This window comes from Megascapheus bottae, chromosome 17 (genome assembly GCF_031878675.1).
Source record: "Megascapheus bottae isolate mThoBot1 chromosome 17, mThoBot2.hap1, whole genome shotgun sequence".
In the NCBI taxonomy this organism is placed as follows: Eukaryota; Metazoa; Chordata; class Mammalia; order Rodentia; family Geomyidae; genus Megascapheus; species Megascapheus bottae.
This window is the reverse complement of record NC_143525.1, coordinates 4,408,069-4,549,118: the sequence shown is the minus strand read 5'-3', so window position 1 is coordinate 4,549,118 and position 141,050 is coordinate 4,408,069. Positions and strand designations below refer to the sequence as shown.

Genomic DNA, 141,050 nt, shown 5'->3' with positions numbered 1-141,050 from the left:
CCTTTTTCTCGACCCAGCCGGCACATTTATTCTCCAGCTCTGACAGGGAGTCAGCTCTGGAGGAGAAACCATCCTTCCCCAGCCCCACCCTTCACCTGCCAGCTCAGCCAGCCCTCCAGGAGGAAGTGTTGGTGGCCTCCGCTCTCCTCTGCAGACCCTCTCCCACCCAGCCTCCCATGCCGAGACCCGTCTTGTCTGTCACTTCCTTCTGTCATCGGCTTGGCAAACGGGCAAGTCTTTAGTCCGATGATCTGGGGTGGAAGTGGAGAGGGGCTGGGCAGGGCGGGGGATGGGGGTGGGGGGGAGAGCTACCTGGGAAGGGGGATGGGCCTGGGGAGGGTGGGGGAAGGGCTCTGGAAATCAAGGCTGAAGACTGGAGTCTGAATTCTGTTCTAGGTTATTTATTTATTTATTTATTTATTTATGATTTAATCTCCAAGGAGAGAAAATGGAGCTTCATGGGAAACAGCAGCAACAGTTGGTGAGCAGCGGTGGGGCCTTGCGGGCTGGTGCGGTGGGCCTGGCAGGTCAGCTGGAAAGGCTCGTCTGGGAGCACGGACTCCTGCGGCTGTGGGGTGGTGGCCAAGGGCTCAGGAAGGTTCTCCCAAGGAGAGGAAGTTCAAGGCCTGAGGAAGCAGGCTGTGCAGGGGGGGATGGAGTGGGAGCTTCAGGGAGGCAGATGCTTTGAGCTGAGCTGAAGGAATCCTCCAAGAACTGAAGCCATCTGCTCAGCTACAGAATGGATGCCCAGGCACCAAGTGGTGGCTACCCTCCCCCCCCTCACTGTCCCAACAGGAAGGGGATGTAGACTAGGCACTCCTTGGGGATCTATCTGGTTTGAGGGACCCCAGCTGCCAAAGGGCTGGGGACAGGGTTTTCCTGAGCATTGGGTTGATGAGGGTGCTTGTACATCATCTCGATTGTTCAACCCCATGCCGGGCCCAGCCATTCCCTCCATTGGGACAGTCAGGAAGTGGGGCTCTGGCAGGGGTGGGGTCTTGCCTGCGGTTATATGACTGAGGTGGAGGAGCTAGGTTTATGTTCGGTTCTGCTACATCCCCCTCTGCCAGGAAATGAGGAATGGGCAGAGCTCAGTCCCTCTGGGAACTGCTTTATCCAGCCATGGAAGGGCCAAGGGAAGCTGGGATGATGAAGGCGTGGGACCCAATAGACACCCTGCTTTTTTTGTGGGGGAAGGGTGTGCCAGTACGTGGGCTTTAAGTCAGGGCCTGGGCCCTGTCCTTCCATTCAAGGCTGGTGCTCTACCACTTGAGCCACAATTCTACTTCAGTTTTTTGGGTTTGTTGTTTTTTTTTTTTTGCTAGCTAGTTGGAGATAAGAGTTTTCATGGGCTTGCCTGCCCAGGCTAGCTTTGAACCTTGATCCTCAGATCTCAGCTTCTTGAGTACTTAGGATGACAGCCTGTTTTCCAATGACTTTATCATGCTTCCCCCCTCTCCAGGTCCCATGCACCATTCCCCAAGCTGGAGCTGGGCCTGGGGCCCCGTCCCATGGCACCCCGGGAACCACCCACCTGCTCCATCTGTCTGGAAAGGCTCCGAGAGCCCATCTCACTGGACTGTGGCCATGACTTCTGCATCCGGTGCTTCAGCACGCACCGCATCCCCGGCTGCGAGCCGCCCTGCTGTCCTGAGTGCCGGAAAATCTGCAAGCAGAAGAAGGGCCTCCGTAGTCTCGGGGAAAAGATGAAGCTCCTGCCTCAGCGGCCGCTGCCACCTGCACTGCAGGTGTGGGGACCCAGCCTCACTGCAGGACGGAGTGACCCAAGATCTCTGCTCAGATCCTGGGGGTGGGGGTAGTAGCTTTGGCCTTATTCTAGCACGCCAGGTCAGGCATGAAGCTGCAGGCTGGACACACTCTGGACGTGGGGTCCCGTTGGGATGCTCATAGAACCCTTCTCTGCCCCGCCCAGGAGGTCTGCGCAGTGAGGGCTGAACGGCTGCTGCTGGTGCGAATCAACGCCTCGGGTGGCCTCATCCTCAGGATGGGAGCCATCAACCGCTGCCTGAAGCATCCGCTGGCCAGGGACACCCCAGTCTGCCTCCTCGCCGTCCTCGGGGACCAGCACTCAGGGAAGTCCTTCCTCCTCGACCACTTGCTCCGGGGCTTGCCTGGCCTGGTGAGGGTGGGGCTGGCAGGAGGCTACTGGGGATCAGGACAAGAGCCCCAGGTCTGGCTCTGGAGGGAGGAGTCTGGAGCCTGGTCTGTGGGGAGGAGGCATGGAGCAGCTGATGCTCTTTCTCTCCCTGCAGGAGTCTGGTGAGGACAAATGGCCCAGAGGAGGAGAAGGGTCCCTACAGGGGTACAGATGGGGTGCCAATGGGCTCACTAGGGGTATTTGGATGTGGAGCCACCCTTTCCTACTGGGGAAAGAAGGGAAGAAGGTAAGGGAGAAAGGGCAGAGGAAGTGGGAGAAACACAAGCCAGGCACTGGTGACTGGTGCCTACTATCCTAGCTTCTCAGGAGGCTGAGATCTGAGGATCACTGTTTGAAGCCAGCCTGGGTAAGAAAGTCCATGAGACTCTTTTTTTTTTCAACTCGGCCTGGGCACAGTCCTTGGACTTTCTTTGTTTTTTTGCCAGTCCTGGGGCTTGAACTCAGGGCCTGAGCACTGTCCTTGGGCTTTCTCAAGGCTAGAGCTCTACCACTTGAGCCACAGTACCACTTCTGGCCTTTTCTATGCATGTGGTACTGAGGAATCGAACCTGGATTTTTGTGCGTGCTAGGCAAGCACTCTACCACTAGGCCAAACTCCAGGTCCTGTCCTTGGACTTTCTCAAGGCTAGCGCTCTGCCACTTGAGCCACAGCACCACTTTCGACCTTTTCTTTGTATGTGGTACCAAGGAATCAAACCCAGGGCTTTGTGCATGCTAGACAAATACTCTACCAATAGGCCACACTCTGGCCCAAGAGGTTGTGTGTTTGTGTGTGTGTGTGTGTGTGTGTGTGTGTGTGTGTGTGTGTGTGTGTGTGTGTTTGGTCGGTTATGGGGCTTGAACTCTGGGCCTGGGTGCTGTCCTTGAGCTCTTCAGCTCAAAGCTAGTGCTCTGCAGCTTGAGTCACAATGCCACTTCCTCCATGAGATACTTATCTCCAATAAACTACTTTAAAAAAGCCAGAAGAAGCACTGTGGCTGAAATGGCAGAGCACTAGCCTTGAGCAAAAGACAGAGCCTGGGCCCAGAGTTCAAGCCCCAGGCCTAGCAGAAAGCGGGGGGGGGGGGGGGGGCGGAGAAGGGAGGGACAGAGGGAGTGAAGGGAGGGAGAGAGAGATTCTTCAGGAGTGACAACAAGAAGAATGTGGTAGAGGGAGGTAGGCCTGACCACTGAGGCTTGTCTCTCCACCCTCTGTATAGGTGGCAGTGTTTCTGGTGGACACAGGGGATGCCATGAGCCCAGAACTGAGCAGAGAGACAAGGATCAAGCTGTGTGCTCTCACGATGATGCTGAGTTCCTACCAGGTGAGAGAGGCCCCCCGGAAGGAGCACGCCCACCCCACATGCCCTTCTCCAGCTCAGTGTCCTCAAGGCTGGGGGCATCTTACAGGCCTTGGTGAAATGGGGTTGCTGCAAGATTTGGGGATAGCCCTAGAAACTAGAAAGATGCTCCCAGTTAGTGAAGGTGGGAAGATAGGTTGTTCTCAAGATGTATTTGATTCTCCAGGGGCAGTGGAGGCTCATAGAGGGCCCCAGACAGGCTTCCTTGGCCTGCTGGGAGATTTGGATGCCTGGTCATGAGTGCAGCCCCTCGGGCCCAACAGGCCCTGGGCTGGGCCCAGCCTGTGTTCCAGGCCCACAGGCTTCTCGGGAGCCTTCTGGCCAGGGTCTTCTCCACACGTGGCTTTGGCCCTGCAGTCATTAGCATCCTCTTCTCCTTGGTTCCAGATTCTGAATACCTCCCAGGAGTTGAAGGACACTGACCTGGGCTATCTGGAGGTGAGGTGACCTCTGGTGGCTTGAGCATCACCCAGAAGGCCAGGAGGGCTGGACCTGAGGAAACTTATACCCTCCATTTTGGCTTAGAATTTTGTGCAACTTGCACTGGGTGGGTGGGTGGGCTTGAGGGCAGGAGGTAAGTAAAGCGTGAGATGACTGGTTCAAGGAGAGGCAGGAGAATGAATCGAAGCCCTTGGAGCACAGCCTTGACTTTCTCTATGCCCACTCCTAGATGTTTGTTCGTGTGGCTGAGGTGATGGGCAAGCATTATGGGATGGTGCCAATCCAGGTGAGATACCTGTTCCCGCACTTGTCATCCCTGCCCCTCACACCCTCCCCCTGCCGGTTATTGGGCTCAGCACCTCTTCCCTTCCAGCACCTGGACCTCTTGGTTCGTGACTCCAGCAAGGCAGGGCAGAGGCTCCTGGGTGAAATCTTCCCGGTGAGCATCGTAGAGGGAGGGGGTGGGGGAGCAGGTGATGGGATAGGGGTGGGGCCCTGGGATGGGGATCCCAGAGGGAGCATAGAGCTTCCTTGCCATCCATCTTCCAGAAGTTGTCCAGCAAATATCCCAAGGTCCAGGAGCTGCTCCTAGGGAAACGAGCCCGCTGCTACTTGCTGCCTGCTTCGGGGAGGCAGTGGCTGAACAAAGGCCCAGGAAGCCCAGAAGGGGGTGAGTGTCCCCAGGGGCCGAGATTTCTGGGAGTTGCTCCTCACAGCTTCCTTGAAGCCCCCCCCCCCCCCAGGGGCACCCAATCACAGCCAGGCTGCGTCTCCTCCGCATGAAGAATCTCTTTCTTAGATGCAGATGATGACTTCGGTCAACTTCTCCGGGCCTACGTGTCAGACGTGCTGAGCACAGCCCCGCAGCATGCGAAGAGCCGCTGCCAGGGGTACTGGAGTGAGGGGCGCACTGTGGCCAGGGGGGACAGACGCCTGCTCACAGGGCAGCAGCTAGCTCAGGAGATCAAGGTGTGAAAACTCCCTGGAGACCCCGGCACCTGGCAGGTCCCTGCTCTCCCTGACCAGGCCGTGCTATCTCTGCAGAACCTGTCAGGCTGGATGGGGAGGACAGGGCCTGGTTTCAGCTCTCCAGATGAGGTACGGAGAGTCCCCCCACTCCACCCCAGGGGTAGGGGGGAAGGATGGGGTCTGGGGGTGAGGTGGGAGCCTGTGCACCCTGGGAGTAGAGATGAGCAGGCAGCGCCCCTGGCTGAGGAGGAAGGAGGGAGGCAGCCTGGCTTTCCCGTGGACAGATGGCCGCTCAGCTGCATGACCTGAGGAAGGTGGAAGCTGCCAAGAAGGAATTTGAGGAGTTTGTGAGGCAGCAGGTGAGCCCCAGGTCTGCCGGGGAGGTCAAGGGTCAGACCAGGTGGGGCCCATCCCAGGGAGGGGACTCCTGGGTCTCCTGGCCAGCTTACCTTCTTTTCTCCTCTTCGGTGTCATCTAGGACATAGCCACCAAGCGCATCTTCTCTGCACTCCGGGTTCTGCCCGACACCATGAGGACCCTCTTGTCCACCCAGAAGGATGCCATCTTGGCCCGCCACGGTGTGGCCTTGCTGTGCAAGGAGCGAGAGCAGACCTTGGAGGCCCTGGAGGCTGAGCTGCAGGCCAAGGCCAAGGCCTTCATGGACTCCTACACTATGCGCTTCTGTGGCCACCTGGCCGCGGTGGGGGGCGCGGTGGGGGCCGGGCTCATGGGCCTGGCAGGGGGTGTGGTGGGGGCTGGGATGGCGGCGGCTGCGCTAGCTGCCGAGGCTGGGATGGTGGCGGCTGGGGCAGCAGTGGGGGCCACTGGGGCTGCTGTGGTCGGGGGTGGTGTGGGCGCTGGGCTGGCAGCCACCGTGGGATGCATGGAGAAGGAAGAGGATGAGAGGGTGCAGGGAGGGGACCGAGAACCCCTTCTCCAGGAAGAGTAGCAGCCAGGAGACCTTAAAGGGTGAGATACACAAGGTGAGGGGGTTTGGAGGGGCCCACATGTACCCCATTGCCCCTCTTAAAGGCCCAGTGCCTGGCGGTTGGCTGAGACTGGGACTCAAGGTGGCTCTAGAAACCGGGACCAGGAGGCAGTGAAGAGAGCACAGGGCCTATTCCTGATTACAGATGATCGCTAATCTGCCATCATCACAGCTGAACTTGACCCCAGGGTCTCCCACCACAAGTGAGGAGCCATCCTCCCCCATTCCAGTTTGTTTTCCACACCGACCCTGGTGTTTGGAGGCAGTGCCTTCCTAGAAGTCTCCCCTTGGGTCGAGTACCCTGTGACTTCACAGATGGAAGAAGCCCCAGCATGACTGACCTTTGCGTTCAGGACCAAGGGAAGCCAACAAGGGCTAACACACAGGGCAGAGCCAAAGAGGTCGGGGTAGGATAGACAGTGGCTTGTTCCCAGGACTCTTCCCAAAGCTATTTATGCTCCAGCAGGACTGAGCTGCCTGCCCGCCCCCCCTCCACAGGCAGATGTGTGGGGTACATCTTGAGCTGCCCTGCACCCAGGCTCTCCCCCACAGGCCACCAGGCTCCGGCCCTCGGTCAGTTCGGTGCAGAAGAAGGAGCACCTATGGCCTTTGCAGAACACCCTCACCCAGCAGATTATATGCCAAAGAATCACCCTGCGATTGCATTTTGAGCTAAGCCAGTTTATAGCAGATCCTATCAAAGTCCTGCAAAGGAAAACCTAGTGGGGAGATTCAATTCTTCTGTCCTTCATCCCCCTAAGCTTGTGAGACCACTGTGTTCTCTTAGAAGAACTCTTCGTTGATGGAGCTCCTGGAATACCAGCCCTCATGGAGACCTTAGGGAGACCTTAGGGGCTCAGAGTAGAGAAGGGGTGAGATGGACTAATTCTGAGATATTATACTGTAAGAGATGCTGGGCACAAGACCCTTTTGTTTTATGACAAATAAAATGTATGTGTACGTGGATGTCGGCTTTCCCGCCTATTACTGAAACAGCCCCCCTAGAGGGCCTCAGGATGGAAGGGAGTGACAAAGAGCTCTGGTATTGGGGTTTGTGGATGGGAAGAGGGAGGATGGAAATTCAGAAGTGAGGGGAGGGGTGTCAGAGGGCCATACTCCATGGGGGCAGGAGGGCTCGGGCCAAAGCCAAGTGCATGGCTACCTTCAGAGGCCAGGCCACTGGGACTTTGGGCCCCGGTGCTCTTGCCTTGACATGGTTTGGGTTCAGATGGCTGAGTAGAGTCGCAGTTAACAGACATGTGGTGAAATACCTAATGGAGGGAAATCCCGAAGCTAGGGTGGGGTGGGTGGGGCAGAGCCAGATGAGAGTGACTCTTTTTTTTTGGAAACTACGCCAGGGTGGGGACAAAGCCTGGACTGTGTATGTGTAGTGTTTTTACATAAAGGCTTTCTGGAAGCATCTCTCTGAGTACTTCCATCATATTTGGTTAGATACAGGCGTCTTCAAACCATTTTTCCCCAGCTTCCTCTTCCTTATGCCTTGAAACCATCTCATACATTATGCAGAATATACATTTTCTTAGGGGAGGACCCAGAGACTTGGAGAAATGAGAGTCAGAATCAAACCAGAACTCGAACTCGACTCCTGATGTCCAATCCCTTGGGCCATAGAACCCCTATTCCCGTAAATCTCTCTAGTCCCCAAATCTGGACTATGTGGTTCTGAACCAAATAAGGTGGCCTCTTAAATATATGATTCCATTTTCCATTACTATCATGAAATACCTGAGGCTGAGTACTTTAGAAAGACAAGGGGTATAGAGATTCCCTTCTTGAATACTTGTTTGTTAAACATGTCATTTGAAATATGATGTAAAAATCAATGTTAATAAATTCTTTAATTAAAAAAAAGACAGGAGGTTTGCCTGGGAGTTTGGCCTTGTAGTCGAGAGAGAGAGAGAGAGACAGAGAGAGAGACAGAGAGAGAGAGAGAGAGACAGAGACAGAGACAGAGAGAGACAGAGAGAGAGACAGAGAGAGAGAGAGAGAGAGAGAGAGAGAGAGAGAGAGAGAGAGAGAGAGAGAGAGAGAGAGAGAGAGAGAGAGATTTGGCCAGGCACCGGTGGTTTATGCCTGTAATTCTAAGTGTTTTTCAAAAGTCCACAAGTCAAAGGCTTGGCCGCCCAGTCCAAAGAGGTGGAGCCTAAGGAGAGGAAGTGAAGTCATTGGGCGTGGAGCCTTGAAAGGGATATTGGGATTTCAGTTCTTTCATCTCTGTCTCTGTTTCTGTTTCTGTCTCAGTCTATCTCTATGTCTCTGTCTGCTTCCTGGACATTCTGAGGTATTCTACCAAATGTACTGACAGAGCATGCACTGAAACCTTGGAAGTCATGAGCCAAAATAACCTTTTTCCTCTCATAAGTTGATTACCTCACATGTCTTGTGGCAGAAATAGCAAAGTGACTAACATAGACTTGTATGGCTGTCCATAATAATAGTTCTTTGGAATGGCTTTTTTCAGCTGAATGTCCTAATACCACATATTTCTAGAAAATATATTTCAAGTGCTTCTTAGTAACCCCACACCATCCCTCTTCAGGCACTGGCTTCAAAGAAAATAGGAATCCAACCAGAGTTTTCTTTCCCTTTGTGAGTTCACAGCATATCATTTGAGAGTAACTTTCTCAATGTATTGACAATCTGTCCTCCCAGCCACCAACACTTTTATGTCCAGGAACTCTCCTGATTAGTTAGTAGGTTGGCTTTTTTTGATTGGTTGGTAGGGTAGGTGGGGTTCTTCTGGAAAACCTTTCTGGGTCCTTTTGATTTTTTTCATATTATTTTTATTGTAATTAGTAGAAGGGTTACATTATATTTACCAGATAGAAGGTGCATTACTTCACAAACATTGATACCCTTTCTCATGTCTTGGTCCCCCACCCCGCCCATCATCTTGTTTTGATTTTTATGTCTCAGGATTTCCAGGGAAGAGAGAAGAGAAACCCTTTTAAATACTAAACATGATAATAAGAGGATTCAGCTATATTGGGCACCGGATATGATCTCAGACCCAAATTCCTAGGCTTGCCAGACAGGAGTTCAAAGGCACACACTGAGCTTGCTTGTGGAGTTTGTTCTCATTTCAACAAGCTTAACAGGAAAGAGGGCATTTTCATTGGATGAGCTGATTAGAGACTAGTTCACTGGCTCTGCCTGTGCAGAGGACAGAGAGTGACCAGGAGGATGGGACAGTGACCTGCAGCATTCATGAACCACAAAGGACTTCAGGCCACCTGGATGAGACCTCTGATCTCTTATCTTCCCCAGGTCTTGATGGGGTGGGGTCCACTGCCACCAGGCCCATGTGAATCTGATCCTGGAGACCCCTGTGCATGTACCCTGGAAAAGGAACCCAACCTGTAGTGGGTGCTGATGGCTCACACCTATAATCCTAGCTCCTCAGGCGGCTGAGATCAGGGGATTGCAATCAGAAGAAAAGAAATCTGGTGAGACTCTTATCTGCAATGAATCAGCAAAAAGCTCAAATGGTAGAGCACTAGTTTTTGTTGTTGTTGTTTTGTTTTGTTTTATTTTTGTGGTCCTGGGCTTGAGTTCAGGGCCCGAGCACTGTCCTTGGACTTTCTCAAGGCTACCACTTGAGCCTCAGCACCACTTCCAGCTTTTTTCTATGTATGTGGTACCAAGGAATCGAACTCTGGGTCTTTGTGCATGCTAGGCAAACACTCTACCACTAGGCCAAACTGCTGGCCTCTACAGCACTAGTTTTGAGGATAAAATAGCTCAGGGACAGCACCCAGGCCCTGAGTTCATGTCAAAGGACTGGCACCAAAAACAAAAACAAAAACTAAACCCAGCATGTAAGGTACCTTGCTGCTAAGCAGCATACTTCTAGCACATTTTAGATGGTGCCATCTGGACAGTTGGAATTTTTTATAGGGACCCAGTGCTTATAAACTCTCACTGATTGGGATAATTTTGTCAATGATACAACATAACTCATCAAGCAAATGAGAACTGTGCTACAGGAATTATTCTGCTGACTAGTTCCCATAATCCAGGTCAAATATTTTAGGGTCTTTCTCCGTCTATTAGTCTATTCATCTAGTGATGCATATTTCTGAAAACAAATGGAAGTTACTTGTGTTAAAAGTGGGACTTCTAAGTGTGGGATCTGCTGCATGTAAACTGTGGCCTTTGTTGCTTGGTGGCAAAGTCACCTTTAGAAATGTCATCCTTCCCTTCCTCAGCTCCCCCCACACCCCCGCCACCCCCAGTGAATGTACCAAGATGTGGTAATTCCTACCTGAAATCTCAGCAATGCAAGAGGCAGAGATAAGAGGGTCCAGTCTAGTCCACCACAAAAATAAGATACTCTTCTCAAAAGACTAAAGCACAAAGGGATATGGCTCAAGGGATAAAGCACCTAAGCATAAGCACAAGGTCCTAAGTTCCAACTCTAGGGCTTCAGAAAAGAATAAAGAAAAGTCCTTACTTGCCCCTCCCTTCAATTTTTCTCTATTGCATAACTTCATTTTTCTTGATTCTTTCTCTTTGTTCCCCTCTACACATGCTCAGTCTCTGCAAAAAAAAACCCCTCAACCTGTCACTGCTTTAGCATAGCCCAGCCTACGGTAGACTGGAGCATGAGCCCACACACACCCTTTCTTCTTTTAAACAGTTTCTCACAGGTATTTATCACAGTGAGTGAGGAATGGCTAACACAGGTAACTTTCCAGTTAGAGGTGTTTGCCAGCTTGGTTTTTCCGGGGGTCCTCATCTCTTATTCCTTCTGGTATCTGTTTGGGAGTACTGCAATGCTGAGGTGTCTGTCAGAGCCCCATGCCACCTCTACTCTGCTATCAGCACTCTGGTGACAGTGGGTGACCTCTCCCTCCTGCTCCCCGGTCAGGTGAGAGCACTTCTGGGGCAGCTCTCCCAAGTACAGAGCAGCAGACAGATGCTCCACTTATTTGGCTCCCATGGGTAGACTATGAGTTCGTTGGGTAGCCACAGTTGCTGCTTATGCTTTTTAATTAATTATTTCGTGTGTGTGCATATGTGTGTGTGTGGGGGGAGGCTCGAACTCAGAGCTCTTCAGTCTCACTTGACTTTTGTGCTCAAGACGGGTGCTCGACCACTGGAGGCACACCTCCATTTTCTGCTTGTCAAAGTTTTTTTCTTTTTCTTTTTCTTTTTGGTAGGCCTTGAACTCAGGGTCTGAACACTACCTCTGAGCTTTTTTGCTCAGGGTTAGCACTGTACCTCTTGAGCCACAATTCCATTTCTGGCTTTTCAGTAGGTAGTTAGAGATGAGTCTCACAGACTTTCCTTCCTAGATGTCTTTGAACTGCAGTCCTCAGATCTCAGCCTCCTGAGTAGCTAGGATTATAGGTATGAGCCACAATACCTAGCTCCAGTAGTTTTATTTAAATTAGCATACATTAGTTGTACTAGAAGAGTTTACCATTGTGACACTTCCACCGATGTCAACAATGTATTCTGATCAACCTCCCCCTGATGTCTGTCAATAGTTTTCACTGTTATATTTTCATATATGTAAATAAACCACATGTCCCAGCAGGCGTGTGTGTGTGTGTGTGTGTGTAAAATCCTTAGAGTTTTTTGTTGTTGTTGTTTTTTGTTTTTCTGCCAGTCCTGGGCTTGAGCTCAGGGCCTGAGCTCTGTCCTTGGACTTTCTCAAGGCTAGAGCTCTACCACTTGAGCCTCAGCACCACTTCTGGCTTTTATCTATGTATGTGGTACCGAGGAATCTAACCTGGGTCTTCATGCATGCTAGGCAAGCACTTTAACCACTAGGCCAAACTCCCGGCCCTCCTTAGAGTTTTTGAAACATAGATCAGGTCATATGCAAACCAAAATAATTCCTTTCACTTTGTGTGTATTTATGTGTATGCATTTATATCTTTGGTAGCTAAAAATTAGTAATATCTGGTAGGATCACTAGTTTAAACAAGTAAATATCATCAGTCCCACATAAGAAGTTGTGCATTTTTCATGGTACACTCTGAGATAAGGTGTAAAATCAACATTAAGTTCTACTTTGACCTTGTAGGTAACAGATGCTTACTTCATTTTAATGGCTCATGTTCTACCAACGGATTTGCTTCATATAAATCAGGGCAGCTGCTATAGAAGGCTGTGGGAGGTTCCTCAAAAACTTAAAAATAGCTCTACCATATGATCCATCCGGCAACCCCACTTCTGGTTCTCTATCCAAAGACGTTGACGCCAGAAGCTCAAGGGTACTACGTGCACATTCGTGTTTAGTGCAGCATTATTCACCATAGCCTAGAGGTAGAAGGAACCTAGGTGCCATTCATGGCTGAAGGGGGTCTAGCCTTCATGTAGTCTATCCATCCATGCAGACAGAGAATATTATTCAGCCTTTCAAAAGGAGGAGACTCTCTCACATGCTACATGAGGACACTGTGCTAAGGAAAAGAAACAAGAGAAAGGCCCATGACTCTTACTGATTAAACTCAGTGTAGAGAATAGAACTCAGCACACAGTACACAGGGTCATTCTATTTTGGAAGGAAAGAACATGAAAGTCAAGTATAATCATTCCCAAACCAGCTAGTTTTGGGGCTCTCTGGGCATAGGAACCCAGCTCCCCATTTTTTTTTTTTGCCTGTCCTGGGGCTTGAACTCAGGATCTAGGCACTGTTCCTGAACCTCTCTGTCCTCAAGGCTAGTGCTCTACCACTTCAGCCACAGTGCCACTTCTGGCTTTTTCTAAGTTGTTTATTGGACCTAAGAATCTCACAGACTTTCCTGTCTGGACTGACTTTGAACCATGATCCTCAGATCTCAGCTTCCAGAGTAGCTAGGATTATAGGTATGAGCCACCAGTACCTGGTTCCAGTTTCCCATTGAAAAGCTCCTTCAGCTGAGCACAATGGCTCACGCCTGTAATCCTAGCTACTCAGGAGGCTGAGCTCTGAGGATGAAGGTTCAAAGCCAGCCCTGGCACTGAAGACCAAGAGATTCTTATCTCGAATTAACCTCTAGAAAACCAGAAGTGGTGCTGTGGCTCAAGAGGTAGGGCGGTAGCCTTGAGCTGAAGTGCTCAGGGACACTGCCCAGGCCCGGAGTCCAAGCCTCATGATGGACAAAAACAAAAATAGCTCCTTCCAGATGCTCCTGAAAGTGGGGTTCATCTGACATTAATTCTTTACATTTACTTCCCCTTTTCACCCGGGTAGGTAGGTGGCTTCTGACTTGGCTGATTCTGATCTGTATAGCAGGTAGTCAGTCTCCCTGATGATGATGGTGATGATGATGATTTTGTGTCAGGCCTGGGGCTTGAACTCAGGGCCTGTGCACTATGGCTTTCATGCTCAAGGTTAGTGCTCTACCACTTTGAGCCACAGCTCCACTACTGGTTTTTGAGTGGTTAAATGGAGATCAGAGTCCCAGGGACTTTCCTGCCCCTGCTGGCTTTGAACCACCATCCTCAGATCTCAGTCTCCTACGCAGCTAGGACTACAGGTGTGAGCCACTGGCCTCTGGCTCCTTCCCATGGTCTTAATCTTCCCTAGCTGATATAACTCCCAGGGCGTGGATCAAGTCCATTGTGCTTCTTTATGAACATCTGTGCTTCTCAGCAGATAACGGGAAGCTTGGGAAAAGGCTCCATCTGTATCGTGTGCTCTCCAGGACCTCTCAGATGAAAGGAATCAATATTCCGTGGTGCTATGCTTTTGACTGACATTTCCTGAGGTTGCCTCTCAGGTAATGGATGAGTTACGAGCGGCCTTCCTCCTGAGACAGAAGCTTTTGAATAATGTACATTTCCTCCGTAGCTGTCGATTTCTTTTACAAAAGCCATTTGTGCAGAGCTCCTCAGAAGCCTGTGGTTTCCCAGAACAGCCAGCTCAAAATATGCCAATGATGACTCTTTGGCAGTGGCATGTTCTTTCCTCTGGCAGTCTTATTTTGTAAGTGTGCTGGGGCTTCCTGTGACATCCCAGCAAGGGCACCCTGGCTCTCCTGCTCGTCCCCCAGCCTCCCCATTGCTCATCTGTGTGTCATATCAATTTCATTTGGTATTGGAGTCCATGTCCTTGCTTTAAACGGATAAAGAGGGGGGCCAGGAGCAGGACCTAGTGGTAGAGTGCTTGCCTAGCATGCACGAAGCCCTGGGTTCGATTCCTCAGTACCACATATACAGAAAAAGCCGGAAGGGGTGCTGTGGTTCAAGTGGTAGAGCACTAGCCTTGAGAAAGCCCATGGATGGTGCCCAGGCCCTGAATTCAAGCCCCAGGACTGCACCTCCCCACAAAAAAGATGAAGATCATGGTGACAGTTATCCTACCATCTGGATTCTGGCATGGACACCTGCTGGGGCGAGGAAGCACTTAGAACAGAGAGTGGATGCCTGAGCACTTCTGTCTTGGCAACCACAGAATAAACAGAGGCACAATGGAAAAAAGGGGAGAAGGAGAAAGGAGCAGCAGGGGCAGCGGGAGCTAGCTCAAGTCAGAGCAAGGACTTGGTTTGTTTATAGGTTGCTAGAGTCATATGGGGGTCTGGTAATTTTCTGTTGGGAGTATGGCTTTGTGTGTGTGTGTGTGTGTGTGTGTGTGTGTGTGTGTGTGTGTGTGAGAGAGAGAGAGAGAGAGAGAGAGAGAGACAGACAGACAGACAGACAGACAGACAGACAGACAGAGAAACAGAGAGAGACAGAGACAGAGAGACAGAAAGACAGACAGAATGAGTCCAGGGACTTGAACTCAGAACTTAGGTGTCATCCCTGAGGTGGTTTTTTTTTTTTTTTTATTTCCCCTCAACAATAACTATCTACCACTTAAGCCACAGCCCTACATCTAGCCTTTGGGTATTCTATTAGAGATAGTCTGACTAACTTTCTGCCAGGGCTTGTTTTGAACCATGATCCTCAGATCTCAGCCTCCTGAGTAGCTAGGATTACAGATGTGCGCCACCAGCAAATGGATTAAAGCCGTGGTTTTTGTCTGGCTCAGAGGCTGGGGACATTCACTTGCTCTTCTCTGTAGCTCAGTTCAACAATCAGGGGAAAGCTTGGGAGGACACACTAGATGTGAAGGGGGTTTCCCAGCCACCCGGCCTTCCAGGCTTCCTTTAGGATAATATAAAGGTTTTGGACAAGTCTATTCTTCCCCTGCCCATGGTGAAGCAAATTCATAGATCTGTTTTAATGTGGGGCTGGGGGATTTTGGACCAAAGTAGTACAGGTTGGGGGAGGCTGGGACCTTTCTCTGCAGAGGGAGCTGCTGAGGAGGAGAAGGGGGCAGGGCGTCGTCTTATGGACAACATGTGCTTAGCATGAACAAGGCCCTGGCTCCCATCCATAAGGAAGGAGGGAAGAAGAGATGGAGGGAGAAAGGGGGGAAGGAAGGAGGAAGGAGGGAAGAAAGGAAGGAAGAAGGAAGAAAGGAAGGCGTGTTTTCTGTCACCACAGAAACTCTGTAGTGCATGTAATGGGTGGGGCATTAGTTCCAGGCAGCGCCTGACCTGCTTCCAGGTATCCATATGATCAGGGAACTCTCTGGAAGGCCCATAAGTTCACTAAGAAACTGGGGCCATCTGACTGGACAGAGGTGAAGGGTCAGAGAGATGGAGAAGAGGGGATTCTGGGTAGCAGAAGGGACTTTTCTGGCTGGGTCATGTGGGAAGGGCCCCGCATGACATCACAGAAGCCAGGGAAGAAGCCTAGTATGATGTCACAGGAGCCTGCTGAGGCACATGGGGGAGGGAATGAGAGCCCGGACATGCTGAACCAGAAGCTATGGGCCACAGCAGCTCCTGCCTCACCCAGGAGGCCTTCAAAACCCGTGTCCCTTGCCAAAAAGAAGCAGGAAAACCAGCTGAGCTGTCCAAATCAGAGGCTCACAGGGTAGTGCCAGTGGGAAGCCATCACCAGAACAAATGCTGTCAGCTGGCAATCCTAATCAATATCATGAGAAATTCCCCAAAGGTTTGGCCTAAAGGGGAATAGAAACAAAGGTATGAAACAGAAAGACAACCATCCAACCCTAACCCTATCTTGCCCAGAGAAAGGCAAGACTCCGAGTTCAAATCTATCTATTATCTATCAATGTATCTAGGTGTACATGGTGCAGACCAGAGGAAATGTGAGCAATACAGTGGGGCAAAAGGCAGAACTATACGGAGTGTGGTGATGGGGAATTCTGGGTCTGTAGGGGAGGAGGGAGAAAGTTGTGCTGACAGCTCACAGTCTTGTGCTAGCATTTTCAGCTGCACCTTCTCAGATGGATGGACATCAATGAATCCACCTACGGGAGTCTATGCAATGGTTCATTCCAGGGTAACTGCCAGCACAAAGCCAACCCCCTCCTGTGATTCTAATTAGCCTAAACAGGTTCCCCAACAAGCAGGGCTTCCTGTGATGCACCTGGATCACCCCTCTTGGGTTCTGAGGCTCCTTTCTGGTCCGGGTAAGGCAGATCCCCACGAGGATCTGTTTTGCATCCATTCTCTGTTGAGAAAGGCTTCCTTCACTAGCCTGAGCTTGTTGCTTATCTCAGCAGCATTGTCTTTTACATTGCCAAGTACTATTCTGCTATGTGGAGGACCACAGTTTGTGTCCCATTTTCCAATCTGGTGTAAACCTGGGTAAGCTATTTCTATTCTGGGGGGAAAGGAGTATATTATGGATAAAGCACATAGGCTAGTTTTAAAATTTTTGTGGACCCTGGAGCATTGAGTGCCCTGAGTTTTCTAGTTATCTAGTCCTGGGATAATTTAGGGTGAAAGAGAAGACTGGTGCATTTCCTGTCTCTCTCTTGGCTTCACATAGGGGCCCCTTGCTTTTCCCCCTTCCCAGAGCTTAACTGCCAAGGGATATTTCAAAGAATGTGGGGAGTCTTAAACTGTCACGCTGCCCAAAAAACATTTACTTTGAGACCATGATTGGAATGGGTGTGAAGTGGTCTGGAAGCAGCAGAGTCAGCTCCAGCTCAGGGGCCGCAAGCACAAGTGGCTGAGGGCTCTGAGGAGGCCCTGGAATGGTAGCAGACTGTTGAGCCCTGGCAGTTCTTGGAGAGAGGTTCCATTACTTTTACCTGTTCTCAACAACCCAGGAAAGTATTGGGCAGACGTTCCCCCCATCAAAGATGTATGAATCAGAGTCTGAGGCTGAGGCTGTCTTCTACCACTTATTGGAGGGCCAAAGAAGAACTGTCCTAACTCCTATTCCTTTGGGAATAGAAACAGGAGTGTGGGTGAAGGCTTGTCCCCCATCCTGACTTCAGTTCAAATCCAGTTGCATATACTGTCTCCTACTGCAAGGTAAGGCATTTTTTGGCCTGAATTCACCTAAGCAAAGTGCCAGAAGTCACAGATCTCCCTGTCTAGTGCTCAGGACTGCTGGAATAAAATTCTGTTCCTGGTTCAGGACTGGAAAAACAGACATCAGATTTTTTTTATCTTCTTGTGTCTTGAGCGCCTCCTGATGTCTGGCTGGATAACAACACCCTCTGACATTTTATAGAGGGCAAAAGTTTAGTGAATATTCAGGGTCCTAGGCTGTCTTCAGGAAACTTCCTCATTAGTGAGGAAAATAAATGCATAACACCAAATGTAACTAGGCACTGTTATATGTATTTTATATTTTATATTTATAAAATATATTTATATATTTATATATATTATATTTATATATTTATAAAAATATATTTTATATTTATAAAATGTATCACTAAACAGTGACACAAAGATGCAAGTTTTTGTGTTCAGGGTTACCAAGAACAACCAAATAGCCCTAATTATGAATTTGTAAGGTGCTATAATCAACATTTATTTATTTTATTTGGAGAACATAAATAGGATTTTTGCTGGTTAAGGGGAGATAAAAGTCTCACAGACTCCTTTTCTCCCCCACACCCTCTCTCTTTCTCTCTCTCACCCAGGTTGGATTCTCAGTTCTCAGCCCGCTGAGTAGCCAGGATTATAGGTGTGAGCCATCAATGCCTGGCTCAACAAATATATTTTTTTGTGGGTCATGGGGCTTGAACTCGGCCTGGGCACTGTTCCTGAGCTCTTCAGCTCAAGGCTACCACCCTATCCCTGGGCCTGGGCACTGTCCTTGAGCCAAACCCATTACCCATTTTCTAGAAGTTAATTGGAGAGAAGTCTCAGGTCCTTTTGTGCCCAGGCTGACTTTGAACCTTGATTCTCAGATCTCAGCCTCCTGAGTAGCTAGAATTACAGGCATGAGCCACCACGCCCGGCTTCAACAAAATATTTATAAACAATTTTCTGTGTGATATATCCAAGTCAAGAAAACAATGTAAAAGGACACTGTTCTTGTCTTAATTAGAGTTGCCATTTCTTATCGGAAAAGACAAAGTAAAGCAGGGTGAGCAAGAGGGGAGCCGAGGACATGGGTGAGAGCCAGGCCAACTAGGAGAGAATCTGTGGTGGTACATCATGGCTAAGTACTTGGCACAGCAATACTGTTGGCCTCGTGGGTAAGAAGTGAAAGAAAATGAAGAGATCAGAATCCCACAGCTCCATTCAAGGGCACATCCCCAGTAATCTGCAGCCCTCCGACAAGGCCCCAATTCACAGCTTCCACACCTCTCCATAATGCTGAGCTGGGGACCCAGCCTTTGAACGACATTTCAGGTGGAAACCGGATTGCACTGCTGAAGGACTTAGGATTATGGCCGACTGAAAGCACTTTGGGAAGGAGTGGCAGCTGAAGGCTGTCTGCCAACAGCGTCCCAGCAGCTGGGGCAAGAAGTCCTGTTCCCAGGAAGGCCCTGGCTGGACTGTCACAGTGTCTGCTTTAGAGGACAGAGGAAAAATGACAGCCACAGGGGACTGGAAGAAACCTCACGGTCCTGTTTGCGGTGCCTTAAATAATTCAAGGAAAGGCTCAAAAGAGGAGTGTGTGTGTGTGTGTGTGTGTGTGTGTGTGTGTGTGTGTGTGTGTGTGGTGCGTTTGTTTTTCCTCAGTATTGCGACTTGAACTCAAGATCTGGATGCTGTTCCTGAACTTTTTTGCTCAAGGCTGACATTCAACCACTGAAGCCATAGCTCCACTTCTGAGTTTTTTGGTGGTTAACTGAAGAGTCCCACAGAGCCAGGAGCGAGTGGTTCACGCCTGTAATCCTAGCTATTCAGGAGGCCAAGAGCTAAGGATCACAGTTCAAAACCAGCCTTAGCAGGAAAGGTCAGTGAGAACCTTATCTCTAATTAACCACCAGAAAACCAGAAGTGGTAGCAAGTGGGACTTTCTCTCCATGGGTAGGGTGGTAGCCTTGAGCTGAAGAGCTCAGGAACAATGCCCAGGCCCAGAGTTCAAGCCCCAAGACACACACAGACACACATAGACACACACACACAGACACACAGACAGACAGACAGACACACACACACACACACATACACGCCACTACCACCACCACCACCACCACTACCATCACCACTACCACCAACAAAACAGAAGTGCTGCTGTGGCTCAAGGAACAGAGCGCTAGCATTGAGTTGAAGAGCCAGGGACAGCACCCAGGCCTAGAGTTCAAGTTGCACAAATGACCCCCCCCTCAAAAAAATAAGTCCCACAAACTTTCATGTTGGGGCTCACAATCCTCAGACCTCAGCCTCCTGGGCAGTTAAGATTACAGGCATGAGCTACAGGCACCGGCTCTGCAGGAGTTTCTGTCACCAAGTCTTGCTATATGAAAAGGAGTTGACACTAAGAGGCCTGGTTCCTGCCAGGATGGTGTAGGTACAGCACCTGCTGGCTCCTTGCAAAGTAGGAGGAAAAGGGGACCCGGGAACCAGCAGGCCACAATTATGAGAGCTCCAGGGAGGCACCTTACAAGGGCATACTCTATTAGGACACAGACACACACAGAGGGAGTGCAGTGTGAACACTCTGGGGAGAAGTCAGCCATCCTTACGCCAGGGAGAGAGCCCTTAACTATGTAGACTGGTTGGTCTAGACTTCGAGCCTTCAGAACGGGAAGGCAACTCACAAACACCCTTTATATCACCCGGCATGCTCTGTTGTTATACACTATATTTTCAACTGGTACCCACCTGATAGGGGGCTTGCAAGGAGAAATGAGATTAAGTGAAATGCTGAAAATTAAGCATCTGATGAGGATTCAGTAAAACTGATGTTATATAAATGCTGGCATTTCGCAAAAATACAAAGTCTATTATGGGAAAACTAAAATTGTGACAGAAGTAGTTGCAGGGAACATGAATCAGAAGAGGTAAGGTAGAGCTGAGTGTGGGTGGCTCCTGCCTACAATCGGCTGAGATCTGGAGGATCTTGGTTTGAAGCCAGCCTGGGTAGAAAAGTCTGGGAGACTCTAGGTCCCAAATGACCAGCTAAAAGCTAGACTGGAGGCATGGCTCAAATAGTTGAGTTCCAACTGAGCAAGCAAGCCAAGAAAAATGTAAGTACTTGAAAATTTAGCTCAGTGGTAGATCATATGCTTAGCATGCTTGATGATTTGGGTTCAATCTAACAATAATAACAATAATGGAAACAGAAAAGAAGGTTTTTTTTAGGACAATGTTAAATTCAGTTTTATACTAGGGGAGCCTCTCTCTCTGTCTCTGTGTCTCTCTCTGTCTCTCTGTCTGTCTCTCTTGTTCTTGCTCTCTCATCCTGAGGTTTGAACTCAGTTTGCACTATCCTTGGGCTTTCTCAAGCCTAGTGCCCTACCACTTGAGCCACAGCACCACTTCTGGCTTTTTCTATGTATGTGGTACTGAGGAATTGAATCCCAATCTTTGTGCATGCTGGGCAAGCATTCTACCACTAGGCCATGCTCTCAGCCTCTCTCTTCTTTTTGTCAGCATCAGGTTGAACTCAGGACCATGGGTTTATTAGTCAGGTGCTGCTGTGCTGCTGAACACACTTCTGTCCCTCCCCCCCCTTTTGTTTACAGACAAGGTCTCACTTTAAGTCTGACACTATCACTTGAGCCATAGTTCCACGTCTGGCTTTTTGGAGGTTGCTTGGAGATGAGTCCCACAGATTTAGCTGCCTGGGCTGTCTTTGGCCCTTGTCTTCAAATCTCAGTCTCCTGAATAGCTAGGATTACAGGTGTTAGCCACCAGGACCCAGCACTACTCTGTTTAGACAACTATTTCCCAAGACTTGAAATTAAAAGTGTTCATTAAAAGAATGAATCACCGAAGAAATTTTAGTACCTTAAAATGGAAAAAAGGGAAAGGAAGAGTTCCTCCAAATCCTAGTTTGAGCAATCACAAGATCCATAAGAAGTCATCTATCACCCAGTGTGATACACACACGCGCACACACGCGCGCGCGCACACACACACACACAGCTGTACCCACTTAGGAGGCTGACGTTCAGGGCTTGTAAAGTCAAGACTAGCTTGAATAATTTAGTAACTTAAAAAATAAAATACGCTTCAAAAGTACAGCAACTATGACTGCATTTGCACATTCAGACAGCATGGAAGACACTGCACTAGTTTTTACTTATTTTGGCCAGTCCTGGGGCTTGAACTCAGAGCCTAAGCACTGTTCTTGAGTTTTCCTCAAGGTTAGAGCTGTACCACTTGAGCCACAGTACCACTTCTGGCCTTTTCCATATTTGTAGTACTGAGGAATTGAACCCAGGTCTTCTTTCATGTTAGGCAAGTACTCTTACCACTTGGCCAAATTCCCTGCCCCATTGCGCTAGTTCTTACAGAGTGGTGAAGGAGCTTTGACCCCTTACAACCTGGCTGGAGTGTACACCTCATTGACCCATGCAAGGTGCACAGTCTTGTTTTCATCACTATGGAAACAGCCTTGGGGGTGGGCCCTGTAAGGGGCATGGCCAGAGTACAAGTTGTGGTGCAGAGGTCTCACTTTGTCCAGGGACAGGGGCTGGGGGGTAGGGCGTGGAGATGCCAAGGGTCTCTGGTCTTGGCCTCTAACTTGCGTCCTGGACCTTGAGGCAGCTCACAGCTGGTCAACTTTTTCCACAGTGGGCGGTGTAATGATGGACGGGCCACTGTCTAATATTCTTCCTGAACATCACAGTCCATTTAGTTCCAGAATGCAGAGGTTTTAGAGAAGGAGGGGAAGGCTGGGGCGAGAAGGTTTTAGGCCTATCACAGGGTTGGTCACTCTGGGACAGTGAGACAAACAGAAGGGAAGTCACATAGGAACATGTGACTGGGTGGGACCCCTGCATGACATCACAGATGGAGAACTGTGAGGCTCGTGGGCCCTCAGCCTGAATTGGCCCCTTGGGCACAGGGTGGGACTCAAGCCCCAGGCTGCTCCCATGCTGACTTGTGTCTTCTTCCTAAGGCCAAGCTCGCCTTACTAGCCAAGTGACTTTTGGAAGCCACCATGGATTATCTCCATGTGATCTGATGCCTTCAGCTCAAAGACAGGCTGCCTCAGCAGAGGTCACGGTTTAGCGGGACTACTCCAGAGTTTCTGGAACAAAAGTCTGAGCTCCACAGAATCGCTGGAAACATTCAAGAAAGGGAACCAGTGTGGGCTATGCTTTGCTGAGGAAAACCAAGATCCAAAGAAGGGCCCAGGTTTAGCATATCAGCTTTTAAACATCATTTGGACAGGACCGTAAAGGAGCCTCAAGATGGGGCCTAGAAGATTCCCCAGATCCAAAGGGTGTGCAGAGTGTATTAACCAATGACTCGCCTTAGGGACACGGGGACCCACACTTTTACTAGTAGTGATACTATTAACTAGAAGTACTTTGGGGGATCGACTGGTCATAATAATAGTACTGTCACTGGAGCTAGCAGTGTAGCCCAGTGGTATAGCTCCTGTTTAGCTTGCTTCAGGCACTAGGTTCTGTCACCACCAGAAAAGAAAAGCTCAGTTTTGCTGCTTGGTAGTGGTGGAGGTGTGTGTGTATGTGTGTATGTGTGTGTGTGCGGGAGGTGCGTCTTGGCCAGCAGAACCTGAACTGCAGCTTCAACCCCAGCATGTAAGAGGAAATGTGGAACAGTTAAATGGTGTTGCTTCTGAGGAGTGGGAGAGTCGGCTGGTGCTGGGACCATGACAGGAGTTCCTCTTATTTTCTTCGGGCTATATCTGTCAGGAAGTTGGTTACAGGGGAGGGCAGGAGAGGCTGATCCAGAGACTTCACTCCCATGAATCTGGAGTTGTCTGTGGCTTTGACTCCTGATTGGGATTGGCAATTCAATAGGTCATTAGGATGGAGAAAATAGACCCCAGATCATCTCCTTGTTGTACAACTGCAAGCAGGACTGTTAGTGGAATATTAGCCCCACCAGCAAGTCACTTGATTGGTAACCCCTTCATCTGACCACACGGCTATATTGCAGTGTAATGGTGTGCCATGTCATAGAGTACAAAAACTGCTTTTGGTTTCCTGTTTTAGGCCAGAACATTCCCCAGGTATATCCACAAATCTGAGCAAGGGTTTAAACTAGAGTGTGTCTAGTTTTTCCTTAGTTGTGGGGGCCTGCCTTCCAGTAGATTCTGTTTTGTTTTTATTTTTGCTGGTTGTAGGGCTTGAACTCTGAGCCTGGCACTGTCCCTGAGCTCTTCAGCTCAAGCCTAGTGCTCTACCACTTGAGCCACAGCACCACTTCCAGTTTTCTGGTGGTTAATTGGAGGTAAGAGTCTCATGGCCTTTTTTGCTTGGGCTAGCTCTGAATCATTATCCTCAGATCTCAGGCTCCTCAGTAGCGAGGCTTACAGGTGTGAGCCACTGGTGCCCAGCAGATTCTATATTCTTGAATTGTGTGATTGACAAGCTGACTTTTCCCCACAGTGACTTCTATGCCAAAAAGGACAAAAAATCCGAGAGATCAGACTGAATTATGAATCTGACACACTGCCCTGACTACAAACAGGTCTAATACACCCTGGCCTGTCTGAAGACAGACTCAATAATCATACTGCCTATTAGGCTGACCTTTCCATCCCTTAGGGTGGAGATAAGAGGCCTGGTCTCTGCTGATAGCCTCAGCTCAGCCACTCTAGGATTCCTAGGTAATCCCAAATGTTTGCTATTCTTACACCAGCCACAGACAGACATTGCTGCTATTCCTTTCTTCTTTGACCTGTCAGAGGCAGCCTGGGGAGTCCCCATTAGCTTGGGCAGCAGACAAGTTTTGCAAGGATCCCAGGTGTCCCATGGATCCTCTTTTTTTTTTTTTTTTTTTTTCCCTAGGGCCCTTCCAGATCTTTCTTGAATCAAGATTGATGTTCCTTGTTCAACATACCAGGAGTGTCATCTTTTTACTTATATGAGTTAGACATTTTATTGTTACTATAAAAGTGACGTACAAAGGGATTATAGTTATGTCAGGACAGTAACACCCCTTCCCTTTCTGAGCTTTACAAATTTCATTCACATAATAGGAAGAAAAAAAGTACTGTCCTAAAGCAGAGATTTGAGATTCCCGCAAGGTGAACAATGATGAGCTAATTTTAAAATTAAACACAGAGACAATAACAAGTGAGAAAGCGGGAGCGGATGACTCATGCCTGTAACCCTAGCTACTCTAGAGGCTGAGGTTTTTTTTTTGTTTTGTTTTTTGGCCAGTCCTGGGGCTTGAACTCAGGGCTTGAGCACTGTCAGGAGTCTACAGCACCACTTGTGGCTTGTTCTGTGTCCACGGCAGCGAGGAATCGAACCCAGGGCCTCATGAACACGAGGCAAGCACTCTAACCTCTAGGCCGTGGCTCTAGCAAAGCCTTGGCTTTGAATACAGAACTTAGGCACCAGTGCCCAGGCCTTGAGGACCGGGACGACGTGGACGGCCACCGCGGACACCCAGTGACCCCCCCACCCACCCAACTGGCCTCCACCCGGCCCCGGCCTGGCCCCGGGGGTCCCCGTGCCCACCGAGCCCCGCCCCCGGCCCCACTCCTCGGCCCCCGGGGTCCCCCGAGCCCCGCCCCGCCCTCTCAGAGGCCCCTTCCCCGGAAATAGGTCCTCCCTCCCCGACTTCCGGGTCCCCGTCCCCGACTTCGGGGTCCCCAGGCCCCCCGCAGCCCCCGGGCAGGTCACTTGCGGGAGCCGAGGAGGCGGAGCGCAGGGTCTGCCCCCCGGGAGCGGCCTGGCCGGCCCGGGGCCGCGGGACTCGGAGCTCTGCTCCCGGTGCTCGCCCCTCCCTCCCCTCCCGGCCACGGCCCGAGGTCCAGGAACGAACCCGCCGCTCCACCCGGAACCTCCCGCGCCGCGGGGCCACCGAGCGGGCAGAACGACGAGGCCTTGAACGATGCGGAGGCTGCGGCTCCCAGTGACCTCGTGGCGCAATGGTAGCGCGTCTGACTCCAGATCAGAAGGTTGCGTGTTCAAGTCACGTCGGGGTCAGGCTCCGGTTTTTGTTTTGTTGTCGTTGCCCCCACTGCAGGAGAGGACGGGGGGGGGGGAAGAACGGCCGGCCCGTCCACAGCGGCCGGCGCTCGGTGCTGCCTGAGCGGAGGAAGCCGCGCCCCGTCCCCCTTGCCTTCCCCGCATCTGGAGCAGACGGCTCGAGAGAGCGGCTCCTCCTGGCGCTCGCGGGAGGCGCCGGCCGCGGCCACCGACGCTCCGGGCCCCGCCCTCCCGCCGGCGCCCGCCCGCCTCTCCGCCTCCTCGCCCCCGTCACCGGGGTCTCCACGGCCGGACCCGCTGCCGCCCTCGCGCCGTCCTCCCCCGGGGTCCCGCGCTGTCCTGTCTTCTCGACCACCTCAGGCCCCTCCTGGTCTCGGGTGGTCATTTCCACAGCTGGGCTGTTGGTTATCCCATTCCCAGGAAGGCCTCCAGTTCAGCCTTCATGCCTGCACGCGCACTCGACATTGTTCATAGTTGTATTTTTAAAAATTTTCTTCTTGTCCATGCAGAGATGGCTGTGAAGAAAAGCAAATTCTGTAGATGTGGGGTGTGTGTGTGAAGACAGGTGCCAGTGGCTCATGCCACTTATCTCTGAGCAGCCGAAAGCCAGAAATGCAGATGTGGCTCAAGTTGTTGAGCTCTAGCCTTGAGCACAATTGACAGTGCAAGGCCCTCGGTTCAAGCCCAAAAAAGGAAAAGAAAATGTGTCTGTAAATACAAGCGGTAAAGTTCACCCATATTAAAAAGATGGCTAAGGCCCAGGAGCATAGCCTAGGGGTGGAGTGCTCGGCCTAGCATGCACGAAGCTCTGGGTTCAATTCCTCAGTACCACATACTCAGGAAAAGCCAGAAGTGGTGCTGTGGCTCAATGGGTAGAGCTCTAGCCTTGAGGAAAGCCCAAGGACAGTGCTCAGGCCCCGAGTTCAAGCCCCAGGACTGCCCCCACCACCACCAAAAAGGCTAACAATTATGCACAGCTCCTCTTAGGAGGAAGGAGGGATGAAGGAAGAGTCTTTAAAATATATCTCCAAAGATACTACGTTTATTCAGTCTGGTTACAGGCAATCACTGGTTCTAACATTATGAAACATAATGGTAGGTCTGAATCACTCGGCCTGTGTGGGCTAAAGCCTCCATTTCAAATAGAGAAATTGGAGCTCTGAAGCAGGCTGTCAGCATGCCAGCAGAAGTGCGTAGAAGGGCTACAACTTCACATCTGATCTAGAAAGTCCCCAAATTCACACAGCTGGGGAGATAGCTCAGGTGACAGAGCTCCTGCTTGGCAACCTTGAGGCTCTGAGTTCAATCTCCAGTACTGCCTCTCCCCCCCCCCCCCAAATGTCACTCATCTTTTAAGAAAGGAGAAACCAAGCCAGTGCCAGTGGCCTAGCTTTGAAGGAGGCCTGAGATTGGAGAACTGGTATGAAGTCAGCCTGGAAGGCGAGTGTTTGAGATTCTCATTGTCAGTTTATCAGCAAAACAACCGCAAGTGGAGCTATGCTCAAGTGTTAGATTGCCAGCTTTGAGTGAAAAAACTAGGGGACAGTGCCTGTGTTTGATTTCAAACGCCGCGCGTGCACGTGCGTAACAATGTTGGATGGTTCAAAGCTCCTTTTCTGGTTGGATGGTTCAAAGCTCCTTTTCTGAGGTGATGCCCCATCTACCCCCACCTTGATGGTGGATATGACAGGAGAGTCTGTAACAACAGGCAGACATGAATCTGGGCAACTTGGAAACCAGGCCATAAATGGCACTGTAGCGTTCTGCTTGTTGTCTATCAGTGTTGCTAGACTTAAGAACTAGCTGTGATAACACCTATCCAATTCTACTAGAAAGGTTCCCTGATCAGAAACTAGGCCAGGTACAGAAGACCCCTACCTACGAATCTTCCAGGTGACTACAGCTTTAACCATTCCTTTATTTATTTAGTTCCAGTCCTGAAGCTTGAACTCTGGGCCTGGGCACCGTCCCTGAGCTTTCGTGCTCAAGGCTAGCTCTCTACCACTTGAGCAACATAGCAAATGACACAGACATTGACATGATTTTTTTTTTTTTGGTGCCAGTCTTGGGGCCTAAACTCTTGAGCTGGGCTTCTTTTTACCCAAGGCTAGCACTCTACCACTTGAGCCACAGTTCCATGTCTGGCTTTTTGTAGAGATAAGCATCTTACAGACTCTCCTGCCTGGGCTGCAATAGCCCAGCGATCCTGAAATTTCAGCCTCCTGAGTAGCTAGGACTAGAGGCATGAGTCATTGATGCCCAACTAACTGGTGTGATTTTTATTGCTCCTTTAAAGTCATTTATAGTTTCAAGACTAAGACTCCCTCATGTGGTCCATGGGTGAAGGAAGATATTTTATGTTTAGAGCATGGACAGCTGGATTTGGTGGTAGGTATCTGTGGTCCTAGCTACTTGGGAGACTGAGGCAGGAGGCTGGATTCAGACCCTCCTGGGAAACAGAATGTCTTGTTTGGGTCTCTTGGGCCTGGCATTTTAACCAGAGGTTAGAGAAGTAATGTACCCATGACCTGACAAATGTAATGGTAACCCCTCTATACATTATCCCCACAATAAAATACAATTAAAGTAATATTAAAACAAAGAAAGCAGGAACAATCTACCAGCAGAGGGCATAAGTAGCAAACCCAAAACGTGGGTTTTTAGAAACATCCTTTTCCTTAATTACTGTTAATAAACTTTTTTGTTCGAGTAACCCCTAAAAAACTTTCTAGAAGTCTATGGAACTCTTGAAAAATTATCAGATGGGCATATAACATATTCCATACTTAAAACTTGTTTCCAGGGCTGACATATTGCAGATAGTAACATTTTAAAATAAAGTTACCTCATTCTTTTAAATATATCCAATCAAGTATAAACACCGCTATGGTTTGATGCTGTCATGCTGAAATCTGAGGATCACAGTTCAAAACTAGCTCAGGCAAGAAAGTCTGTGAAGCTTTTGATGCCAATTAACTGTCCCCTCAAAACAAAGGGTGTGTGTGTCTGCCTGTGCCCCCATTTTTTTTGTTACTGCAACAAAATGCCTGAGGTTGGGTACTAATGAAGAAGGGAGGTTTATTAAGGTCATAGTTCTAAAAGCTGAAGATCCAGAGAGCATAGCAGTGGCTGTGATGAGGGTGACCGTGACTGAATCACTCAGGATGGAGAGCGGTGATAACACGGGTGTGTGCACAAGCAGGAGATGGCAGAGCCAGACAGGGAACCAGGGCTAGGCACCAGTTTTTATAACCGCTGGCTTTCTGAGGAGCTTGGGGTCCCTTGAACACTAACTTAGTCCTTTCCACAATGCCTCCCATTAGGTCACCCATCACCTCTCTTCACTCTGAGGATCAAACTTCCATCACACCCAATGCTAGAGGATGAAAACATCCAGACCGGCAGTGTCTACAGCAGTGTCTTGACATACAGGATGTGGCATGTTCACCTTCAAATCTTGATGTGTCATCTCAGTCTATCTATAGATAATGATAAGAACAATGTCTAGCTTGTTTTTCTTTGATTGGGAGCAAATACATAATGTGTTATGAGGTCTAGCAGGATGAGATGTTCATTCCTTTTCTTTTTTTTTTGGGGATGTGTGTGTATGTACATGTGTGTGTGTGTGTGCATGTGCATGCGTGCTTGAGCACTGATCCTGGGACTTGAACTCAGAGCCTGGGTCCTGCCCTTGAAGTTTTTTTTTTTTTTTTTTTTTTTTTTTTTTTTTTTTTTTTTTGCTTAAGTCTAGTACTCTACCACTTGAGCTACAACTTCTGGCATTTTGGGTGGTTAATTGGAGATAAGAGCCGGCCCAGGCTGGCTATGTACAAACCTGCATCCTCAGATCTCAGCTTCCTGAGTTGCTAGGCTACTCAGTCAGTCACCAGTGTTCAGCTAGTGAATGTTCATTCTTGTGGTGGTTGTTGAACAATGTCGTCTTTACGTTGCTGTGGGACAGCTCCAAGTCTTGATATGTAGTCTGGCTATCCTCCTAGTTCCTATGCAGCCTTAGGAAAGTCCTTTCCCTGCGGGGGCCTGGCCACCCCTGGTATCCAATGTAAGCATTACAGTGCTGCTTCTGAAGGCCTATGAAGCTCTCACTCCTCACCTGCTCTAAGTTGGCTACTCAGAGTGACTGCCTGCAGCAGGGGCCTGCTTCAGGTGACCCTGTCCCTGACCTGGGATCCCATATCTGCCTTTTTTGTGTATGCCAGTCCTGAGACTTAAACTCAGGGCCTGGGCACCGTCCCTGTGCTTTTGTGCTCAAGGCTAGGGCTCTACAGGTTGAACCATAGCATCACTTTTGGCTCTTTGTTGTTGTTGTGGGGTTTTTTTTGTTAGTTTGTTTTTGTTAATTGGAAAGAAGAGTCTCACAGACTTTTCTGCTTAGGTTGGCTTTGAACTGTGATTCACAGATCTCAGCATCCGGAGTAGCTAGGATTACAGGTGTGAGCCACAGGAACTTGGCTACACAGGTTAAAAGGCTACCTGCGTGTTAACAAGATCCCTAGGGGATTTTCTTGTGTACTTGTGCAGGAAAGTTTTGCTTTGCTGTGTCTGCTAAAATTAATCTGAGGCCTGGGGATGTGGCTCTTTGGTAGATTGCCTACTGTAAGATCGATAAATCAGTCGGTCAATCATGAATCATTCATGGCCAATGTAAGACCCCTTAGAGAGAGACCCAAACAATCAGATTCACCAGAAAGGCAGACATCTTGTGGATTCTCGGGGTTAAGGGACTCTGGGAGATTTGGAAGCTGTGTTCTTCCTATGTGACTCCTCACCTCTAAAACATAAAATTTACATTCATTTTGAATATTCTGTCCTGAGGATAGCAGGTGGAGTGCATTTGCTTGGTGAATAGTAAGCAATGATGAAGGCTGCTGTTGACCCTTAGTTATTTGACACTCAGGACCCAATAATTAATTTATTTTTTATTGTCAGGGTAATATATAGAGGGGTTATAGTTACATTCGCCAAGGACCCAGTAATTTCTGTGCTGTCTTGTGAGTCTGTGTAATTTTCAGTCCCTTCTCAAAATCAAATCAATTGATCAGTTGCTTTATTATTTGTGGATCAAGTTATCACAACTGAAAAAGTTTTCTTTCTCTGTCTGCAAATAACAATATTATCATTATTAGTTTAGTTTTAGTAGTAGCAACAATGTCTTCCCACCCAGGAAATGGTGGCTCATGCTTATCTTAAGAGATTAAGATCTGAGGATCACTGTTTGAAGTTTGCCAAGGCAGGAAAGTCTGTGAGATTCTTGTCTCTAGTTAACTAGCAAAAAGCCAGAAGTGGAGGTATGGTTCAAGTGGTAGAGTACTATCCTTGAGTGCAAAAGCTGAGGGACACCACCTAGGCCCTGGGTTTAAGCCTCAGTCCTAGCATAAACAAAACAAAAAAGCCTTCCCCTTCCTTGCCAATAATAGAAAACTGCTTTTTACAATGATCTCTTTAAACCTTTTCTGTACAGTTCTGTCTCTCTCCATAGATACTATTTGAGTGACTTTTCCCCTTTACAGTAGTGGCCTAGAGCTTGGCTGTAACCCAGCTAGATATCATGTCCAGATTCTGTGATATCTGGGTGGGGGCGGGGAGTGCATAAGAGCCTTTCCACCTATGACTCTTCTTAGAAATACGAAACCATGTTCCCATCAACATCTTCATTCCTGGCTAAAGCTGGACCATGCCCGCTCACCCCTCTACACAGCCCTGACAAGGTTAAAATGAATAACTAGCTAATGAATCATTAGGTGTGGAAAGCAGAGAGGAATTAGCTGTTATAGGCACCCAAGTTCCTGACAATAGAAAGAGAATTGGAGCTACACTGGATTCTATGTAACACAGAAGCACTCATGTGGGAGTGTGTCCCACTCGATTGTGTGTAGAGTATGTATCACATGATCCACATGAGAAAGTGACTTCTACAGAACGGAAGGCTAACCAGGCTCCAGCTCAGGAAACTGGAAACATGCAGGGAACATCGCAACTGTGAGATCAAGAAAATACCCGTCTGCAGGGTGCTGGTGGCTCACACGTATAATTCTAGCCATTCAGGACTCTGAGATCTAAGGATCCTGGTTCAGAGCCAGCCTGGGCAGGAAAGCCCTGAGACACTTACCTCTGATTAGCTATCAAAAAATCAAAAAGTGGTTTGGGAGTTTGGCCTAGTGGTAGAGTGCTTGCCTAGCATGTATGAAGATCTGGATTCGATTCCTTGGTACCACATAGATAGAAAAAGCTGGAAGTGGTGCTGTGGCTCAAGTGGTAGAGCTCTATCCTTGAAAATGTCCAAGGACAGTGCCCAGGCCCTGAATTCAAGCTCCAGGACCTAAGATGTAAAGTGTTATCATTGAGTAGAAAAGCACAGGGGCAGTGCCCAGGCCCTGAGTTCAGACTCCGGACTAGCACACAGACATAGACACACACACACACACACACACACACACACACACACACACACACACACACACACACACACCTACCTGTCATCCTAGCTATTCAGGAGGCTGAGATCTGAGAATCAAAGTTCAAAGCCAGCCTGGGCACAAAAGGACCTGAGACTCTTATCTCCAATTAACCTCTAGAAAACAGGCAGTGGGGCTTGGCTCAGGGGTAGGGCAGTAGCTTTGAACTCAAGAGCTCAGGGACAACACCCAGGCTGAGTTCAAGCCCCATGACCCACAAAAAAAAAAAAAAAAAAAAAAAAGAGGGAGGACAGGGCCGGGAGTGTGGTTTAGCAATAGAGTGCTTGCCTAGCATGCTTGAAGCCCTGGGTTTGATTTCTTGGTTACCACATACACAGAAAAAGCCAGAAGTGGAGCTGTGGCTCAAGTGGTAGAGCACTAGCCTTGAAAAAGCTCAAGTACAGTGCTCAGGCCCTGAGTTCAAGCCCCAGGGCCAGCAAAAATAAATAAATAATAATAAAAATAAAGAGGGAGGATAAACCATGAATAGACCAGTAGTTCATTTTGTTTTCCATTGCTAAAATAACATATCTGAGACTAGAAACCTTATAAAGAACAGAGATTGTGTTTAGCTCACAGTTCAGGAGATTCAAGAGCAAGGCACCAACACCTACTCAGCTGTGATGGTGAGGCCCTTCGGGCTCCATCACAGCATGGCATCATGGAGGGCAGGTGAAGGTAAGATGGAGAGATGACATGAAGAGATGAGGGATTCAGCAGTCAGGCTTGTGGTTTTCATAACAACCCACTCTTTCTTTTATTTTGTATTTTTTTTATTGTAATTAATAGAAGGGTTAGGTTATTTCACCAGATAAAAGGTACATTTCTTAATGATCATTGCTACCCCTTCTCATGTTTTTGTCCCCATTTCCCTTCCCCCCTCCCCTCATCTTGTTTCCCCCCTTCCCTATCCTATTTCAAATAAACAAATGAACATATATACAATCTATCAGGTAACAAGGTAAGATGAGAAATAACATAGTATATTAAGAACAACAGTCATACCTTATATGGCTTTTGTTTCTATATCCTGGAGGTCCTTTCATTTAGCCTCATCCTATATAGCCTTAGGTATCTAGGTTTTGCCCTATTGTAATCCTCTGCTAGGAGAATCCAAAGTTTATCCTAATTATGACAAATGAGGGAAACCATTGAGCCTATGTTCCTTTGAGTCTGGCTTACTTCACTTAATATGATTTTTTCTAAGTCTTTCCATTTCCTTACAAATGGGGCGATGTCGTTCTTTCTGATGGGAGCATAAAATTCCATTGTGTATAAATACCACATCTTGTTGATCCACTCATCAACTGAGGGGCATTTAGGTTGGTTCCATATCTTCTCTGTGGTAAATTGCGCTGCAATGAACATTGTTGTGCTAGTGGCTTTAGTATGTCCTTGTTTCTGGACGATTGGGTAAATGCTAAGGAGCGGAATTCTGGGTCATAGGGGATTTCTATGTTTAGTCTTTTGAGGAAACTCCCTACTGCTTTCCATAGTGGTTGAACGAGTTTACACTCCCACCAACAGTGTAGTAGTGATCCCTCCTGGCCACATCCCTGCCAGCAACTGTTGTTCTTAGATTTCTTGATCATGGCCATTCTAACGGGTAAGGTGGAATCTCAGAGTTGTTTTGATTTGCATTTCTTTTATGGCCAGAGATACAACCCACTCTTTCAAGGAGCTACCTGCGACAACTGCATGAATCCCTTTGCAGGTCTTGCATTCCAGCAATATACTTAGCTCATACTATGCCTCAACTCCTAAAGGTTCCATACTGAGGGTCAAGTACTAGCCCAGGAGCTTTCTTCCCTTTATTTCCTTCTTTTTTCTTTGCTATTTTCTAAATTTGTGCATATCAATAGTACAGGAAAATTTCAGTGTAACAATCCTATAGACAATGCATAGACTCTTGGGGGAGATCCTCACACCATATCTAAGACACAGGAATTAGCACATTTAGAAGACATAGACAATTTTCTATCCTTGCTTCTTCTTTCCTTCCCCTACAAATTTTGTATTTATTTTATTATTTTTTGTCCATCCTGGGACTTGAACTCAGGGCCTGGGTGCTGTTGCTGAGCATTTGTGCTCAAGGCTAGCCCTCTACCCACTCGAGCCACAGCTCAGCTTCCAGCTTTTTGTGGTTAGTTGGAGAGAAGAGCACAGACTTTCTTGCCCAGGCCGGCTTTGAATCACAATTCTCAGATTTCAGCCGAATGAGTAGCTAGGATTACATGTGTGAGCCCAGCTTTACCTACTAGGTTTTAAGAGGCAGATTTGGTGTGTTTCCCCAGACTGGGCTGGAATTTCTGGTTCAAGCTACCATTTCAGCCCCTTCCTCAACTTCTTTAGTGTTAGAATTACAGGCATGTGTCACCATGCCCAGATACTTTGAATTCTTTTAATCCTAATAAGATGAAAATCTGAGAACACTAATCACAGCTTTCTCTCTCTCCCTCCTTCCTTTCATTCTTTTGCTTTCTTTCTTTTCCTTCCTCCCTCTCTCCCTCCCTCTTTTTTCTCTTTCTTCTCTACTTTTCTTCTTTCTTCTGTGTCTGCACTGCTCCTGAGCTTTTTGGCTGAGGGGTTAGCACTCTACCACTTCACACATCCACTTCTGGCTTTTGGAGGGTTAGAGATAATCTGTTGGACTTTTCTGCTAGGCTGGCTTCGAGCTGTGACCCTCAGATCTCAGCCATGTGAGTAGCTGGGATCGCAGGCATGAGTCACCCTTCCCCAGCCGCTCTTCCCTATTTTGCACAGCTTTTCAAACTTTTCTTCTCGAGAGCGGGAGTTCACCGGCCTTTACAAACGCTGCGGGGACCCACAGGGGTGCCGAGGTGCCCGGAGCGTGTCCAAGGTCACCGGCTGGGTGCCGGTGCGCTCTGGCGGGCGCAGGGCGGGCCGGGGTGGGGGTGGGGGCGGCCGGGGCGGGGACTGCAGCGGGGACCGGCCCGGAGCCGCCGGGGCCACCGCCATCCGCGCTCCCCTCCAGCACGGTGCCGAGCGCATGGAGTCTACCGTGGAGCCGGCGCCCGGTCCGGGAAGCCTGGAGACCTCGGAGCGCCGCGGGCTGCGCAGCCTGAAGCTGCCCAACGTCCGAGAGGAGCTGTGGGCGCTGCTGGTCCTGGCGGGGCCCGCGGTGAGTCAGGTGGCCTCGCGGGATGGGAGCCCAGTGGTCATGTTGCAGTGACTCTGGTGGGGAGGGACAGCGCGCGCACCGCGGGGAGGGCCAGGCTGGGGCCCCCGCGCCTCCGCGCCTGGCCCCGCGGCCAATGACTCCGCGCGCGCAGCCGGGGACCCGCCGGGCGCACCTGGCACCTCTGGTTCAGTTGGTACCGTGCGCGCGCCAGCGCCGGCGCCTCCCGCCCAGGGGACTCTCTCCTTGGTGTCTCTCTGCGAACCAAGCAAAAGCTGCCTGAACTTCTGAACACTCAGAACTTTTTAAAAAATTTTTTAAATTAAATTAAATTTAGTTTAATTTTTTTTTTTTTTTTTTTTTTTTGCCATCGAGCTGTCGTTAGACAGCTAAATAATTACCACCACCACCACCACCAACCCCCACGCCTCCGAGGCAGGGAGGACAGTTTGGAAACCTAGTATTTGGGTTCTAGAATCAGCCTCAGCAGAGCGAGAGAGAGCCTGGGGCATTCTGCACTGAGCTTCCCTTCCTGCCAATCATGGTGTTCAAAAATCAGAATTAAAAAATTGTTTTTTCATAATTTTTTTTTGTGATTAATAGAAGGGTTACATTATATTCACCAGATAGGTGCATTACTTCACATACATTGATTCCCTTTCTCATGTCTTCGTCCCCATTTCCCTTCCCCCACCCCCACCCCTCATCTTGTTTCCCCACTTCCCAATCAGAATTTTTTTCTTTTTTTTTTTTAGTGTGGGTCTCTTTGGGGATGAGGTGTTCTTGTCAATGATATCAACTTATTTTTTATTTATTATCATTATTGTTAGTATTGTTTGTCATTAGGAAGGCTTGAATTCAGGATCTGGATCTCTGGTGCTCTACCACCTGAGATATGAGTCTCATGGACTTTCTTGCCTAGCTGGTTTTGATCCAAGAGCCTTAGCTCTTAGCCCTCTGAGTAGCTAGGATTATAGGCATGAGGCACTTGGTTTTATGTTGTGATGGGGCCTGCTGTTTGTGGGACAGAGCCTTGCAGTCAGCCAGTCAGTGCCAGAAACAAAACTGAAAGATGAGAGGTCTCATGCATAAGTCTGCCATCCTCTCCCACACAACAGAAATAACTCCTGGTTTGCAGTCTTCGGATCTGGGGCTTGTTTAGTGCCCTGCTTTGATCCGTGGGCTTAGAGGTGGAAGATGTGCAGTCTTGGCCATACTATGGTCTGGTTGGTCTTTATCTCAGTCCTGCAAAGACTGAGACAATCCAGTTCCCATGAGATGGTTGCCCTACTTGGGCAGCAGCCTCAGTTTCCATCAGGTGGGTAACTGACTTACCTAGGTGGATGATCTGATCATGGGGTGATTTGTTTGTAAGGCTTGCTTTTCCTAGAATCCAAGGTGACCACAGATTTAGAAAAATGGAGATTTGGGGGGGGGTCTTTTTGAGGGTCTGGAATAGGATGTTGTAAAAGCTGAGTAAAGAAATTTAGGGTTTTTTTTATACTTCTAGGCTTGAGGTGGACCATCTCACATTTTAATATCTCTCTCTCTCTCTCTCTCTCTCTCTCTCTCTCTCTCTCTCTCTCTCTCTCTCTCTCTCTCTCTCTCTCTCTTTGCTTGCTCATACTAGGGCTTGAACTCAGGGCCTCAAATTCTTACTTGGCTTTTTTTTGCTTAAGAATTACACTGCACCACCTGACCCACAGTTACACTTTTAACTTTTTTTTTTTCTGGTTAATTAGACAGAATTCTGGTTAATCTTCACAGAATTTTCTGCTTGGGCTGGTTATGAACCTCAATCCTCAAATCTCCACCTCGTAAGTAGCCAGGATTACAGGCTTGAGCCACCAGTCCCTGGCAACCTTGTATTTGAGACAGACAAAGTGATCATCAGGCCAGTGTATGGAGCTGGCGGGAATCAGACCCTAGGTAAAGAAGAGATGTGAAATGAAGGCAGAGAGGCCAGGCTACAAGAAGACAGTACAGCACTGTGCGGAGCTCTTGCTTATTGCATCTTCCCCGCCTCTTCCCTCTGTGCTATGGCCTCTCTGGGCTGGGGTGGAACAGCCCTGTTTAACAAACACCGTGGGTGGGATGTACTTTGTGCTCCTGAGACACCGTCTTAAGTGTAAGGTCCGAGCCTAGTCAGGTGACTGGATTGAACTGCCTCGAAGAGGCTGTGCCTAAGCACAGAGAGAGAGAGAGAGAGAGAGAGAGAGAGAGAGAGAGAGAGAGAGAGAGAGAGAGAGAGAGAGAGAGAGAGAGAGAGAGAGAGAGAGAGAGAGAGAGAGAGAGAAAGGGAGATCTGAGGCTCACAGTTCAAAGCTAGCCCAGGCAGACAGATCTGAGGACTGAGATTCGAAGTGAGCTTGGGCAGACAAGTCCCCAGAGACTCTCATCTCCAAGTAACCAGCAAAAAGTTGGAAGTGAAGTTGTAGCTCAAGAGGTAGAATACCAGCCTTGAGTGAAAAAAAAAAAAAAACCTACTAAAGGAAAACACAAGGCCCTTGAGTTCAAGCACCAGTACCAGAAGAAGAAAAGAGACTGAGGAGTAGAAACCCAGGGCTTCCACTGAACCATCTTTCTCAACAGTTGGGTGCCCAAAAGTCTAGTGGATGACAATCTGAAATGATTGGAGCGTGATGCTGGTTGTCCAAGCACAGAGGAACACAGGGGCCTTGAAGAATATAAGCTTGGAGTTAGGGCTTCCGCTTTGTAATCCTAGCTATTCAGGAGGGTGAGATCTGAGGACTGTGATTCAAAGCCGTCCTGGACAGATAAATCTAAAAGCTAGAAGTAGTTCAAGTGATAGAGGTCAGCCATAAGACAGAGGAAGGAAAAACGAAATAGCCAAGTGAGAGTATGAGACTCTGAGTTCAAGCCCCAGTACTGGAAATGAATGAATGAGTGAATGACTGAATGAATGGACATTCAGTGCCACTAGATGAACCCACAGCAAATTTCTGTAAGGGAAACAAGTGCCTCAGTCACAGTGTCGGGGGTCCTGAATGAGTCTAGGGGAGTCCATTCTAGCTTTACTTTCTACAGAATACGTCCTTTCTTGAGTTTTCTCTAATGCTGAGGTTGGAACTCAGGGCACTTTACCTCTGAACTACAACCCCAGATCACAACCCTTTCATTTTCATTTTCTTCTTACTAATTAATTAATGTATGGGCTGGCATTGAGGTCTGATCACAGGACCTTGGGCTCTTACTTGGCCTTTTCATTCAAAGCTGGCACTCTACCACTTGAACCACACCTCTACGTCTGGATTTTTGCTGGTTAATTGGAGAGAAGAATCTGTCAGATTTATCTGGCTTATCTCCTCTTGTTCATTTTATTGTTTATTTATTTGTGGCACTAATTGAACCTTGGGCCCAGTTGAGCCATGCTCCAGCCCTTTATTTATTTATTTATTTATTTATTTATTTTTGAGATAGGCTCTTGCTAATTTTCCTTAGGCTGGCTTGAAACTTGAGATCCTCCTGCTTCTCCCTTCCAAGTAGCTGAGATTATAAGCATGTACCACCATGCCTGGCTAATGGATAATCCCTTCTTATTGAGGCTTATTTATGTGGTACAAAAAAATGTTCTCTGTTCCGAAGTAGGAGGCTGTGTTTGAAATGAAATTCAGGCTCAGTTTCTACAATAGAGGAAGGTACTTAGGTTGGGGCTTGGGAGTAATTGAAGAAAGATATGTCTCTAACAGACAAGTGTGCAAGTGTGCACAGATTCACACCCACCCACACTGACACCTACATTTACACACACATACAGATACACACACTCACATATACTCACATAGAAACAGGCTATTCCTATTTTAAAGTTCTCCATCCATAAGGAATTGAGAACTGCCCTTCTCCAGTTGTGGGTTCTGGGAAGGACACACCATCCATCTTCCCCATCACTGTCACGGTGTAGGAACTTGGTGATAGCAATTTTGGGGCAGTTGCAGCCCCAGCAGACTAGTTATGCTGGAACAAGTAACAGGCCCATCATTGGAACCCAAGAAGGAAGGGCCCTTGTCTGAGTTAGCACAAAGAAGGCCATTTTGCAGGGCTATGAGAGGTGGCACTGTGGCTGGACAAGCAGCAAATGTGACATCTGGAGGCATGGGTCTCTGAGGGCCCTTGGAGGTACAGCAAGTCCTCAGACACCTGCTGCTCCCTCCTATTGGAAGGGACTTCAGATGAACCTCTTCGTGGGCTACAGGACTTCTCTGAGGTGGAGACACTGGGCTGCTGGGTCAGCAGGCAGGGCAGGAGAGGGTTTAAAATTAACCTGAAGAAATAAGTTACTGGCTTCTGGTTATTGGACTTGTGAGAAAGAGTGACTCGGATGTATCCTTATGTGTGATCTTTTGTAACATTAAAGAATTAGAGCCTAATATTGTGGCTCATACCTGTAATCCTAGCTACATGGGGGACTGAGATGGGGAGAATATTGGGTTAAGGCCAATCCAGGCAAAAAGTTTGTGAGACCCTCCCCTATCTCAACCAATACAATGCCTGTCTTCCTGGCTGTATGAGGAATGTGGATAGGAAGATCGTGGTCTAAGCTGGCCCAGGCAAAATGCAGGAGCCTATTTAAAAAGTAAATTGTAGTCAGGTGCCAATGGCTCATACCTGTAATCCTAGCTACTCAGGAAGCTGAGATCTGAGGATATGGTTTGAAGCCAGCCAGGGCAGAAAAGTCCCCGTGAAACCCGTTCAAAAACCAGAAGTGGTAATTTGGTTCAAAGGGGTAGAGCACTAGCTTTGAGTAAAAGAATTCAGGACAGCTCCCAGGCTCTGAGTTCAAGACCTGTGACTGACCAAAAAACAAAAAATGAAACCCCCAAAATTGGTATATAAAGGGCCAGAGATATGACTTATATGACTGAGCACCTGCCTAGCAAGCATAAGGTCCTGAGTTCAAATCCTAGTACTATGAAAACAAGAAATGATGATGATGATGATGATAGTAACCATAGATTCTCGAAGAATTGTAGCATTTTACCAGGGTATTCAGGACCCCGCTGGAATTCACTAGGATCTTATTTCTGCCTTGGCCCTTCACTGCTTCACTATGAGATATCCTGCTTGCTGACATCAGCTTATTGAAAGCTCTGTCCATTTTCTTTGGTGGGGTAGGGGTGGCACTGGTCCTGGGGCCTGAACTCAAGGTGTAAGCTTTCTGCTCAAGGATAGAGCTCAACTATTTGAGGCACTTCCGTTTTTTTTCTTTTTAGTAGTTCATTGGAGATACGAATCTCACAGACTTTCCTGCCTGGGCTACATTTGAACCAAGATCCTCAGATCCTCAGTCTCCTGAGTAGTTAGGATTGCAGATATAAGCCACTGGTGCCTAGAAAAGGGTCTGTTCTCTGTGGGAGAGTTCTCAGTAGTATCTGAGAGGACAGAGGTGTCAACATAGATGCAAGCTCTGAACTTGTCAGAAGATATTTAATAAGTCCTGTAGCCTGAGACACTAGAGTGAAAAAACAAGTGATTCTGGATCAACAAAGAGGATAACTAGTAGGTACAGGAATGCAGTGGGGTAGGAGGAATAATTCTTAATATTCCATATCACCATAGGATAACTAGTTCACTCCATATTTCAAAATAGCTAGATGTGTGCATGTATGTGTGTGTATGTATGTATGTATGTATGTATGTATGTATGTATGTGTACCAGAGCTTGAACTTGGAGTCATTTGGTCATTCAGATTTCTTGCTCATGGCTGGTATTCTACCTCTTGAGTCAAGCTTCCAGCCTAGCTTTTGGCTGGTTAGATGGAGATAAATTCTCTCAGATGTTTCTGTTGGATTTGGCTTGCACCTCTGGGTGTCAACATTCTGAGTAGCTGGGATTACAAGTGTAAGCCACTAGAGATTGGCAATTAGTAGGACTTTTTTTTTGCCAGTCCTGGGCTTGAGCTCAGGGCCTGAGCACTGTCCTTGGACTTTCCTTAAAGCTAGAGCTCTACCACTTGAGCCACAGCACCACTTCTGGCTTTTTCTGTGTATGTGATACGGAGGAATCAAAGCCAGGTTTTCATGCATCCTTGGCAAGCACTCTACCACTAGGCCAAACTCCTGGCCTTGCCTTATCTTTTATTTTTAAAGACTGATGATGTAGTTCAGTGGTAGAATATTTAGCTAGCATATGTAAGGCTCTGAATTCAATTCCTAGATAAAGATCGGATTCTGGGAATAATGTTATACCATTTCAGTAAGTTCCCCAGAATATAGCAAATATGACAACGGCTCCCTGAAGCTGGGTTTCTTTGCCTTCTGTTGGAGATGGTGGGAACGGTGGCTGGATGGGGGTAGAAGGGTTGGGTACTGCTGCCTTGAATAGTGTGGTGGTCGATTCTCATCTCACCCCCTGTTCTCTCTCTTCCAAGTTCTTGGCCCAGCTGATGATGTTCCTGATCAGTTTCATAAGCTCAGTGTTCTGTGGGCACTTGGGCAAACTAGAGCTGGATGCGGTCACCCTGGCAATTGCAGTACGTATGGGGCTTCCCACAGCAGTCTATGAGTATGTGGTTCCTCTTGCTGCTGTAACAAGTAAACCCAGATCAGCGGCTGAAACTACACCAGCTTATTCTTTGGAGGTCAGAAATCTGAAACAGGTGTCATGGGGCTAAAGTCAAGGTGTTAAGCACAATTATAGCCTGAATGAATGTAGCTCTCTTTGTTATGGTGAAAATAGAGACCTCTTTAGAGAGCATTATTCGCTCTCTACCGCATGATTTTTTTATCTGTGGAACTCTGGTCCCTGCTTGTTGGTCCCATGTGTGGGAGTGGAGAATTATAAAAGGATATTGGGGTCTGACTTCATCAGAAGGCACAGATGACCCCCGCCCATCCACTCGGCCCCTCAGTCCAAACCTGAAATCAGGAGACACTTTAAGCCCTCAAGCGTGAGTGCAGACCCCAGAGACCAGGGGTCTTTGTCCATCCAGTGTTCTGATGTCTGTCAGGGGTTGTCAACTGGCCATGCAAGTCTAAAGATTCTGACAACTTGTTTGGTTTGGCCAGTTTGGTTTCGTGTCTAGAAAAATAGTGGCTTTCATCCTTCCAGCCTCCCTCCTGTTCTACCACTTGAGCCATGTCTCCAGTTTCAGCTTTTTGCTGGTTAACTGGAGGTAAGAGTCTCATAGATTTGTCTGCTAGGCTGGCTCCAAATCTTGACGCTAGCTCAGCTTTTTGAGTAGCTAGGATTGTAGAGTCACTAGCTCTACTTGAGTTTTTAACCCTGGCCAGACAAGTGGAGCATTCCTTATCCAAAATACTTGGGGACATTTTTGTTTTTGTTTTAATTCTGGAATTTTGGGGGGCATTTAGAATATTTGCACTGTCCAACATCCCAAGTCCAAAAATGCACAATCCAAGTCCCGCCCCCCCCAAATCTTTTTTGAATGTCAAGTCAGCCCTAGAGTTTCACAAGCCATCTTGGAGTATGGATTTTCTATCAGCATTGACAAACTGGCACTTAGCTTTGAGCACATGAACTTACCCCAAACTGCTGCGGTGCCAGCCTTCATTCCTTTTGGAAGTGACCATGACAGGGAGGGAGAACCAAATGTCAAGGACTTAACAAAAAAAAGTCTGTGTTACAAGCTCCAGGTTAGATTTTGTGTCCCTCTCTGAGATTATGCATGTCCTTTGAGCTGGCTCAGTTGACTTGAGCTGGGGCCCCAGGCTTCAAGACGATGATGAAATGGGCTTGTGAATGCTGCAGGAGGAGCTTGGCTGGCTCTGGTCAGCAGGGATAGAGAGCTGGCCTTCCCTTCCCAATTTAACTCTGCTGGCCTTATACTTGGATTATTTTCAGATCATCAACGTCACTGGCATCTCAGTGGGACATGGCTTAGCTTCTGCTTGTGACACCCTCATCTCCCAGGTAAGTGGAAGTAGTCACATTCTTACAATGACCCCAGGAAATTTCATTCATATCTATCTATCTATCTATCTATCTATCTATCTATCTATCCACCAGCCAGAGAGAGAGAGAGAGAGAGAGAGAGAGAGAGAGAGAGAGAGAGAGAGAGAGAGAGAGAAACTTATACAAACAGATAAAAGAACATAAGCAGGAAGTCTTTACTGTGTCAGCCTCATTTGCTGTCTTTGTAATGTAGCTATTTCTACCTATCTGTCTATTTATCATCTATCTATCATGTGTGTGATAAAAAGAATAATATTAAAGTCATTGTTTTCTAAATAATCTCTAGAATACAAAAAGCAACCAACAACAAAAACCCCTAAATCAAAAAGGTCTTGGGGAGCCATGGCTCAGGGGTAGAATGTTTGTCTAATAATCACAAGGCCTTGACTATAAACCCTAGTACTGGTGCCAAAAATAGTGCAAAGAAGCTTCTATTCAGCAGAAAAGTCATACTTTGAATTTTGATTTTGGATCTCTTTCAGGCTAACAATATCCAGTACAATCTTCTCTTGTGATACTGAGCGGTGGCAGTGAGTTGGGGGTCCTCTAGCTTCTCTTGCCATAGTAGCTCTTCCCTAAGAAGATGGCCAAGTCTGTACAGGCATCTGTTTCTTTGTGAAGCAAGCCTTGGGGGGACATGAAGGCTCTTGGGGGACAGCAGGGATGTGGCTTTTCTGTGCTAATGGATTGTTTGTTGTATATCCTAGACATATGGCAGCCAGAACTTGAAGCACGTGGGGGTGATCCTGCAGAAGGGCGTGCTTATTCTCCTTCTCTGCTGCCTCCCCTGCTGGGCGCTCTTCATCAACACCCAGCATATCCTATTGCTCTTCAGGCAGGACCCAGATGTGTCCCAGTAAGTTGGGACAATGTGTCCCTTGCCTCAGAAGAACTGGCCAGGCTCAGCTCTGGGAGTTAATGAAGGCCAGAGACAAGGCTGCTCCCCAAGATGGGATTCAGGCTGTCTTTGGGTGATCCCTCCCAGACCTCAGTATCTTCTACACCTGGGTCTCCTAGGATCTAGATTCTCCTTTCCAGGATGACTTCAAGTTCTGAGTAGAATTAGTTTTGTAAGCATCTTCCACAGTTTATGGGCTGTTCATAGCTTGGTGTTTCCAACATGTTAAAATCATCAGGACAGCAGGTGCTGGTGGCTTACATCTGTATTCCTAGCTACTTAGGAGGCTGAGATCTGAGGGTTATGGTTTGAAGCCAGACCAAAAAGACCATGAGATGCTTATCTCCAATAAAGTACAAAGAGAAAAAAAAGAAAAGCCAGAAGTAGAGCTGTGGCTCAAGTAATTGAACACTAGCTTTGAGTAAACAAAGCTCAGGGACAGTGCCCAGGCCCTAAGTTCAAGCCTCAAGATTAGTGCATGTGTGCTTGTGCAAGGGGGCATGTACACATACATATACCCACCCCACCCCCACTACCAGGTTGCTGAAAATCCTGATCCATGTTTCTGGTCCCTACTCCCCAAAGCCTCTTTAAATTGATCCAGCCTGCAGCATTCAGAGCTGTCTGGGTGATTCCAATGAGTGGCCATTAAGACTTTTAAATTTAGCCCTGTCCTCAAACGCAGGGCCCCGAGCCCAGGGGCATCAGCAACATTGGAAGACAGTGTTGGGTATCACCGCTGGTGGTTGCCTGGATAGAAATCAAGAAGGCTGCCAAACAGCCTGTCCTACTTGAGATAGCTCCTCACACCAGCCATCGCGTGAGGCCGAAATCCCTGTCCTAAACTCCAAGTTGTGGAAGCAGCAAGAAAGACAATTTGGCAAGCTCTAAGTTGATTTTTCCCTGAAGCGTAGCCCTCCATCATTGTGTTTCACTCTTTTGCTGTCTAGGCTCACGCAGACCTATGTCATGATCTTCATTCCGGCACTTCCTGTGAGTGTTCAAGGGGTCAGGGTTCCATTCTTGGGGTTCCAGGAGTAAGAAAGTGCCTGTGTCATCTCCAGTCCTCTGGTATATCAGCTTAGATGGCAACTTTCATGTAAGCATAATTTTAATTATGGCATCATTGTGCCCATATAATTAAAATCTTGCTCTTCATGGAAGCGTGGTTTTAATTATGCCCAATTGAAGGGCAGGATGTCTCTCAAAGAAACTCCAGGGTGGGGAAGACGTAATTCCAGGTGACCACTATCATGAAGTCCTGTAGCCGGAGGGCCCTCCAAGTTCATCTGGAGAAGAATCCACACTTTTTTTTTTTAATAAAAAGGGTAAAGTCTTACTCATCTCAGAGCCTCTGAGGGACTCATTTTGCCCTTTAGACTTTGTGTGCCCACTGAGTGTGGGCACATTGACTGTGTTAATGTTTGACATCCAGTTGTGTATGCTCAACAGTCAAAACTAGGCTTATTCAAGTGGGCCAAAAGCTGAATTAATTTGTGAGGGCTCTCATAATGCCACAGACTGGGAGTTGAAACAACAGGAAGTGATTTTCTCACTGTTCTGGAGCATAGGTGGTCAAGGCCAAGGCGTGGGCACAGCTGCTTTCCTCTGTGGCCTCTGTCCTTCACTTACAGATGGCCTCTGTTTTTCTCCCAAGTCCTAGAATCCTATCCCCTATGCACCAAGTCTCTGGTGGCTCTCTCACAAGGACACAGATCCTTTTAAAGGTCCCAACCTAACACCTTGATTTTAATTTAATCACTTCTGTAAGGACTTTCAACCTCAGTCACATGCCATAGGGGGTGTGAGGGCCTCGATATATAAATTTGAGGAATATGCTTCAACTTCTAACAGTAGCCATTTGCCTTCATAATTGGCACTGTGCTCTTTACTTTGATAAACATATTTTCCTGCCAGCCCTGGCGCTTGGACTCAGGGCCTGAGCACTGTCCTTGGGCTTTCTCAAGGCTGGATAGAGCTCTACCACTTGAGCTACAGCACCACTTCTGGCTTTTTTCTATGTATGTGGTACTGAGGAATTGAACCCCAGTCTTTGTGCATGGTAGGCAAGCACTCTACCACTAGGCCAGACTCCCAGCCCAAATAAAAGTACTTTTTACTTTATTTGTTTTTAATTCATTAATTTTTGCAGGGTTGGGGGTGGAACCCAAGGCTTCACATGCTAGGCAAAGGCCTCCTACTGAGCTGCTGGAGCTCTACCACTTGAGCCTCAGCACCATTTCCGCCTTTTTTTTCTCTATGTATGTGGTACCAAGGAATCGAACCCGGGTCTTCATGCATGCTAGGCAAGCACTCTTACCACTAGGCCAAACTCCCAGCCCCTAAATATGATATTCTTTCACTGTCCCACCAAATAAGTTGATAACCTGATGTATAATAAGGAAAGAACCCTGTGGACTATATCCCAACATCCCTAGAAGAGTTCTTGCTGCCCACCCAGGAGAACTCCATTGGCCAGACAGGGTGTGCTGTGGGGGTGTTGCTTGAATCATATATAACCATAAAAGAAATGGATGGCTTTGTCCCTCTTAGAGGGACAAAGGGCATGGCACAAGTCAGCCTGTTGCTTCTAGCTCACTGACCAGGTGTGTCCAGGTGACAATCCTAACATTCACTTCTCATTCTCTTGTAGGCATCCTTCCTTTATACGTTACAAGTTAAATACTTGCTCAACCAGGTAAAGCAGACTTTCCTCTTCCTATAGGAGGCAAATTGGGAACCCTGCAAACTCTGAGGGATACAGGAGCCCAGGGTGGTGGGAACCCACCTTCCCAGAGCCCCTGAACAACATTTTTAGGGTTGGACCCAACTGAACTTTAATGTGAAGATCAGGTTTGTTCAGGAAAAATTAGGAAAGAACACATACTTTTGGCTCTGGAAAATTCATATCCAATTCCCGCTTGTAAATATTGCCATTGGCCATCGTTTGGATTCTAGCCACTGTGATCTTTGGCTCTATTTTAAACCAACTCCCTGAGTTGAGCAGGGCAGATCCCTGTGGCCCCGATGAGAGGTGAGGCTCAGAGTAGCCTGTCTAGCTCTAGAGAGTCAGCCTGGGTTCAACTCTGTCTGCAGCTTCCCCAGTAGTGATACAAAAGTTCATATTGTCATAGGGCTGGAACTCAGTCAGTCAGGACTCTCCAAGTAGGGCTAACAGCAATGGCTAGAGGCCCTGGGAAGGTGGATCAAAGTCAGTATGTGTGGCTTTAGGATGTAGGATGTAGAACTGTGGATTTCCTCTTAGGTACATGGAGGTGTGGAACTCGTCCCACAGGCAGGCTAAGAGACAGGGCAGAGGGAACAGAGAAGAAGGGAAGGGAAGGAATAGAAAATCGCCACTTCTTGATACTGTTAAGACATTAGTTTAGAAACTAAACGTGATTTTCATACTTTCTTTTGTTTCTTTTTTTTCTGCCAGTCCTGGCTTGAGCTCAGGGCCTGAGCACTGTCCTTGGACTTTCCCAAGGCTAGAGCTCTACCACTTGAGCCTCAGCACCACTTCTGGCTTTTTTCTATGTATGTGGTACTGAGGAATCGAACCCGGGTCTTCGTGCATGCAAGGCAAGCACTCTACCACTAGGCCAAACTCCCAGCCCTCAATTTTTTTTTTTTTTTGGAGGGGTGGATCATGGGGCTTGAACTCTGGGCCTGGGTGCTGTCCCTGAGTTCTTCAGCTCAAGGCTACCACCCTACCATGGAGCCACAGTGTCACTTCCTATTTTCTAATGATTAATTGGAGATAAGAGTCTCTCGGCTTTGTAGTTCCCAGGCTGGCTTTGAACCTTGATCCTCAGATCTCAGTCTCCTGAGTAGCTAGAATTACAGGCGTGAGCCACCACACCTGGCTTTAGCATCAAATACTTGCTTCATCTAAGCGCTAGTGGCTCATGCCTGTAATCCTAGCTACTACTCAGGAGGCTGAGATCTGAGGATCAAGGTTTGTAGCCCATCCAGGCAGACAAATCCAAGAGATTCTTATCTCCAATTAACTCGCAAAAGGCTCTGGTAGCTCATGCTTATAATCCTAGCTACTGGGGAGGCTGAGACCCAAGGATCCATATTCAAGGCCAGCCTGGAGAGGAAAGTCCTCATGAGACTCTTCACTCCAATTAACCACCAGAAAACTGGAAGTAGCACTATGGCTCAAAGTGGTAAAACTCCATACAGCCTTGAATAAAAGAGCAAAGAGACACTAGCCAGGCTCCAAGTTCAAGCCCCACAACCAACAACAATAACAACAAAGCTAGAAATGGAGTATGATTCCAAGGATAGAAAGGGGGAAAGACATACCTAGACAGTGGGCCAGCAGGAGCCAGAGGTAGCTGGTTGTCTGGAGAAAGTTACTATCCTAGAAGAGGATATAGAGTAGACAGAGAACAGTGGGTAATGCTTAGACTTTCAGCTTTGTAGGCTCAGAGCAGAGTGGGGCTGTCAGTGACAGGCCAGCCTCAAGTTCCTTTTCACTTGGAAACTGCAAAGCTAAGATGGACAGAAAAGCCCATTTCCAGGAGTGAATTAGAAACTGCCCATTGACCTCCCCTTGCGCCCCCACCCTCACACATTCTAGTACTAGGATTTCAGCTTATGGCCTTGCATTCCCTCTTGGCTTTTTCACTTGACTTTTGTTCAAGATTGGCCTTAAACTCTCAATCCTCCAGCCTCCATTCCCCAAGTGCTGGCATGACAGATGTGTACCACCAAACAGACAAAACAAGAGACCAGACAGACAGGCCATTTCTCTTGTCCTTGGCTCTACTTCTCAGTCAGCTATGAGAAAGTTTATATCATATTCCAGAAAGAAAATCTAGGTTCACAAGACCTTCTTTGGTCAATGTTCTGAACTTCAACTTGGATGGCCAGGAGAACTGTACCTCCATCTCTCGTTGAAAACACCTTCTGTACACCTGTTAATCCTGCCCACCCTTGCGTGCTTGGAGAGAAGCTATTTTGTTTTTCTTTCCTCGCTACTGCCTTCTCAACTTCTTGTAGCAGAGCTCCTGGCTTCACATATGAGAGAGAGAAGAGGAAAGGATGGGAGAGAGGGAAGGTGGGAGCCATAGTGGCGTTGTACTCTGTTAATCAGTCCTGCTGTGCAGTGTGGTGAGTTTGGCTTGGGCTCTCAGTGTCTCCTTGTTCTAGGGTATTGTTCTGCCCCAGATCCTGACCGGGCTTGCAGCCAACCTTGTCAATGCCCTGGCCAACTATCTGTTCCTTTATCAACTGCATCTGGGGGTGATGTGAGTCCATCCAGCATCCTCTTGGGGCAGGGAGGAGGGAGGACCTGTGTGTGGCTTTTTCAATGGGCACATTCGCTGGCCCATGTGTGGGCTTCTCACACAGGGGAAAGTGCTGTCGCGGGGGGTGGAGGAGGATGCTGTCCTGGGAAAAAGTCAACTTCGAGGCCTGAGGAAGATGGCAAAGCAAGATGCGAATGGCTTCCCTCCTTACTGAGAGTGGTGTGGAGTGGCTGGAGCATTGATATATACTCAGTTGGCTATTGGTCTTTCCCAGGGGTTCTGCGCTGGCCAACACAATCGCCCAGTTTACTTTGACTCTCCTCCTCTTTTTCTACATCATCGGGAGAAAACTACATCAAGATACTTGGGGAGGTAAAGGCTGCTTTCTTGTATATGTCAGTACTGGGCCTTGAACTCAGGGACTGGGTGCTGTTTGTCCCTTAGTTTTTTTGTTTTTGTTGTTATTGTTGTTGCTTTTTGCCAGTCCTGGTGACTGAACTCAGGACCTGAGCACTGTCCTTGGGTTTTCTCAAGGCTAGAGCTCTACCACTTGAGCCACAGCACTACTTCCGGCTTTTTCTATGTATATGGTACCGAGGAATCAAACCTGGGTCTTCATCCATGCTAGGCAAGCACTCCACCACTAAGCCAAACTCCCAGCCCCCTCCCCCTTAGTTTTGCTCAAAGTTAGCACTAGAGGTGAGATACACCTCTACATCTAGCTTTCTGCTGGTTCATTGGAGATAAGTCTTATAGACTTTTCTACCTTCACTGGTTTTGAACCTCAATCCCCAGATCTCAGCCTACAGAGGAGCTAGGATTACAGGTATGACCGGTAACCGGCATCTGGCTTAAGGCTGTCTTTTGTCTTCCAACTTGTCCATAGCTTTTTGTCTGGGGCTGCCATACAGCCTAAAGGCCAGGTCTGTAGAAAACTTGTGTTGCACCTGCAGGGTGGACCCTCGAGTGTCTGCAGGACTGGGCCTCCTTCCTGCACCTGGCCATTCCCAGCATGCTCATGCTCTGTATCGAGTGGTGGGCCTATGAGATTGGCAGCGTCCTGAGTGGTATGTATGCAGAGAGGCAGGCACAGCTGCTGGACACTGAGGCCTCTGTCCAGAGCCAGGTGTCAGCTGTGTGTCTTTTCAGGGGTCTTGGGCATGGTGGAGCTGGGAGCCCAGTCCATTGTGTATGAACTAGCTGTCATCATGTACATGGTAAGTTCCCAGAGCCAGCCCTGGGGCCATGGAAGCTATTTCCTATAGGGGAGTACCAATAAAATGGATGGAAGTAAAATGTCATCCTGAATTCCAGAAAGGTCCTTATGGTGAGGCGTGCCAATAGCTCCAGGTCCCATATTAGCCTCCTAACTAGTGACATTTTGCCACTGAGGCATGAGGCTTGAGGCTGCTTCTCCGTGGGCAGTTTAACAGTTGAAGGTTTTCCTTTTCATTTCAGATCCCTGCGGGTTTCAGCGTGGCTGCCAACGTCCGGGTAGGAAATGCACTGGGTGCTGGAAACATGGAGCAGGCAAAGAAGTCCTCAGTGGTTGCTCTGCTGGTCACAGGTGCATTGAGCCATTTATTTGAGATTCCCAGTACATGTCTCTGGGGGTGGTGGGAGAGACCCAGGCTCCCCCGTTCTGCAACCCTCCTTGCTTACTTTTCCTTTCTCTTGCTCTTTTTCCTCCTCCAGTGTTTTTTGCTGTAGCCTTTTGTGTCTTGATGTTAAGCTGTAAGGACTTTGTGGGCTACATTTTCACTACTGACCGGTGAGTGTTTAGGGTTTTCTTGAAACGGAAAATGAGATGGATAGGTTGCTGTCTTGCTATTGTGGCTAGGGTGAGGTTGCTGCATCTGGAAAGGTGTTTGGGTGATTTGTAAGATCAGAAACTCCAGTTCTTCCTCAGGAAGAATTTAATTGATCAGGTATAGAACTAGTTTATAACCTAGAATGCCAATTTAATGGGCATTGGGAGTGAACATATTCTACTGGTCAGAATGTGTGTGCGTGTGTGTGTGTGTATTTTTCATGGTCCTGGGGTTTGAACTCAAGACCTGGGCAACTGTCCCTCAGCCCCTTGGTGCTTTAGGCTAACACTCTACCACTCGAGTCACAGTGCCCCTTCTGGCTTTTTTTTTTTTTTTGAGTAGTTTATTGGAGATTAGACTCTCATGGAGACTTTTCAGCCTGAATGGTCAAATTCCTATCCTCAGACTTCAGTTTCCTGAGTAGCTAGAATTACAGGTGTGAGCCCATGGGCGCTTGTCCCGTGTATTATTATTATTATTATTATTTTTTTGCCAGTCCTGGGCTTTAGCCTTGAGCTGAAATGCTCAGGGACAGCGTCCAGGCCGAGTACAAGCCCCATGACCCCTCCCAATTTTTTTTTTTTGGTAGCAGAAAATACATTTTCAGACAGATTGGACATTCTAAATCTGAAATCAGAAATGCTCAAAAATCTGGAACTATTTGAATGTCAACATAATCTTACAGGTAGACTATTCCATAATCCTTGTGTGCTAGGGCACACAAAACACAGATGTACTGAAAATATTGTGCAAAATTACCGTCAGGATATGTATATAAGCTGTATATGTCATATAAATTAGTTTTGTGTTTAGATCGCAGTCCCATCTCCAAGATACCTCATAATGTTTATAGCGCTATTCCAAAATCTGAAAATATCTGACCTCTGAAGCATTATTGGCTCCACATAATTTGAATCAGGATTATTCAACTTTTATTTTGGACCTGATGAGAAGAATCATATTGGTATCTGCTGAATTATTTGGTTTTATTTGTCAAAACCAAATTGAAGTTAAAATCTTACCAATGGCCAGACACCGGTGGCTCACATTTGTAAATCCTGGCTACTCAAGAGGCTGAGATCTAAGGATAGAGGTAGAAAGCTAGCCTGAGCAGAAAAGTCAGTGAGACTTTTAATCACCAAAAAGCTAGAAGAAGTGGCTCAAGTGGTAGAGCAGCCAGCCTTGAAGGAAAAAGCCAACTGAGAGTATGAGCCCCAGTACTAGCACAAAACAAACACATTATAGACAATTGAGTACAAAAAACCCAGAAGTAGGGATGGTGTATGGCTAGGTAGAAGAATACAAAACCTAAGATTTCATCCCCAACAGTGATAAATAAATAAAAATAGCAAAATAATAGTAGACATAATTGAGCAGTATACTGGAAATTATACATTTTGCCAAAATGTAAAAGAGTATATAAGATACTAGATAGGAAAAGAGAGTTGTGAACACCACGAGGCCCCAAGTTCAAAACCTAGTACCAAAAAAAAAAAAAAAAAAAGAGAAAAGAGAATCTGTCTAGCATTAAGGAATGGGGGTACATTTCAGCTAAATCTGTACCATGTACTTATATTCTTTGTAGCTTTACCTATATTCTTTGCCAGCTTACCTGGTTCTGTGGTAAGCAGTCCTGGAGATGATACTCAGGACCTGCTAGGCAGGTACTTTATCACCAAGCCACACCCCCAATCCTCTGTACAGGGCACCTCCACTTACTGTGCAATGTTTCATTCAAACACCGATAGGCACATTCAAACAGGATCTAAGGAGCCACCGTAGAAGAAATGGCAATACAAGCTGAACTTCAATTGGGAGGACAGAGGCCTAGCACATCTTTTGATTGATCTATGTGGACTGTATTTTTTTTTTTATAAAGTCATGAAAAACAACACATACGCCTTCCTGTTTTGGCCAAGGCACTGTAGAAGTACCTCTACTTCTCCTCAGGCCCATGGCCGGTGTGTATGCGCCAAGCCAGCTGGACCAAGAGCCTTGCTGAGCTGCAGTGGGTGCTTCTCCTTTTCCACATGTGTTTCTCACTCATCGCCGTGTGCTTTACTTTCCTGACAGAGACATCGTGGCTTTGGTGGCTCAAGTGGTCCCCATATATGCGGTGTCCCACCTCTTTGAAGGTCTTGCTGTGAGTAGAAGCTCCTTGGTGGCCTGTTACCTATTTCTTCTGATGAGAGTAAACTTCAGGTCCCCTGGAGGAGAGGGGCTGGGGTGGAAAGTTCTGTTGAATATTGTTGTCCTGGTGACTTCTACAGAATATAGTCACAGAGTGATGTCACAGAGTGACGTCATGGAGTGCTGAAATAGTTGGTCCAGGCACAGAAAGGGTATTTTTTTTGGCAGCCCGGAAATACTCATTCTAATGGATGTTTCCTCTCCCCTCCCTACAGTGTACAAGCGGTGGCATTCTGAGGGGCACCGGAAACCAGAAAGTTGGAGCCATCGTCAATGCCATAGGGTATTATGTGATTGGCCTACCCATTGGGATTGCGCTGATGTTTGCTACCAAGCTTGGAGTGATAGGTAAGCCTCAACCGTGAGCCAGCAGAAAGAGTACCTCGAAACTTCACTCTGGAATCCTGCGGACAGACAGACACAGACAGATGGCAGTGGGCTCTAGGTGCCCTAGCCGGGGGATCTTCCATCTCCCCACATTTGAGGAAACCAAACGCCCTTTCTCCTTTTCTGGTCCTGAGTCACCCAGTTCTCACTTCTTCAAAGGCTATGACAGCAAGAACAGCTGAGGTTTTTAGCAATGTCCCTTTTGTAGAGCTTGTCCTGTTCTCTTAGTGATGGCCCCTGGAATGGAGAGACTCTCAGAGGGACATGGTCAGCTGCCATGGGCCATTCTGGAGGATGGCAACTCCACACAGAATGCCCGAGAATGGTGTCCTGTGAGAGTATGCCAGGATTCAGGGAGGGCAAGCCTGACTGGTGCTGTTCTCTTCCCTCTGGTCCTTCTGCAACCTCTGCCTCTCACTTGCAATAATTTTTTTTTCCCATCCTGGGTTTGAGCTCAGGGCCTGAGCACTGTCCTTGGACTTTCTCAAGGCTAGAGCTCTACCACTTGAGCCTCAGCACCATTTCCGGCTTTTTTCTATGTATGTGGTACCGAGGAATCGAACCCAGGTCTTCATGCATGCTAGGCAAGCACTCTACCACTAGGCCAAACTCCCGGCCCAGTCTGTGAGATTTTTATCTCCATAAAACTACCCAAAAAAGTGCTAACCTTGAGCAAAAGAAGCTCTGCGACAGCACCAAAGCTCTGAGTTCAAGCTTTAGGACTGGCACCAAAAAAAAAAAAAAAAAAAAAAAGACTGCTCAGCTTTGATTTCATTTCTAAAATAATAATAGAGAATACATTGGCAGTGAGTAAATGATTATGTTAAAAGCTTAGCATTCTCTTTGGGATAAAGTAATGACTTACAGAAATGTTGGAGTCATCTGATCCTTGCAGAGAACATTCAGTCCAATGAGTTTCATTGACTTACAGCTTTTTCTCCACTTCAATAATATTTGAATAAAAAATATGGACAATTTTCAAAGAATAAACTGGCCAGAGTTCTTTAGGCAGTGATACAGAAAATTATTGGGTTGCATTTCTGGAATTATTCTCATTTTAGATTTGCCGATGACATAGCCAATGGAAATATTAAAGGGATTTTTTTGGAGTATATCTTATTTTACACAATATATCCAAAATATTTTCATTGTAATGTGCAATACATATAAAATACCAAGGAGATTTTTCAAGCTTTTTCAAAATTTTTTGTGCCAGTCCTGGGGCTTGGGTGCTATCTCTAAGCCTTTTTGCTCAAGCCTAATACTCTACCACTTGGGAAACAGCTCTAATTCTAGCTTACAACCTCTTTTATATCTTTTTTAAATGTTATTTTTAACTTAATTATTATTTTTAACTCAATTATTTTTAATTTAATGATAATTGTGCACATTTATGGGACAAAACATGATTTTTCTTTTTGAGACAAGTTCTCGCTATGTAGCCTAGGCTGGCCTCAAACTCTCAATCATCCTGCTTCAGCTCTCAAGAGCTAGGATTACAGGTATATGCCACCATGCTTAGCTAAGGTGATGTTTTGATACAGGTGTACAATGTAGAGTAATTAGATCTAGATAATTAACATATCCATCATCTTGTTTGCATTATTTTTGTAGTTAGGTATTTGAACTTCATTCTTCATTTGAAACACACTGCATTATTGATAAGTCACCCTACTATATAGAAGATTCGTACATGGATTTGGACAGCAGTTGAAATAAACCAAAGCCAAGCAAAAGAGAAAAGCAAAGACTATGTATTTTGAGCCTGTTACACATGGGAGTTGGACATCAGCACTTGCATTTGGGCAGAGACTAGAAGTCAGGCCAAAGAGTGAGAGCTCTATGATGAGAAGAGAGACAATTTAAGTGTGCATCAACTAGAGGTGGCTGAATGACACAGGCCCTCCATGAGACAGTCAAAGGGACATACTTGATTTTGGTCATAAACTGGACCGACAACTAAAATTACAGAGACTGATATTAACCAAGTCTGGGCTGATTATAACTGAGAAGTTACTGTTCAGTTTTATGGGTTGTCTCACAGCTCAGTGATTTACTATCTACAAAACCCTTTTTCATTCAGTCTCCCACAGGGTACTTTGAGATCTACAGGCTTTTCCCTTCATCCATTTCCCCTTCAAAACTATCTGGATGCTTAACCCTGTCCAAGAAGCTTCCAGAAGCCTGTGCTGAAGTTAGGCCGTGCTGAGGGCCTGCTGGCTCATGCCCATAATCCTAGCTACTCAGAAGGCTGAGACCCGAAGGATTATCATTTGAGGCCAGTCCAGGTAGAAAAGTCCTCGAGTCTCCATCTTCAAATAATAAGCTATTGTGGGGACGTGTCTCAAACAGTAGAGTACTAGCAATGAGCAAGAAAGCTAAGGAAGAGAGAAGGTATGAGACCCTGAGTTCAAACCTCAGTGCCAATATACACACACAGACACACATAGACTCACATACATAACAGACAGACAGACAGACAGATACACACACACACACACACACACACACACACACACAATATTATTAGCTGTGATGATTTCTTCATAAAAAAAAAAAAACAAAAGAAAGAAGGGGCCGGGAGTTTGGTCTAGTGGTAGAGTGTTTGCTTAGAATGCGCGAAAACTTGGGTTCAATTCCTCAGTACCACATACATAGAAAAAAAAAAAGCCAGAAATGGTGCTGAGGCTCAAGTGATAGAGCTCTAGCCTTGAAAAAGCCCAAGGACAGTGATCAGTCCCTGAGCCCAAGTAAGGGACTGGCAAAAAAAAGAAAAGAAAAGAAAAAATGAAAAAGAAAAGATAGTCAAGGGGTATTGTGTTGTAATGGCTCATCCTTGTAATTCTAGCAGTTGGGAGGCAGCCTGATTTTCACAAAACGGACTCTTTCTCCAAACGAATAAATATCACTTCTTTTGAGTGGTATAGGGCAGAAGTTTTTCATCCTGTGAAATTCTTATTTCCTTGTAGCTGGCATTTTTCTCAGCACTCACACATTAGAATCACCTCGGCCAAAAATAGCATCCTAGACCCTTGTTCTGTCAGGAAGGTAGCTGCAGGGAATACTGGGCCTTCTAGAACCTTCCAGAAACCCAAGGAGAGAAGAGATTAGGGGTGTCTGGCTCACTGTGAGCCCACTCCACCTCAGCCTGGGAAGCAGATTCTCAGCCCAGCCCACAGAAGTGAAGACATGCCATATCCTCTGCAGGGCAGCCAATTTCCACCTAGTTAACCTGTCTCCTGTTTCCTCCTCCAGGTCTGTGGTTGGGGATTATCATCTGCACTGTTTTGCAGGCCGTGTGTTTTCTAGCCTTCATTTCTCACCTCAATTGGAAACAGGCTTGCCAACAGGTAATTTGCTGTTCCTTACCTAGAAAACAAACAGGATCCAATGTGGGGCACTCTTTCATGTTGGCAGTTCTTATCTCACGTGTTATCCTTATGCCTTTTGGGTTGGTTTGTTTTTTAACTGGATTTTCAGATGTGATCTTGTCTTGATCCATTTTCCCTTTGTTTATTCAGTGAATAGAAAAATAGCTGGATCTTCCCCCCTCATCCCAACACTAGTCTCTTCTTGCCTTTCTGCCTAAAAGGCCAATTTCAGGCTGAGAACTGGACCAGGAGACAAAGTCTCCTAAGTTCATCTTAACATTGGCTTTGTTGATCTCCAAATATTTCTTTAAGATACTTGTTCACTCCCTTCTCATTGCCTTTTCAAGATCAACACGAGGTCTGGAAATAGGAGCTAGAAAGAGTACATTTCAATCTTTTTCAAAGAGGATCCTAATGACTTAGAAAGGCTTCCATTGCAGTCAAACGAAATGCCTCAATAATTAGGCTTACGCACTTACTTTGGGTTTTTACTTTTTAGGCTCAGGTACATGCCAATTTGAAGGTAAATATGGCTCTGAATGGAAATTCTACTGTCTCTCATGATCCAGTTCACGCAGGTATGTTATAACAATCTCAGCTCCAGCACAGGCCTGAGGAGGTAGGGCTAAGGAGCCATGTGTAGGACACAAGTACATTGGGGGCTGTGAGCTCCCATTGATGGAGGAACTGAGGTGTAGAAACAAAAGAAAAAGTCAAGTCACACCTATTTGGAAGTAACTTGACTTACAGTTCCTTTGCTTCAGTTCCATAAACATACTGGCTTTTTGAGTGATTTATTGAAGATGAGAGTCTCACAGAGTTTTCTGCCCAGGATGGCTTTGAATCACCATTCTCAGATCTCAGCCTCCTGAGTAGCATGGATTACAAATATAAGCCGCCATCGTCCCATTTCGATGTTGAAATATAAAATAACTTATAGAATAGTTTCTAAGCCAGGGGCTAGTGCTAGTGCTTCAAATTCTTATTCAACACAGAATACTTGTGCATAGCTGTGGATACTATGTGACATGTAAATACAGGAATACAAATATGCAATGATCAGATGGGGAGATGAGCATATCGACTGCTTCAAATAGGCATGGCTTCTGTAAAAGGAACATGTGATCTGTCGCACAACTGTGTGTGGAACATCTTAGAAGCTGACACTTGTATGTTTGTAATAATGGGTCACTTGCTTTAAAAAGCTTATTGTCTAGACCATTGCTTCTGAGGAAACTCTTGGAAATGTGGTTATGTGTTTGTTTTTCTTGTCAGTCTAGTATTCCCTCCACCTCCCCAGTTCCTTGAGCAGTTGGTCACATTGGTTCTGTGTTCCAAAGCACTTCCTACTTTCTGTGGTTGGGCTGTAAATTAAGTTGACATGACAGATTAACGGGGCAAAAACAACATTAAATTATAACCATAGGCAGAAGAGTCCTGGAAACAGGAGGGCTGAAGAAGGGACTGATGACTGAAGCTTATATATATAGCATCCTGAATTACCGAAAAGAAATTGAGGTATAGAGCTTCTGAGAGAGGGTGGCCACCCAAGTTATAGAAATATGAAGGGAAGAAATCCGTGGTGAATGAGGGTGAGCTGTGGTCTTGTTATTCCGATAAAGTCTCTGAGGTAATAGAAATTGTCTGGAACAGAGCTAGCATCTACAGGGTCTCAGAATAACCACTTTGAAATGTACCAAGGACGAGTATATTTGGGTGGCATATTCTGGTGTCCTAAAGCCACATTTTGGTCACATTGCAATTTCTTCTTCCTTTTTTAAAATTGTATTTTATTGCTGGGGTTACAGTTACACTTGTCAGGTAGAGGGTGCATTACTTCCCGAATATTGATACCCCTTCTCATGTTTTTGTCCCTCTTTCCCTCCCCCTACAATCATCCTGTTTTCTCCCTTCCCTTCCCTATTTCAAATATATTGTAAGTTCTTTGGACATTCTAGATGGCTACATTTCTGGCAGTGGTCAGTTCTCGTTTTCCTTAGTTTTCACTCATGTTGTCTAGTCTTCTGTGCAAGTGAATTTCCTGGTGTGGGATCAGGTTTGGTCACCTGCCTGATATACCCAAGGGAATGTTTATCAGATGGGTATTGCCCCCTAGAAACCCAACCTAACGAGCTCCCTAGAGACCCAGATTGACGGCAGAGAATGGAGAGCACTCTGAGTTATTCTAACCAAATGTAATGGGTTCCCCTTTTGGTGAGCACAAAGCCCACAAGCATACAAGGGAGATAAAAGAGTGAATTGATTCTTCCCAGAACTGTACTGGGAATAACTAAGAGGGTTTTGTGGAGGAAAACATGCTTCATCACATGCAGATTTAGGAATATTGCTAAGCATGCTTAGTTGAAGAGTGTACCCTGAATATTAAAAATGTTAACTAGGGGCCAGGAGCATGGCCTCGTGGTGGAATGCTTCCTACCCTGGGTTCCATGAAGCCCTGGGTTAGATTCCTCAGTACCACACACACAGAAAAAAGCCAGAAGGGCCGGGAGTTTGGCCTAGTGGTAGAGTGCTTGCCTTGCATGCACAAAGAGCCAGGTTCGATTCCTCAGTACCACATACATAGAAAAAGCTAGAAGTGGTGCTGTGGCTCAAGTGGTAGAGTACTAGCATTGAGAAAGCTCAAGGACAGTGCCCAGGGCCTAAGTTCAAGCCCCACAACTGGAAAAAAAAATGCTAACTAGGATAGGTTCTTAGATGGAGAATTTGCAATTAGAATGAAATTCTAATGAGCAGATCTCACTCTAGATCTCCTTGAAGAGTGTGATTCAATTTCACTTAGTGATTTTGACTGGTTCTTTGGTGTTTTCTCTGGAGAGGCTCATTCAAAACACATAAACAACAACAACGACAAAAAAAACTTCGAAGAAAAAATGTTTTTGTTTTTCTTTCCTTCCCACCTCCCACCTCAGTTACGGGACTTGAACTCATTGCTTGGGCTTTGTCTCTGAGCCTCTCTGCTCAAGGCTACCATTCTACCACTTGAGCCACAGTGCCACTTCTGGCTTTTTTGAGTAGTGTAGTGGAAATGAGAGGCTCACAGACTTTCCTGCCCAGGCTGGCTTCAAACCACAATCCTCATGTCTTAGTCTCCTGAGTAGCTTGGATTACAGGCATGAGGCACTGGTGCCCACTTTAAGAAATGTTAACAGTTAAAGGGACAACAGTTACCTCCCCCACAACAAGTACAGGAGGTTACCCATGACAGTTTTTGCCTCTTATGTAACAATCTAGTTCATCTACTGTAGCAACTGCTTCCTAAATTGTCTTTCCCCTAACAAATAATCTCAATCACCTTGCATACAGTTGAAAACAAAATTCTTCTTTCAACATGCTAACTAAAATCCTTTATCCTCCACAGTGGGTACTGAAAACCATGAAGAAATTGTAATGAGAGATACTGAAAAAAAGGACGAGACTCAGTTGAAGCCACAGATGCATCAACAACAACCTTTACCTGAGCATCCAGCAGACGGCAATACCTTGTCTGGAAAACAATTGGTGTTTCGTCGAGGGCTTGTGTTCCTAGGGGTTGTTTTAGTCTTGGTGGGAGGGATTTTAGTAAGAGTCTATGTAAGAATTCAGTGATATGGCAGGGAAGAACTAGGCCAAATGATACAGATGCTTCCAGACTTATGATGTAATAACTTTTGGACAAACCCATTGTAACTTGGAAGCAAGGTTGGCATGCTCAGATGGCCCTGCATGTATACACACACACACACACACACACACACACACACACACACACACACGATAGAAGAGGAAGAAAGAAAAGGAAAAAGAGAAATCCTAAATCCACAATGCATTTAACACATCTAGCTACCAAACATCAGGTTTTGTTTTTGTTTTTGTTTTTGTTTTGTTTTTTTGCCAGTCATGGGGCTTGAATTCAGAGCCTGGGCACTGTCCTTGGGTTTTCTCAAGGCTAGTGCTCTACCACTTGAGATATAGCACCATTTCTGGCTTTTCTATGTATGTGGTACTGAGGAATTGAACCCAGGTCTTTGTGCATGCTAAGCCAAATTTCTGGCCCCAAGCATCCAAGTTTGAAACACAACACACTGTAGAATGCTGCTCACCCTCGCAAGTTGCAGAGCTGACAGCAAGCTGCCACTTACTGTGTGGCTGCCTTCCTTTCAAGAGAGGGTAGTATCACATATAACTAGCTTCGGGCAAAGCTCTAAATTCCAAATTCAAAGTAGTGTCTACTGAATGCAATGTAAAGCTGAACTGATGGAAATTGGCTCCTTCATAAGGTGCAGGCCGCAAAGAGGCTTTTTTTTTTTTTTTTTTTTTTTTTGCCAGTCTTGGGCTTAGCTCAGGGCTTGAGCACTGTCCTTGGATTTTTCTCAAGGCTAGAGCTCTACCACTTGAGCCTCAGCACCACTTCTGGCTTTTTCTAAGTATGTGGTACCGAGGAATCGAACCTGGGTCTTTGTGCATGCTAGGCAAGCACTCTACCACTAGGCCAAACTTCCGGCCCCGCAAAGAGGCACTTTTATGGAATGTTCATAATTTAGATTTTTAGAAGTGAGAATTCAAAGATATATACTGTGCTAGTATGGGGACTTGAACTCAGGACCTGGGTACTTTCCCTATACATTTTGCTCAAGACCAATGTTCTACTATTTGAGCCACATCTCCACTTCTGGCTGTTTGGTGGTTAATTGGATATAAGAGTTTCACCGATTTTCCTGCCAAGTTGGTTGCCAATTTTAATCTTCAGATCTCAGCTTTCTGAGTAGCATGAGTCATGGATGCATATTTCTAATGAAGGACCTAAGATGAATATTATATCTTACACCAAGACGAAATGGGGTTGGAATAAGAATTTTGTCTAGTTCAGGGACCTGTGGATACTTAACTGAGTAAATCTATGCTTCTTTATTTCTCCTGATGTTTTCTAAGACACAAACCCATATATAAAATACTTCAGAATTCCTCCTGAGTGAATTATTTAAAATACATTTTGCAATATATGTTTCATGTCCTAGATTTTATTCAACAGGCCAATGGCACTTTTGGTCTTCTCCTAGAGACCAGATCTCAGACACTGTGGGAACATAATTGGAGGACTGGGAAGAGCCAAACAAGAGTGCTACTTTCTGACTGTGGCCAAAGGACAAAGCTCCAATAAAGGCTTTAGATTAACTAGTTAATCTGTTTCTTTCAGTCCTTAGTAGGGTTAAGTGCACACTGCAAATCTTGGTCTCAACTAAGTACCCTGGGTGCTAGAAATTGGATACAGGAGGAGTCTGTTGCCTTTTGCTGGAAAGAACAGATAAGAAACAAAAATCACAAAAGTAGCTACTATGAGAGGAAAAAAAAAAATCCAACTACTGGGGATTTTGCTGCCTTGCCTGCTGGGGATGGACCCCGGGGCCTCCTTCCTGCTGTCCTGTATGCCTTCAAGCGCTGCCCTCTGGGGTCATTCTTCTTGGGTGTGTAAGTTGGTCTCATCCTCCGGGCACCCAGAGTACCATTGTGCCCTTCCAGAGGGGCCCCTTTCCCAGTTCTCTGCAATGCCTCAGACCCCTCTCCACGGGACACCCCTCGTCTTTTAGGGGTGTCTCCCACGTTCTAGCTGGACCCCAGAAATACAGGGTTTCTCCAGCCAGGTGCGGGGCAAGGGCAGGGGCAAGCAAGCGACCCCGAGGTGCCCGTGGTGCCCTGCAAGGAGCTGAGGGTGGGAGTCGCTTACCCACGTCCCTCCGAAATGCTCTGAGGGTGACAAATGTTTTTGCTTCTGCAATCCAGTTTAGTCTCGGTAAAAATGACATCCTCCCCCCTCAATACACACACGCCATCCTCCATCCCTGACCCCCAGGCGCCTTGCCGCGGGGATGGGGCGGGGATGGGGATGGAGTCGGGGGTCTCCCCAGCGCCGGCCCTCGGGGCCAGGTTCTGCGGGCCCTGGTGGTTGGACAGGGGGCCCGCGCCGAGGCGGGAGTGGGGCGGGGCCGGGGCGGGTCGGCCGGGTCGGGTCTGGCGGCCCCCGCGTCCCCCGCAGCGGGGCACTGACGGGGCGGGGCCGGGTCGTCTCCACCTCCGCCTCCGCCTCCCGCAGGCGCCCCGCGGGCTGGCTGGGAGCCTCTCGGGACGCCGGTATGGAGCCCCCCGCGGCCGCCGAGCCCTTCGAGGTCGCCCCCGACAGCTTGGACTTGGCCGCGGTCAGCCGGAGACCCGAGGGACGGCCCGATGCCCCCCGGCGGCTCGGCGGCCTGCGGGGCCTGCGGGGCGCGCTGCCCCCCGAGATTCTGCGGGAGGCGGCGGAGCTGGCGGCTCTCGCGGGCCCCGTGGTGAGTTTGGCGCGGCGGTGCGGGGCGCGGGCGGGGTCGGGGCGCGGGCGGGGCTGGGGCGCGGCGGTGCGGGGCGCGGGCAGTCCCGGGGCGCGGGCGGGGCCGGGGCGCGGGCAGTCCCGGGGCGCGGGCGGGGCCGGGGCGCGGGCAGTCCCGGGGCGCGGGCGGGGTCGGGGCGCGGGCGGGGCTGGGGCGCGGCGGTGCGGGGCGCGGGCAGTCCCGGGGCGCGGGCAGTCCCGGGGCGCGGGCAGTCCCGGGGCGCGGGCGGGGCCGGGCGCGGGCGCCCCCCTGCCCCAGCACCGTCTCACTGGGTGGTGGGGGTGGAGGGGGACGCGAAGGGTGACCCCCGCTCCCTTCCGTGGTCCTTCCGCAGTTCCTGGCCCAGCTGATGCTCTTCCTCATCAGCATCGTCAGCTCGATATTCTGTGGCCACCTGGGCAAGGTGGAGCTGGACGCGGTGACGCTGGCCGTGTCGGTAGGTGTTTGCCGCCCTGCCCTCCGAGCTGAGCCCAGCCTCGCCTCAGGACTGGGGAGCCCAGGGCCTCGTGCCCTGGAAAGCTCAGGTACCCTCCTCACCTGACCTTTCCGTTGGCGCCCGCGGGCAGACCTCTCCTTCCCGAGGCACCGGGTCTTCCCAGGAAAACTGCTCGTCCATACACTGGGCATATCTACCACAACCCAAAGAACTCCTTTTTCTAGGATGAAAGCAAGCCAACAAAGCCATTCACGGAGTCATTAAGCACCTGGTAAAAGATGTCTCTTTTCTAGTGTGGATCAGAATTACACCTTCTTTGAAGTCTCTCCTTGTTAGTGAGGCAGCGGACAGCTTGTGCGTCTTGTGTTTAATTTACGCTTCCAAACAAGATGAAAAAGATCCTCCTGCTGCTGCTGATTTTCCCCCAGTCTTAGAAAATGTCTTTCCTGTCCCCCATTCCTATCCCCAAGAGGTAAGGATCACTAGTAAAATCACAGAAGGCCATAGAAAAGTTTCATTAGTCTTACAGTAGAGGAAACCAGGCTGTGTGCAACCACATTTTATACATGGGTCAGTTTACTATACGAATTAGGGGCTGGGAACATTTCTGCTTTCTTTAGAAAGTTCAGACTGGGCCCCTAGCAAGTCAAGAAGGGCTGTCCCAGTATGCAGGAGTAGATGTCCCATGCTTGGCATCAGGCATCAGAGTCTTTGCCCTTGCCATGTTCTAGTTCTTGTAGGATATGAATGGGCATAATCAGATGAGGAGATAATCAGAGGCTGAATCAAGGCTGGCAGTTTTCCTGGCCCTGCTTCCTTCCCAGAGCTGATTTCTGAGCAGCTCCTCCAGGGGAAACAGTTACATCCTCTTCCTTGTGGGTCACATCTCTTGGCCAGTCATAGGCCTCAGCCTAGGTGTCTGTCTCCTTTGCTCCCCCAGGCTCTGCTATCTCCACCCCTTCCACCTTCCGCAGAGTCCACTTGTTTCCTCATCTGCGCATTTCTACTTTCCACAGCAGAAATGTTACCTTTCCCCATCAAGGTCTCAAATCAGCCCTGCCTGGTCCTCCTTCCACCACCCTGGGGGCCTTCTGTCAGGATCCCTTCATCTTTTCTCTGTCCCTCTTTACTCTCTGCCTGGCACCTTGGACCAAACACACAGCTTGAGCTCTGCGCCCCTCCCAGAGCTTATGTTCCCTGTGTCCTCAATACCCACCTTCTATTGTTCTCTGGAACCTTCCTTCCTCTTGAGCCCCTTCCCCTTTATGTACTCCCAGTATATTACAATAAAGCCTTGCAAGTGTCTTCCATGAAAATATCTGCATTCATCATCTCCTTCCTGCCCAGCTCTCTCCAGATTCCCTCTTTCTTTTTGAGTCAACCTCCTTTCCCTTTCTCCCATGCATTGTTGTGTTCTCTATCTCCCTTCTCACTGAACCTCTTCTGGCCAGTTGCCAGTGACTTTCTTCCCTTTCTGGGTCACTGTGACCATCACCTGGGGCTCAGTATTAGGAACCCACTGTGGCTTTTCATCCTGGGCTCCCTGATAGTTGTATCTCTCTTTTCTCCCCTCTTTCCTCTTTCAGGTATCTTATTTTTTTGGGGGGGGGGGAGTACTGGTATTTGAATTCAGGGACTTGCACTTGCTAGACAGGTACTCTATCACTTGAGCCAGTCCTCTAGCCTCTTCCAGTCTCATTAATACTTGAATTCATGGGTCTTGCTTTTTAACCATGCCAGCCTAGACCTTGATCCTCCTATTCCTACTTCTCACGTAACCAGAATGATAGGCACATGCCATCATACTCAGCTTTTTATTGATTGATATGAGGAATCTCATGGACTTTTATACATGGGCGGTCCTCAAACTTGGATCCTCCCGAGTTCAGCCTCTAGAGTGGCTAGGATGACATGAGTCACCCTACCTAGCTCCACTTCTATGTGTCTCCCAATTCAGTATGGGCATCCATGACCTGGGCTAGAGCCCAGGCTTAGATGATCACTTATAGAATGAATCATCTGAAAGCTGCAGGGACTCATCCGACTCAGAGTGTTTGAAAGTACTTCCTATAATCCCTGAACACTTGGTGTGTGTGTGTGTGTGTGTGTGTGTGTGTGTGTGTGTGTGTGTGTGTGTGTGTGGTGTGTATTGTGTAAACTATGCCTCATGCTGGCATTCTACCTTTAAACAACATCCCCGTCCATCTTCTTTCAGTTTTTATACCCTGAAGGTCAATTAGTCAGCAAGTTCTGCTCATTGTATCTCCCACATTCCAGAATCTCTCCCTTTCATCATCTTCCCACACCACTTCCTTGGTGGCCCTCCCCTTCCCTGCCCCTCCTCTGCAGCCATCTGGCCCTCCTCCAGGGCCACTGGCCCTGTGGGTGCTGAATCTTGGCTCTGGCCACTTTCTGCTGATGTTTATCTTTGTGGTTCTGTCTCCTTCCAAATCTCAAGTTCTCTTCTGCTTGGCTCCTGGCACAGACGTTGCCCAATCCAATATTTCAGAGAAACACATGGTACAGGTGTCCCATCTCTGGTCCTTTCCTGCCGCCCCAGCCCTGTCAGCTTTTCTGCTCTGTATCATGGAAACTTTGACTCTTTGTTTCATTGAAATGATTTTAAAGTATATTTTGAAGTGGGGGCTGAGTGAATTAAGGTTTTAGGACTGAGGTCATGGCTCAGTGGTACATCTTCTATTTAGGAAGCATAAGGTCCTCAGTTCAATTCTAATACCAAAATGGGAGGGGTGGGGGAAGAGGATTTTATGTTTTTTCTTTTTTTCTGTTTATCCTTCAAAACCCCAAAGACAAGGCAGGAAGATTACTGGTTTGGGATGGGAAAGCAGCAGGAATAAAGAACTACAATCCACCACTGTGGAAAGGCATAAGGATGACGTGCAGGAAGGTTGGTAGCTCCATAGGCTAGAGCAGCTCCAGATAAGCTCTAGGGGAGCTCTGCTGCTGTTCTTAGCCAGCAGGTGATGAAACTTTGCTTTGCTTTTTAGACTGAAACTGTAACAGACTGTTGACTCATTTACATCATAGCTAGATAACATTTATTTGAGCTTTTTGAGCAAAAAATTTATTTTGAGAAACAAAGGCTCTCTGTTGTCCAGGCTGGCCTTGAACTCATGATCTTCTTGCTTCAGCAGCATCCCAAGTGCTGGGATTGCAGGGGTGGACGTCTACCCTGGGCCAGAGCTGGGGGTGTTGCCTAACATAGTTCAAGTTCTAGAGTTTAATCATCAACACTGCAAAAATAAAGTCTCAACCTTATTACAAATTGTATATAAGATGAAAGGATTTAGAAGTGTTTGTCTTATTTAACTGAAAAGACATTCTTTTTTTTTTTTTTGCCAGTCCTGGGCTTGGGCTCAGGGCCTAAGCACTGTCCCTGGATTTTCTCAAGGCTAGGGCTCTACTACTTGAGCCACAGCACCACTTCTGGCTTTTTGCTACGTATGTGGTACCGTGGAATCGAACCTGGGTCTTTGTGCTTGCTAGGCAAGCACTCTACCACTAGGCCAAACTCCCAGCCCAAAAGACATTCTTTTATACACAGCCTTTGTAGTGGTTCACACGAGTGCTTTTGCTGTGGAAGAATGTGTGAGGAGCTAGTAGAGTTGGGTTGAGGGACATGGGTTAGACACATGAGCCCAGCCAGGTCAGCACCAATCAGGCTGCTTGCTGTTCAGCTCTGAAGCAAACCTCAGGTTTTTGCTGAATTACTTATTCAAGGGTCAAGCAAACTTTAGGCACAGGGGATATAGAGGAATTTCGGAGTAAATTCTCATACAAGGGACATTATTGGGTGTATGGTCTTTAGATATTAGCCAAACTTTAACTTTTACTTATTTAAGTTTTTTTTCTTTTTCCTTTTCTTTGTTTTCCTTTTTATTTTCCAAAGCAAGATCTTGTTATGTTTCGGAGGCGCTGGCATTAGACTCTTCTGGCCACCTGAGTAGCTGGGACTACAGGCGTGCATTGCAGTGCCTGGTTTTAAATACAGAGATAATGCACTGCATTAAGAAAAACTCGGTTGGCACAGAGTTAAAAGTATATTCTCTACAAGTTAGAAGGGTGTTTTTGTTCCATAGGATCTCATTTGATCTGAAATACTGTGCAGTTATGAGCAGCTTTTTAAAGACAAGGTCCCTTGGTGAAAAGTAAGCTGTTCGGTGGTGATGGTATTTGTGGCACCCACTGTTTCTTACAGGTTGTGAATGTCACTGGGATCTCTGTTGGAACTGGCTTAGCCTCTGCTTGCGATACACTGATGTCCCAGGTGAGGATCTCGTTGCCCCTGTAAGCTTTTGGGGGGGGCAATTATTTTTCGTTCTAGAGACTGCCCAGAAAAGCGTCCATTCTGTGGTCAACTAGGCAAACACAGTACTGCCAGGGGAATGTATGTGCAGAGCAAGTAGCTCTCCTGTGTCACAGGAGGAAAACTACAGCCACATAGTTCTAGATCAGAGCTTTAGTTGTGAGTCAGGAGTAGAAGCAGCTCCTTTTGCAGTATAGAGACCATCATGGAGGGAACAAGGAAACAGAAGTGGGATAAACTTTATATCACGCAGCTTTATGCTGCTTTCTTTAGCCTAGCTAGAAGCAGAGGTGCTTATTCTCGTTATTTATCCAGACTTAAGAAGGCTCACAGGGTTTCTTGTTTTCAGGAAATATGCATCCGTTGAGGGATCTATCACGTCCTTAAAGATTCAGTTTGAGGAGAAGGCATTTGGCATAAAGGACTCCATTTTGGTTCTATGTGATCTGGTCTGTTGAGGTTGATACAGGAACTCAGTCCAAATCATTGGCTTCTCATCACAGTTATGTTACTTCCGTCCTCTGCCTCATCTGCTCAGGACCATGTTTCTCATTCTTCTTCCTGTTCTGTGTATGTGTTACTGAAGAATCGAACCCAGGGCTTCATGTATGCTAGGCAAGCACTGTACCACTAAGCCACATTCCCAGCCCAGGTCCTGACCTCTTTTAGGGGCTCCATGATGAAATCATTGGGTGAACACCAGGCCATCCTAAACTCACTTGGCCTTCCCTATAATATGAATATTTTTCTTCCTCTGCCCTACTAAGGTTTGCCCAGCCCTGGGACCCTCCCTCCCTCACCTTATACCACAACCATCATCTCCTGAAGCTTCAACCTATCTCACCGTTTCCAAATCTCCTGGTTAACTGCCCCAGTTCCCAAGAGCAGGGACCAATTGCTCAGGAGGGGTAGAACACCAGGGTGGCAACTAGCTCGCAGGGTATATCCCTGGGCCTGCAGCCCACCTGCACTCCTGGCTTCGGGAGGCATGGCTGCCTTAGTCGTAGTTGGGCAACAGGAAGTGGCTGCTTCCGTCCTTGGGCTGCTGATAGATTATTCCTTCCCCGCCCATTTGTTTCCCAAGTCCTTTGGGGGCAGGAACCTGAAACGCGTGGGCATCATACTACAGAGAGGAATCCTTATCTTGCTGCTTTGCTGCTTCCCATGCTGGGCCATCTTTATCAACACCGAGCGCCTCCTCCTGCTCCTGCAGCAAGACCCCGAAGTTGCCAGGTGAGCAGTGCCACCAGCTCACCGTTTGTGGGATCAAAGTAAGGGGAAGTCTGCTGCCGTGGGCAGATCACTAGCTGTCCTCAAACCCTTGCAAGTGGAAGCTGTGACTGTGGACCCAGATCCTAGTTGCAGGGACCTGACGACCCAGGATAATGTGCTCTTGGCCCCCAGCCCTCCTGTATGCCCTCACACCATGTTTCCCAACAAGAGTCATGTACCATTACAATTGTCTTTACTTTGAATTTTAGAGTTGTTATTGGGGTTTTGGATTCTTCCTTCCTTTCCTTTTTTTTTTTCCTTTTTAATGGTACAGAGATTTCTACTAAGGGCCTTGTGCTTGTTTGCTAGGCAGACACTCTACTACTTGAGCCATGACCCCACCATTTTTTCACTTTAGTTATTTTTCATTTGTTATTTTTAGTTACTTTTCAGATAGGATTTTGTTTGTTTGTTTGTTTTTGCCAGTCCTGGGCTTGAGCTCAGGGCCTGAGCACTGTCCTTGGACTTTCTCAAGGCTAGAGCTCTACCACTTGAGCCTCAGCACCACTTCCGGCTTTTTTCTATGTATGTGGTACTGAGGAATCAAACCCGGGTCTTCATGCATGCTAGACAAGCACTTTAACCACTAGGCCAAACTCCCAGCCCTCAGATAGGATTTTGTTTTGCTGTAGAACTGTAGTCCTCCTATTTATGCCCTCCAGGAAACTAAGATGACAGATTTGTATTACCATATTGAGATTGAGACAGTCTCACCAGCATCTTGCCTGAGTTGGCCTTGAACAGTCTCTGCCTCCTAAGTAGCTGGGATTATAGGGGTGAGGTACCACACTTGGCTTGGATTATTTTGTTTTTTTAGACTTACAGTTCCAGTGTTGCCTTTCGTGTTGCCCCTAGGATACATGGTCCCTTCTAGAAGATTCTCACTGTGAAGTAATTCTGGAGATTGCAGAAGGTTTCTTAATTGTGCTTGAGCTTTTGTTCATTTTTGTGTGTGTGCACTTTATCTTTTAGGCCAAGAAGAACCTGAAAACTGTCAAGTTGTCTGGCTTCCTTTTAGATAGCAGACATTTCACAGAGCTCATGTTGGGCAGAAAACCAAAGTTGTGAACCAGTTTCTCCCACAGAATCTGTTTTTAGTTTTAATTTTTAGGACCTAATCTGTTCAACTTGAAGAGAGTATGACTAGATACTATTTTATTATTAACTGAAGACTATTTTATTATTTCAGGATAGCTCAAGTTTATGTGATGGTTTTCATTCCAGCTCTGCCAGTAAGTTTTAAGACTGCTTCTTTTTATTAATATCGTGTATATTAATTTAGAAAGCAATTTCTTTTCATTTTCCTACATGTATGTACTATACTTTGACCATATTTCCTTCTCTTAATCCCCCCTCCTCCCTGCTCCCCCTTTTCTTCAACTTTTCCTCTTCTTTCTTCGGTCTATTTTCTTTCTGTATTTCACATCAGAGAAAAACAAACATGTGATGATGTTTTTCTACAAAAATCTAGCTTATTTCACTTAATATGATGATCTCCAGTTCTATTCATTGTCTTGCAAATTGCATGATTTTGTTCTCTATGATTGAATAATACCCCACATTTTCTCTATCCAGTCCTGTATGATATGCACCCAGGCTGTTTCCATACCTTGGCTATTGGAAATAGTGCTACTCTAAACACAGATGCAGGCATCTCCATTGTATTAATTTCTCTCCCTCTCTCTCTCTGTCTCCATTCCTGGGTTTAAGCTCAGGGCCTGGGCACTGTCCTGGGATTTTTCTTTTCAAGGCTAGAGCTCTACCACTTGAGCCTCAGCACCACTTGCTGCTTTTTTCTATGTATATGGTATTGAGGAATCGAACCCGGGTCTCCGGGCATGCTAGGCAAGCACTCTACCACTAGGCCAAACTCCCGGCCCCTCCATTGTGTTAATTTCTCTATAGATACATACATAGGAGTGATATAGCTGAATTATTTTTATTTTTGCCAGTGGTGGGGCTTGAACTCAGGCCCTGGCTGGTGTCCCTGAGCTCGCTCGCTTCCTCCCCCCCCCCTCTCTCTCTGTCTCTCTCTCTCTGCCTCTCTCTCGCCAGTCCTGGGCTTGAACTCAGGGCCTGAACACTATCCTTGGACTTTCTCAAGGATAGAGCTGTACCACTTGAGCCTCAGCACCACTTTCAGCTTTTTTGTATGTATGTGGTACCAAGGAATCAAACCCTGGGTCTTCATGCATGCTAGGCAATGCTCTACCACTAAGCCAAACTCCCCGCCCCATAGTCTCTGAGACTTTTATCACCAATGTACTTACCAAAAAGCTGGAAGTGGAGCTGTGGCTGAAGTATAGTGATAGCTTTGAGCAAAAAAACAAAAATCACTCCCCTCCCCCCAGTTATATTACTAATAGGTGTGTGTGTGTGTGTGTGTGTGTGTGTGTGTGCGCGCGCGCGCGTGTGTGTGTGTACATTACTGGAGACTGAAACTGGGCTTTGTGCTTGCTAGACAAGCCCTTTTGCTCTGGTTGTTTTTTAGATAGGGCCATCTGGACTTTGCTTCACCAACACCACTGTGCTCAATTTTTTTATTAGTTGAAATCTGGGTCTTGTGAACTTTTTGCCTGGAATGGTCTCAAACCACAAGCCTTCTGAGTTCAACCTCCTGAGTAGCTAGGATTTCAGGCATGAGCCACTGGCATCCAGCACTAATATTCTTAGTAAAATACCTTATTAAAATTTATCTAGAGCCGGGTGTTTGGCCTAGTGGTAGAGTGCTTGCCTAGCATGCATGAAGACCTGGGTTTGATTCCTCTATACCACATACATAGAAAAATCCAAAAGTGGTGCTGAGGCTCATGTGGTAGAGCTCTAGCCTTGAGAAAGCCCAAGGGTAGTGCTCAGGCCCTGAGTTCAAGCCCCAGGACTAGCAAAAAGAATGTATCTACTGATAGACATATATTGGTGGCTTATGCCTGTAATTCTAGCTACTCAGGAGGCTGAGATCTGAGGATCTTGGTTCAAAGACAGTAGGTAAGTGTGTGAGACTTTTGTCTCCAATTATCAAAAAGAAGCCAGAAGTGGAGCTGTGGCTCATGTGATAGAGTACCAGTCTTGAGCAAAAAAACTCAAGGACAGTACCTAGGCCTTGCATTCAAGCTGGCACAAAATAAATAAGTATCTGCTAGGACTAGGGTTGGAGCTCATTGATAAAGCCCTTACTTACATGTGCCAGGCCTAGGTTTGATCCAGCTCACCACATGCCGGGGCCAGCCGGCAGCAAGCCAGGGTTCGCAGATCGGGGTTCCTGAAATAGGGGGCAAGGACTAGGAAGAAATAGAAGAGAGACAGACACACCGGGTCCGGGATGTCCGCAGTCCAGGTAAAGACTGCCGCGTTTATTTTTCACTCTGCTTCTTCCCTCCTCCAGACCCAGGGAACCTCCAGGTGTTACATTCATATGGTAATTCTCAGGTCATTTACATAGAATAGGGCCAGAAAACAATAAGACAATAAAGCCATCGTCTGATGCAAGTCAAGGTACAGTTGGATTCCACTCTGGCTCCCAACAACCACAGAACAACAGCAGCAACAAGGCAGGAATTAAATAAAACTTATTTTCTGCTTACTGTCTAGGCAGCATTCCTGTTCCAGCTGCAGACAAGATACTTGCAGAGTCAGGTAATTTTTTTTTATATGTTCACTCCATATCCTGGAAATACATGGTAAATATTTTGAAGGAACTGTCTCCTGTTTTCTTTTTGTCCCCTGTACAAGGACTTTCTACAGAAAGCAATGGCTACAACCAGTTGCCAGTAGCTCAAACCTGTAATATTACCTACTTAAGAGATGAAGATTTAAGGAGTGCTGTTCAAAGCCAGCCTGGGCAGGAAAGTACATTAGACATTTCTCTACCAGAAATAAAATAGCAGAAGAACCAGAAGTGGTGCTGTGGCTCAAGCAAAAAAGTTCAGGGATAGTGCCCAGGTCCTGAGTTTGAGCCCCAGAATGGGTATATGCACACATGCACAGGCATACACACACACACAATACATACTTTGCACACTTTGTTTTTGCTAGTCCTGGGACTTGTACTCAGGGCCAAGGTTCTGTTCCTGAGCCACTCTGTGCTCAAGGCTAACGCGCTACCACTTGAGCCACAGCACCACTTCCAGCTTTTTCCTGTGTATGTGGTACTGAGGAATCAAACCCACTAAGCCATTTGCCCGCCCCCTGCATAGTTTTTGCCCAATAATTCATGCATAACCCCCCTTCCCACCAAGCTCATTGTAGAGCCCTAGGGCTGTCTATCATTCAGCCAGGAGAGATGCCAGATCTAGTCCATCTGGTTGTCCCTCATTTCCTTCAGCATTCCCCATTCTCCCTGCTTCTTCAGGGCTGGCAGCTTGATGTTGCTCCTGACTTAATGGATGTGAGTGTGTGGAGCCCACCGTGCTCTTAGCACACCAGATTCAGAAGGAAAGGGAAGAAGTTGGCCAGAGCTGACTAGGCAGAGGCTGAGCTCAAGGAGAGCTCCCAGCTCATCTTTAGGCAAGCGGCTGGCTAGCTTTAAACACGGAGGCCACTGTCCACTGAAGCCCTAGTGAATACACTCTGCTTTGATAGCATTCAACAGTTTAAATACAGGGAAAAAAAGCTTAAGTTTTACTTAAAGAAAATGTTCATCTGAGCGGAAATGAGCAAATGGCCCCATTAAGCAGAGAGCTGACATTTCCCATACATGTGCTTCCAAGTAGCATCTAGCCATGAGTAGGGGTTCACCATGCCAAGAACAGTCGAGCAGCGTGCCCCCAGTGTCTCCCCAGTGGTACTTGCCACCCCAGTGTGTGGTGCCTTTTGTTTCTCCAATCTTGTGTAACTTCGCCCTCCTTAAAAACCATCCTGTGTCAGCCTGGTCCTGGTGGCTCACACCTGTCATCCTAACTTCTGAAGAGGCTGAGATCTGAGGATCACGGTTCAAAGCCAGCTTGGGAAGGAAAGTCCAGGAGACTCTTCTCTCCAATGAACCATCAGAAAACTGGAAGTGGAGCTGTGGCTCAGAGAGAAAGTGCCAGCCTTGAGCTGAGAAGCTTGGGGACAGCCCCTAAACTCAGAGTTCAAGCTCCACAACTGACAAAAATAGCTATGCATGTTTCTTTGAAAGCCTAGCTACCTCTCTGGAAGAAATACTCATGCTTTCTTCCCTGTTTTGGGTTTTTTTAGGGCATCATAATGCCTCAGGTTGTGACCGGGATTGCAGCAAACATCCTCAATGTGTGCATGAATGCCCTGCTGCTCTATGCCCTGGACCTCGGAGTGGTGTAAGTCACACACACAGGGTGTCTAGGGGCTGGGTGGGCCCTGCGCCAGGGGCTGAAAAACTAGAACTGAAGCAAGATATGCAGACAGGCCAGCAGGCACTTACACGTTGATGGTCAGATGTTCAGCATGGCAGGTAAGAGGTGGCTGCTGAGGGTGCCAGCTCGGCTGGTGGATGGCCGTGAGCAGAGGTTAGGTGGAGAGATAGGGACAAAGACCTGGAGGAAGCAGTGTTGGCTCACATCTGGATTTGGAGTTAGGCTGGGGAGGCAGCTTGCCACAGGCAGGGGAAGCTTAAGTAGGCCAATCAAGAAGGAGTAACAGATGCCTGGCAGGATTCTCCCAGGATCTCCCAATTATAAGCAACAGAGCAAATTCCATCTCATGAAACTTGATGGGACAGTGTTCTACAAAGAAAGATAGAAGTTTGGGCTTTCTTCAGTATGAGTTTATGTGTCCTGCTGCTCCAGTCCTCACCAGAGGACACGTCTGGGCCTTCTGTCCCAAGCCAGCCTCCACACATGTGGCCCGAGACTCCATCTGGAGCCTCACCAATTTTAGATTGCTTCAAGTCAATGTGAGCCCTTTATTGACAAAATTCACTGTACTGGATCATGACCAGCACTTAAAAAAAGTACCATAGATGAACTAGAAGAGAATAGAGGAGAAAACCGGAGACTCAGTTGCGGCAAGGTGTATTTGTTGAGATTTGTTTTGGGTGTGAGTGGTGTGTGCACCTGTTAATGTGGGCACTTGGGTAGTGGTGGAGAATTTATTATTGTTCACAGCCATCATTTGAATGACAGCATATACTGGTAGGGGAGAGGGGAGATTCAGTGGTGAAGCACTTGACTGGCATGTACCAGGCCCTGAGATCTATCCTCAGCACCTGAAAAAGAAAGAAAAAGAAAGAGCTGGTGGTGGTGGAGCGGATGGCTCACACTTGTAATCCTAACTACTCAGGAGGCTGAGACTGGAGGATTGCTTTCAAAGCCAGCCGGGGCATGAAAGTCTGTGAGACTCTTATCTCCAGTTAACCACCCGAAAACTGGAAGTGGCGTGGGTTCAAGTGTTAGAACGGTAGTCTTGATCTGAAGAGCTCAGGGACAGTGCCCAGCCCCAGAGTTCAAGCTCCACAACTGACAGAAACAAATGAACCTCACGGGTTCTATTTGAAGTATCCGTTTGGTAATAATGGCCTTTTCTCCTCCAGAGGGTCCGCCTGGGCTAACACCACCTCCCAGTTCGTCCTGTCTGCTCTGCTCTTCCTCTACGTGTGGTGGAAACAAATTCACATCAGCACCTGGGGAGGTACACTGCATTGCTCCCTTACCTTCCTTCCTTACCTCGTCTGTAGTAAGATACAACTCTGGATTCTGAACTTTCTTCCCAAATGTCCTGGGGCTTAAACTCCCGGTGTGGGCTCCGTCCCTGAGCCTCTTTTTGCTCAAGGCTAATGCTCTGCCACTTGAGCCACAGCACCACTTCCTGGCTTTTTCTGTGTAGGTGGTACTGAGGAATCGAACCCAGGACTTCATGCATGCTAGGCAAGCACTCTACCACTGGCCACATCCTCAGCCCCCAAATGTTTTTTAATCTCCTGGGAAATCTAAGAGTTTTTGTTTTTTTTTTTTCAAAAAATGCTGAAGTAACTAAAATTGTAAAAGTGAAATGGTCAGTGATGGGATATTTTTGTGTTTATGAAATGAAACTGATGGGTCATGTGGGGATCCTATTTTTAATTTTTTGAGGAACTTGAATAATTGTTTTCCCATGGGGGTCACTTTTTATATTCCAGCCCCACCAACAGTACATACCGTTTGTCGACCTCCTTGGCTGCCTTTGTTGTTTTCTGGGGCTTGGTTTAGTTTTGTTTTCTTTCTTTCTTTCTTTCTTTCTTTCTCTCTTTCTTTCTTTCTTTCTTTCTTTCTTTCTTTCTTTCTTTCTTTCTCTTTCTCTCTCTCTCTCTCTCTCTCTCTCTCTCTCTCTCTCTCTCTCTTTCTTTCTTTCTTTCTTTCTTTGTCACAGGGCTTGAACTCTGGGGCTCAAGGATAGCACTCTACCATTTGAGCCACAGCACCACTTCCAGTTTTCTGGTGGTTATTTGTAGATAAGAGTATCATGGCCTTTCAGCCCGCTCTGGTTTGAACTGTGATCCTTAGATCTCAGCTTTCTGAATTGTTAGGATTACAGGCATGAGCCACCGGCTTCTGGCTTATTTGTTCTTTTGTTTTGTTTTTTTTTGTTCTTTAGTTTTAGGTAACCTAATAAGTTTGGGTTGGTTTTAATTTACATTTTCCTAATGATTAGTGATATTACCATCTTTTCATCTGCTTGTCCATTTGTATATCTTCTTTAGAGAAATAGTCATTGTCCAGTCAGGTGCTAATGGCTCATGCCTGTAATCCTAGTTACCCAGGAGGCTGAGATCTGAGGACTGCAGTTCAAAGCCAGCCTGGACAGGAAGAATCTATGAGACTATCATCATTTAACCACAAAAAGCTGGAAGTAGAGTTATGACTTAAGTGGTAGAGTATTGCCCTGAAGTAAAAGCAGCTCAGGGACAGCACCCAGGCATAGCATACACATGCATACATATAAATTGTTTGCTCATTTTAAAATTGAGTTAGTTCCTCTTATTGCTGAATTATGGAAGATTTTTATGAATTATGGACACAATGTATCCAGATATCCTTATAAACATATAGGCTTTACAAATATTTTCTCCCATTCTTGGGTGATATGCCCTTTGATGCCTAGAAGTTGCTCATATTCTTGTAGTCTAATTGATTTTTTGTTGTTTGTTGTATGTGAACAGAATGCATTTTAAAGTGTCTAAAAGCTGGATGTGGTGGCTCATGCTTGTAAACCTAGTTAATCAGGATGCTGAGGCAGTAGGATTACTTGAGACCAGTAGTTCAAGGCCAGCCAAGGCAATATGGCAAGACTGTCTCTAAAAGAAACCTCTTGGGGCCGGGAGTTTGGCCTAGTGGTAGAGTGCTTGCCTAGCATGCACGAAGACCCGAGTTCAGTTCCTTGGTGCCATATACATAGAAAAAGCCAGAAGTGGTGCTGAGGCTCAAGTGGTAGAGCTCTAGCCTTGAGAAAAATCCAAGGACAGTGCTCAGGCCCTGAGCTTAAGCCCAGGACTGGCAAAAAAAAAAAAAAAGAAACCTCTCCATATTACCATATGCATGTGATACACACTTACATGTGTAAACACATATATGTGTGCATATAAATGAAGGTATATATGTATTTGTGTATATATATGCAAATGTTATCTTCAATTTATTTTTGAAATGTGTGTGTGCTCACACACACATACAACCTAGATCCAGTATATCTATCTATTTATTATCTGTCTCTATTTTTCATACCATAGTGTGCATCTATCATATTTTATTTCTCTGGTTCCCTGGGGCTAGTCTCCTTTCCCCCACCCCCACTTACACACCAATTCCAGCCCCAGTCTGTCACACAGCTAATGTCTTGTATTTTTTTTTTTTAATTGAGCTGCCATCTCTACCCCTGTGTGGGTGACAGGGCACCAATATAGTTCAGTTCACTGCATATTGCCACGTTGATACCTGCCATCTCCGGTGCCCATCCCTTCATCTTCATGCTGGGCTGGAGACTGGGGCACCCTGGTCTTGGGCTAAGTAGAAGAATAGGATGTGGAATGGAGCGGCTGGTGTGAAGGAGCCCTGAGCAATGCATGCATGTGCTGTGTGCTTGCCTGTTCTCCAGGCTGGACTCGAGAGTGCTTCCAGGAGTGGAGCTCCTACGCTCGCCTGGCCATCCCCAGCATGTTCATGCTGTGCATCGAGTGGTGGACCTTCGAGATTGGAACGTTCCTGGCAGGTTTGTCAGCATCCCTTGCATGCCGCTGTTTCATCAGCCTCTCAAAGACATCTGCCATATAGGCATAGACCCTTCATCAGCCATACACGTTCTCAAGCCAGGCAGGGTTTCAGCTCCACTGTGCCCTCTGTTCATTTCTGTAAATGCCGAAAAGGGAAGCTGCTGGTAAAGAGGTTGGATGTGAACTGGCATTGGTGGCTCCCTGTGTAATCCTGGCTACTCAGGAGGGTAAGATCTGAGAATTGTGGTTCAGAGCTAGCCCGGGTGAGAAAGTCCATGCGACTCTCATCTCCAGTTAACCACCAGAACACCGGAAGTGACGCTGTGACTCAAAGTGGTAAAGCCCTAGCCTTGAGCAAAAGAGGTTAGGCCCCGAGTTCAAGCTCCATGACTGACCACAAAGAGAGAGAGGGGGGTGAAGGGGAGCGAGTTTGGATGTGCTAAGGAGCAGGAAGACAAAAATCCCATTTAGGTCTCCAAACTGTCACATCAGCTTAGGCATCTGGCCAAGGCTGGGGCACTTTAACACACACAGAAAAATGGTAGGCTTCACTCTGTTTTACATAGACCTGGCATGGTATTTTTTTTTTTGCCAGTTGTGGGGCTTGAACTCAGGGCCTGAGCACTGTCCTTGGACTTTCTCAAGGCTAGAGCTCTACCACTTGAGCCTCAGCACCACTTCTGGCTTTTTTCTATGTATGTGGTACCGAGGAATCGAACCCGGGTCTTCATGCATGCTAGGCAAGCACTTTAACCACTAGGCCAAACTCCCGGCCCCTGGCATGGTATTTTATGTAGCCATCTTCTCATTAGCAATGTAATAGAGCAAGCTGTAGACACAGGAAATGGCAGTGTCGGGGAGGGGGGCAGCATCTGTAAATACTTCCGGGGCATTCTTGGCCATTATAGAAATAGGTTCTAGGGGCTGGAGTCAGTGACAGAGCTTCCTTAGCATGCCCTGGCTTCCCTCCCCAGCATGGCCAAACAAAATATGGTATGTGTATACCTTGTGTGTTCCAGTTTTATAAGAAGGAAGTTGCCTTCCATCTACTTTTTTTTTTTTTTACAATGTGTTATGTGTGTTCTAATGTTTCAGGACTCATTAATGTGACAGAGCTGGGTGCCCAGGCCATCATTTATGAACTGGCTTCTGTGGCCTACATGGTAAGAACCACACCTGGGGGTGGGGGGAAGAGGGGAAAAAGAGACAGAGAGACACCGAGAGAAAGTTAATCATGGACCACTCCCCATGCCATTGGTGAGTGTGATTTAACCTTTCTGGACTTCAGCTTCCTCTTCTACAAACTAGGGGAAAGTAGCTACTTTGCAGATGAAAACTGAGTTGGTAAGACATCACTTAGTCCAATTCAGCTAACTAATGTGGAGTCAGTGCTAGGATCTAGCAATGAAAGGGATGGTAGGGTGAAAATGGAGGAAGATGCCAGGAGAGGAGATAGCTTCTTTGGTAGGAAGCAGGCTTACCCAAGGACTGCAGGGAAAGAGACTAAGGCAAGGTTAGAGAGACAGAGAGCGCCTGGGTTTCCTGTTGGTCACAGGAGACCTTGTGGTATGATGAGGCCAACGTCCCAGGAAGGGAAAGGAGTTGGAGGCTGCTGAGAGATGTTCTGCCTGCGGGTGTGATTGGCAGTTAGTAGAATGTGATGTCACTCTTCCAGGACAATGATGGAAAGGGATGTTTGGCAAAATGTTCCTGGATGTGGTTCTGCACCCATTGCTTGGCTCTTTATGCTATGATTCCCTTTCTACTTGCCTCTTCCTGTCACATCTGATAGGATACTTTAACTTTAAAAATTCAATGAACAGGAGCTGGGAGTTTGACCTAGTGGTAGAGTGCTTGCCTAGCGTGCACAAAGACCTGGGTTCAAGTCCTCAGTACCATATACACAGGAAAAAGCCAGAGTGGTGCTGTGGCTCAAGTGGTAGAGCTCTAGCCCTGAGAAAACCCAGGGACAGTGCTTGGGCCCATGATTGGCAAAAAAAAAGATTCAATGAGTACTGTATTATTGTATTGAAGATTCTAGCCTGGACAATTAGGTGATAAAATGAAATAAAGATATTATGATTGGAAAGAAGGAAAACTATCCCTACTTACCAATGGCATGATTGTGTGTGTGTGTGTGTGTGTGTGTGTGTGTGTGTGTGTGTGTGTGCTGATACTAGAGCTTAAACTTGGACTCTTGCACTTTCACTTGGATTTTTTGCTCATGGTCCACACTGAGCCATACCTCCAGTTGTATACTTTGCAGATTAATTGGAAATGGAGTCCCTGGGGACTTTTCTATCCAGGCTGGCTTGAATATGTGTCCTCCAGATCTCTCTCAGCCTTGTGAGTAACTAAGATTTTAGATATGAGTGACCAGTGCCTGGCTATCTAGTATTGTCTTGATTACACACACACAATTTTATCCTTGAGAACATAATGCTAAAGAAATCTTGTTCGAAATGAATATTTCATTATCTCAATATATGAAAAATGAGCGTTTTACTTTTTATCAGTGGGGTTAATCATTTTTATATTTAACTAGTTTTAATGATCCTTGCCTATTTATATTTAGTGGGATTGTTTCTTCTTTGTTTATATGAGTTCTTTGTAATGGGAAGATTGTTTTCTATTGGTTTCACTAGTGATAAACTTTTCTTATTTTTTTTCTTTTTACTGTTATTATGAAGGTAATGTACAAAGAGGTTACAGTTACATATGTCAGGTAATGAGTGCATTTCTTTTTGGACAATATCATCTCTTCCTTTGCTGTCTCCATCCCAAGAGTTGTATAGTTTATTTTCAACATAGGGTCTAGTGAGTACCAGTGCTGCATTTGTTCACCCCTCTGTCCCTTTGTCTGTGTGTTTTTATGTGTTCTTAAAATATTTTTTTTAACAATTACAAGGTTAGCTCACACAGGGGCTGGGAGTTTGGCCTAGTTTGTAGAGTGCTTGCCTAACATGCATGAAGCCCTGGGTTTGATTCCTTAGTACCAAAGACACAGAAAAAGCCAGAAGTGTGCTGTGGCTCAAGTGGTAGAACACTACCCTTGAGCAAAAGAAGCTCAGGGACAGTGCCTAAGTCCTGAGTTCAGATTCCAGGACTGGCAAAAAAAAAAGAAGTTATCTCATACATACTGGCCAGCAAATAATGCTTTTGCAGAATTCAAGTGCACAAAATTTTTCCACCTGGTTTCAGAGCCATTTCTATCCATTTGGATTTGGTTCTGTGATGGTCATCAAGCTTTGTTCTTAGTTTTTGTTGTTACTTTTGTGATTTTTTTTGATGATCCTAATATTTGACAGGAGAGCCTCACAGTTGGTAAGCAGGTGCTTTACTGCTTGAGCCAGGTCCTAGCCCTCCATCTACATTTGTTATCACTTTTGCCCTGTAACTGTTGACTCAGGAGTGACAAGGAACTCGGCTTTCTTCTCCTAGCATCTCCCTCCAGCCCTCCTTTGACTGTTTTATTTCTAGTTCTCTTGCTTTTATGACTTGAAATAACAAACACTGGCCTCTTTTTCTTCATCTATCAACTTTATACTCCTTGCAGCTTGACCCCCTAAATTATGAGGAATGTTGTGTCCCTACATTTCTTTCTACTCCTCTTCTCACTTGCCTTCCAAATTCCACCCTTGTGCTATGTATGAGCTAGGCACTAGTCTAAACAATTTACAAAGAGCAACTCATGGACTCCTTATTAAAATGCCATATGGGGAGTTTATAGTTACTTCCCACATAGAGATGAGGAAACTGAACTCCAGAGAATAGCATCTTCTGTCCAAGTTCAAGGTAATATATAAATGGGATTGGAGTCTGGGTACTGGCTCTAATTCATAGCCTCTACTCTTGTGTTATACATCCGCCTCTAGCTTTACTGTTTTTATTTAGTGAAGGCTATAATTATGTTCTATGTCTTTCATACCCTAGCAGTTATCTGAAAGAAGCAAATATTACCTAATAATAATATGATTTTTTAGCAGTATGATTTACAGACCTAACTGATGGTTTGTGCATCAGATAAGACGTAAGTGAAACCCAGTAGTCACCTAAACTCTGCACTGGAAAATCTTGCATATGTGGAAGATGAGGTGGATGATTTTTTTAAATTATTTTGCTAGTTGGTGAAAATGCATATTTTCATTTTGATTTCTATTTAGGCCAGTTTTTTGTTTTGCCAGTCCTGGGCTTAAGCTCAGGGCCTGAGCACTGTCCTTGGATTTTTCTCAAGGCTAGAGCTCTACCACTTGAGCCTTAGCACCACTTCCGGCTTTTTCTAAGTATGTGGTACCGAGGAATCAAACCCGGGTCTTCGTGCATGCTAGGCAAGCACTCTACCACTAGGCCAAACTCCCGGCCCAGGCTAGGATTTTTTTTACAGTGTTTTATTTGTTTCTCTGGTACCTCTAGTAAGCTTTATTTATTGGCCAGCAGTGTGGGTTTTGCCTATGTTAAGACTATTAGTGTTTACATCAGGGCTCTTCAAAGTCCTTTAATGCCTCTGATTTCTGGACTTTGCCTAGTATTATACAGAGCTCTCCTTCCAAATTTTCTTTCATGAAGTTGTCTATACTTTGTTCCATTTCTTTTTCTTAGACTGTTTAAATTTTAGTTTTTAGTATATAGTTGTAGAATGTTCAGGAGCTATGTACATTAGAAACTCTTTCTTTTCCTTGATATATGTTTAATACTTTGAGCATAGGATTCTAGATTCAAAACTTGTTTCCCTCCAAATTTTTTTATTCCTTTTTTTTTTTTTTGCCAGTCCCTGGGGCTTGAACTCAGGGCCTGAGCTTGGGTTTTCTCAAGGCTAGAACTCTACCACTTGAGCCACAGCACCACTTCTGGCTTTTTCTACGTATGTGGTACCAAGGAATCAAACCTGGGTCTTCGTCCATGCTAGGCAAGTACTCTTACCAGTAGGCCAAATTCCTGACCCTCCCTCTGAATTTTGAAGATATGGCTTCTTGTTCTGGCACTCGGGGGTACTGGATCTCTAAGGGCTATTTCCCTCTTTGTCGATGACTAAACAGGGTCTGATTTCCAGTAGTGTATCCTCAGGAATATTTACTGGCACTTCAAATTGACAAGGTACTCTTATTCAATACTATGGAAAAAATTCCAAGTCAGTCTCTGTCCAAGATGATACTTCATATGGCAATAATATTAAGATCTTTTAGTTCTATTTTGGCTCTTGTTCCTGTGCCAACAACATGATTTTTCTCTTAGTCCTGAAACTTCACAGGAGCATACTTCTGAGAATGGGTTGGCGGATGGATGGATAGACAGATAAATGGATAGATAGAATTTGTTTCACTTTGTGATACCTTTTCAATGTGAAAACTGTCATTGCTCAGCTCTGAAAAAGTTTTAATTTTTTCTTCCCTTTTCTGTACATTTTTCTGTTCTTTTAAATTTTCCTAGTAGATAGGTATTAACTTCTTGGACTAATTGTGTTGGTTTTGACCTTTTATATACCTGAAATAAATCTTTTTGTTGTTGTTGTTTACTCTTCTGGTGTCTTGGATTTCATTTTTAGTTTCCAAGAACTCATTCTCACTGTTGTTTCCTCATAGAACTCTACAGTTTCAGGCTTCCCTGACTTTATGTATCTCTAAGGTGATTACATTAAATCTTTGTGGTTTTTTTTTTGTTTGTTTGTTTGTTTTTTTGGTGGGGGGAGAGGTTATGGAGCTTGAACTCTGGGCCTGGAAGCTGTCCCTGACCTTTTCAGCTCAAGGCTACCACCCTACCCATTGAGCCTCAGCCCCACTTCCCCTTTTCTAGTGGTTAGTTGGAGATAAGAGTCTCACGGTCGTTAGTGCTCGGGATTGTTTTGAACCTCCATTCCTAGATCTCAGCTTCCTGAGTAGCTAGGATTACAGGCATGAGCCACCATGCCCAGCTTACATTGAATCTTTAAACAATCTTTCCTGTTCTTTGAAACAGCTGTTTTGTTTCCTCTGTGGCCAATGGCCTTTTATTTATCTTTGGGGAAATGACATTCAGTCTTCCTCAAACCATGGGATTTTTAAAGCCCAGTTATATATATATATATATATATATATATATATATATATATATATATATACACACACACACACACACACATATATATATATATATATATATATATATATATATATATATGTGAATGAAATGAGCCACGTATAATGACACCAGCCTAAATCCCAACACTCAGAGGGAGGATCTGGGCTTCAAGGCCAGCCCTAGTTATATACATACCTTGCATATACATAAATAAACAAATACATAAATAAATGGCTAACATAGCATTCCTGTCCTGTTATTTGGAGATTTGTTTTTTTTTCCTCCAACAATCTTTCCCCAGCACCTGTCAAGTAACATCTTCATCTTCAGGTTTGTGGATAAGAACTACGCAGTTATGGACTGGCCTCCTCACTCTTACCCCACATTGCTTCTATATCTACCATCTTCAATGACATAAAGGAGGGCTTGCTTCTGGGCCTCAGCCCTTTTGGGGATAGAGGTGAGGATGGCAGCGGTCCAGGGACGTGTGAGGACCTCTCCTTAGGTACAGTGCCTTCTGCGTACACAGAACCTGGAACTTAGGTTGCCAGGGAACTGTTGGGACAAAAGAGTTGAGATCCTGCCATCTGGTATGTTCTGGGGTGTGGTTGCCCAGTCCACCCGAGTGTGAACATACACCTGCTTTCCTGTTCCCTGTGTTTGTGGTTTTGGAAAAGGGATGGGAATTGAAAATATGAGCTGGTCAGTCATTTAAAAAAATCCAATTTAGCCAGGCACCAGTAGCTTACAACCATAATCCTAGTTACTCAGGAGGCTGAGATCTGAGGACTGTGGTTTGAAGCCAGCCCAGACAGGAAAGTCTATGAGACTCATATATCCAATTAGGCGCCAAAAAACTGAAAGTGGAGCTGTGGCCCAAAGTGGTAGAGTGATAGCCTTGAGCAAAACAGCTCAGGAACAGTATCTAGGCCCTGAGTTTAAGCCCAGTCCCAGCACACACACATAAAAGGTATACGCTGGAGTGTGTGTGTGTTCGCACATGTGCAGGCATGCGTGTGCTAGTTCTGGTGTTTGAACTCAAAACCTTGATATCTTGCTAGGCTTTTTTTTTCCCCTCACAACTATTTTTGTTGTTGTTGTTGTGGGTTGTGGGGCTTGAACTCTGGGCCTGAGTGCTGTCCTTGAGCTCTTCAGCTCAAGGCTACCACCCTACTCCTAGAGCCACAGCCCCACTTCCCTTATTTTTTTTTAGTGATTAATTGGAGATAACAGTCTCATGTTCTTTAGTACCCGGGCTGGCTTTGAACCTTGATCCTCAGATCTCAGCCTCCTGAGTAGCTAGGATTACAGGCGTGAGCCACCTTGCTGGTCTTACGATTATTTTTCAAGTCCTTTTTTGAGACGTGATACTGGGGCTTGTAGTGTCACTGTCTCACTATCTTTTTTGTCCTGGTTGGCCTCAACCCTGTATTCTCCCTATGTCTGCCTCCTAAGTAGCTGTCATTTTAGATGTGAGGCATTGAACTGAGACTCAAGTTCTTAATCTTAGTAATTTAGTATATAGTTTTATCAGTTTGGGCTATTTTCAAAGCAGTAACAAATTAGGCTTTGGGGAGAAGGCTGCTTCTAGCAGAATAGGGAGTTTCAGTTAATGTATCAATTATATGAAAAGCTGTGTCTATACAACTCAAATTACCCAAACAAAAAGCAGTATCTTAGTGGAAAATAATTGAGGAACATGAATCTCTGAAGGTTGAATTTTGTTTAAGAAGGTTTGTTTAAGAAGCAAATATTAAAAAAAATTAAAAAAAGAAGCAAATATTGAGCTGGGAGTTTGGTAGACCACTTGCTTAGTGTGCACAAAAACCCAGATTCAATTCCTCAGTACCACAAACATAGAAAAAAAAAACAAAACAAAAAACAAAAAACGAAAGTGGTGCTTTGGCGCAAGTGGTAGAGCTCTAGCCATGAGAAAGCCCAAGGACAGTATTCAGGCCATGAATTCCAGCCCCTCAACTGAAAAAAAAAAAAAGCCCATTTCAGCTGAGTGGATTATCAGACAATTGAGATATTTCACTTGTCCCAGCATTCAGGAGAGGTATGGACTTTCTTGAGTCCTTACAGAGTGCTAGGCTGTATCTGTCCTAAGAGCCCTTTTTACCTACTTTCTTCAATTTTAATCAATACTTTGTGTATTCCTATTAAATCTTGCCTTCCAAAGGTAGTTGGATTAACTTAAGTGGTGACAGTGTGTGTATAGCCACTAAAAAGGGGGATACATTCCACCAAACCAGGTTTATTGAGAGGCCCTTCTCTGGCTCACATGCAGCAGTGAGCAGCTGGGCAGCACGACCCTCTTTGCCAGGGAAGACATAGGTTGAAGGAGCCATCTGTTTCCTGTCTTATAGACAGGATGTAGCCGCACCCATGAGAGAACCCAGGCCATTGATTGTCTCTGGAGTTTCCACATAGTGAGACCCAAGTGATCTAGTGCTCACCTCGTCTTAATTGTGAACTCTGGTTGTTAATTTGCAGGTGCCCCATGGTTTTGGAGTGGCTGCCAGCGTCCGAGTGGGTAATGCTCTAGGGGCAGGGAATGCTGAACAGGCCCGGTGCTCCTGCACTACTGTTGTCTTGTGTGCAGGTAAGCGAAAGCCCTTCTCCTCTCTGGCTTTCATACTAGGCTTACTGTGATAAGTTAAAATCAACATGTTAGAATTTTTCTCCTATTTTTTAGGCAGTTTTTTTTTTTTTGGTCACTTCCAGCTTTTTCTGAGTAGTGTTTATTGGCGATAACAGTCTCACAGGCTTCCCTGACTGGGCTGGCTTCAAATTGCAGTCCTCAGATTACAGCCTCCTGAGTAGCTAGGATTACAGGCGTGAGCTACTGCACCTGGCTTATTACAGTTCCTAAATGGTGGATGCAAATTTCTCATGGGAGCTATGTGGGCCTCTGGAGAGGGGGCATTTCGTCTTCTTCCTTGTTTATTTCCCAGGTATCTGTGCACTTGCAGTGGGGGTTCTACTCGCAGCCTTGAAGGATGTGGTCGCTTACATATTCACCAGTGACAAGTAGGTAGTCCTGGAGAAGGCTGTCTGCCATGCTTTTTGTCCTCACTGTATTTTCCTGGAGAGGAGAGTGGCCTTGTGTTTCGCAAAAAAGCCTGTAGGGCAGCTGGAATGAGCAGCACAGTGCTCAACTGGAAGGAGTTGGGGTGATAGCATCTGCACTCCTCCATCTGTTCATCAGGCCTGTGAGCTTTGCGCAGAGACACACGGAAAGCCACACGTGTGGCAAACTCTTCTCTCCCCTGAGGTACCCCTCAAGTGCAGGGCACACGGACTACATCCATACCTAATCCCTGCCATTGCACAACTTCCACCACTTCAACAATGAAGACCTCATTGGAGGGCCGGCCTGCCTCACATGCATGAAGAGCCAGGTTTGATTCCTGGGAACCACATACACAGAAAACGCCAGGAGTTTGGCCTAGTGGTTGAGTGCTTGCCTAGCATGCACTAAGGCCCAGGTTTGATTCCTTGGTATCACATAGATAGAATCTGGAAGTGCTGCTGTGGCTCAAGTGGTAGAGATCTATCCTTGAGAAAGCCCAAGGACAGTGCTCAGGGCCTGAGTTCAAGCCCCAGGACTGGGAAAAAATAGCAAGAGAGAATTATCATGTGTATTGCTACACACCTGCCATCCCAGCACTCAAGAGGCTGAGGCAGAGATTGAGAATTCAAGGCCAGAGTATAGGACATAGGCTAGACCATGTGTTTTCCTCTCGCTTTCCCCACCCTCCCCGCCCCCTCGCCCCTCCAGTCTTGGGGTTTGGACTCAGAGCTTATGCATTGTTCTTGAGCTTTCTCAAGAACAGTGCTGTAGGAAGTGACTCCGTAGCTCAAGGGGTAAGGCGTAGCCTTGAGCTGAAATGCTCAGGGACAGCACCCTGGCCCCGAGTTCAAGCCCTATGACCGACAAAACAAACAAGCAAACAAACAAGAATAGTGCTCTACAACTTAAGCCATAGCACCACTTCTGACTTTTTCTGTGTATGAGGTACAGAGGAATCAAACCCAGGGCTTCATGCATGCTAGGCAAGCACTCTACCACTAGGCCAAACTCCTGCCTCCCTCCCCACACCATGTCTCTTTTTATGAATGGATATGGGTTTATCATGTACTTAATGGGACTGCATTGTCAAGCTTCTGATTGTGCAGTCATTGCCTACTTTTCTTCCCTCTGACAGGGACATCACTTCCCTCGTGTGCCGAGTGATGCCAATTTTTGCTCCCTTCCATCTGTTTGACGCCCTTGCAGTGAGTTCCCAGGAATTTCATTCTGATCTACACAGCAAATGTGGTTTTATGTATCTAGGTTTTTAATTAAAAATTGAATGCAATTTTTTAAAGCATGAGCTCTTGCCTCTTGCAACTTGAACTATTTAAGGGAAAGAGAGGCACTCGACGGTAGCCTCTCCAGGTGAGAAGATTCAAGTTTTCCATCTTCTCTAGTTTTATCAGAGCCAAGGAGTGAGGCAGCTTCTGCAGATCTGCCACACAGCCCGTTTCTAGGCTGGAATTCTGGATTTCCAGTTTCAAAGACCATTTAGAAGGCTGGCGCTGGTGGCTCACACCTGTAATTCTAGCTACTCAGAAGGCTGAGATCTGAGGATTGAGGTTCAAAGCCAGCTGGGGCAGGAAAATCTGTGAAACTCCTATCACCAATTGACCACCAAAATGCAGGAAGTGGAGCCATGGCTCAAGTGATAGAGCACCGATCTTGAATGGAAAAGTTCAGAAATAACACTCAGGCCCTGAGTACAAGCCTCAGGACTGTCAAAAGAAAAAGAACGAACGAACAAATGAAAGAAAGAAAGAGAGAAAGAAAGAAAGAGCGAGCCCTTTGCCTACATTTCACAGTCATCCAGGTTGAGCAAGCAAGTATTCCTCACGACATGATTTCTAGTCATCTTATTTTTTTCCTCCCATGAATTCTCTTCCACTTTGACCATATTCACTAAGACTAGAGTGGTGGTCAAGATTAAATACAACAGTGGTAAGAGTTGCATGGACAAGGAACCCTGGATGGTATTCATGTAGTTCAGACATAACTTCAGTCCAATTTCTGCTTAGGGGGCGAGAGTGTGGCCAAGTGGTAGGTAGAGGACCTGCCTAGCTTGCACAATGCCCTGGATTCCATTCCTGGGTACCACATACACAGAAAAAGCCAGAAGTGGTATTATGGCTCAAGTGGTAGAGTGCTAGCCTTGAGAAAGCTTGTGGACAGTGTTTAGGCCCTGAGTTCAAGCCCTAAGACTGGTTTAAAAAAAAAAAAACAAAAAATGACAACAATTTCTGCTGCGATACCATGCATGAAACCTTGCAATCTTTTTTTTTTTTTTTTTTTTTTGCCAGTCCTGGGGCTTGAACTCAGGGCCTGAGCACTGTCCTTGGGCTTTCTCAAGGCTAGAGCTCTACCATTAGAGCTACAGCACCACTTCTGGTGATTTCTGTGTATGTGGTTCCCAGGAATCACACCTGGCTCTTCATGCATGTTAGGCAGGCAGGCACTCTACCACGAGGCCGAACTCCCGCCCCAGCCTTGCAATTTTTGCATAAACATTTAAAACAGGCTGAGCTAGTCAGAGATTGAATTAGGTTACTTGCTTTATTTTTCTTTTTAAAATTGTTATTATAAAGGTGATATACAAAGGGGGGTACAGTTATATGTTAGGTAATGAGTACATTTCTTTTTGAACAGTATCACCTCTTCCCTCATCTTTTTCCCAAGATTTTCCTTCCTGGCCTCTTCCCCCATCCCTCATAAGTTACCTAATAGTTTTCTGATGAAAGCTGCTATATTTTGGTGGTTGTTACCTTAACTTTCAAAGCTGAAAACTTTGCTTTGTCTTATACAATGAGCTATGTTAACTTTGAGACAGAGCTAGCTGAGCACCTGCGGATCTGTGAGCTAATGTCCTAAGGCCATGCAAGGTGTGACTGAAGTGCTGGATTGCTTTTCTTCCCTCAGGGCACCTGCGGTGGTGTTCTGAGAGGTACAGGGAAACAGAAGATTGGTGCCATCCTAAATGCCATTGGCTACTATGTGTTTGGTTTTCCCATTGGAGTGTCCCTGATGTTTGCAGCTAAGCTTGGAATAATAGGTATGTGTTTGCTTACTCAGTCACTTGTTTAAATTCACTTGGCATTCTGGGATAAACTAATTGGTGGATAGAAATACCTGTACATCCATGTCCCCTGCAGCACTCTGTACAACAGCGATGTGTTAGAGTTTAGGAAATCAGCTAAGTTACCCATCCCCAGATGAATGGGAGGCAAGAAAATCCAGCAGACTCCATCTCCAAAATAACCAATCAAAAGCAAGTCTGGAGGTGTGGCCCAAGGGTTAGAGTACCACTTTAGCAAGTGTTCAAACCTCAGTGCCACAAAGCAAACAAAAACAAAACACTACAATAGGTTCTCTAAACCCATTGTGTCACTTTAATTTATTATATCAAGTAAGATAGGATCATCACAATATTCATTTTTTTTTTTTTTGCCAGTCCTGGGCTTGAGCTCAGGGCCTGAGCACTGTCCTTGGACTTTCTCAAGGCTAGAGCTCTACCACTTGAGCCTCAGCACCACTTCCGGCTTTTTTCTATGTACGTGGTACTGAGGAATCGAACCCTGGTTTTCATGCATGCGAGGCAAGCACTCTACCACTAGGCCAAACTCCCGGCCCACATTACTCATTTTTATGCATTAAAAAATTAAAACTTGTTCCCTCTCCATTTGGAGATAGTTCACACACATGGCCAAGATATTTAGTAGGACACCACCACTTACCTGACACAAATGAGCTAAAAATTTTAAAGATTAATACATATATGACAGAGCATGCATTCACTGGTGAAATACCTGTTGCAGTTGATACCAGGGAAAAGTAGGTAAGTGGAGTGAATGAGAGTGAATTAGGGAGGCTAAGAAAGGACACAGGGGATGAGTTTGGTTGGGAGAGATTGATACCTATATGGAAATGTCACAGTGAAACTCATACAACATACATCTATGAACTGAACAAAGCATATACCACACATACTTTAAAAAAAAATTGAGGGGGTTGTGGGGCTTGAACTCTGAGGCCTGGGTGCTGTCTCTGAGCTTTTTTGCTCAAGTTGTGCTTTACTACTTTGAGCCACAGCTACACTTCTGGTTTTCTTGTGGTTAATTGGAGATAAGTGTCTCAGACTTTCTTGCCCAGGCTGGCTTTGAACCACATCTCAGATCTCAGCCTTCTGAATAGCTAGGATTACAGATGTGAGACACTTGTGTTTGTGGTGCCTGACACCACAAATATTTTTAAACTAATTCTAACAAGTTCAAAAGAGCAAAATTGGAATTTTCCATGTGCACAATACTCTGCTGAACCCACACACCTAAAATGTTGTGTGCATTGTATTGAATTACCAGTAATCTGGGGATGATTTAGTGTATGGGAAGATGTGCACAGGTTAAATGCAAATGATATACCTTATTATATAAGGGACCTAAGCATTGCTGATGTTATATCTTGTCGGTCCTGAGGGCAATCTTGGGGGTATTTTAATATGAAATGTATCATGTAAAGAAGCAAGAAACCAGGCAGGCACAGTGGCTCAGGCCTGTAATCCTAGCCACTCAGGAGGCTGAAATCTGAGGATCAAGGTTCAAAGCCAGTCCAGGCACAAAAGAACCTGAGACTCTTATCTCCAATTAACCTTTAGAAAAATGGGAAAAGGAGCTTGGCTCCAAGGTAGGGTGGTTGCCTTGAGCTGAAGAGCTCAGGGACAGTGCCCAGGCCGAGTTCAAGCCCTATGACCCACAAAAAAGAAAAAAATAAAAAGGAGCATGGCCTAGTGGTAGAGTGCTTGCTTAGCATGCACAAAGCCCTGGGTTTGATTCCTTGGTATCAAATATATCAAAAAAGCAGAAGTGGCACTGTGGTTCAACTGGTAGAGTACTACCCTTGAGAAAGCCCAAAGACAGTTCCCAGGCCCTGAGTTCAAGCCCCAGGACTGGGGGATGGGGTGGGGAAAGCAGAAACCATAATCTATACTAAAGGACACAATGTCAGAAAAAGAATAAAATAAAAAATCTGAGTTAAGGAATTTGTTCCATGTCCCATAGTAATAATTGCTGAGACTATCTTTGAACCTATATGCTTTGATCCAGGAGCCTTGTGTGTTGGCTATGGCTGTGTGATGAAATTTCCTCATTCTCTTAGCTCATTCACTGAACACCTCCACACATCAGCCTGGGTGGTGCTGCATTAGATAGAGTCTGGGAACATAACAACAGACTAGCAAGGTCTTGATCTCCTGACTAATGCTCTGCTCCTTGTTTTCATTCCTTTCTTGACCTTCCATTCTTTTCCTAGAATGTTACCTTTCCTGAAAGCTGGTTTTGTAGGCCCTTACCTCTGACCTAACCTCCAGCCTGTGCCTTTCCTGCTGCTCCAGGCATTCCTAGGTCTTCCAACTCTACCTTTTTGCTTCCTCACCCAGATTCAAGGATGGCTCTAGACACACTGCTAAGTCTGAATAATTGCTGTAATATCCTTCATATTCTTAGTTCATCCCACTTGAAATAAGAGAGGAGCTTACAGTGACTGTGGCAATGGCACTTAACAATTATTATCTCTGGTAATATTTGCCTTGAACTTGGTATGAATTCAGGCCCTGAAACCAGGGCCCTGTGTACTCATTTGGCTAGCCCTTTACCACTTGAGCTACATCTTGTAGCTCCACTTCTGACTTTTTGCTGGTTAATCAGAGATAAAAATCTCTCTGCTTTGTCTGCCCAGGCTGACCTGAGCCATGGTCCCCGAGGAGCTAGGATTATGGTGTGAGCCACCAGCCCCTACTCTTTATACCCCTATTGCTCCCTTAGGGAGGTTTTTAAAAAATAGGCTCTTACCCTGTAGTTCAACCTGGCCTCAAACTTGTAATCTTCCTGTCTCAGCTTCCTGAGTGCTGGAATGTGCATCCCTATATCTGATGAAAATGCTCTGGGAACTGACTAAAAACTCTACTTTCAGGAAGTCATTAAAATATGGAGGCCTGTATTTTCACAAAATAGTTGCTTTTCAGATACTTGATAGCTATTATGTTACAATATCTGGTGAGCATTTCTGGAAATACTTGATTCTAGACAGGAATTGTTTGTTTGTTAGTGTTTATTCAAGTTTTGACCATAATCCCATGAGAAAAGTAAGTTTATATGAGAGGTGTAAAGAGCCAAGGATCTAAGGTTTGGTCAAGCAATATAGCAAGAATAAAAAGTTCTGCTCAAAATACATCATTTGACTTTACTAGCATTCCTTCCAGCTGAGCAAAATCCAGGTGCATTTATATGACCTAGAAAAAGCCACCAAAATTATTGATTGGTTTGAAAATAACTGCATGCATGATTAGATAAGAAGACAGTTATCCAAAGGTGTTGCTAGGTTTTATTTGTTGTGAGTTGCTTTTGTTTTTGTCTTTTCAGTACTGGGGTTTGAACCCATGGCTTCCCACTTGCTAAGTAGATATTACCACTTGAACCCTATATCCAGCCCCTTTTTTCTTTGCTTGTTTTAAAGATAGGATCTCACTTCGTGTATATCCCAACCTAAACTGCAATCCTCCTGTGCTAACCTGTACTGCCATCGTTGACAGATACGCATCCTACACCCAGCCATTAGTTGAGATGGAGGCTTAGAAACTTTTATGCTCAGGTTGATCTAGAAGTTTATTTAATCTTCCTGTGTCCACTATTCAGGTAGCTAGAATTATATATCTGAGCGACTGCATTATCTTTGTTTTTGTTCTCTTTTTCCTTTTCCTCTTCTTTTTTTCTTTGGCTGTTTTTTTTTGAGTTTTTTGTTGTTTGTTTTTTCAAACAGGACCCACTGTATACCCCAGGCTGGCGTTGAACTCTCCATCCTCCTGCCTCAGTCCTACAATTGCACTACCCCATCCTGCTTTAAAGCAAGCTTTCAGATATATCAGGTCTTGATGGGTATTGGTGGCTCACACCCGTAATCCTAGCTACTCAGGAGACTGAGATCCGAGGACTGAGTTTCAAAGCCAGCCTGGGCAGGAAAGTTCCTAAGACTCTTATCTCCAATTAACCACACACACACACACACACACACACACACACACACACACACACACCAAGGCATTGAGTCTTAAATCATAAACATATACATAAGTTTGTACAGCTCCATTGGGTCCTCCTTAGATCCAAAGTAAGTGGTAAGCCCTGAATCTTCCCATGGCTCATTCTGGTCTGCTTCCTGTCCTGTTTTCTGTATACTTCCCTGTCACCACGTTGCTTCCTAACTGGCTTGCCTTCTCCTGAAGCTCCCAAGCTTACCCCCTCCAGGCCTGCTTCCCCTCTGCCTGTCCTGAACCTTCTCCTCATCCTTCAAGTCTCCATCTATGGATACCTGGCCACTGTTCTGGCTCTGTCAATAGTCATCATTATGCATTTCCTCTTGCAGTCTGCCACACCTTTTACTCTCAAATTATGTTTGTTTCATTTAATATTTGTCCCTCCAGCCTCTCTATAAGTTCTATGAGGCTCCCGCCTTTTCTTCTTCTTCTTTGCTCCTGTATCTCTGGAATTTAAAATAGTATGTGGCTTAATACAAAAACCAGTAAATACTTTTTAGGTTACCATATAAACCAGAAAGCAGTTTGGGGGGAGTGGGGGCTGGGTTGTGTTATTGGTAGTTATTATAGCTCAGTGGTACTCTTGAGTCTAATTATTGGCCTATACTTACCAGACGTTTAGGAAAGTTAAATTAATTGGAATTTTGACCTCTGGATTGTGGATGACTGGGAAGCAGGACTGAAGAAATTAAAAAGCAAGCTCTGAGTCTCATTTCCCATCCACAGGTCTGTGGTCTGGATTGATAGTCTGCGTCTTTTTTCAAGCCCTTTTCTACTTAGTGTACATCCTGACAACTAATTGGAGTAGAGTTGCAAAGCAGGTAACGATCTTGTAGGCCTGATCCCATGGCATGGTAAGGAATATCCAGGGTAAATAAGAAGAAATCCAGAAATATATTATGCCATCAAGTAGGGGGGTGGGAATAGAAGAAAATCACATTTCAGCACATTTTCTGCCTAGAGTGGATTTAGTAACTACAAAGAACTAAAAAAAAAAAAAGAATGGAACCAAAATATGTTTTCTTCCTCTATAGTAGCATTAGAAGCATATCTTCTTTACTACTAAATTAGCTCTTTTTGAGGCTTTTTTAAATGTAATTTTTAGGTCAAGCATAGCCACATACATCTGTAATCTCAGCTATTTTAGAGCAGGAGAATTGAGAATTTGAGTCCAGCCCAAGCAAAGTAAGACCCTATTTCTAAAAACAAAATGCAAATTTTAAAAAAAGAGGGAGGTTAGGGCTGACTTGAGTGGTTGAAAACCTGCCTATGATAGATGAGGCTGTAGATTTGATTCCCAGTTATATATCTATTTCTCAGATAGATAGATAGTAGACAGACAGCTCTACACTAATTAAAAGTAATGTATTAAGTACTTGTGATCTCTAGGGGTACTTAACAGGCAGTACCACAAAGTATAAGCAATGATTTAGGCTCTTAACCCATGTGAGCACCTGTAGATAAACTGGGAGTTCTTCTTGTGCTGAGGCTTGTGTGACATGGGTGGGTGAGTGGCTTAGAGTAGGGGGTCTTAATAACTAGAGAATGGATTTAGGTGTACCAGCTATTATAGTCCTTGCTCTGATCAACCTCACATTGAGTTTCTAATGTCTTTGGCTTTGATTCTTTTTATCCATTTTTAGGAACACTCAAGGGGCCAAGGGCAAACAATATGTTAGATCTACAATTATGAGATAGCAACTTTTTCTATTGTTGAAAGCTGAGCACTAAAGAGGAAAAAAAAACCTGTGGATTTCTAGTATTATCTTCTCTTGGCATGTGGCAGGTTTTTGTTTTTTAAATGAAGGAAAGCAATGTGAGATATTATAAGCCTTTCAGCAGTAGCTTTACATTTTTTCCCTTGGTCCTGGGTCTTAAAACTCCAGAGCCTTACGCTCTTGCTTTTCTGATGTTTTGCCACCTGATTTATGCTTCTAGCTCAGCTTTTTGCTCATTATTTTGGAAATAGATTCTCAAGGATTTTTCTGGCAGTTCTCAGCCTCCTGAATAGCTAAGATTACAGGAATGAGTCCTAGCACCACACTACATTGAAGTTTGTAGACTTACACTTAATTTACTTATGTGACATTGTTTTTAGGCACAGGTTCGAGCTGGGCTAAAAGGCAATAAAGAGACCACATCTCCCCAAACAGGTATTCTCTTGTGTACTCTAGTTCTGCCTTATAAAGACTGAAACTTAGTGTGGCCGCCAGACTTGGTTTAGTTTGTGAGATCTACTCTCTTGCCTCAATTAGATCTATAATAATCAACCAAACCAATGCTGAGCAATCCTAAAAAAGTTTTTAAAAAAAATAACTTTACATATGTTAACTGACGATGGTTATAATGATGATTTATTATAATGTATTCTCATGTGAACTTCAGCGTCACCGTCCCACTTGGCTCAGTGAATGTTCCACTTTTCTCTACAAACAGATCTACCTATCCTGGAAAGAGAAGTAACCGATGGAGTAATCTTGCCTGATATCATCAGACCAGAGAGCCAGACTGTCCAACTGATGGGGCTGGAGGAAAATAATCAGTATGCAGTGGCTACCGTTGGGGATGTCTTGACCATGAGACAGCTGATTTTCTATCGTGGAATGGCTTTAGCCATTGCTGTTGCTGTTCTTGTAGCAGGAATTTTAGTAAGAGTTTTCAATGACAGTGGCTAAAATGGAGGCATCACCACCAGTTTAGAAATGATAATCATCTGCCACGTGCTAAGCATCTGGGGAAGGCCTGTTAGTTAGATGTGGTTTGAATCTCAGCTATGGGTTATCGGTGATACGTCCTTAGTCTTTCCAGGAAACTACACCATTGCACTGAGACCAGAAAGGAGCTAGACTTGTCTAGCATGTATAAGACCCTTTGTTCAATCCTCAGCACAGAAATAATGAAGGAAGGAGAGAGCTAGTAAAAAAAAAAAGTTTTGTTTGGTTGTTTTGGGTTTATTTTTATTAGTACTAGGGACGGAACCCAGGGCCTTATGATGCTAAATAAGTGCCTTCTCACTGAGCCATGTCAATTTTAAGCATACTTCTCTGTTAACTTATCATGGTTTCTAAATTTTATCTTTCCCAATTGTAAAGTTTGTTACTTTCTCATATAGAATAGCTTCCTTTCAGGAAAGTGGTCCACTATCATATAAAATATTATTGCTGATGACTTATAGGAGTTGTTGTCTAATAAATCGTGTGGCAATTTTCATATTAATTGGAAAACAAATCTATCTTCTTTTTCCTCCTTAGCTTCCACAACGTTGACAGCTATGGTTTCACCTCTTAGCAAAGAGATTTTTTAGAGCCAGTTCTAAAAATTCTGACTAAATAAGAAAATGTATTTTTTTTTAAAAATCTAATACTTGGTATTAACCAGTGTAAAGCCCACAAGATAGACTTTGTAGTTGAATCTCTACCTGTGTGAGGCCTGTGGTTACTGTAGCATATGCCTGAATCAACAATATAAAAAGAGAAGGTTTAATTGCGGTTACTGTAGCGTATGCCTGAATCAACACTATAAAAAGAGGTGTACTTCAGCTAGAGGTTTTCATCTATGGATAGGTGGCCCCATTGTGTTGGGACCCATAGTCAGGAAACATGTTACAGTGGGGAGACTGTGAAGTGGCAGAGCCATTGACAAGTAAATAAAAGAGAAAATGAAGGGAAAGGGGCTGAGGTTCCCTGTCCCCTTCCAGAGCACACCCCCCCCAGTGACTGGAAAAACCTCCCATTATAAAGGTTCCACCACCTCCTAATAGTGCCACACCAAGGATCAAGTTTTTAACTTAGAAGTTAACTTAGAAGTTTAACTTAGAAGTGAGACATTTCACTTGTCATTTCACTCAGCAGTGACCAGCACCACCCTCAGGTTGTCTTCTTCTTATGAAGGTGAACGAACAACATAAATGCCAGATGTCTCCAAACGCAGCCAGAAACAAACAGTGAGTTTGCAGGGACAAAAACTTATATCTATGTGAATTAATGCAGCTTCTATCTGGCAAATATCATGTAATCCTTTTATTAATTACAATAAAAATATCAAAAAAATATCCCCAAAGAGGATATAAAAAAAAACACTACAACCATGGTGCAGAATTGGTGCTATAAAACAAAACATTCAGGAAAAAAAACTTCTATGTAAAATTCATAAACTGCTTTCACATGTGCAATCCCATGGTGTTTGGCACAACTCCAGCCACTGTTCCTGTCTAGGTACACAACTTCACACCAATAAATGTGCAGGTATGTTCACACTGCACACCTCAAACCCTGTTCTCCCTGTCTCTGGCAACCACTAAAGTTGTTTGAATCTGCAGGGTATTTTACATGAAAGGAATCATCCACCATGTGACTTTTAAAAATTTTATTATAAAGGTGATGTACAGAGGGGTTACAGTTATGAAAGTCAGATAATGAGTACATTTCTTTTTGGACAATGTCAGCCCTTTCCTTGCTCTCTCCCAGTGTTAAGCTCTCATCCTACCCACAAGTTGCCTAGTTCAACATAGTAAACATGTGACTCTGAGTCCAGTTTCTTTTCCTTGGCATGACATTTGGGGGGTGCATCCACACAGTAAGTAGCATGAACTGGGACCTGTTTCTATAGCTGATTATATATCATTGTGTAAAGTCAGTTGGTAGATACTGGAATTGCCTCCATCCTCTGACTATTGTGAATAGGACTGCTATGAATGTTCATTTGCAAGGTTTTATATAAACACCTGAGTAAGGGCCCAACTGGGGTCCTGAGTTTGGACAGAATACAATCATCAGAGCTAGGTATTTTGCCCTTGGGTACAAATGAGTTTATAGAAACTGATCACAGAAATAAGGCGTTTTATTTTCTTATTTATTATTATAAAAGATGATGTACAGAGGGGTTAGAGTTCCATAAGTCAGGCAGAGTACATGTTTTTCAAGAACAAGATCAACCCTTTCCTTGCTCCCTCCCAGTTTTTCCTCCTATCCCTACCCATAAGTTGTGTAGTTCATTTTCAACACAGTGTCTAGTGAGTACCTATATTCTGGTTTTTAAAATCTGGACCAATGACACATGCCTGTAATTCTACCCACTCAGGAGGCTGAGATCTGAGGATTTTATTTTGATGGAAGTGAAGCTGTGAGTCAAGTGATAAAATGCCAGCCTTCAGCAAAAAAGGCTCAGGCAGGGACAGTCCCCAGGGCTTGCACATGTATGAGGGTGTACACACACACACACACACACACGAACATCGAGCTATATTCAATGAAACAGCATCTTACCCTTAGCCCACCAACCCCCAAGTAGTGATAAACTCTTATTTCTTCTGTAGCTTCCCAATTTTTCTCTAAGCACAAACAAGTGGGAGTGTATGTTTTAGTTCTTCTGACTCTTAGTGTGCATTGTGTATCATCTTGTTTCATAGAGATACTTTATATGATCACAGTGAAGGCTTGCCTATTTATTTTGCTGCCACATAATACTCCATTGTGTGGCTTTACTAATGTGTGTATAAGGAATAGGTGCTCTAACACAGACACCTGGACTACTTTCCAGTCTTGTGCTATAGTAAACACTGGTGATGTTAGCGACCTGTTTGTTCACTGTCATCCCTTAAGGGCAAGAAGTTTAGCTTAGTCCCTGATACTTCAGCTTGACATAACAGCAAGTGCTCAGTGAACAGCTGTTGCATAAATGGATGAGAAACACCTTCTTTACTCTTCTACTCTCAGTGCCTGCTCACCAATCATTCCACTGCATGAAGTAGTCATATAGAAGAATCTGTGAAGTAAAGGAGAAGGCAAGCTAACCAGAGCCTCCATTTCTCCCTTATAAACAGTGTACATGAATAACCAATGCATGTTCTTACATATGAGTATTTTATGTACTGGCAGATTGACGGTTAGAGATACAATTCTCAGAGGATTAGCTGAATCAAATAACTTAATTTTGATAGGTTATTGCCAAATACCCTCCAGAGGGATTATACCATTTTTATTCTTAATTTATTGGCAGTACTGGAGTTTGAATTCAAGGTCTTAAGTTTGCTAGGCAGGTACGGTACCACCTCAGCCATGTCCCCAAATCTTTCTGGCTTTGTTTTTGTTATGGCTTTGTTTTGTGCTGGTCCGATGGCTTGAACTTAGAATCTGGGCACTGCCTGTGAGCTTTTGTGCTCTATGCTAGCACTCTACCACTTGAGCCACAGCTCCACTTCCAGCTTTTGGGGATTTTTAATTGGAGATAAGAGTTTCATGGACTTTCCTGCCAAAGCTGTCTTCAGATCATGATCCTCAGATCTCGGCCTCCTGAGTTGGCTTTGCATTGGTTTATTCCAAGACAGGCTCTTACTTTGTCTGTTTCAGCCTGGGCTATGATCAAACCTCAGTACCAGACACACATTCAGAATTTTAATGGTATAAAATTTGTACATGGTAATTACTAACCATTTTCTTTTTTTTTTTTTTTTGCCAGTCCTGGGCTTGAGCTCAGGGCCTGAGCACTGTCCTTGGACTTTCTTAAGGCTAGAGCTCTACCACTTAAGCCTCAGCACCACTTCTGGCTTTTTTTTTTTCTTTTCTATATGTGGTACCAAGGAATCGAACCCAGGTCTTCCTGCATGCCAGGCAAGCACTTTAACCACTAGGCCAAACTCCCGGCCCCTTACTAACCATTTTCTAATGTTAAAAAATACCATTATATATTGTATACACATTTATTTATTTGAAATAGGAAAAGGAAGGGGAAAAACAAGATGATTGAGAGGGAAATAGGGACAAAAACATGAGAGGGGGTATCAATGTGTGAGAAGTAATGCACTTACTACCTAATGAATGTAACTGTAATCCTTCTTACATTATCCCAACAAAAAAAAAAATACCAAAAGGGAAGGGGGGAAAACCAAATGATTGGGAGGTGATGGGGGGAGGGAAATGGGGACAAAAACATGAGAATGGGTTATCAATGTGTGAGAAGTAATACACCTACTGCCTGGCAAATGTATCTGTAATCCCTCTATACATTACCCCGACCAAAAAAAAAAAAAATTAGGGGCTGGAGACATAGCTTTATGGTAGAGCACTTGCCCAACCTGTCAGACCCTGAATTCTAAAGCCAGCAATTAGAGAAACTAAAACAACAGTAAAACAAAATTTTAATATAAATTTAACAGTATGTCTCTGAGCAAAGAACAATTCATCAGGCAGCATTCACATCAGAGTCATCAAAAACATGAGCAGTGAGCTATTACAGGCAAAACACAGAAGCAAAGTACAAAAAAAAATTCTGACTCATTACAGATAGACTTACCTTATTTGAGCATGGTGTGATGTGATATGTACCTTACTCAGGCCAAGTCTCAGAAACTGGCTCAAGCTTGGCTATTTGTAACAAGAAATAAGCAGTACTCATATATTGGGTTTTTAATTCTTTGTACATTTTAATGAGTTTCATCATGACATTTTGTTCATTATATACGAACTTTGATTCTATTTACACTCTCTGAGCTGCATAACTTTTTTATTTGCTAAGTTAACACTGCAGTTCATTAGATAAGAACTGAAAGTCAGACTAATGGCCTCACACATGATAAGAAGCCTCAAAAGAAGCTAGCTTCCAGGTTCTAGCCAAGATATTAATTTTCCTATTTAAATGTGTTTTATTCTTTCTGCCTAATTGCTCTGTTCTGGTCTTCCAATGCTGTCTTGGTGAGATGAGCTCATACAATTATGTAAGTCAGGTAATATGCTCATTAATAAATTTCACTAAACCCTGTTATAGAACCTATTCTTGGTGAGTACTTCTGTCTCTATGAATTTGACTATTTTAGGTACAACATCTAAATGGAATCATTCCATATCATCTACTTTTTACTTGTGTATTTTGTTAAGCTTCTTTCAAGTCTATTATTTTCTTTATCATTGTCATTTTCTTTATCATTGTCACTTGCCTGTTATCTGTGAGGGTGTTCTTTCTATGTTTCTCTGGAGATATAATTACTTGTGGCTTCTACCAGCCTGGTTTAATCTTCTGTGTGTGTGTGTATCTGTCTTGAGGCTTGATCTCCACCTGAGCACTCTGAGCTTAAGGCTAGCATTCTACCACTTGAGTCACAGCTCCACGTCTGCCTTTTTGGTACTTCACTGGAGATAAGAGTCTCTTGGGGCAGGGAGCATGGTCTAGTGGTAGAGTGCTTGCTTAAAACGCATGAAGCCCTGGGTTTGATTCCTTGTTACCACATACACTGAAAAAAAGCCAGAAGTGGTACTGTGGCTCAAGAGGTAGAGCAATAGCCTTGAGAAAGTCCAAGGGCAGTGTCAGGCCCTGAGTTCAAGCCCCAGGATTCGAAAAAAAAATCTCTTGGATATTTCTTCCCAGGCTGGTTTAAAATCTTGATCCAAGCTGGGTAACTGTGGCTCATGCCTGTAATTTTAGCTACTCAGGAGGCTGAGATTTGAAGATCATGGTTTAAACAAAATCAGCCCAGGCAGAAAAGTCCCTGGGAGACTCTCATTTCCAATTAAGCACTCAGAAGCTGGAAGTGGCCCTGTGGCTCAAGTATAGAGCACTGGCATTGAGCACAAAGAGGCTCAGGGATACCAACTAGGCCTTGAGTTCAAGCCACACAACTGACCAAAAAAAAAAAAAATCATCAGATCTTAGCCTCCTGAGTAACTAGGATTGCAAGTGTGAGCCACCTGGCAAGAAACCTTTTTCAATTACTATGCCTGGTGAGCAGGCATACTAAAATCACCACAATCTATTAAAGAAATAGGTGGTAGCGGGGCTGGGAGTTTGGTCTAGCATGCATGAAGACCAGGGTTTGATTCCTCAGTACCAGAACTGGTGCTGTGGCTCAAGTGGTAGAGCTCTAGCCTTCAGAAAGAAAGCCCAAGGACAGTGCTCAGGCCCTGAGCCCAAACCCAGGACTGGCAAAAAAAGAAAAAAAGGTAGGGACTTACCCCATTTGCCTGTGTCCTACAGTGGTACTTTCATTGGTCCTTAGGCTATTTTAATCAATGAGCATGCCATTTTCAAGGGCTAAAAGGGAGAATAGTTTATGAGTTAGGAATTCTCAATCTTCTCTTTGATTCTATAAATATATCATCTTGTTCTGTTAAAGCATTTGGATCTGCTTTTTAAATGTGCCCAACAGAATGCTACCAGTGGGCTGGGAATTTGGCTTAAGTGACAGAGCACCTACCTAGCAATCACAAGGCCTAGAGCTCAAACCAGAGTGATGGGAATGCCATCAGTTAGTTTCTCCAACTCATAAAGTATACAAGAGTTGGTAAAGAATAAAACTCCTAGAGATTGTGTCACTACAATCACAAAATATTAAGAAATCTTCTCGCCTTCACCTCAGAGAGAGAAGCAGCTCTTTGTTGCTTAGAGATTAATGTGTCTTAGTATGACAATATGAGTCCTGTTCCAATTCCACACTGGAATTCTATTTACTATTCATATTTTTAAAAACCACAGAATTATTTATATCTCAACTTACCTCGCATAATTTACACTTACCCAGAGTTTGTAATTGGCAACTTAAAGATCAAATAAAAAGGATAACTGGGCATATCGCTGTAGTAAACTTTGAACTGGTTTACACATTGCTGCACAGTTCTAGATACCCACTTTAGGCAGTCAGCTACTTATGGACTTGATTTAAAGACTTGTTATAGGTTACAGGGTACTGCTTTTCCCTAAGGTTAGAAGCCTGCTAACCCTCCTCCATATCTTCCCATTTTGTACTCTCCCAATTTTAACCATGGTATCTCCACACAGAATGGGTTTCTTTTCGTTGCGCTTTTGCTGTGCCACTTGAGCCACGCCCCTATCCTTACTTTTGTTTTGTTTTTAGCAGATTTAGGGGAGAAACAGAGCTTGAGAAGGGTCTGACGGTCGGGCCAGTTGTTTTGCTTCCTCAATAATCTCCTTAAATAAGTCTCGAATTTGAAGTTGTCAAGAAACTCATAGAGGTGTGTTGGGGGGGAGAGGGGAAGAGATCGATCCTAAAGTATTCATTCAAGTAAACCGAAAGAAAAGAGTAAAGCAGACTAGGAAAATGGGATGATAAGAAGACAGGAAAGAAAGAAAAGGACGGGCCATGGTAATGACGGCGTGCTGGAATTACTGGAGGAGGCCAGCCGCAGACGGAGTCGGAGGCGGCGCCAGCTCCTCTGGCCCGCTCCCCACGTACCCGAGAGACCCGACCCAGGTCCCCCAAAGCTGCGGACTGCGCCACGTCTGAGGAGCCGCAGGAGGAAAGGGGAAACAAAGTCCCCCGGGGAGGCCGGGCCGCGCCGCGTCCGGGTGAGGCTCTTCCGGCCTGCCCTCTACGCTTCAGTCGGTCAGCGGCCCCCGCTCGCCCCATCAAGACCCACTACCTCTCCCCAGCAACCCACCCGGCTCAGCTCCGCCAGACGCCGACTTCCCTCCGTCAAGCGGGCGGTTCCCAGAACTGACGGGGGAGTGGGCGGGGCTTGTGGTCACGTGGGAGAGCGGATGGCCAATGGGGGCGCGGCACCGGGCTGTAGCCCTCGGCGCGGCGCCGCTGTAGGGCAGTCGCACTTGGCGGGCGTGGAGGCCGCTGGTGATCCTCCAGGCGTTGTCACCCGTGACTGGCCGCCGGGAGACCGGCCGAGGGAGCGGGGTCCTCGGAAGAAAGGCGAGGGACCACCCCACTACATCTGCCTCCGTCCCGCCACGCCTTCGCCTCGTCCCGCTCCAGGACCTCGCCTTTCTCTTCAGACCCGGCCATGGAGCGACAGGTCCTGAGGCTCCGTCAGGCGTTCCGGGCCGGCCGGCCGCGACCCCTGCGGTTCCGGATGCAGCAGCTCGAGGCCCTGAAGAAGATGGTGCAGGAGCGCGAGAAGGACATCCTGGCGGCCATCGCCGCCGACCTGTGCAAGGTGCGCGCCCCGGCGAGAGGGGCCCGGGACGCCGGCCTGGGCCGCCCAGCTCGGAAACCGCCGTGTGCTCAAGCCTCGCCGCCCCTTCTCGCCCTCCCCTCCCCTCCTCCTCATTCCCCCCCACCTCCCCGGTCTTATCCTCCTCCACCCCCCACGCTTCGCCCTTTCTCCCCCACTTCTTTCTCTCTTTTCCTCCTTAACTTCGCGTTACAAAACACTGTGGGAGGACCTGTGGGTGTGGGCTGCTCGGTCAGCCCTGTTTATTTGTGCACTGTGGACCTACATGAGCTTCCTGGCATCCTAGGAACAAATTGTCTTTTCCTACGCTTGCCCAGTTTTTTTTTTCTTTTTTTTTTTCTGGTCCGTTTCCTTACCATTTGCAGGAATTTATTGCATATGCTGAGTATCAGTAACTTATCCATTTGAAAGATTGCATGTCTTATTTTTTTTTTAAAGACAATGATTTTTTTTATTTCTTCAGATTTTCTGTCGTGACTGTACTGTTAGGTGTGTGCTCCTGAAACACTGATACCTCTCTGGACCTGTTAAAATGCACATTATGGTTAGGTCGGTCTAGGGTAGGGTCTGAAATTACAAGTTTCTCACAAGGTCCCAAGTGATATTGAGCTGCCTCTTTGGAGAGTACACCTCGAGTAGCAAAGTTTTAAGTAGTGTTTAAGGTTATCACTATATTCTGTATTTTCTAACAATATTGTTTTCATTCCGTTTTTTTTACTCTCTCCCACTCTGTTTTGTTTGTTTTCTGTTAGTACTGGGGTTTGAACTTCAGACCAGCTTGCTAGGCAGGCATTCTTGTGAGCCACACTCCTAGCTCTTTTTGTACTGTTTTGTTTTTACTGATGGGGTCGGAGGTTGACCTCAGAGCCTCATGCTTATTAGGTAAATGTTCTACTTGAACCATGTTTCCAAGCTCCCCCTCCCCTTTTTGTAAATTTTTTTGCTCAAGTTGACCTGAAACCATGATCCTGCTGATCTCAACTTCTCATATAGCTTTAATGATAATCATGTACTACTGTGTCCAGTTATTAATGGGAAGAGGTTTCATGTGTATTCCTTGGCTGGTCCTGAACTGTGATGCTCCAAATCCCAGCTTCTCAATTGTTTTTACTTTTTATGTGCATTCCATGAACAGCAAAGACCTTCTTTGGGGTTATGATTCTCCCTTTCCCACTCAAAGACTATGTCAAGGAGTGAGAACAGTAGCTCTTAAGATTTTAGTATCCATAAAATTTCCTATAGAGTACTTTCAGTGGAGAGAAATGTAAAACTAGATCAATGAAATGGGGTAATTGTGGCTTAGGAAGGCTGTGAATCATTTATTCATCATACATCAAATTTTATGTGAATATGTATATATACATAGCAAGCATATATACAAATATATGTATATAGATAGACTGCTTTGTTACTGAGTTCCCTGCCCTTGAGAGTTTTATCGTGGTTGAAAAGCAGAACACACACCCAGATAAAATGTGAGAATAATTATAGAGTGGTATATTAAGGATGCTATAATAAATGTAAGTCAAAAGCATAATTGCTATAGTATACAAAATGTAATCAAAGCCAGCCATTATTAATCAGGCACATCATCCTAAAGAAGATAATGTTAAAGGACTCAAATAAGTAGAAATGATTTAAAGACATGGACTGTATTAAAACAGGAGATAGCAACTCCTTATTGAGAGTGTGGAGGGTGTAGAAGGAAGGAATCTAGATGACAAACCAGGTGGTCTAGTAATATAGCTGGGCTGAGATTTTTGACATAGTGAGCCAAATGTATCATACTCATTGTAATTTTCTTCTACCAGAGTGAATTCAACGCCTACAGTCAAGAAGTCATCAGTGTCCTTGGGGAAATTGATCTTGTGCTGGGGAATCTTGCTGAATGGGTTACTGCCAAACCAGTTAAGAAGAATCTACTTACCATGATGGATGAAGCTTATGTTCAGCCAGAGCCCCTGGGAGTTGTACTGATTATAGGAGCTTGGAACTATCCCTTCCTGCTCACCATACAGCCGCTGGTGGGAGCCATTGCTGCAGGTCTGATACCAACTTCTGTCTATACATCTTTTCACGAGGGCATTTCCTTTCATGTTGGTTGTAAATTAAGGATAGTGACCAATTAAGTTTACTTTCATGATTTCCCTTGGTTGACACTAGCAATGTACTGAGAACTCATAAATATGCACATATCTTATTATTATTATTATTTTCTATTTTGCCAGTCCCTGGCTTGAGCTCAGGGCCTGAGTACTTGTCCTTGGACTTTCTCAAGGCTAGAGCTCTACCACTTTAGCCACAGCACCACTTCTGGCTTTTCTGTGTATGTGGTACCAAGGAATGGAACCTGGGTCTTTATGCATTCTAGACAAGCATTCTGCCACTATGCCAAACTTGCGGCCCCAATATGCACATATCTTTTAATAGCTAATGAGAAGATTTGCATGCTTTTTTTTTTTTTTAAGTACCTGAGGAATGAGCCTGTAAGGGCAAGAGGCATGTAATTAAACCAGGAGACCCAAGACTTTAGAGTCAATCATCCATATTCTAATGTGGTTTCAGTTACTAATTCTGTCCTTGGATGAAGCAATTCTATCTGACCACTTTCTTCATTCCAGCAAGGGTTCTGAGAAAGTTAGCTTGTGCATATACAAATCCCAAGCAATTAGTACTTTGGAGGATCTAGATCAGCAACTTATATTGACATAGCCAATTTGCTCAATAATTTCAGGGCAAAGGGAAGAAGTCAAGCCAAAGTAGAAGATAAATAACAGAAAGCTTAGAAGAGTAGGAAAGGCTGATTGAGCCTGTTCTCTATGTTCTAGAGATAATAAGAACTAAGGAATTAGCAGTTTGGAAGGAAAAGGTGAAAAGAAAGTAAGATGAACTCTTATGCTCATTATGAGGAAATCAGAATTTAGAGCTGCAGAACAATTAAAGTATTGTCACTGATGATCTCTTTTGTCCTACTACAATAACTTATATTCCCTTTGTAAGCATTGATTTGGAAGGTACTAAAGTTTCTCAGGTATTAGATGACACTGTTCTGCTTTTTACTTTGTTTAGGAAATGCTGTGATTATCAAGCCTTCAGAATTAAGTGAAAATACAGCCAAGATCTTAGCTAAACTTCTCCCTCAATATTTAGACCAGGTAAGAGTATCTTGACCCATCTTTAATATAATTTGTTTTTGTTTTTTTTTTTTTGTGGAGAACACATATTTGATTGTGCTCCTAGTGTATGTCTTTGCTAGCTAAGACATGGGCAATATTTTCTTTCTTTCTTTCTTTCTTTCTTTCTTTCTTTCTTTCTTTCTTTCTTTCTTTCTTTCTTTCTTTCTTTCTTTCTTTCTTTTCCAGTTCTAGGGCTTGAATTCAGGGCCTGGGCACTGTTCTTGGGCTTTCTCAAGGCTAGTATTCTACCACTTGAGCCATACTCCTGTTCCCTGTAGGCAGTTTCTTAAGCTTCCACCAATTGGCTTAAGAAAAGAAGTTCCAAAATACACAGTTGTGGTTACACAGTGTATACTTGGACTTCAAAAATATTACCACTATTTACAGATCTTCTACCATTTGGCATTTCGAATTAGTCTTTATTTGCACTAACATATGATTTTAGAAATATTCATTTAATAAATTAATCACTGATGAATACTACCATATTTTTTTTCCTGATAGTGTCTTTTGTCCTAACAATATCTTACTGTATTATTGTATGAGTACTTCTGCTTTTACAAAGGGCATGTCTGTGGACTGAAAACTATAGAAAGAAAGTGACCTTCTGGAGGCCAGGAGTTTGGCTTAGTGGTAGAATGCTTGCCTAGCATGCACGAAGACCAGGGTTCAATTTTTCAGTACCACATACCTAGATAAAAGCCGAAGTGGTGTTGAGGCTCAAGTGGTAGAGCTCTAGCCTTGAGAAAGTCCAAGGACAGTGCTTAGGCCCTGAGCTCAAGCCCAGAACTGGCTAAATAAATAAAGATAAATTAAAAAAAAAAAGTAAATGACCTTCTGAACTAGCAGGTGGATCCTCGCTCTGGGTTAAAGGGCTGGCATTTATGAGTATCAAAGTCTGAATAAGGAAACAATCTCAGCTTTAAGATGGTTTATCTTTTTATCTGAGTCAGAGATTCTCATGCCTTCCTAGAAGAAGTATGTGAGACTGCTGAGTTCCACATGGAATTGCTTCAAGAAGCCTTCATTTTATGTTCAACAAAAGGCAACTTTAAAATGTCCCACATATTTTACAAATTAGATTATAATTGCCTTGAGGTAAACTATGGAATAATACTGTCCTCCTTGTGATCTTATCACTGTTACAGCAGCCACAGAAACATTTTGTTCTAATGGCTGTGATTGTCTACTCCAGAGGTGAAATGGAATACAGTGATGTGTCATAGATTATGTAGGACTTGAAACCAGAAAACTGAAGGATCCATTGTCCTGCATTTATCTCTCACCAGGGTAAAGTCTTCAATAGTTGACTCTATCTATCTGGAGGAGGGGGAAGAGATAGTTATGTACCTGCTTCTGTTAGCTTAATGGGAGATCATATATGATATATAAATGTATATAAATGAAGCCACAAAAAAAAAAAAAGACTCAAGTGGCAGAATGCTAGGCAAGCAAGTAAGAGCGAGGCAAGTGTGAGGTCCCCTACACCAGTATAGACAAAGAAGAAGAAGAAGAAGAAGAGGAGGAGGAGGAAAACTTGAGATGTATTCAGTTAATCTATAAAGCAAATGAAAACTAGTTAACTTCTCACAGAGCAGGAGATGAAATGCAAACATAAGCCTACAAGCCTATTGTACTTTATGCAACTCAGAATTTTTGATATCTCCTTGTATCTTTCTACCTTGCTCTTGAGCCAGGCAAGTGTGAGGTCCCCTACACCAGTATAGACAAAGAAGAAGAAAAAGAAGGAGAAGGAGAAGGAGAAGGAGAAGAAGAAGAAGAAGAAGAAGAAGAAGAAGAAGAAGAAGAAGAAGAAGAAGAAGAGGAGGAGGAGGTGGAGGAGGAAAACTTGAGATGTATTCAGTTAATCTATAAAGCAAATGAAAACTAGTTAACTTCTCACAGAGCAGGAGATGAAATGCAAACATAAGCCTACAAGCCTACATGTACTTTATGCAACTCAAAATTTTTTGATATCTCCTTATATCTTTCTACCTTGCTCTTTGTTCTTAGTTATTTTTCCTGCTATTTCTGTTCAAAGTATTTTCTTGTAGAATAGCTGCCAGTAGTAGCATAATTGCATATAAAGGGTCAGTTCACAGAAGCTGTGTTATTCTTCCCAATAACAGGCTCAGTAGCTTTTCTGAAGTCACATAGCCAGTTTTCAGTGGACCCCAAATTCAGTATAGATATACTTCAAAAGCAAGGGCAGCTAATTGCTATAATACTAGTCTCTCAGAAATCTGAGATTTGAGGATTGAGGTTGGAAGCTATCCCGGGCAGATAAATCTGTGAGATTCTTATCTCCAATTAATCACCCAAAAGCCATAAATTGAGCTGTGGCTCAGGTAGTAGAGCATTGTCCTTGAGCAGAGAAGCTCAGGGGCAACACCTATATTCTAATTTAAGTCCCAGGACCAGCATACATGCACACACACACACACACACGCACACATGCACGCATGCACGCACACAAAAGAAAATGCAGCCTAAGGGCCATGTAAGGCCTATAAAATCATTTGGAAAATAACAAGATAGACATATATTCTTTTTGTGGACTTTCTAAGGATGTTTGCCTGTATTGATAATTTTGTATCTCAAATGATGTTACAAAAATCCAAATGTCCCTTCATAAAACTAGTTTCCCTACTCTGTTAAAGAAACTGGGACTTGTCCTGTGAGTATTAACACTTTTTAATCTAAATCCTACACATCTTACCATCCTGGATCAAATATTGACAAGCTTATACAGAAAACATTGGACTCTCTTAGTCAGCTTCATATGGACTGAACATTCCCATGTGCCAGTAAACTTTATGTCTTCCACTTGTTCTTGGTCCTTCCCTGTCCTGTTCCTCATAAGGAATGGTCTTAATCTCCTGGTTTTACAGAACATTATGTTTATGTTGAAAAAATTGTTGATGTTTGATGATAGGGCTAATTTGGCAACATAAGAATTTATGTTTCCTTTCCTTTGAGGACCTGTATGCTGTTATTAATGGAGGTGTTGAGGAAACCACAGAGCTTCTGAAACAGAGATTCGACCACATTCTCTATACAGGGAACACTGCTGTTGGAAAAATTGTTATGCAGGCTGCTGCCAAGCATCTGACCCCTGTGACACTTGAACTGGGGGGGAAAAGTCCATGTTATATTGATAAAGATTGTGACCTGGACATTGCTTGCAGGTGAGCTGGCTTACCTAGTTTTAATTTTTCTCTCAACACAGTGGAAGCTTTTCCTAGACTGACAATATTCTTTACATTTGAACCCCATGCCTTATAGCTTTAAGATACATCAAGCTTTGAGGTTTTATGTGCTCAAAAGTAACAGAAGTCTTTCATAAACTCCTTTGGTGCCACTGTTGGAAATAATGAGCCACGTACTTATCCTTAAAAATTTTAGATATCATGTGGGAACATAAGTTTTGTGGTCAAAATATAAGGATTTTGAACTAATGTTGATTCAAGTTGTATTGTCTTTTTTTTTTTTTTTGCCAGTCCTGGGCTGGAGCTCAGGGCCTGAGCACTGTCCTTGGACTTTCTCAAGGCTAGAGCTCTACCACTTGAGCCTCAGCACCACTTCTGGCTTTTTTTCTATGTATGTGGTACCGAGGAATCGAACCCGGGTCTTCATGCATGCTAGGCAAGCACTTTAACCACTAGGCCCAACTCCCGGCCCGCAAGTTGTATTGTCTTATCGTATTGTCTTTTCAAAGTGCTGCCAGTTGAAAAGGGAAGCATTGTGTTTACAAATCTGTTTTGAAATGTTTGCCAAAATTTTGGTAGTATCTTTAACAAAGATGTTTGTCTCCAGAAAAAAGAAATTTTAGAAAACTTTTTTCTGTTCTTAAGCTTACAGATGGACCACGACATGAGAAAGGGTATCAATGTATATGAAGTAATGCACCTTCTATCTGGTGAATATAATGTAACCCTTCTATTAATTACTATAAAAATATATGAAAAAAAAGATTACAGATAAATCTAGCTAGAGATTTTACCTAGAGTTTTTTCCCCACCTCAAGCCCCAGTGCTAGGAATTTGAACAGAGGACCTTATATGTTCAGCCTGTAGACTATCACTGAGTTACCACTGTGTCCTAGTATCTTGGTAAGAAATTTTGATATTTGACTGATGGATGATGCAGGAAGTAAATAATTCAAAGCATTGTGTATACTTAATAGACTCTTAAATCCTCAAGTGAAAGGCTATTATGTTCATTTGTTAACCAAGATTCTTTGTTGGGGGGTGAGGGAGGGTGGGAAACAGCCTGTATTACTCATCTTAACTTTGAATGGCATCTTGCAACAGGAAACTAGAAAATAAAAGGTTTCAGGTTCTCTGCTAAATCAGGTTTAACTATCAGGAAGTGGCAGAGCACGGAATTGCTTCTGTACTCTAGAAGATGTGCCTTTCTTTCTTCTTTGGAGATGAGCAGCCAATGAGCAGGTGGAAAACTAGATCAGGGTTCCTAAATTGAAGCAGTCACCAGAACAAGAGACCCTCAGCTGAAGAATGTTGGGTCATGTCCATTCAAAGATAGGGTTTTTTCAAAGAGGAGGAAAGGTCCTCACAGAGGCAATTGGTCACAAATAGTGGCTAAATCCTGCTTTATATCAGGGTATCTTACCAGCAAGTCCTAAAACCACACCAGGATGAACTAAGCTCTTAGCAGCCTTTTTGCTGGAGAAGAGAGGGAAAGAATGTTGAGGCTGTTCTCTTTTGCTGATAGTAGGCAATGGTTATCATTGCTTATCAAGTACTATTTGCCAAGCTGCCTTGAGTGCCTTCTTGTTACTTAGAATATTCTATGTCTGTTGTAAAATACATTCTAAGTTGTACCAACTAATTTAGAGATGAATTTGCTTTTCATTTTGCCAGTATTAGGATTTGAACGCAGGTCCTCATGCTTAATAGGCAAGTGCTTTACCATTTGGATCACACATACACACACCATCCCTTTTTGATTTTAGCTATTTACTTATTGAATAGCATGTCACGTTTTTACCTGAGGTTGGCCTCAGACCTAAGTTTTCCAATTTACGTTTCCTAATAGCCAGGATCACATATGTTTGCTGCTGTGTGCAGCTTGTTGATTGAAATGAAATCTTGCTAACTTTTTTACTATACTGGCTTTACACCATGATCCTTCTAATCTCTGTCCCCCAAGTAGCTGGGATTATTGGTGTGAGCCACTATTCCTGGACATTTTTTTAAATTATTACCAAATACACACACACACACACACACACACACACACACACACACACACACACACACGTTGGAAAGTGTTCAAATGACACTGAAGTATATAACCAGTGAAAATTTCACCTAATTGTATAGTTATTTTATTCTCTGAGTATTGTTATGGTTTTGGGTTTTTTTACCCCTCAGACGCATAACTTGGGGAAAATTCATGAATTGTGGTCAAACCTGCATCGCTCCTGACTACATTCTCTGTGAATCTGCCCTCCAGGATCAAATTGTACAGAAGATTAAAGAAACCTTGAAGGTCTGTGTTCAGCCCCTACGGTCTCCTAATTTCAGTAGTGTAAAAAGTCATATTAACTGTTCACAGACAACATCCTCATTTTTTCCTCTGGGAAAATTTAGTAGTATAGGTGACTAAATTAATCTATTAGCTAATTAAAAGTATAACTCAGTAAATTTTATAGAATATCTAAAGGGAGTATGATAATGTGGCCAATCCCTGGAATATAACCAGGCATGTTGGCCATTTTGATTAAGGTTATCAGTTCTTCTATGTGTAGAGGTCCTGGAATGGCTAATAGCTTTAAAGAGTAAGTTAAGTATCTACTTAGAGTGTACCCTTTCAACGGTTATCATACTTTTAGGTAAACATCTGTAAGAGGGAAACAAGGCTATATGGCAGCATACTAAACTAAGACTTGAAGGAAACATATAATTTAAGTTGCTAGAAAAGAATTGGATGATTATCTATTAGTGAGTTTAGTGGTAGGAAGGAGATGTTTAGCCCCTTTGCTGAAAGAAATTTTTGGAATAACTCAGAACCAGAAGCATGGTCAAGCAATAGAGCAGCTGCCTAGCAAGCACAAAACTCTGAGACCAAACCCCAGTATTTCATAGGGGGAAAGAAAGCATATATATATATATTATATGTATAATATATATATATATAAATTCAACCAATGTTAATTTAGCACTAGAAAGAGGGATCAAAGATATAAATGAAGCCAGGTGCTGGTGGTTCACGCCTATAATCCTAGGTACTCAGGAGGCTGAGATCCGAGGTTCACAGTTCAAAGCCAGCCTGGGCAGAAAAGTCCATGAAACTCTTATCTCCAATTAACCATCAGAAAACTAAAAGTGGCACTGTGGCTCAAAATGGTAGAGTGCTAACCTTGAGCTGAAGAGCTCAGGGACAGTTTCAGGCCCAGAGTTAAAGCCCCATGACTGACCAAAAATTAATAATAAAAATAAAGGATTAGTGTATGATCAAAGACTGTAAATTATGTGCCAGGAAGTTTAGGGAGACAGGGCAAGGTGTTAAGGTCTTAGTGGAATTTAGACATTTGTGATGGAACTAAAGGTGGACCCAGAAAAGCAGAATATACAAGTTTCCCCATTCACCCTAAGGAAGGCCCATTGGTGGACTGCAAGAGAGCCATGAGAACCTGGAACTATGGAAAGTGATAGATGGGAATGAAAATGCTTTATTTTCTTATTCTTGATCTGCCAAAAAGTTTGTTCTTACTACTAATCTACTAAATTACTTGAGTAGGGTATTGAATACTATGAGTATATAAAACCTGGTCAGTTTTTAAATATAAGTATGTTTTTAATTTATTAAAGAAATCGAAATATAGGTCTTGGTGACAATTAAATACTCATTCCTTCCAATAGGAATTTTATGGAGAAGATATCAAAGAGTCTTCTGATTATGAAAGGATCATTAACGTTCGTCATTTTCAGAGGATAAGGCGTCTGCTTGAAGGACAAAAGATAGCTTTTGGTGGGGAGATGGACGAAGCCACGCGCTATATAGGTAATAAGAGAGTCTTTCTATGGGAAGGTGGCAATTTTGCAGTTCCAGCTAATACTGCTGTTTATGCAAACTGTTGTCCGTGTATTCTCATATAAATGACAAAGGACTGCTTTTTACTATACTACTTTACTTAAAAATTGTTTTAAATGAATGCATATATATATATATATATATATGCCTAAGTAAGAAATTTATTCTCCTAAAATGAGAGTGTGTTAGGCCAGATCGTTCAGTGGCTAAGTAATACCACTTACAAACAAAAAAGTCTGTAACCCTAACTACTCCAGAGACTGAGATCTGAGTATGAAAGTTCGAAGTCAGTCTGGACAGAAAAGTCTACAAGACTATATCTCCAATTAACCAACAAAAAAGCTGGTCTGGAGTTATTGCTCAAGAGGTAAGTGTCAGCTGTGAGCAAACACACACACACACACTCACACTTACTCACTATACTACTATTCTTCCTATCCTGGTCCCCCCACCCAAGATCAGGACTTGAACTCAGGTTCTAACACTCCCATGCCATAAGCTAGTGCTCTACCATGTGAGGCACACATCTAGCCCTTCTTCCTATTCTCAGAATGATAATATGGCCCATTTCTAGATTTCTCATCTCCAAGAGGAAGTGTGGTCATGATTTTTTAGTCTAATTCTTTCTTCTGAACTGGTACTGAACTGAGTCTGTGACTATGCAGAGGAGGAGAGGACCAAACTGAATTAGTTCTATGCCTCTGGGAAGTCTTGGGTAGTAGATTGGAGAATAGCTTATCTACCCTGATACTAAAATAAGTCCTCCAGTGCTAAGATAATCTAGTAGAAATCCCAGGTAAAGACAGAGTCTGGGAGCCAGGAGCGTGGCCCAGTGGTAGAGTGCTTGCCTAGTATGTATGAAGCCCTGGGTTTGAGTCCTCAAATATGCACATAAAAAAGTCAGAAGTGGTGCTGTGATTCAAGTGGTAGAGTGCTAGCCTTGAGGAAAGCCCAAGGACAGTACCCAGGCCCTGAGTTTAAGCTCTAGGACTGGGAAAGAGAGATGGTGGGGGGGGGGGGGAGAGACGGTCTGTTGGTTGTCAGATATTCTCTTACTTGAGAATCCAGTTTGTTTATGGATAATCATACTGACCAGTGGTTAGCATTGGCATGGATGTTGGAACACAAGTTTTTCTGGCATCCCTTTGCCCTCCTTTCCCAATAGAAATGAGCTCAGGTTTGGAGAATCTTATTTGTCTACCTAAAGGTGTTTTCCTTTTTTTTTTTGCCATCCTGAGGCTTGAACTCTGGGCCTTGGCTCTGTCCCTGAGCTTCTTTCGCTTAAGACTAGTGCTCTACCACTTGAGCCACAGTTCTACTTGGCTTTTTCTGAATAGTTTATTGGAGATCCGAATCTCAGAGACTTCCCTGCCCTGGCTGGTTTCAAACTGCAATATTCAGATCTCAGTCTCCTGAGTAGCTAGGATTATAGGTGTGAGCCACTGGTGCCTGGCTGTTTTCTTACTCTGAAACACAGTTGGAATGAAAGTCAGTGAGGTGATATGCGTGAGAGCACTTGAATTAAGAAGAAAAAGCATTGATTTCACTCACTAAAGACCTGTCTTGTATGCCCAGAAAGACCTATTCATAGGATATAAACTCTAACTCTATATGGCTATGAACATATATGAATAAAATGCACTAAGTATATTTTTGTCTTGGTCTGCAAGAGATCCTTTGATTCACTTTGTTTGGAGACTCGATGTTTCTAGTTTAATCACAATCTTGTGATATTTATTTATCAGCGAGTGTGAGGAACCAATGCACCAGTGTAATCCTTGAGTGGGAGAAAGGTTCATAGGAGACCTGATAGAGCAAGTTGTGAGGGTTGCCCTTTTTTTTTTGGTGGGTTATGGGGCTTGAACTCTGGGCCTGGCACTGTCTCTTAGCTCTTCAGCGCAAGGTTACCACCCTGCCTTGAGCCACAGCCCGACTTTCCGTTTTTAATGATTAATTGGAGATAAGAGTCTCAACGGACTTTAGTGCTGAAGCTGGCTTTGAACCGCGATCCTCAGATCTCAGCCTCCTGAGTAGCTAGGATTACAGGCGTGAGCCACTGCACCTGGCTAAGGTTGCCTTTTTTTTTTTTTGCCAGTCCTGGGTTTAAGCTCAGGGCCTGAGCACTGTCCTTGGATTTTTCTCAAGGCTAAAGCTCTACCACTTGAGCCTCAGCACCACTTCCGGCTTTTTCTAATTATGTGGTACCAAGGAATTGAACCCCGGTCTTCGTGCATGCTAGGCAAGCACTCTACCACTAGGCCAAACTCCCGGCCCTAAGGTTGCCTTTTTTGTCTTCTATTTATTTCATTTATTTTCCTTTCAGCCCCAACAATACTTACTGATGTTGATCCTGAGACCAAAGTGATGCAAGAAGAAATTTTTGGGCCAATTCTTCCAATAGTGCCTGTGAAAAATGTAGATGAAGCCATACACTTCATAAATGAACGCGAGAAACCGCTGGCCCTCTATGTATTTTCTCATAACAATAAGGTGAGCTTTACAGAGAATTGCACACTATCTTGAGTAACTGTCTTAAGATATGTTTCTCAGTTATTGTAAAGCAAAGATTGGCTTTATTTCAGCAAATGACTGCATCCCTAGTTTATCTTAGGTAATGAGGCCCTGGGGTTATCAGTGTACTCTTTCTCCTACTCCTGGAGGTTAGATCTGAGTCTGCTGGGATGAGTATCTTAAGTCTTTTGTCACATAAACACCACTTTTGTAATTCGAAGACTGATGTATACCAGCATTCCATGCTATTGTGTCCTGCATCCTGGGTAGGGTAAAGACCTCGGTGCTGTTGATATCTTAGATTTCAGTTTCTCAAAATCTTTATTGTTCAAGTGGTAGACCATTATCACCTGTGACTTTCTGCATGGCTTGCTTCACATGGTTAAGTGATTGGCAGCTTCCTTGTGTATAGCAGGATCCCTCTGGAGGAAAAAATAGGAAAATGAGAAAGGGGAAGATAGGACCAGTTAGTACAAATTTATTAGCCAGATATGTTCCAGAGAGCTTTGGATGTTAAGTGTGATCATTTTTAGCGCTTGCCAGACTTTTCAGGTATAGATAATTGTAGATATTTGAAGAGAGATGTATGCATAGGGTTTTTAAGACCAATTTAGAGCAACTATGGACATTTAAAGCAACTATGGATAATGAACTGGGAGCCCTGAAGCCTGAGTATATTGGGTACATTCACCATGAAGAACTTGCAAGTACTTGTTGGCACCCAGGAAAATGACATTTAACAGTCTGCTCTTATTGGCCTTTTTGAATCTTAGGCTAACCAACAATGTATTCCTTCAAAAATATGATTTTAAATTTTGGGGGCACTGGTAGCTTGCACCTATAATCCTAGCTACACAGGAGGCTAAGATCTTAGGATCAAGGTTCAAAGGCAGAGTGTAAACAGAAAAATCTGGGAGACTTTTATCTCCAATTAATTACCAAAAAGCTAGAATTTGGATATGTGGCTCAAGCAGTAGAGTACTAGCCTTAAGCTGAAAAAGCTCACAGACAGCATCCAGGCCCTGAGTTCAAGCCTAGAACCAGCACAAAAAAAAAAAGATGCTAAATCTAAAATCTTACATTTTGCATTTCTACAGATGAACATGTACGTATTAATCATATGCTATAATTTAGAGCAGAAAGTAATAATTGGAAAGTAATTTTTATTTTTCATTTTATTTTTTATTGTCGTGGAAAGTAATAATTTTTAAGGATCAGAATATTGTCTGAACTATACCCTATTTAGAAACAAAACAAAACAAAAACTTTAGCTGCAGTTCTGTGGTACCTCCACTCTTGATAGTGACTATATAAGTAGGCCCAAAGGTTCAGGATAACCTTCCTCAATATACAAGTTGAAATGCTGTATTATTGTTTCAGATTCCAATTTTTTTTGGAGGTTCAGGACAACCTCCCTCAATATACAAGTTGAAATGCTGTAGAATTGTTTCAGATTCCAAATTTTTTTGGAGGCCAAGATTGGCCTCTAATTGGTGATCTACTTTAGCCTACCAAGAGCTAGAAATGACAAGTGTGTATCACAATGGTAACCTCCTTATACAAATATTTGAAAAAAAATGTGTGTGTGTATATATATATATATGTTATATTTATTTTTTTCTTAAAGTGTAAGCTACCTCACCCAGCTTAATTGCGATTTTTTTTTCAGATTTTGGAATATTGGAATATTTACCTTGTACACATGTTCTAAGCATCTTAGATATGGGACCTAAACCTAACCTCAAAATTTAATTCTGTTTTACATAGTTATATAAATATGTCCTGAAGGTAATTTTACACAGTATTTGTTTAGTATTTGCATGAAAAAAGTGCATGAAAAACCCATGAAAGAAGTTTCATGGTGTGGAATTTCCTGCTTATAAGATCATGTTGGGATTTTGGAGCATTTAGGATTTCAGGTTTTCAGGTTAGGATGTACAACTTTTACTAGATGGGCATCTGAGAAGTCAGTATATCAATCATGTTTGCTAAATGAACCACAGTTTAAACTTAAGAACTCATAACTGGAACACAAAGCCACCATTTGTGTCCTTAGAACACATTCACATATTTGAGGAATTGTAAGAGCTTTCTGAATGAACGGGTCACTAAGCCTTTGCTCTGACCTGGACACCTTTGTCTGTTCTTAGCTCATCAAACGGATGATTGATGAGACATCCAGTGGAGGTGTCACAGGCAATGATGTCATCATGCACTTTGTACTCAATTCCTTGCCCTTTGGCGGAGTAGGTAAGTAGCCACTTTCTCCTGCTTATAGTAAGCTTTCATAAGGCATTTGTGCAGGCTGTTGTGTAGCTATCAGGGCGCTATCCCTGAACTCTTCAGTAGTGCTACCACTACAAACCTTGGGCTTTAGGTATGCTGGGCAAGCACTCTACCACTAAACAACCTTTCCAGCCCAAGGTTTTCTTTTTTCTTTCATTATTTCTTCCAGATATACTAGAGAAATCTCTAAAGATTTTGATTAAAATTTATTTAAATCTAATAATTATTTAAGTCATTAAAATTATTTAAATCTAATAATTATTGTGGAAAGAATTTTCATCTTTGAAATGTGGACTCTTAAGAAGAACAAGTTCTGTCTTATTTATATACTGTTTTATATCTGCACATAAAACTTGATAGTCTCCTTCATGTCAATTCTCACCTAGTATTTTCACTTTATGTTAAGGTACTATTTAAGCAGTCAGCACACTTATCTTCCTGGTTCCCTCCTATAGTGATCATACCTTGGGCTGGCCCTTCCTCTGCCCTCCTTTACAGTCAGCGTTTCTCAGGGTTCTATCCTAGGTCTTTTCTTGAACCAGCCATGCTTCCTGAATGACCCCCCATCCCTCAGCCTCAGCTTCCACTGAAACATTGGAGATTCACTTACAACCCAGCACCAGTCAACTCCAGTCTATCCTACAGTCACCCTGCCCTCCAGCACTGTGGTTCCTCTGCTTACCACATGCTTCTCCCCCTTGTACCTGTCAGTCTGTGGTCACCTACTGCATTACAGAAGTGAAACAGTCACAGAGCACAACCTCCTAAAAGGCAGATCTTATTTGCTTATTCTCAGTTGTGGGCTTGGAGAACAAGTGGATGAGTGGGGCCATGGATGGGGCATGTAGCATTTAGACTGATCCAAGTTCACATTCTATCTTGCTCTTTACCAGCCATGTGACTTTGTACAGATTAACTAACTGTAAACTCCTTTACTTCTCTGGCTGGAAACTGAGCTAGGAACACACAGTACAGTTGGGTGGTTGTGAGAGCCATCGCAGACATCCATTTAAACTCCCTAGCATAAGGAGCACCATAACCTTAGAAGTGCTACAGATCCTTACTATGTTCCTGGATAACATCTCGGTAGAATGAGAGGGCAAAGTTGGGAAAGATTTCCTGAAAAGATACTTTGCTAACATAGAAGTAGGATAGGGTCACCCCTGTAACCAGTACTCATTTACAGTGAATCTGTTTTGTCTGTTCTTTTATTGCAGGTTCTAGTGGGATGGGAGCATATCACGGAAAGCATACTTTTGACACCTTTTCTCATCAGCGTCCCTGTTTATTAAAAAGCTTAAAAAGAGAAAGTGCTCACAAACTCAGATATCCACCCAATAGTCAATCAAAGGTGGATTGGGCAAAATTCTTCCTGCTCAAACAGTTCAACAAAGGGAAAGTTGGGCTCCTATTGCTCACATTCCTGAGTGTGGTGACAGCTGTGCTTGTCAAGGTGAGTCCCCTTTCCTCTCAGAGCGCCAGTCTTCTGGTTATATTATTTTGAGAGTGCCTTGAGAGTGGTTTCATGAATTACTAATTCTACCAAGTCTCTACATTAGCTTCTAAACTCTCAGACAGAGTTGGTGGCAGTCTGGCTTGATGCTTGTCTGGCCTGCTGACCAGCTACAAGTTTTGGCTCACAATCATACCCTCTTGTTTATTTACTGCTTTCAGATCCTGCTTGCAGAATCCTGTGCTGTCTAACCCTCTAGTCTTTTTGGTATTTGTCTTTCCTGTTCTGTTTTTGTTTGTTCTTAAATATTCATGAAATCAGCATGTCATGGGGATGGTGGAGAAAATTCTGTGGTAGGTGACAGTGGTGCTAAAACAGGTTTGGTGAGGGTTATTCCATTAGGGATGAGTGTTTTCCCTCCCAAGTTGACTACCAGATAAAGTTTGCCTTTGGTGATTGGTTATCTTATGTGTGGGCTTGTAAAGAGGTCTTTGTGTTAGCTGCTTCTTCCAGGTGGTTTGTGCAACTCTGGGGTGAGTGAGCAAATCAAAACAGCATGGGGAGCAGCAGCTATGCCATTTGAGCACTCAGCCAGTCAGCTGAGAGGTCTTGAAAACAATGACCAGGACAGTGAAGACTAGCCATGCAAGAGAAGCAAAAGATTTAATGGAAATAGCTGTGTGTATATATCTGTCTATTTTTTTTTAATTGGGAAGGGAGTTGATTCATCTTAGAGTAACACAGTTCTGGTGGGATGGGGGATAACAGTTGCATTTGTAATCCTTTGGGTTTTCTCAGAAATACCAAGCTGTGCTGAGGAGAAAGGCCCTGTTGATTTGTCTGGTAGTTTACAGACTGCATTGGCCCAGTGAACAGTGATGAACAGATTTCAAACCCCTGCTCTGTCTGTTAAGAGTGAGGTAGGAATTCCTTTGTTTTCTTTCTTCCATGGAGAGTGGGCCAGGTTGGGTTATGTTTTGTTTTAGTTGCTTATTTTCTACAGCTGGAGGCTTAAAGAGTTTTTTTTTTTTTAAAAAAGAATGTTTAACATCCATCTCTACACATTTGGGACTTTATCTAGAGTGTCCAAGTTTTAAAATTCACCTTGCCCACAGCTTTAAAAGGGAGTTGTAGGTTCTGGTTCCTAATGATGTAAGAGAAATACATAGCCAGGCTGGGTCTAAGTGAAGTCTATATCATCATTTCTAGTAAAGAAGAGCCACTATGAGCCTCATTCTTCCCTAGCCACTCAAGTCTCCTGGGGGAATGGCCAGCTACTTCCAATCTGTAGTCACCACATAGACACTGAGCTTTTCAGTTAATAACTTGAAAATAATTTTGAAATCTCTGCATTGTTTTAATCTTTACAAGTTTGACTTTGGAATTCATGATGGCAATTCTGTAGTGAATCAAGGTCGAGTGTGCAATGTAAGAGCTTTCTACTCTTGTTTCTCAATGTTCCTGAGGGCTGGAGATGTGGTCATAGACAGACTTGGGTCAATCTGTAGTTATTGCAGTTATTAATCTGCTGGAGACATTGGTCATCTACTTTGATGTACATTTTCCTGCTTTGTTGGTAGAGAATTTCTCAGCCCTCACAACAATGCAACTGAGCTGAATCTGTACATCAAAGATTTGCCTGTCCCAAGAAGACCCACTCAGGTGCAGTCCACTAGGCCAAGCAAGTTTAAGTTTCTTAAAGGGATTGGGAAACAGATCCTCCTGTGTTGGGGTCTAGTGAAGCAGCAATATATAAAAGCCTTTAGCTGGAAACAAAAACATGGGGGCTTGATTCTTGACTTGGTTATTGACTTAAGACTGAGCAATCAATCTTTTCTAAGCCCACTCTTGGGCCTTTGCTGCAGAGTGACAGGGTCAGGTGTTTCCCACGTCAATTTCACCTCTCCTTTTCCATTTTAAGTATGACAGGCTGGTGTGTTTTTGGTTCATATGTTTTCATTCAGTGTAGGGCCTGGTGAAGATGGTTTTCTTTGGCACTTTGCTGCTCCTCTTTCTTTTCTCTCACCTTTTAAATCCTCTTGCCAGTCATCTTTTATTTTAAACAATCAGGTCTGAAACTAAATTATTTACTTGTCTTTTTTGAGTACATATTGGATTTTTTTAATGGAGACATAGTAAGTTTGCATATTTGTGGAGTACTCTTATACTGAACATGTAAAGATGAGATCAGATTATCACTCCACACGCTACTTTGTGTTACAAACATTCTCAGTTCTCTTTAAGTTATTTTGAAATACACCATTGTTGTCAACTATAGTTTGAGAATCTTTACTGTAATTGTAAGTATTTCCACGGAATAGCTTTTCCTCACTTAATAGTTTACGGGTTTTGTTAATAGAATAAAATGTTTGGATTTTATTCCGTTAATTTTCTTCAGTAGAATCAGAATGGATTTGGAACAAAAGCCCACAAAGTAAAGTTTAAATAAAGCTTATAAGCTACAGAATGCAATGGTCTAGGTCTTTAAAGGTGGAGAAACCAGGTTTGTTGCTTGGTGCCATGGGCCCTTTGACACTGAAATGTAGTGTTTGCACCTTGATGTGGTAACAGCACTTCTTCCACTTAATGAGGATATTGTTTTCATTACCGCATGTGCATTTTAGAGACAGGTCTTCAGATTTCATGCAGAGACTTTCCTACTTATGGTATCAGGATAATAATTGAGTATTTTCAGCTCCTGCGTCCACTCTGTTATCTCTTGAGTTTGGACAGAATACAATACTGGTAAGCTTACCTTGTTATCATAATTACTGAGAAGGTAAAACCCTTAATCTCCACCTGAGACTACATTCACTTAGAGGGACAGAAGCCTCTTTAGACAATGCATTTAAAGTCTCTTGTGACATGATGTATTTGTTAAGCTTACATTCTAAGACTGATTGTGAATGGGTTATATATTTGTTTGCTTGTTTGTATTGGTTTTAGCAGTACTAGACTTTGAACTCAGGGCTTGCTAGGCAGGTATTCTACCATGCCCTATCCCTCTGGGGCTTCTTAAACCAGCAGAATAACTGAATCCCTTTCTCCTCTCTCCAGGCTATATACTACTGAAGAATGATCCTGTTCAACCTTCTAATTGTCTCTACTGAATCATTTCTCTACTAAATGATTAATGAACCAATTATTTTCAGATCCTACCAAAACCAGAAAATATGCAGATTAACTGTAATCAAACCTATGTCATTGCTAGTCACCATTAATATAGCCTACCATTTCAGCCAAATCTTAACATTCCCTAATAGTGAGGTTATTCAGAGAAGCTGTTCTAAATTGTGCATTAAGGTGAGAATATGTTAGACTCAATCTAAGCTCCTTGGAGATAGATGTAAGGGTGCCGGGGCCAACCGGCAGCAAACCAGGGTTCGCAGATTGGGGTTCCTGAAAATAGGGGGCAAGAACTAGGAAGAAATAGAAGAGAGACAGACACACCGGGTCCGGGATTTCCACAGTCCAGGTAAAGACTGCCGTGTTTATTTTTCACTCCAGCTTCTTCCCTCCTCCAGACCCAGGGAACCTCCAGGTGTTACATTCATATGGTAAATCTCAGGTCATTTACATAGAATAGGGCCAGAAAACAATAAGACAATAAAGCCATTGTCTGATGCAAGTCAAGGTACAATTTGATTCCACTCTGGCTCCCAACATAAGGGAGACAGAGAACCTTCTCAGCGACTTTTTTGTTCCAATTCATAGGACATTGACCTCTGCCCCTACTGCCACCATTGTTTGGTGAAGCTTTCTATAGTCAACACTGTCCAGAGCTACCATTTGTCTTCTTTAATCTGGAGACATGAGGTTGCATCTTCCTAGCTCTCTGAGGTTTAAGGAAGTATGGGGAGAGGGTGGGAAGAGAGTTTTTCTTCATCCTTTGGACTTGAACACTTGGTCTATAGGAGTCATTCATGTTGTGGACAGTATGTTGAGGTTGTCCACAAATGTTTCTAGTGACTAATACCACTCAGAACATCTTGTAAATCCTGTCATTTATTTGATGTTTTGAGTTCAGAATTCTACATGTTATAAAACCTAACTGGCATTTTTAATGTTATAATAAAAGTATTAAGGGCTGGGAATGTGGCTCAGTGGTACAGTGCTTGCCTAGCATGCATGAAACTCTGGGCTTGATTCCTCAGTACCACATAAACAGAAAAAGCCAGCAGTAAGGGAAGGGGAGAAAACAAGTTGAGGGGAGTGGGTGGGGGGAAGGAAATGGAGACAAAGGGGTATCAATGTGTGAGAAGTAATGCACCTTCTATCTGGCAAAAATAACTGTAATCCCTCTATTAATTACATTGCTTAAAATGTGCAAAAAAAAAAAAAAAAGAAAGAAAGAAAGAGCCAGCAGTGGCATTGTGACTCAAGTGGTAGAGTGCTAGCCTTGAGCAAAAGAAGCTCAGAAACAGCATCTAGGCCCTGAGTTCAAGCTCCAGGACTGGCAAAAAAAAAAAAAAAAAAAAAGGATGAAAACAGTGGTTCTTGCAGTGATACAGACCTGTAGTCCTGGCTAAAGTGGAGGCTGAGGCCCTAGGATTGTTTGAGCCCAGGAGTTTAAGGCCAGCCTGACAACCATAGTAAGACCCTATCACTACCCTATTCCCCCCACCCCACAAAAAAAAAATACCTCTTAGGACCCTAAAGTTGCAAGTTAGTAGCTCTTCAAATTTCTTATTTCTGTAGCACAGTGCAAGTAAATATCACTCTTTTCCAACTTCAGAGAGATCTTTTCTTGTATAAATTCGGCAATCAGTACTGAATTTCTTCAGAGACAGGGAGGGGAGACCATATCCTTTTTCAGAAATAGAAGCCTTGGATATTGGGACTTTGAGTCTTGCTAATCTAATGGGGCAGAGATAGTGCCATATTCAGAGGCGTTTGAAGAATACTAAACCAGTTAGCCATATTGAAGGAGCTCGAGATGCTGAGAGAATCTCCTAAGCAAGTGAGAAATTCTTCTCATCAGAACTTTATGTATGGCCAAGACCTTGAGGTGCTCCCACTGAATGGGCAAGTACCAAAGGAAGCCATTTGAGACTCACATTCTCTTAGAACAGTGCTAAGCAGGGCTGACCTTAAAGTTCCCGGCTGCGGACTTCATTGCCCTGTAAACTCAGAAAGAGACCTGGTCTACTCAAGAGAATGTAACTTGCTTCAGTGAATGTGTGATCAACTTTGTTGAATAATTTGTTCCAATCAGGCTGTCTGAATTATGTTATGTCTTTATCTTAGTATACAGTGTCAAGAACTAATCACTTGCCTCATGTAGCAAGCTGTTTCAACTATGGTTCCTATAGAACACTCAATCATAAAATATTTTACCCAGACTTTCAGTATGCAATTTTCATTTCATATATTAAATTACACATAATTTCTAATGATGTTAAATTATCGGATTGTCTGCTAATATATGCTGCATTTAAAATAAATACATAGTATTTCATTAACTTGGTGTGAATTTTAATAACACTCTTAGTATGAAACCTCAGCCATGTGTTGTTGGGGACAATTTTTCTCTACCTACAAATCCATATTTTACTTATATCTATCAAAGGTGGTATTTGTTAGGGCTTTCTTATGCTTTCTCATTTTAAATTTTTTTTTTTTTTTTTTTGCCAGTCCTGGGCTTGAGCTCAGGGCCTGAGCACTGTCCTTGGAGCTCTACCACTTGAGCCTCAGCACCACTTCCGGCTTTTTTCTACATGTGGTACCGAGGAATTGAACCTGAGTCTTCATGCATGCTAGGCAAGCACTTTAACCACTAGGCCAAACTCCCGGCCCCTCATTTTAAATTCTTAGCCAAGAACATTTTTGCAGACATTATGTCTGTCGCGTGTGTGTCTGGGTGTGTGTCTGCATGTGGCTATGGCTAGTCTGATTGACCACTGAGCCCAGAGATGTTCACCCGTCCCAACCTCAAGAAAAGGCAACCAAGAATTTGGATCAGTGCTGACTTCAACCTGAAGCTATGTGGCAAAACAAGCTGGGTTTGGGGGTTTGCTGTCCTAGTTTATCTATAGCATATCGCTATTCTAAGAAAATGTCCCCCAAGTTCTATGTATTTGAAAATGCCAGTGAACTGGAAGAACTAGGAAAGGGGAAGAAGGTTAGTAGTCCGCCTGTGCCCTGGCGAGGTCTCACAGCACCAGTGTCTGACATGACCTACTGACCCCCTCTCAGAACAAGGGAACAGGCAGCAAATCATGCCAAGGAAATACGCAATTTACCATGTTACAGTTTCATTTTATTTGAAATCTTACCTTGGAAGCCATTTACACTCTTTTGGTTGTTAGTTGCTTGGTTTTGTGCTGTTCTTGAGGCTTGAACTCAGGGCCTGGGTGCCACCCTGGCGATTTTTCACTCAAGGGTAGTGAGTGCCCTACCACTTGAGCCATACCTCCTTTTGTGATTTTTATTTTATTTATTTTTTTTTTCTTGGTGTCTAGTTGGAAAAAGAGTCTCACAGACTTTCCTACCCAATCTGGCTTCATACTACAATCCTCACGGAGCCCAGCTGTCGTTTACATTCCTCTTTTATTTTATTTTATTTTTTTAGGTCAGCCATAGGGCTTGAACTCCAGACTACTTCTGGTTAGTTGGGGATAAGAGTCTTTCCTACTGGGGCTGACTTTGAACTTCAGTTCTCAGATTTCAGCCTCCTTGGTAGCTAGGATTACAGGCTTGAGCCATTAGCATCCAGCTTTTTTACATTCTTGAATAGTGGTGACAGTTTTAGGGTTCTTGCTCTTCTTGGTGGCCTAAAGAGCAGTCAAGGTCAGAAAAGAAAAAGGCAGTTGGGCCACAATTGTTAGCACAAGGTACCAGGTGAATATTTTGTTTTGTTCATTTGTTTCTCATTTTAAATTATTAACCAAGAACATTTTTGCAGGCTTTATGTTCTGTGACCCTGGCTAGCCTGATTCACCATTGAGCCCAGATACTCCTGATGGCTCCTAAGGAACAGTCAAGGTCAGAAAAGAAAAAGCCAGTTGGTCCACAACAACTGTTAGCCCACGCAAGGTACCAGGTGAAGCTTTTGTTTGTTTGTTCAGCTATACTAGGGCTTGAACTTGGGCCTTGCTGGCCTGATGTACTACCACTTGAGCCATACCCCAGTCCTTTTTGCTTTAGTTTTGTTTTGTTTGTTTGTTTTTCTGGCCAGCCTGAACTGTGATCCTATTTAGACTTCCTATACATCTGGGATGACTGAGAAGTTAGCATCCTGCCATTGCCAGGCAGCCCAGTGCATCATTTCTCTTGGCAAGAGGTGTGGCTGCCACCTAACAACCTGTACTTGAGAATAATAAACTTGTGAGCCACAGTAGAGAAGTTGAAGCCGAGTCTGCCCACACTCCTACCCTGCCTAGCTGCCAGTACAAACTTACCCACTGGAGCTTGTAGATGCCTGTTAACATAGGAGAAACTCTTAGGTGGACCAATCCAGAGACTACTTCATCACCATCCAGCACCATCACAAACCTAGATGACAGGGTCCACTAGAACTCCCCCATGGGCACATGAAAGCTGGTGCTTGCCACAGAGCAAACATGGATGTTCTGAATGCAGAAGTCAGCAAACTCCAGCCCTCACACATCTCCAGGATGCACTTAGCACTGCCTCATCCAGGGTATAGTGTGCTGAGTGCAGTGCTTAAGAGTATCTTGGGAAACATCACCATTGGTGAAGAAGATCATAACCACAGCAATAACTTGCCAAGATGTTTCCTGATTGATCCTTCAGGCAGGACAGGACAGCTGTGGTACCTTGTGGCCATTGACAGGTGATGTGTCCCAGGAGGGCTTCCCCAAAGAGACAAGATGAAGTTCGGGGAGGGGACTGGTTGGTGAAGGTGAGGGGAATAGTATATATGGGCACAGGCCTCTGCTTTTATAAAGTCAATTTACCATCTGCCTTCTCAACTCTTGTACAATTGGCTGGTTGTGCTGTTCATTTCTAAGAAGCCCAGAATGTATTCTAAACTGTGAATCTGATCTACAGATACAGCTTAGTGCTAAGATCCAGAGGTGTATTCCTGTCTGAGACTGTCCTTGTGATGACATGTGACATGTCAAGTACTCCTTTTATCTGTGACTAAATGTGCATATTCAATGCTTAGTTGATCATACCCGCTTGGGGCAGTTTAAGCTCCCAAAGTTTTAGTGAACTGCTCTAGTTTGGGATAATGCCGGTGAGGTTATAGAGATGTAATTGGAAGAGCGTTGACATATTTATATATGTAGTTGGTAATCAGACTCATGATGTGAGAGTAGGGGCCCCTGTGTGTTGAAGCTAGGACGACCACCTCATCACAAGGATATTTGGTATAACCACAGAAGAGCCTGTCTGCCTGAAGGGCCAGGAGATTTAAATAGGGAAAGTAGTTCCCACGGTCCGTTTATCCAGGCTGACTTCCCTAGACCAACAGCTAGAAGCCAAGACAGGGTCTTCTGTCATAGATGCACATTAGTGGATGACAACATATTTAGAGACTGGTGGGCAGTGTTCAGATCTTATGTCTTGCCCTTGTGATTGTGCGATGGTGATGGGGCTGCCTCATTGAGAGTGTGAATACATGGGGCTGCTTCCCAAGGCCAAGGATGTAAAAGTACTAGACGTAGGGCATGGTGCACGCATACCTGGTTAAAAACAAAAACAAAAAATTACTGTCTTCTTTGTCTTTTAGATGTCATTTTTTGAAGCTAGGAAGAAAAACAACCTGAAGGTGCACAATGTGTTGTCACGTGAGACATATAGACCAGCCGGGAGCAATGTGCTCTCCTTATCACTGGAGACTGTGTACTTCTACTGACTCATTACAGTGTTAGGAGCAGATGCTGAGGCTCAGGTGGCACACAGCTTCTGCCCCAGATCACTCTTCCCAGGTCCTGATTTACTGTGGGTGCCTCTTCACCCACTCACCAGCACTCTGCCTACATCAGTCAGGTACATTGTGCACCTGGTGGCCAGGGGCTGCCAACTCATCTCTTCAGCAGCAGAAAACACAGGTGGCAGCCACCAGGAAATAATAGGCTAGCATGTCCACCCAGACACCTGTTGGAGACATGTGACAGGTGACCGCCCTAAGCCTCTCTTTTCTTCCTCACATCATATGCTCAGCTTTCTATTCTAACCTCAAAGGTCAGCCTGGTCCTCAGAGAGGGGCCAATGATAGCATTCTGGGCGCCTCTCAGCATGCTGCCATAGATGCAGAGGGCAGGGAAGGGGAGCAGCAAGGACAGAGACTCTAGGATCTTTACACCACATTGAAGTCTTCTCATCGTAGGCTGAGTGCTCTTAACTCTTTTTCTTCCCCAAGGAAGCTGTCATTTATCTGTGTTTCCCTGTACTCTCAATATCCAGGCATCACTGGGCTCAACTAAAAAGTGAAGGTAAAACTGGTGACAACTATCTTCACATGACACATTCATTTCTGGTGGCTGCTGTAGCAAAGACTGCAAGCTTGACACAGACTTATTTTACAGTTCTGACCTATGTTAAAATCACAAGTTGGCTTCTTCTAAAGGTCTTTAACTAAAAGTCCATTTCAACTTTTTTTTAGCTTCTAAAAGCTGCCTGCATTCCTTGGCTCATGGCCCCATCACTCCTGCTTCTGCTTCTATCTCCATATCTCCTCTGACTGACTGTCCTGCCTCTCTCTTATAAAGTCCCTTTAGTTTACAGTGGGCCCATTTGGATAATCCAAGACTATCTCCCTATTTCAAAATGCTTAATCACATCTACAAAGTCCTGTGTGCTATGTAATACCCACTAGTTCTGAAGGTTAGGCCGTGGACATCTTTTGGGGCAAGTGAGGGTGTTATCTTACTCCATGAGATGGGGGACCCTCACTTATGACTCCGATGAATTTTTTTTTTTCAGCAAGTCCTGACTTGCTGCCTGTGCTGGTGGCCCCCACCTGTAATCCTAGCTACTCAGGAGGCTGAAATCTGAGGATCACGGTTCAAGGGCAGCCCGGTCACAAAAGTTCTGTGAGATTTTTCTCTCCAATTAACCACCAGAAAAGAGGAAGTGGCACTATGGCTCACAGTGGTAGAACACTTCAGCTCTTCAGCTCAAGGACAGTGCCGATGCCCAGAGTTCAAGCCCCACCACTACCAACAACAAAAAAGTCCTGACTCTGCTTTATTTGGCTAAGCTTTTCCTTTCAACTCAACCCCAGGTCTAGTGAATATAGAACTACAGAGTTCATGTTCACTGGCACTATTGCCAGAAGGTACTTGGTGGTTTTCATTTTCTTCCTATGAAGGATGGCAAGTATCTTTTTATGTTAATTTTAAAATTAATGGTTTGGCAGGCCAGGAGTTTGGCCTAGTGGTAGAGTGCCTGCCTAGCATGCACGAAGACCCAGGTTCGATTCCTCAGTACCACATACATAGAAAAAGGCTGGAAGTGGTGCTGTGGCTCAAGTGGCAGAGTGCTAGCCTTGAGAAAATCCCAAGGACAGTGCTCAGGCCCTGAGCTCAAGCCCAGGACTGGCAAAAAAAAAAAAAAATTAATGGTTTGGGCTGGGCACAGTGGCTCATGCCTGTAATCCTAGCTACTCAGGAGGCTGAGATCTGAGGATCAAGGTTCAAAGCCAGCCTGGGCACAAAGGGACCTGAGACTTATCTCCAATTAACCTCCAGAAAATGGGAAGTAGGGCTTGGCTCAAGGGTAGGGCGGTAGCCTGGAGCTGAAGAGTTCAGGGACAGCATCCAGGCCAAGTTCAAGCCCCATGACCCACACAAAAAAATAAATGGTTTTCACTGGTATATTTTCATACTTTGATTATACCCCTCCCACCTTATCCTCCTTCCCATTTTCCTTGGACCCATTTCCTTCTCCAAATGTTCTCTTTCTACCTTTATGTCTTTTTTCCCCTAGATTTCACATATGAGAGCAAACAGGTTCTTTGCCTTCTGGATCTGGCTTGTTTCACTTATGATGTGATCTCTAGTTCTATCCACTTTCTTAGAAATGGCATGTTATAATCTTCTCTGTTGCTATTGGGTGTCTATACCACATTTTCTTGATTCGTTCCTCCGTAATGGGTACTTAGAGAGCTTCTAAATCCTGGTTATTGAGAACAGCCTCAACCCATTTACAAAGAATGAATTTACATGAAGCATACTCTTTGACCCAGCAGAAACCCATATCAAAAAGAAGACTCCAAGTATTTAGAAATTAAACAATACTCTTGAAGCCCATAGGTCAAAGAATAAATCACAAGAGAATTTTTATAACAGTTTGAACATAATGCAAAGAAAAACATGTCAAAACCTATTAGATGCAACTAAAACAGTACTTAGAGGGACATGTATAACATTAAATACAAGAAAAGAAGGAAGATCTCAATCTGTAACCTATTCCACACTAAGAAACTAATGAGTATGACAAAGTATATCTAGCTAAAGTAAAAAAATGGGAACAATAATAGATTATAGTGAAAATCATTGATATATACAACAGATCCATGAAAACCATGACAAAGTATATCTAGCTAAAGCAGAAAAATGGGAACAATAATAGGTTATAGTGAAAACCATTGATATATACAACAGATCCATGAAACCAAAAGTTAGCTCTTCAATGAGATTTATAAAAATTGAAGAAAAAACTAATAAAATGAGACCAAGAAAATAAAGACACAAATCACCAAAATTAGAATGAAAGATGAACATCACCATGATTACAACGAAACAGATTCTAAGGGAACATTAGAACATACCAAAGAATCAGAAAATGTAGTTTAAGTGAATACATTCCTAGAAAGATACCAGTTACACTAAATGGAAAGGAGAAAATCTGAGTATGGCTAAAAGAAGTAGGTTGGCAGGGTGCCAGTGGCTCACACTTGTAATCCTAACTACTCTGGAGGCTGAGATCCAGATGATCAGGGTTTAAAACCAGCCTAAACAGAAAAGTCCACAAGACTCTTAATCTCCAATGAACCACTAAAAAGCCAGAAATGGAACTGTACCTCAAGTCCAAGAATGTGCCCGGACCCTAAGTTCAAGTCCCAGGACTTGTACAAATTAAAAAGGAACAGCACTGACAGATCCCAATCGTGGAACATTCCAGTTTGGATTGTGGACAGATGTTCCTGATGTCACTCTGGTCCATTGCACCCAGGAGCCTTTGGTCACAGGGATGAGAATCCTTCATTTGGACTGGAAACCGTTTTACAGGAATAGCACCACACAAATACTGTAACTTCGTGCTTCTGAGTAGGATCTTTGGATGAGCAGTAACAGCTTAGCTTGGTAACATATTAGAAATGCAGATTCTCTGGCTTTCTGATTCAGACTCCTCTAGATGAGGCTCAGGAATCTGCGGTCACTTTCCAGGAGATTTTCATGCAGACTAAGGGCCTAAGAACCACTGTTTCCACAGAGGATCTGCTGGGAACCACCAGGCTCAGACAGTGGTGCCAGGATGCAGAAGGATTCAGAGTAGCTCATTCTGAATAGGGAAGACAGGCAGATCCCAGCCTTGTGGGGATACCAGGGGATCCAGGCTTGCAGGAGAGCTCCATGGAAGAAGTAGCTCCCTGGAGTCGTTTTTATCCAAGAGACAGAATTCCAGCAGCAGACAAGAAATAAGTGTAGAGGGGGACCAGGTGGCAAGATGGGTAGGAGGGATGTTTGCTGCTAAGAACAGCCAGCAGATGTAGCAGAATTGGAAGGTTAACCTGCCAGCTCTCAGGCTGGCCCAGCTCCCCACATTGAGCTTTTGACTCATTTGCACAAGGTCTCATCCTCAACCAAGAAAGGACTCAACTCCCATCTAGGCACAGCACACCCCAGATGGCCTCTTGCTTTGCTCACACAGTAGCCGCAGCCCCCAGTACTAGCTGCACTCAGACTATGCTGCTGAGCCCCACAAGAATAGGGGGTCCTGGATAAGAAGATGCTGACTATATGATAGAAGTTAGTGGGAAAGCAGGCAGAGGGCTTCCACGTTGAGGGCAGGTTGAGCTGATAATGACATGGCAAGGGGAGGCTAAAAGGGACCAAGGAAGTAGACCTGTTGAGCAAGGACAGAGGAATGATGGAGGATGTAGCACCTAGTCTTTGACACCATGATCCTAAATGGAAAGAAAAGGAGCCTTACCGATGCAAGGACTATTTTCCAAGACGGTTGAAAGTTGTCCAACAAACGAAAACCTAGACAATGCTATGGCCAAGGCCATGACATGGACTCAGTCTTTTGAGTCCGTGTAGGAATTCTGTCTCTCACTTTCAATAAAACTCCCTGCTTACTTCCCACCCTTGTTCTTTTACTATCCCAGACACAGACTTGGTATCAAATGGAGCTAGCATTCAATATCCTGTCCACTTCTGAAACTCTCTATAGCCTGTGCCCTGAATGGTTTGTCTTCCCAGTGCCAGATTCATGCTGGGATTCAGGATTCAGGATGCCCCAGACTTGCTGCCTAGATGCTCAAGCTTGGTGGGAAGATGGATCAGCAAAAGCCTCAGTCCCTATAGGGATCTCCTACTCTGGCAGATCTGGCCACCATGGGGGAGGAGGGAGACAAGGGGACAGATTGGTGAACTTATCATTCATTCTGGGGAAGGGGCTTCTGAGTCAAGTGAAGCTGTCTTTCCCTTGTGCTCATCCCTGTGCCCATGAGAAAGCTTCCAACCCCATGGGCTCACCCACTTGCATATTGTGAGCCAGCTAAGAGTACCCAGGAGCACAGCGGCCCCAGAGGGGCAGCCACTGGCTGTACCAGCCTAAGAACAGAAGCCCCAGAGCCCCTGTCCTGCCTGCTGCCTTACCCGAGAGCCTTGTCTTTCTCTCCCAGGTTTACAGGCCCAGGCACATGGCATCTTGCACAGGGGATGTAGGCAGGGCTACAGACAGTATTTGGTTTGGAGGACGAGGTAGGGACAGGGCAGCAGGTCAATGTGGAGAGCACCACAGGGTGACCCAATTGGGAGCCCAGAGCATGGGTGGTGTTCTCCACTTGACCTTCACATGTTGGGGTCTTTGGTAGCTACCTGCCTTTGCAAGGTTGTTTTCTTATCTGAAAATGACCGTGAGATCAAGGTCACCAAACAGATTCATAGAGCAGCAGATAGGGCTCCAGAGATTCAGAGAGAGGCCCAATCAGACAGGATTCCTTAGCACCTCCCTGAGGCCCCAGGAGGATACAAAGTTGTTCCTGAAGTGAAGATATCAGGGAGCCCCCCCCCCCCCCACTACCACTGTGTAGAGTTAGCTCTCCAAAGCAGGAAAAAAAAAAAAAAAAAAAAAAAAAAGCCAAGTGAGTTCAAGCCCAGCTCTGGTGTTTGGAGCAAATACCTGACGTCTGTGTGTTCAATCTTCTCAATGTAAAATGAAACTACTAGGGTGTTTTCAGGAAGTCGAAAATGTAGGGCACTCCACCTACCGCTCACATCTGGTATTTTGCCTGTACCTACCTTGAGCTTGGGCGGGGACCTGGCAATGAAGCTCATGGGACCAGGCTCCTTCCCCAGAGGCCTCCCTGAACCTGTCCCCAGCAGGCCTCAGCACGGAGACATGCTAGATAGGGATGTCCTGGGCCTTTGATGTCAAGGTCCCGAAGGAACATGGAGATCACCCAGAGTGAGGCTTCCTGAGCCCTCTGCCTGCCCGATACCCCTGTCTTGTGCTACAGGCAGGATACTATGTCTACTCAGCATCCCAGAGTAGGAGTGGCCTCTGGGCCTGCCTACTTCTCCAGGCGCAGCTTGCTCTACACTGTGTAGAGGAGCAGGAAAATAGCCTGCACTCATGGAATCAGGATTAATGATGGTGCTGGTGCCGGTGGGGCTCTAGGAAGGGCAAGAGGCAGGGCCTGGTCCCTCACGGTGTGGGATGAGAGGCCTCCTGCTGAGTCAGTATGGAGCCAAAGGGAATGTAGACATGGTGGCAGGCTGGACTTGGTCTCTCCAGGGCCATCCCTCCTTCACTCAGGCAGCCATTACTGCAGTTCCTGGAGTTACCCTCCTAGACTTTGCACTATGGTGAGCTAGGGTTGAAGTGAGTGGGCAGTGGCTCTCCTCCCACTCAGGTAAACCCAAAACTGAGGTGCCATCCATGGAGCATTCTCAGAACCCGAGAGAGCACAAACCTCCCTGATTCCTTATTAACACCTGCCCCAGGCAGACAAGCATGATGACTGACCTGCCCTGTCTAGGGACAGAGAGCTTAGTGGGCAATGCCTTCTGGCTAGGACCCTTCAACACCCCAGTCCTTAGGCTAACTTGACCTTCAGGTTCTGCAGGATGTACTTAGTCACCCTCCATATCCCTGAGGACTTCAGACCAGACAACTCCCTGAAATAAACTCAGCTCTGCTATGGCATAGGATGTTCTTCCTAGAGCATACGTACCTGAGTTGGGGAAATTAAAGTTGTGGCCAGGACCTCCTCATTTGGGGTTCAGGTCCATGTAGCCACCTGTATCAGAATGTCCGCTTGGTCATAAGGAAGATGAGCTTGTCTTCTGAACTAGAACATGCTTTGGCCTGCTTGGGCCTAGGCAGGATGCCTGGCCAGCTCTCTGGCTTCACTGACTTGGAGAGCTGGTCCAGAAACCAGCTCATGAGAGCCCAAATCCACAGGCTGTGGAAACCTTAGGGCCTGACTCTATAGCTTTCAGAGATCAAGATTAGGAGGGAGCAGCCTTAGATGAAGGGTGTCAGAGGAACTGGGCAGCGCAGATCATGGCTGCCTTTGCCCAGTTTCAAGGTCTTGTGCCTTCACAAGCCCTTCTTTGTCTGCAGAGAGCAAAAAGAGTTTTTCCCATGTCAGCATGTGTGTTAGAAATCTCAACAAAAGCCAGCCTCATGGTCTGTATTTTCTTCTCCCTCATATTCCCTTATCTCTACTCCTTTTCAATACAGTATAGTGATTACAGAGCTGTAACTACTCTGGCTGAGGTTTGAACCCTGGTGTAAATTATGTGGTCTTAGGAAAACCTCTCTGAGTTTGTATTTCATTATACATGATCAGAGTAATTGTGTGAATTTATATACCTGGTATTTTGGGGTTTTTTGCCAGTCCTGGCTTGAATTCAGGGCCTGACCACTGCCCTTGGGCTTTCTCAAGACTAGAGATCTACCACTTGAGCCACAGCACCACTTCCGGCTTTTATCTATGTATGAGGTACCAAGGAATTAAACCCAGGTCTTTGTGCATGCTAGGCAAGCACTCTACCACTAGGTCAAACTCCCGGCTCTATATCTAGTATATTATGTATGTGTTTTACATATATTAAAGTTAAGATTGCAAAATGTGTTCAAAACAGATGTGACACATTTTAAACATTCCAGTTGCTAGGCAAGCATTGCATAAATATTATTTATCATTATTAGTACTGGCAATTAAATGTTATCACAGCACTTTCTGCAAGAACCTTGCTTTATTTGATAAAGTATTTGACAAAGATATTGTTGTGACAGGTCTCCACTAACCCGGCCCCCGTGGTCCTGTTTGACAGGATACAATCAACCAGCCAGGTATGGAGGGCCCACAGATGGTTAGTAGGACTAACTTAGGAAAAAGAACAGAGCCCAGAGTTTGGCCAAGTGGTAGAGTACTTGCCTAGCATGCATGAAGACCTGGGTTCAATTCCTCAGTGTCACATACATAGAAAAAGCCAGAAATGGTAATATGGCTCAAGTGGTAGAGCTCTAGCCTTGAGAAAGCCCAAGAACAGTATCAAGCTCTGAGTTCAAGCCCCAGGACTGGCAGAAAGAAAAAAAGAAAAGGAAAAACAAAAACAAAAAAACCCCAGCCCATCTCAGTGGTTTCCATGATGCAAAAGAAATCCATAGCTAAAAAGACCCCAAAGAAGTCACCCCATTTAGCTGGGGTGGCTCATGCCTGTAATCCTAGCTACTCAGGAGGCTGAGATCTGAGGATCATGGCTCAAGGGATAGGGCCATAGCCTTGAGCTGAAGTGCTCAAGAGTCCAGACCCAAAGTTCAAGTCCTACAACCAACAGCAACAACAAAAAAAAGTCATCCCGGGCTGGGAGTTTAGCCTAGTGGTAGAGTGCTTGCCTAGCATGCATGAAGACCCGGGTTCGATTCCTCAGTACCACATACATAGAAAAAAGCCAGAAATGGTGCTGAGGCTCAAGTGGTAGAGCTCTAGCCTTGAGAAAGTCCAAGGACAGTGCTCAGGCCCTGCGCTCAAGCCCAGGACTGGCAAAAAAAAAAAAAAAAAAAAAAAAAGTCATCCCTTTGGCTTTTATTGAGGTGGGTGAGGTTGGGGTATAGCCTGACAAGCCTGGGCTTTCAAAACACTCTGCTTTCTTCCTACACATTTCCTTCCCAGCTTCCTCCTAACAGCTCCACCCCGTTGTTCCAGGGAGTCTGAAGGACTTGCCGTTAAGGTGTGAGAAGATAAGCTCACCTGTAACACAGCACCACCTAGTGGTAACAGGTGTGTAATGTGATAACAGAGTGTAATGTGGCCTCAGGTCCCAGATTAGAGGAATGGATCACTGGATCAGGCTAGAAATCGCAGACACTAACCTGAATAGGTACACTGCTCGATAACCTAACATATAATAAACTAATGGAAAAAGGCAGTAGTAGTAACAGTTGTTAGAAAAATTTTAATTGGGGGGTTGTATCCAGCATAAATATAGAATCCCAAATGATTCAAAAGATGTGTGTATGTCATCTCACAGTGGGCTAAGTATCTTTCAGCTTATGAAAGCTTATTAAAAGTCTGTTTAACATTCTTAAAAAATGTACACGCAAATTGTTGTACTCAGGATCTATAAGATCACAGTACAAAGCCAGAAAACTAGGCCAGATTCCCATTAACCAGCAAAAAGCTAGGCTGGAGGTATGTCTGAAGTAGTACAGTGCCAGCCAAGAAAGCTCAAGGCCTTTAGTTCAAATTCCTATACCCCCTTCCCAAAAAAATGCTCTAGGTCAAAAATATCAAAAAGTTAAAAGAGAAACAATAAAACAGAAGCTGTTTCCACACTAAAATATTATCAAACAAGAATTATAGTAATTAGAAAAATATTTACCCACTAGGACCAGCAAGGATGGACCATTCACAGACAGAAAAACAAATGGTCAATATGCACATGAAAAAAATGTTTAGCTTTTTTTTTTTAGTAATATAAAGGCATGCTAAGATACTCTCTAATTAGAAGAAAATTTTAGTTTTCTATGCTAGTGAGGGTTTTTTTTTTAATAATAGAGTAGTGCACACATCATTTCCTCAGAAGCATTTATGAAACTACAACTCAGTGCCTGAACACAGAATGCAGATAAAATGCAAAGCCCAGTTACATAAGTCAGTCCTCTGTCTGCCCTCCGCTGATCACTTGCAGAACAGCATGCTCTGCTGTCATGCCCAGTCACCACTCCCAGAGCCTGTTGCTGATTTGTGTATGCTCTTTCCACCTCACCAAAAGAAAGTGTAAGGTCTGAGGGTGAGGGCAGGCATTCCTGGGGGCTGGGGTTTCCTAAGGCTCTGAGCATCTCGCACCTGGCCGTGAATATCACCCCTACGACTCCTATTTTGTAATTCAATGCCCTGCCTGAGCTCACAGAGCAGGTGGTGGTAGGTTCCCTCCAGAGGTCTTCCTTGCCTGGGGAAGGGCTGCTTCTCTGGGGACCCAGCTCCTAGTTGTTTCCTGCTGGCTGGGCATGGGGCTGGGATCAGGAGCTAGCGCATGAGGAACCCAATGCCCTACACCCTTTTCAGTAGCACGGCAAGGGCAAGGACGGCACGACTTCAGAATGCTCCTCATTCCCCTGGCCCTCTGTTTTTTGTCCAGCAAAGTTGTAGCTCAGTATACACCAGGGTCCTCTCCCACACTCTCAGCCTCTGCTCAGCCACACAGGGGTGGCCTGTGACACCCTAACACACACACACAACTAAGGATCTGAGGATCGTGGTTCAAAGCCAGCCCAGGGAGTCCACGAGATCCTTATCTCCAATTAATCACAAACAACAATAACAACAACAAAAACCAAAGTGGAGCTGTGGTTCAAATGGTAGAGTGCTAGCCTTGAGCAAAAAAGCTAAAGAACAGCTCTCAGTCCCTGAGTTCAAGCCCTAGCACGCGCACACACACACACACACACACACACACACACACACACACACACACACACAGGCGTGCGCGTGTGCACATCCATTTCTGTAGATGTTCCCGCACACGACTACACAGAAACTCTGGACTTCCTCCCATTT

At 45.0% G+C, this 141,050-nt stretch overlaps 4 protein-coding genes, 2 long non-coding RNA genes and 1 other non-coding gene across 9 annotated transcripts; 5 read left to right on the top strand and 2 right to left on the bottom strand.

Annotated features, from left to right (window-relative positions):
- Nucleotides 1-93: 93 nt before the first annotated feature.
- On the top strand, nucleotides 94-6,883 carry Rnf112 (ring finger protein 112). Of its 2 annotated transcripts, XM_090349444.1 has the most exons (14): nucleotides 94-230; nucleotides 441-481; nucleotides 1,463-1,748; nucleotides 1,934-2,140; nucleotides 2,274-2,405; nucleotides 3,379-3,483; nucleotides 3,907-3,957; nucleotides 4,190-4,246; nucleotides 4,334-4,399; nucleotides 4,510-4,630; nucleotides 4,760-4,929; nucleotides 5,005-5,058; nucleotides 5,214-5,288; nucleotides 5,408-6,883. In XM_090349444.1, the coding sequence occupies exons 1-14, from the start codon at nucleotides 177-179 to the stop codon at nucleotides 5,876-5,878; spliced, it is 1,890 nt and encodes a 629-aa protein (XP_090205570.1). In that variant the 5' UTR covers nucleotides 94-176; the 3' UTR covers nucleotides 5,879-6,883. The 2 variants fall into 2 exon arrangements, with proteins under 2 accessions (XP_090205570.1, XP_090205569.1); XM_090349443.1 differs by having other exon boundaries at nucleotides 4,190-4,399.
- Nucleotides 6,884-25,157: 18,274 nt separating this feature from the next.
- Trnaw-cca (transfer RNA tryptophan (anticodon CCA)) lies at nucleotides 25,158-25,229 on the top strand. Its single transcript has one exon. It is a non-coding gene; the product is annotated as a tRNA-Trp (tRNA).
- Nucleotides 25,230-34,715: 9,486 nt separating this feature from the next.
- Nucleotides 34,716-61,875, top strand: Slc47a1 (solute carrier family 47 member 1). Its single transcript, XM_090349442.1, has 17 exons — nucleotides 34,716-34,847; nucleotides 41,237-41,338; nucleotides 42,670-42,738; nucleotides 43,488-43,636; nucleotides 44,629-44,671; nucleotides 46,332-46,376; nucleotides 48,839-48,936; nucleotides 49,211-49,308; nucleotides 49,890-50,003; nucleotides 50,086-50,153; nucleotides 50,395-50,503; nucleotides 50,632-50,707; nucleotides 52,821-52,890; nucleotides 53,153-53,285; nucleotides 56,580-56,674; nucleotides 57,195-57,273; nucleotides 60,075-61,875. Exons 1-17 carry the CDS (start codon nucleotides 34,716-34,718, stop codon nucleotides 60,299-60,301), a joined length of 1,707 nt encoding a protein of 568 aa, XP_090205568.1. The 3' UTR covers nucleotides 60,302-61,875.
- A 949-nt stretch (nucleotides 61,876-62,824) lies between these two features.
- LOC150050864 (multidrug and toxin extrusion protein 2) lies at nucleotides 62,825-99,029 on the top strand. The gene is made up of 17 exons (XM_090349440.1): nucleotides 62,825-63,015; nucleotides 63,389-63,490; nucleotides 67,710-67,778; nucleotides 68,902-69,050; nucleotides 70,279-70,321; nucleotides 72,678-72,722; nucleotides 74,265-74,362; nucleotides 75,574-75,671; nucleotides 78,111-78,224; nucleotides 79,321-79,388; nucleotides 86,776-86,884; nucleotides 87,237-87,312; nucleotides 88,491-88,560; nucleotides 90,275-90,407; nucleotides 95,166-95,260; nucleotides 96,538-96,592; nucleotides 96,876-99,029. The coding sequence occupies exons 2-17, from the start codon at nucleotides 63,404-63,406 to the stop codon at nucleotides 97,112-97,114; spliced, it is 1,548 nt and encodes a 515-aa protein (XP_090205566.1). The 5' UTR covers nucleotides 62,825-63,015; nucleotides 63,389-63,403; the 3' UTR covers nucleotides 97,115-99,029.
- On the bottom strand, nucleotides 74,948-84,784 carry LOC150050865 (uncharacterized). The gene is made up of 3 exons (XR_016538266.1): nucleotides 84,659-84,784; nucleotides 78,100-78,361; nucleotides 74,948-75,249 (listed from the first exon to the last, which is right to left on the bottom strand). It is a non-coding gene; the product is annotated as an uncharacterized LOC150050865 (long non-coding RNA).
- Nucleotides 99,030-99,708: 679 nt separating the features above from the next.
- Nucleotides 99,709-104,881, bottom strand: LOC150050863 (uncharacterized). 2 transcript variants are annotated; one of them, XR_016538268.1, is made up of 3 exons: nucleotides 104,825-104,881; nucleotides 103,382-103,460; nucleotides 99,709-100,202 (listed from the first exon to the last, which is right to left on the bottom strand). It is a non-coding gene; the product is annotated as an uncharacterized LOC150050863 (long non-coding RNA). The 2 variants fall into 2 exon arrangements; XR_016538267.1 differs by lacking the exon at nucleotides 99,709-100,202 and adding an exon at nucleotides 101,136-101,800.
- A 104-nt stretch (nucleotides 104,882-104,985) lies between these two features.
- Aldh3a2 (aldehyde dehydrogenase 3 family member A2) lies at nucleotides 104,986-125,184 on the top strand. Its single transcript, XM_090349439.1, has 11 exons — nucleotides 104,986-105,331; nucleotides 107,161-107,392; nucleotides 108,419-108,504; nucleotides 111,505-111,713; nucleotides 113,922-114,039; nucleotides 115,413-115,554; nucleotides 117,908-118,074; nucleotides 120,246-120,345; nucleotides 121,599-121,834; nucleotides 122,633-122,754; nucleotides 124,892-125,184. Exons 1-10 carry the CDS (start codon nucleotides 105,179-105,181, stop codon nucleotides 122,711-122,713), a joined length of 1,524 nt encoding a protein of 507 aa, XP_090205565.1. The 5' UTR covers nucleotides 104,986-105,178; the 3' UTR covers nucleotides 122,714-122,754; nucleotides 124,892-125,184.
- The last annotated feature ends 15,866 nt before the right edge of the window (nucleotides 125,185-141,050 follow it).

Bases quoted from the DNA above. Each gene is read 5' to 3' on its own strand.
- Aldh3a2 (XM_090349439.1), top strand. From the start codon at position 105,179: ATGGAGCGACAGGTCCTGAGGCTCCGTCAGGCGTTCCGGGCCGGCCGG. The intron at 107,393-108,418 runs GTCTGATACCAA...TACTTTGTTTAG, and splicing joins GGTGGGAGCCATTGCTGCAG to GAAATGCTGTGATTATCAAG. The intron at 115,555-117,907 runs GTAATAAGAGAG...TTTTCCTTTCAG, and splicing joins CGAAGCCACGCGCTATATAG to CCCCAACAATACTTACTGAT.
- Slc47a1 (XM_090349442.1), top strand. From the start codon at position 34,716: ATGGAGTCTACCGTGGAGCCGGCGCCCGGTCCGGGAAGCCTGGAGACC. The intron at 50,708-52,820 runs GTGAGTGTTTAG...CTTTCCTGACAG, and splicing joins TACATTTTCACTACTGACCG to AGACATCGTGGCTTTGGTGG. The intron at 56,675-57,194 runs GTAATTTGCTGT...TTTACTTTTTAG, and splicing joins GGAAACAGGCTTGCCAACAG to GCTCAGGTACATGCCAATTT.
- Rnf112 (XM_090349443.1), top strand. From the start codon at position 177: ATGCCGAGACCCGTCTTGTCTGTCACTTCCTTCTGTCATCGGCTTGGC. The intron at 2,141-2,273 runs GTGAGGGTGGGG...CTCTCCCTGCAG, and splicing joins TCCGGGGCTTGCCTGGCCTG to GAGTCTGGTGAGGACAAATG. The intron at 4,400-4,509 runs GTGAGCATCGTA...TCCATCTTCCAG, and splicing joins TCCTGGGTGAAATCTTCCCG to AAGTTGTCCAGCAAATATCC.
- LOC150050864 (XM_090349440.1), top strand. From the start codon at position 63,404: ATGCTCTTCCTCATCAGCATCGTCAGCTCGATATTCTGTGGCCACCTG. The intron at 74,363-75,573 runs GTAAGTCACACA...TTTCTCCTCCAG, and splicing joins GCCCTGGACCTCGGAGTGGT to AGGGTCCGCCTGGGCTAACA. The intron at 75,672-78,110 runs GTACACTGCATT...CCTGTTCTCCAG, and splicing joins TCACATCAGCACCTGGGGAG to GCTGGACTCGAGAGTGCTTC.